We start from the raw sequence: 144,179 nt of genomic DNA, 5'->3' as shown, positions 1-144,179 counted from the left end.
AGGAACTTCTCAGAAATTGCCTATACCTTCTTTCATGTTTTATTTGTCCCCAGTTAGTTGTGTGGCTAAACTGGTCACAAGGGAGGCTGGGAAATGTCTTTAGTCCATATAAGGATGCCCCAAGATGCATATCGGGTGTTACATTACTGTAGAAGAAGGGCAGAATGGTTATTGGGAGACAAGTAGAGTTTCCGGCACCCTTTGTATTCAGTAACCGGTAACATCAGTACAACTACTTTAGTAGTTATAGTACTAAATGTTGAAGTACCAAGACCCTCCATCTGTAGAAATTATATGAAAATTCCTGAGGGAACTGGAGTTTTGAAGAGCTAGTACTGAAGGAGCCCAGGTCTTGCACATAGGACTTCTCTCAGCAGAAGTCATGAACTGGAGTTTGATTTTTGTAGCTAATAACACCTAGCTAATCACTAAACCTGTTTCCTTGTCTTACTGAACTCACAGACTATGTTTTCTCTGTTTCCCTTGAAGTTACGGATGATTATGATATGGAGTTAAAGTGGCAGAACCCTTCTTACTCCCCCAGCATGCTGACCTGCTTCTGGAACATGGTAAGTTCATCCTTATTTCAGAGCCCTGCTACTTGTTCTGCTTTCACGGCTGAAACTCCTTCTCTTTATTCAGGTCTCAGCTCTAGAATGCTTTCCTAAGACAAGTTTCTTCTTGTACCCAGTCACCATCTTTCTTGCTACTTTTTAAATTTTTCTTTGATTTTCGTTGCTGATTGCCTCCTTCTCTCAACATCTATTCATCCATCCAATCTCTTTAAATTAGAATATGATACGCATGATGGCAAAGACCTTGAATAGTTTATTCGTAACTGTATTCTAGCACTAGGGTAGTGCTTTGTACATTGTAAGCATTCAGTAAATATTTATGAAAAGATTCAGGAAGGAATTTTATTGTTTATTTTTCAAACAACAACTTTTCAGTATTAAATATAGGAATTGTTTCTCCTGCATCATGTGATTTAGGGATACATAGTCTTGTAATACATGGAAGAGCACAGATTCATTTATGTGCTGTGTGCTATAAATGCTTGATAAGCAACATAGATGTTATTTGGAATATATATACCATATATATGTATATATATATATACACATGGTACAGTAGATACACAGATACAATATATAGCAATTGTGAATTAATATAAAATGTAGAAATTATCTCCTCATTTACACTGCAAATCCCTTGATTTCAGGGCCATTTCTTCTATACCTTTTTGGTACCTTGCAATTAGTAATTGATAGATCTGTTTATTAACTGAAGAGGCAGACTTTACTAAGATTTTATTTTTTATGTGAGTACTCTAGCATTATCTCCATCAAAGAAACAACTGACTATCAGGTATACGGTAGCACCGCTTTTTATGGAATCCCCTAATACCTGCCAGTACAGGAAGAAAAGAACGTATAGTATGGAGAGTTCTGGAGGTCGGGGTCTTACGTTTATTTAGCTATGCAGTTAAGGATGATTTGCTTATACAGTTGATCTTTTATACACAAAAGAGATAAGGATATCATGTAATTTAGAAAAAGATACCAATTTTTTAAACAAATAAATTAAAAGATAAAAATGCCAAAGAAAGAACTAGCAAAATGTTGCCCCCCAGGGCTTCCCTGGTGGCGCAGTGGTTGGGGGTCCGCCTGCCGATGCAGGGGGCGCGGGTTCGTGCCCCGGTCCGGGAGGATCCCACATGCAGCCAAGTGGCTGGGCCCATGAGCCGTGGCCGCTGGGCCTGCGCGTCCGGAGCCTGTGTTCTGAGGCAGGAGAAGCCGTGGCAGTGAGAAAAAAAAAAAAAAAAAAGTTGCCCCCCAAATCAGCCAAAAGACCTGTATACCAGACACAATACCAGACTTCCAGATGATGTGCAAAAGTCTCACATCCAGACTGCTTTACTAGGCCACAGCCACCTGTACCACTCAGAATATTAAAGGATAGGTTGGTAGTTTGGTTATAACAATATTTTGTGGCATATTAGGGGTAACTGCTGCAGGAGCAGGATGTCTTAAACTTGAAACCCTAACCCAGGAGAAGGCATAAAGGTCTATAATGTCTTTGTGGCCATCTAGAGGTTGCTTTTCTGAGTAGAGCAGTCAACCCTACTCACTAATTTTATTGGACCAACGGGAACTAAAGTTAACTTGAGACAATTTAGAACGTATTTTACTCTGTAATGTTCCAGTGACTCTAAAAAATCTGTATCTACCTGAACAGTGTATCTTGTACTATTAATGATGTGCTTGGCCCAGAATAAAGTTAGCAACTTTTGAATGAATTTGTTGGAACTAGCCCGTCTGCAGAGGTTAGGACCAGTGAGAGAAACCAGGTGGTGTAGTTAAATACCTCTTAAATTTGAATGGGCATATTAATCACTTTTTAAATTGTGGATTCTGACTCAGTAGTTTTGGAATGGTGCCTGAGATTTGATATTTCTCACAAGTTCCCTGATATTGACAGTAATGCTGGCCCTCAGAGAACATTTTGAGGGGCAAGGACCACTGCCCTGGTCCTCAAAAATGGCCACACTTTGGAATCACTTTAACTTAGGGAGCTCTAAGAAATACACGCGCTTGAGTTCCACTTCCAGAGATTTGATTTAATTAGTATGGGGTGTAATCGGGTCATTGGGGGTTGTTAAAGTTACTCACGATATGAAAACCACTGATGCAAAGGATAAAGACGAGTATGAGGGGAGCACAGCAGAGTTGGAAGAGAATTTTATCGTACGAATTCTCTTCTTTAATGTATGTGGAAATTTACTGGTAAAAATAGTCTAGAACATATTGTCATATCACCTTTGGATATATCTGTTATGCACAGGAATAGTTATCCTCTGTCAAGGCAACAGGGTCACCTGATCCCTGGATTTGCACCTGTTCTTGGCTGGCAAAGCAGTTAATATTCTGAAGCTCCCTGAATTTAAAGAAACAGAAAACAAATTCTCTAGAGTACTTTTTCATGATCTTTTAAAAAACACAGTCGTATGCTGCTCATCTAACTCTTAACGACATGGCTTCCTGAGGGTTTTTTAGTTTTATGGGGAAACTGAACTGAGATTGCTCCTGAGATAAATGCAAACATATTCTTTTGTAAGGGGCACATATGCTGTCTGAGCAAGGAAGCTCTGGCTCATCTCTGATAGGCCCAAGGGAAGTCAATGAGTCATTAAGATGAGCAAAGCTCTAGACTGTCTGCTAATAGGGGAAAATCCTGAGGAATCTATGTGTGAAATTCAGCAAGTATCTGATTTGGACAGATTTTTAAAGTATAATGCAGTGTAAAAATATAATGCAGAAAATGGCTAGAGTCCTGAATATTTAATTGAAAAATACTCTTTGAGGATGAAGATCACAAACATCCATCATTCTATAAACATTTAATTAGTGACTTATTTTATTTGGTGTAGGCATTGTGCTAGACCTGGATATACAGTGGTGAGTAAAATAGACATGATTTGTGCCTTCTTGGAGCACAAATAACATTTAGAAGGGAGAGACAAACTTTGAAAAATATTTGGGAGAAGTACTCTGGGAACATGGTGACTCAAACACAACTCTCTTTCTATCCCTCGTTCCTATAACCTAAACCCAAGCTATTTATCTCTATCAATACAAACAGCTATAGGGTTCTGTAGACAGATGTGCATGAATGATGCTCTAGGCTTTGCTGACATCCTGGTGGAGAAAACTGGTACCGAGATTTCTTCCCTACTAGTCTGGAGAACAGTTGGAGGATAGAATGCATCTCAATGTAAAATCTTAGAGTAGTAAATCCTGGTAAGAGCTTGGTCCTTAGAGAAGTATAGATGCTTGGGCAGAAGGCTCTCATTCTCCCTAGAATCTTCCTGCAAGTGCCTCAAGCAACAAACTGGCAGGCTGCCTGCATGTATACCATCAGCTCATGGGGGTAGGACATTTTACCTTCTACTACCAGTAAGAATGCTGTCACTTCGGAAATTTTAATGTTGGCAGCAACCTCATAAGCAGACAAAGTGAAAAAAACCCACCCATCTAAGGGGGCCAAAAGCCAGAAATAGGAAGATCAATCAGAATAAACAGGATCCATCCCAAGTGAAACAGAGCTCCCGGAAGAGACAACAAATGAACTGAAGAGAAAATAAGAGCCCCACCCGTCTAAGGGGGCCAAAAGCCAGAAATAGGAAGATCAATCAGAATAAACAGGATCCATCCCAAGTGACATAGAGTTCCCGGAAGAGACAAAAAATGAATTGAAGAGAAAATAAGAGCACTTTTTTGGAGCTGAAACATGATTTTAACAACTGTACAGTTCAGTATATAAATGAAGGAGAGGATAATTTCTGCCGAAGCCTGAATTATTAGCCTAAAGATCAAGTTTAAGTACTATTCCAAAGCACAGAGGGAAGTATTAAATAGATTGAAGGTATAAAATGGAAAGTATAAGAGAATTAGTGGATGGGTCCAAGAAGATTAAAAAATGAAAAACAGGAATTGTAGGAGAATGGAACAGATGTAAGAGAGGGGATAATCAAGAGAATAGAAGATTTTTTTTCTGAGCTGAAGAAAGATCTGCATTGCCAATTGAAAGGACTTAATAAGTTCAAGACAGGCTGAATGAGAAAATGCACTCACCTAAGTAAACTCTGGCAAAACTCTCAAGCTTACAAGCATCCATGCAGAAAAAATAAGTAGTCTACAGAAGAATAGAAAATCAGATGGTTACTAGACCTCTCATTCACAACTAAGTTGAAAGGCAGTGAAATAGCTTCTACAAATTACTAAGGGAAAAAAACTACAACACAAAATCCGAGCCCAGCTAAGCTACTATTTATTCATTAGGACAAATCTTGAATGGTAAGACTTAATATCATAAAATATAAGTTCTCCAGAAATTAATTTACAAACATTATGCAGTTCGAATTAGAAACCCAACAAGTTCTTTTCTGTAAGTAGAGAAGATTGAATAATCTAACCTTAAATATATAGAGATTAAATGTCAAAATATAGCCAGAACACATTAATTAGAAGAATAATGTGAGTATGACTCTCGCCTTATCAGAGATCATAATACTAGAAAATAAAGCCTTTGTAATCATATCAATATAATATTAACATAGAAATAGAGTGGAATATAGAAATTCAGAAATAGATTTATTAAATATAAGAATTTATTACATGCCAAATAGTAGTTTAATTCAATGGGAAAAAGATAGGTTATTTATTAAGTTATGTTGAATCAACTGGCTCTTCATCTTGGAAGAAATAAAAATGAACCCACATCTTATGCCAATTACAAACATATTACAGGTGGATTAACATTAAATACAAAAGATAAATGTAAAAACATTAAACATCTTAGGAGAAACACTAAAGACTACATGTAAAACCAAATGTAGGGGATGCTTTCTTAACCAAGAACGAGAAAGAAGATGTATGTGAGGAGGTAAACATTTTGACAACTTAAAAGTTGTAACTTTTTTTTTTTACATCTTGATTGGAGTATAATTGTTTTACAACATTGTGTTAGTTTCTGCTGTATAACAAAGTGAATCAGCTATATGTACACATATATCCCCATATCCCCTCCCTCTTGCATCTCCCTCCCACCCTCCCTATCCCACCCCTCTAGGTGGTCACAGAGCACCGAGCTGATCTCCCTGTGCTATGCAGCTGCTTCCCACTATCTATTTTACGTTTGGTACTAGGGACAAAATACAACAATGTTGATATGTAAATGTTTGATTTGGAAAAAATCAATTATAATGCATTTAATGCACAAAGAACTAAAATGTATAATATACCAAAATCATTGACAGAAAAAGAAAAACAATGAAAGGAAAATAGGCAATATATGTGGTTAGGCAATTACACAGGAGAATAAATCCAAATAACCCACAAATTCATAGAAAGAGTCCCAGTTCCACTAACAATGAGGAAAACGCAAATTAAAATAACCATGATATATCATTTTATTCTCATTAGACTGGAAAAAGTCTGTAATATCTATTGCTAGTGGGTACATGGGGAAAATGGAATTCTATAGGTTGTTTATAGAAATATAAGATTTTGCAGCTTTTTGAGAACTTAAATCTGACTATACCTATTACAATGTAAAATACATGTATTCTTAAAGATAGCATGCAGACCCTTAGAAAATAATTCCTGGAAATAAAAGCATTAGCACATAAAATATATACCATCTATAAGGACTTTTATTGTAGCTTTGGGTATAGAAACTAAAAACTGGCAACAAATTTAATGTTCAACAATAGATGAATGATTGGGTAGATTAGGATTCATCCGCACCATGACATACTACCTGGCCATTATAAAAATGGCTACCAGTTGACTTAGAAGACTTTCCTAGGGCATTATTGAGTGAGAACAGCAAGGTGCAGAAAGGTGTATAAAACAAATTAAATATTGTAAAAAATGATTTTATATATATATGAAAAAGGTACTATTGTGATAAGTGCTATAAGGAATTTCAGGGGGCTGAGAAGACATATAAGATGTGTTTTCCCAGAAGAAGTAGCATTTAGAATAAGATATGAAGGATATGTCCAAGTTGGCTATGTGAAAAAGGAGGAGAAAACTGTTCTAGATGGACAGAATGGCACATGAGAAGGCTGCATGTGGGGAAAGAATTTAAACTGGCATCTAGGAGGAACTGTAAAGATTCCAGAACAATGGGAACTTGATAAGAGAAGAGCAACCTAGCTCAAGATGAGATTGCAGGGCAAAGCGGGCAGGCAGGACTTCAGCATAAGAGCCTCGGTTTTGTCCCAAGAGCAATGAGCAGCCACTGAAGTTTAGGTAAGGCAGAAAACACCGCATACTGGTATTTAAGAAGACCACTCTGGCCAGTATATGGAGTTTGGATTGTAGAGGGCAAAAATGAATGCAGAATCTTTGATTTAGAGGCCTGAAAGAAGAGGCCATTCAAAGGTGAATTGGCCTGGGATGGTGGCAGAGAAATTGGAAAGAGAAAAGATTTGTATATAGTCAATAATTAAGGGAAAATAATTTACAAGCATGATATGTTATAGTGTTATTAAAATGGGTAACATTGGAAACAATTTAAATTTGGAAAATGGTAAGGTAAATTTTGGTATATCGCTCTGACATACTATTTGTATTTTTCAAACATTAAAATCATGTGAGCAAAGAAAATATAGTGGTAAGAAAAACGATGATAACGGTACCCGGGCCTCTCACTGTTGTAGCCTCTCCCATTGCGGAGCACAGGCTCCGGACAGGCAGGCTCAGCAGCCATGGCTCACGGGCCCAGCCGCTCCACGGCATGTGGGATCTTCCCGGACCAGGGCACGAACCCATGTCCCCTGCATCGGCAGGCGGATTCTCAACCACTGCGCCACCAGGGAAGCCCGATGATAGCATTTTAAAGGCAAAGTTTGGACAGTATATATTGTGATCTTACCTACATAAAGGGAAAAAAAGCATTTTTATGTATGACCCAAAACATGTATGTGAATCTTTAGGTGAAAATAAACCAAAATGAGAATAGCTATTTTATGTTTGGTGTGACCATGTTAATTTCTCCCCTCATTATAATTTTTTATAGTTTCCAAGTTTGTCCATTGACTGCAAATTACTATGTTAATCAGAGATTTAAAAAAAATAGGATAATAAAAGTTTTGTCATAGAATATTTTCTGATGTTTATTTAAATGCTAAATTGACTTAATTTTTTCTTTATTTAAAAAATGTCTTCATCTGATTCAGATTAAGTTATTTTAATTGTTATTTTCTTTAAACATTTAAATACGTAAAAAAGTTAAATTACCAAAAGTATATACAGATTTGGGCTTCCCTGGTGGCGCAGTGGTTGAGAGTCCGCCTGCCGATGCAGGGGACATGGGTTCGTGCCCCGGTCCGGGAAGATCCCACATGCCGCGGAGCGGCTGGGCCCGTGAGCCATGGCCGCTGAGCCTGCGCGTCCAGAGCCTGTGCTCTGCAACGGGAGAGGCCACAACAGTGAGAGGCCCGCGTAAAGAAAAAAAAAAAAAAAAAAAAAAAAAAAAAGTATATACAGATTTTAATTAACCTCAGAGTTAAAGCTGTTCTTATTTCTAGTTTGCTTGGCTGCAATTCTGGAAAGTAGTAAATTCAACATATTATTAATGTTTAAGTTTAGATTTCCATGAAAAATTCAGTTGTAAAATGTTCAGAAACAGTGAGAGAAACATTGGTGAGAGTGGGAGTTTAATAAATCATAATTCTGAAATCTGTGTAAATAATAAACTTGTATTCTTAATGTAGATGTGAAAAGATTAAGCTGATGTGTGTGCAGATAAGATAGAATTTCTATCCTAAATACCAGGAAAGGTCAGTTTTATTAGATAGGCTTTCCCAAAGTCTAGATAGAGCTGGGGCTTGATCAAAGGAATAATAAACTGGGAAGTATATATACTTTCATCATGTGAAAAAAGAGAAAAATTTATATATTATGAGATAGGTGTTTATAACACATATAATACCTACATATAAAAGTATTACATATTTAAAAAAATTTTCCGAACTCTTTATCTTTCAAAACTTTTAAGATATCTTTGACTATGGGAATATATCCATTAAAGTTAATGAGAAGAAGAGTACTGTTTTACCTATAAAGGTAAAATAAAGGTTTATTTAAAGGTATAAATCAACATTTCAACATTTTACTTTCATTTTGACATAGGAGGTACTCCATATTGTTAGGGTTTTGCATCTAATTTTAAATTATGTTTCTGTAGACATCTCTTTCTAGTTTAGAACTATATATTTATAGTATCATACAGCAAAATAACATTCATACGTGTGTCCATATTTTATGTGATTTTATATTACTTGGAGGAAGAAAGTAATCCTCATGTGAAAGCTGAGCTATAAGAAACACACAAAATATATTTTTTTTAACTACCTAGGAAAAGAGTTTTAGTTGGTACACACATACACACACATCTGTATTTTACGTACTATATTTAAATTTTATAAGTATTTTAAATTTTTATAAGTATTTAAATATTTATAATTCTTATACATTTAAATATCTATGTGTAGAATTAAGTAAATTAGTAACTAGGCAAAGATGCTGAAAAAAGTTTAATTACCTAACTCCCTGTTTCTCTGCAAATACTGCACTTTAAGGATTTTTTCCCCAAATTCCTGAAGCAATTGACTGTCCTTAACCTTTAAGCAGATTAAATGGTTCTCTTATCTATACTATTTAATCTTAGCAGTTTAAAAAATGTTATCTATGAAGGTATATTGAAGCTCAAACTGTTCAAACTATGACATATCCTAAAATAATAGTCAGAAAATAATGAGATTTTGCTTAATTATATATTACTTGGTTTCACTATAATGGTTTGGTAAAGGTATATTTGATTAAATTAATTCATCATGTGGATATTCAGTAAATGCCAGTGGGATAAAGCACGACTGAGAGGAGAATTTGTGAAAGCAAAACTTTTCGGTTGCTTTACTTCAAATTTATAATTTCACATCTAAAACTAGTGGTTAAAATATTTGAAATTAAATTTATACTGTGTTGACTTGATGGAATATTTTGAGAAATACAGTCTGTGAAATGTTTAAAATTTCAGCTTATCCAGATTTAAGATGGTTCACATTCATTTTGCAATATTATACGTTACCCTTTACAGCCTATGATACCTTAGTGAATTGGATGACATGCTGTAGCCAAACACATAGAACACTGAAACAAAACAAAGTAAAACAACAGCAAAAACCTTCCTAGAAAGTTGTTGGAAAATACAACTAACCCAGAAGAGAGTAGAACACTTAGATTTTATTCATCCTCTTTTGGATTGGCCAACAGTCAATCTAATAACTAAAAAAAAAAAAAAAAAAAAAATCCAACATTTCTGATTTTTATCATTTTTGCTGGTAATAGAAAGCAAATTGGAGCAATTCAGAGCCAAGTTTGGGAGCTGGTCTAGTCATAGAATACCCCAGCTGAAAAACAGAGACCTGTTGGGTCCACTGCCTATTGCTATCATTTCCTACATGAATATATTTGACTCAGAGAGTTGGCTGACTTCAGTTTGAACACCAAATAGACTGAGGTGAGAGTTGAACCAAATTTTTCTTATTCTTGGTTTCACCGCTCTTTTGCAAACTCATGGTGTTCCATTTTTAGAGGCCTATTCATAGAGATTAGCTATTCTCCATGTCAACCACAGTGTGGCACATTAGTGGTGACATGGTAAAATGATTTGAGATGGTAAACAGGTAAGACTTATTTTAGTAGTTAAATATTTTAATATGTTTTAGAAAAATACAACTGGTACTCTGAATTGTGGTTTCATTGATGTTGCCTAGGATGAGGCTCATTTTGTGAAATTGTTGATTTAATGTTGCTTTAAATAAAAGTACTATAAATAGTGCAGATGATAAATCTATGGCAAAAAACTACAAGCCTGGTTTTGAGTAAAGTTTGTGAAATACTGTTTTATGCTAAAAATGTCCTTAGAACTCTGAAGGCTCTAAGTTCTCAAGAAGTCTAAACTACTGAGCCAAAAAAATAATAAGTGCAAGATTAACAAAATTAATTAGTTAAATTTACATGTGTTCTTTATTTTTTTGCCAAGAGTATGCCTTTTAAAAGAAAAAAGTGATTTCCTTTTTATTGTGTAAATTAGTTGCCTTCTTTCCACCTCTTCATCACTTTCCAGAGTCTCATCATTTCCTTATTGGACTAACGCAAACATCTTCTATTTTCCTTCTTCCAGTCTTGGTCCAGTTATTCTCCACAATACTTATAAGAATGATTTTTAAAAAACATATTTGATAACTTTAATCTCCAACTTAAAAAAAAATCTCAGAATGGTATTCTTTTGCTTGTAGAATAAAGTCATAAGTCCAAGCTACTTAGCACAACCCCTCTCCCAGTTTCTCACCCTTTGCTTTCTCATCTTCCTTCTATCCTTTCTTCTCTTAGACTCCAGACACATCGAAGAACTTCCTGTTTCCTGAAAGGGCCCATCTCTATATCTTGACCTGAAGGCTGTTGTATATCAAGACTCAGCTCATTCTAGAATTATTTCTCTCATGAACAAATACTCATGTGTGCTCCTTGTATATTGTGCAAGGCAATGCATATTTCCTGCCCTTATGGAATTTACAGCTTAGTGAAGAAAAGACATTAAATAAGTAAAAGAGTAATATATAGTTAAAGTGGTATTAAAGTCTATGAAGGAAAAAAAAAAAAAAAAAACAACCTCAGGTGATATAAGAGAGTGGGAGCAGAAACATTTGTATCAGTGACAACCTGAAGTCGACCTTGAATGTGAGACTTGAAACCTGAAGCGTATCTGTATTAGTCTCCTACTGCTGCTGTAACAAATGACCACAAACTTGGAGCTTAAAACAACAAAAATTTATTACACTACAGTTCTGGAAGTCAGAAGCCTGGGGATTTGCGGGGCTAAAGCCAAAATTGGGCAGGCCTGTGTTCCTTCTGAAAGATCTAGGGCAGAATCTGTTCTTTGTCTTTTCCAGTGTCTGCAGGCTGTCTTCTTTCTTTGACTTGTGGCCCTCGTTCATCTTCAAAGCCAACAAGCACATCACTCTGACCTCTGCTTCTATCTTCACATCTCCTTCTCTTTCTCCTGCTTCCTCTTTGCCATAAATGCCTTTGTGAGTACCTTGGGCCCACCTGGATAATTCAGGATAATCTCTCCACATCAAGACCTTTAATCAACTCCTGTGAAGTCCACGTGCCATGAAAGGTAACACATTCACAGGTTCCAGGGATTGGGAATGGGCTTCTTTGGGTGGGCATTATTCTGCCTGTCACAGTCTCTAAGCATGTATCACCTCCTCTCAGCTTCCTTCGCTTGTCTCCCCTGCCCGGGTGACCTGGTACTCTGTGTCCTCCCTTAGGGCTCTGTTCAGTCCTATCATAGCCATATACCACATGGCAGTGTTCTGTGTGTGAATCTACTTCCGGTGACTCTAATATTCTGGAGGGTCATGCCTAGTGTATTTTCTGATTCCCAGCAGCACACACAGTATCTGCACATAGTAGACATTTCATAATTATTAGTATAATTATTAGTAATTTTTAAATTAATGTTTTAATATAATTATTAGTAATTTTTAAATTTATTAGTAATTTTTAAAGTAATGTCTGGTTTATTTGAAAGCATCGTGAATGCTGTCAATTGCTGACAAAAAAATAATAAACTTCAGCTAGAAAGTTTCACCACACGTAGGTTTTTAATAAGTATCATATATCTTAAAAATTCATCAGAATTTTTTCCCTTAGGTATAAGTTAGTGGTTAAGTGTGTGGGTGCAGGCATCAGACTGCCTAGCTGGAATTCCAACTTTAATACTCACTAGCTGTGTTATTGAGCATATTTGGGGGAAAAAAACCCAAAAAACAAACTTTCGATGCTTTAGTTTCCTCAAATGTAAAATGGGGCTGGTGATGGCACTGATCTCAGAGGACTGTGGTGAGGATTAAAGGGATTAATAATATAAAACTTATAGGCTGCTGCAATGAGTATTAGCTGCTATTATTATCAGTAAAAATATTTAATGAGTTGTGATTATAGTTCAGGCAGGGATTCAGTTGAAATTTCACCAAAATCTGACTTCTGTATGACTAATCAAGATTTCACGGAGAGGAAAGATGATTTGAGCTAAGGTCAATACACTCCTATATTTTACTAGCAGACTTGAAGCCCTCTGAGAGCTATGTCATGCACCTACAAGTACATGGGGGACTGATGTTCAGTTTCAGCATATACATCTTTACCTGCAAAATGAGATTCTAAAAATATATATTAAATTAACAACTGATTTGTGGCAAAACCTTAACATTTTCAGAGGTGAATAGCTTGGCTCTGGAGCCATGGTGAAATGTCATCTAGCCTTTGATAATTTAATGGAAACTAATCTCAGTGATAAAAATACAGGTTTTTCAGGGACAAAGTTTGATCTAGGGGAATTGGAGGGGCCTGGCCTTGATCACAGATAACAAGACTCCCATTGTGGACTGTCTTTGAAAGGTTAACACATATTTCATTTCGTGTTCTATCCTCATATGAATCCTTCTTGGCATTCTCTTTTAATTGGTGGTGTTATTCTTTTCTTATTTGCAGATAAATTACATTTTATTGTGGACATTTTCCAAGATTTGTGACCAGGCTCTATGGTTTATTATGTACTTTCAGTTTTCTGTCAGGTTTTATATCTTTTAATCTTTGGAATTTCAACAGATGGTGACACTTTCTGGAGGTTAGATGAGCAATTAAAATGCTGTCTGGTTGCTGTGTGTCAGTGCATATGCTATTCACAATTCATGCTAAATGTGAACAAACCACACAGTCTTCTTTTGCCTTACTTTCCTCTTTGGGAATTTAGGAATAGAAATATTCATTCTTCCTGACTGCTGTGAGGAATGAGTCAGAGGAAAGATGTGACAACTAGCTCAGTTAATGTCCACCAAAGCTAGGGAGAAGCACAGACTCTCAAACCTGCTCCTAGAAGTAGTTTTACTAATAACTGTCTTCAAAAGGGGTCCACTGCACATAGTCAAATGATGTTATAAAGGCAGGCTGTAAATTAACCTTTAGAACAAGAAATTCATTACCTAGATATACTCCCGTGTGTGCCGTGAAGACAAATGTGTCATCCTGTAGATATTATCTTCCACTTTGTCAACAGTTGATACCCATTTTCAACTTTTGTTGAATGTTAGAGAGACACAGAAATAGCATTCATTCTAGCCTCATGACCTGGATTTCTATTAAAAGTTAAATGAGATGTTGAATTGTGCTGGAACCATACAGGTTTTGATTAAATTTAACAAACTTTTATTACACATCACTTCTTTAATGGATAAATTTCGATACTTGGCATGGAGGATCAATTTCGGAATCAAAAAGATAAATGAATAATACAATCTTTGCCTAGAAGGAACTTACAATAAATTTAGAGCAGACAGAAATATATTGCCATCGCTTAGAGGGCACTCAGTAAATGTTTATTAAACAAATAGTAAATGTCCTGGGAGGGGCAAAGGACAGGTATGGATCACAGAGTAAGGACTGATTTTGAGTGGGACTATTAGGGAAGGCTGGACAGAAAGGACAATATTTATGATTGACTTTGAACAAAGTAGATCTAGCTCTTGAGAAGAGGACTTCTTGGTATCGGGATTGGCACATACTGGGCTACAGGTATAGGAGACCGTTTATAATCAGGGAGCTATGAGCAGGTTGGTGTGGCTGGAGAGTGTAGTATATAGGCCATGCAGAGTAGTGGGGTATGGAGCCAGAAAGGAAGTCAAGGCCAGGTTATAGAGGCCTAACACGCTGTGGAAGAATTTCAATCTAAAAGGAGCTGGAGGATGTAAAATGAGAATCTTACATCTGCACTCAGGAAGACAAAACTTAAACATTAAGAGACTGATTTTCCATAAATGCCTGATTCACAGAAAACTCCTAGTGTCAGAATTTTCTTGGATAATGGAAGGCTGATCAGAGGTTGTCTTACATCAACCTTGGCAAGTTTTGCCAGAGGCATGAATGGAAGATGACTCAGGTCAGGTTAAGTCTCACAAAGTGGGCTGAATTGAGCTTTGTTTCTATTCCTGGACTGTCCGCTTGGGAAGTTTTCAAGGCTGATCTCCATTTGCTTTTTATTTTAATTGACTCTAACTGAACTATTGCCCATTACATTCCTTACCCATAAATACAACCTACCCCAGACCTTCAAAAGACACGCCGGTGGCTGGCTACTGTTTGCTAGTCTCATATTGAAATCCCTCTGCTATTCCCAAATAAAGTCATCTTTTTGAGCTTGTCTTGGTTTATCTATTTAGGTCAACAATGCTAAGATGCTTTAATCTTAGGCAAGGGAAAACAACAACATTTGAAAATACAGGCAGTATTGTGTCATTAAACCTATTCTCTAAACAAAAGAAAAGCCTGATTTGTAGAATCTGCCAATTTTCACAGTGTAAATTCTCCCACTATGACTGATTTCAACCTACCAACCTGATATCACTAAACTCAAAGCTGGGAAGAGACGCACACCAGCCCTTGCCAGCCAGTGTGAGCTGGCTCCCAGCACCATGCTCAAATAGCTATTTCTGAAAGGTTATCTTGGCATCTGCCTTGTGAACAGATTGGAGACAGGGGTCAGAGAATGGGTTGGAAGACTAAACTATAAGTCAAGTGAAAAATGCAGAAAATTGAAACGTGGAGTGGGAATGGAAAGCTGAGACAGATTAAGGAGAAAATACTTAGTAGGGTAGAGTGTTTGAGACTGGGAGGTCTACGGGTGAATTCTGTGAACACCCTGAAATTGTATGCACTTTTTTGTTTAAGTGCCGTTTGGGCATGAGTTTTATTAGATTTTCAATTAGTCGATGAGCCCCACCCTTAAAATTTAAGAACTGTCATTTTTAGACAGGATAGACAGAATTTGGCAAGCAGCTGTGTGTGCGAAAGAAGATCAGGTGATGAAAGAAAGAGAGTAGATTGCATATAATTTGGAGAATTATAACTTGGGCAGTAAGAAAATTTTTATAGCATTTTCTGAGACAGAGAAAGCAAAACAAACACGGGCAAACTCAGAAGATTAGACGCCCTTACTAAGAAAAAGTGACTTTTTGAAAAAGCTTTTTAGAGCAATTTTAGGTTTACAGCAAAAGAAGAATTAGGTGAAGAGATTTCCCATATACCCCTGCCCCAACACATGCATAACCTCCCCCATTACCAACATGCCCCCACCAGAGCGGTACATTTGTTAAAATTGGTGAAACTACGCCGATATATCATAATCACCCAAAATCCATGGTTTACAGCAGGGTTCACTCTAGGTGTTGTACATTCTATGGGTTTAGAAAAATGTATAATGGCAAGTATCCAACATTACAGTATCATATAGAGCATTTTCACTGCCCTAAAAATCCTCTATGTTCTGTCTGTTCATCCCTCCCTTTGACAACCACTGATATTTTTACTATCTCCATCGTTTTGCCTTTTCCAGAATGTCATATAGTTAGAATCACACAGTATGTAGCCTTTCAGATTGGCTTCTTTCACTTAGTGATATGCATTTGATGTTCCTCCATGTCTCAGGTCTTGATAGCTCATTTTTTTTAGTGCTGAATATTCTGCATTCTCTGTATACTATTGTTTATTTACCCATTCCCTGACTGAAGAACATCTTGATTGCTTCCAAGTTTTGGTAGATATGGATAAAGCTGCTACAAACATCTGTGAGCAGGTTTGTGTGTGGACATAAATTTTCAGTTCCTTTGGCTAAATACCAGGGAGTACAATTGCTGGATCTTATGGTAACAGTATGTTTAGTTTTGGAAGAAACCACCACACTGTTTCCGAAGTGGCTATACCGTTTTGCATTCCCACCAGCAATGGATGAGGGTTCTTGTTGTTCTACAACCTTGTCAGTATTTGGTATCATCAATGTTTGAGATTTTAGTCATTCTAATAGGTGTGTAGTGGTATCTCACTGTTGTTTTAATTTTCTCTGATAACATATGGTGTGGAATGTCTTTTCACATGCTTATTTACCATCTGTATATCTTCCTTGACGAATTGTCTGTTAAGGTTTTTGGACCATTTTAAAATCAGGTCATTTCTTCTTTCTCAGTTTTAAGAGTTCTTTGGATATTTTGGAGAATGGTCTTTTATCAGATGTATCTTTACAATATTTTCTCCCAGTCTGTGGCTTGTCTTCTCATCCTCTTGGCATTGTTTTTTGCAGAGAAGAAGTTTTTAATTTTAATGTTGTCTAGCTTATCAATTACTTCTTTCACGGATTTTGTCTTTGGTGTTGAATCTATAAAGCCATCACCATACCCAAGGTCTTCTAGCTTTTCCCCTATGGTATCTTCTAGGAGTTTTATAGTTTTGTATTTTACATTTATGTATGTGATCTGTTTCATGTAAGATCTATTTTTAGATTCATTTTTTTTCACATGTGGATGTTCAATTGTTCCAGCACCACTTGCTGAAAAGACTATCTTTGCTCCATTGTATTGTCTTTGTTTTTTGTCAAAGATCAGTTGACTATATTTATGTGCATCTATTTCTGGGAGTAAACACTATATTTAGGAGAGTTTTAGAACAAAATAACATGCAATGCGGCAGAGCACAATACATGAAGCATGAGAAAATTAAATGCTAATAACAATTTTCTTACTAATTATGTGAATCCAGATATAGGAACTCAGAATGTTTTGTGATAGAAACACAATGATAATTTTGATTATATTTCCAGGTCAACTCAAAGACCTTTTTGATGAGGAAGAGGGAGAGAAAGAAGGAATGTAGGAGGAGGAGAAGGAGAAGAAAAAGGAATAAAAGGACGAAGAAGAAGCTGAAGCCCTGTTAAGTTCTATTCTTCAAGCAGTATGTGGCAGCAGGTATCAGAATTAAGAGGAAGTGCAGTGTAGTGAAAGGAACACAGGCTAGGAAATCAGAGGACCTTTAGTTTATATCAACTTTAGAGCCTCGTTGACCAGAAGAAAAACTCACTACCTAAGAGTTGTGATTTTCAATTTTATTCATGGATCTTACTGAGAACTATATCCCAGGAAACAGTCTCTCAGATAGCTCTGAGGAACTGCTCCCAAGAGGTAGGGGAGGAGCCACTCTACATATGAATTTTGGGTGCCAGGAAATGCATGTAGACAAACATGCACCTTGGTAAAAGACTACTGCTAATCACAAAGAATAGATATCTCAGATTAATGATTTTAGTGCTTTTCTATGTATGGGAAAGTACAATAATCTGGGGTCACTGAAATTCTTCTTGAGATAGCGTCTTAACTGTCTAGAGGCCTCGTTTTATCCAAAGCACAGAACGCCTCATCCTGCTTTCTCCACCCTGAATTCCCCTCAGGATGCACTGTAGGTGGGAGACTGCAGTGGGCAGTTAACCTTCTGTATAACTGGATGATGAAAGACATTCTTTGTTCTTTTGTTGTTGTTGCTGTTCACAGTCTTCACCAAGGAAATTAAGCTCTCTAATTCTCATTCTCGTTTTTTGAACATCAAGGGTTTGAACGACACTGCTCCACCTACAGGCAGATTTTTTCAGGAGCTAATACTACAGTGCTCCACAATCCACAATTGGTCGAATCCTCAGACTGAGAAGTGCAGATACAGAGCAACCACAGATACGTTATGGAGGGCCAGCTCTAAGTTATACGCAGATTTTTGACTCCATGGAGAATCACCACTCCTAACTCCTGTGTTGTTCAAGGGTCAACCATACTAAAATCTACTTTTCAAAACCACTGTAAAGATTGGAGATACTGTCTATAAAGAATCTAATGAGAATTGTTCAAACTAGCTATTATTATTAAAGCAAGATAATTTTTTGGTATTTATTGTGATAGAATTTGATTTGTCTAATTACATTATATATATACTTTTTTTTTTTTTGCGGTGCGCGGGCCTCTCACCACTGTGGCCTCTCCCGTTGCGGAGCACAGGCTCCGGACTTGCAGGCTCAGCAGCCATGGCTCACGGGCCCTCCCGGACTGGGGCACGAACCCGCGTCCCCTTCATCGGCAGGCAGACTCTCAACCACTGCGCCACCAGGGAAGCCCTATATATACTTTTAACTTCCAGTGTGGATAAAAAATTTGAAGGTATAGGTTAATAAAATTTTACTTCAGTGGGATTTTGGTCTAATGTGGCGTCTCTCTAATCAACCATTACTTGAACGTGTGGATGTATAAAAGAAGTTAGAAAGAATTCCACGCAACTAAAATCAGTGAGACTCATAAACGTCTGCTCATCCATTAATGGATTTCAGAGAAAACTGACTTTGTTGTTGATAATCAATATGTAGTTGAGTATGAAGTGCCCTAGGGTTTAGGATTTGAGTCATATAATTTTTAATGATTTGCCCTCAGTCTTCCTTTGTCTTGCTGAAACTGACAGTTTAAAACAAATCTCTGTAAATTGAATAAGAATTTCAATTCTTACCCTAAGTAATAAAATATGACTATGATAGGTTCCAAAGGTTTCTCCTGAACATATTAAAAAGAGTTTGAATTTAAATAAAGCAATTTAAGTAGTTTTCTAGGGCTGCTGTAACAAATTATCACAAACTTGGTGGCGTAAAACAACAGAAATTTATTCTCTCACAGTTTCTGAACAGCAGAGTCTGAAATCGAAGCGTCCACACTCTATGGGGAGAATCGGTTCCTTGCCTCTTACAGCTTCTGGTGGCTGAAGGCCTTTTTTGATACTCCTGGGCTTGTGGCCATATCACTTTAGTCTCTGCCTATTTCTCCACTTTTTCCTGTGTGTGTGTGTGTGTGTGTGTGTAAAATCTCCCTTTGCCTCTCTCTCATAAAAACCATTGTTATGGCATTTAGGGCCCAGAATTATCTCCTTATCTCAAAATCCTTAATTTAGGGGCTTCCCTGGTGGCGCAGTGGTTGAGAGTCCGCCTGCCGGTGCAGGGGACACGGGTTCGTGCCCCGGTCCGCGAAGATCCCACATGCCGCGGAGCGGCTGGGCCCGTGAGCCATGGCCGCTCACCCTGCGCGTCCGGAGCCTGTGCTCTGCAGCGGGAGTGGCCACAACAGTAAGAAGCCCGCGTACCGCAAAAAAAAAAAAAAAAAATCCTTAATTTAATCATAACCACAAAGACCCTTTTTCCAAATAAGGTAGCATTTACTCTTTCAACATATCAGGTAATAGTCACAGTTTCCAGGGATTAGGAAGTAAATATATCTTCTGGGGAGGGGGGGCATATTTTTCAGACTATTACAGTGGTTGCCATAAATTTAATGTAAACAGATATGTTGTTTAGAATACATTTCTTCAATAAAATACTACTGAGTGTAAAATATAAAATGTGTGAAAAGAAACAGGCAACAAAGAGATAAGATTCTTACAGACAGGAGACTCTTACATCACTTTGGTCATGCCTAAAGTCTTCACGTATGTGTTTCTTTTTACCATTAATAGCTAGGAATTACTTGTGTCTTTTAACTTGAGTTGAGTGAAAGAATCTAGTGACACCATGAGAAGTTGCAAAAATGGTACTGGGAGTTCACATAGCCAGCAGGTCTACACATGCCTTTCACTTGTTTACCTCCCTCTCTGGGATATTTCAGCTTTCCTAGGGAGGCTGAGAATGATTAACACTTGTAGGTATCACATACACAGAAGATATTTAATAAATAGCTGATTCCTCTGTGAGATTTTAGCCTTTTCTTTTATAGTGACACATCAATATTTTAGATCTAAAAGTGAATCTTTGGTTAAGAGCCAAAGGCAATTATTTTAACACTTATTTTGAAAAAGTCAAAATAAGTAAAAAGTAGTAGAAAAGGTTAATAAATACAAAAGCTGGTACTTTGAAAGGTGCGATACAATAGATAAAACAATGCAATCAGATAAGAAAATAGAGAAAGCAGAAATATTCAACATTAAGATTGAGAGAATATGTAATCACAGATATGGAAGTAATTTTAGAATTGTGAGAAATTATTTTATGCAACTTTCTGTAATGTTAAAAGAATATATGGGGACGTCCCTGGTGGCACAGTGTTTAAGAATCCACCTGCCAATGCAGGGGGCACGGGTTCAATCCCTGGTCCTGGAAGATCCCACCCACATGGCGCGGAGCAACTAAGCCCATGCACCACAACTACTGAGCCTGCATGCCACAACTACTGAAGCCTGCACACCTAGAGGCCCCGCTCCGCAACGAGAGAAGCCACTGCAATGAGAAGCCCGTGCACTGCAAGGAAGAGTAGCCCCCGCTTGCCGCAACTAGAGAAAGCCCACGCACAGGAGCGAAGACCCAACACAGCCAGAAATTAATTAATTAATTAAAAAAAAAAAGAATATATGGCAAAGAATTTAAGGATCTAGAGAAAATGATTTCCAACTAAAACATTATGAAATATTGGCAGGGTATCTAAATGAATCAATCACCATTAAAGAGTATGCAAAGGTAACTGAAAAATCATCATTTTAAGCAGTATAAGCCTCGTTTTGTAGCTGACTTTAACCTAATTTTTAAAGAGAATACACTTCTAAATGGCACTGAAACTGTATTTAACAACAGAATGAATTTTTATGAAGCACAGCATAAACCCAACAGAAATATGTTGAAGTTAGTGTGGAAAAGAAAACCTTGACCAATTAACTTATAAATATGTAAAAACTCCAATATCTACAAATTAAATTCAGTAGTAAGTTGAGATTAATTCAACATGACTAAATAGTTTATTCCAAAAATACAAATTTAAATCAGTATTAAGAAATATACAATCATTATTAACAGAAAAAAGTACATCAGCAAATTATGGGGAAGAATTTCTTACTTATATAAATTGATAATAAAAAGGCTTCAATAAAATTAAGTAGCTATTCCAAATGAAAGCCTTGACTAAAATAAGAATACCATGCATGATTAATTTTGGTTGGTTAGTATATTTATAATAGTTATGCTTTTCTCAAAATCTTTTTGTGAATTTCAATATATATAATATATAAGTATATTTATCCAAATTAAAAATAATATAAGCAAATATTTAAATATAATAAAGACTATTTGCTAAAAACCAAAACCAAATATTATATCAAATAGTGAATGATAAAGCCATTTCCATTAAAATCAGGAATAAGACAGGGAATCCCAAAATTACCTCTATATTTTAATACTGAAGGTGATTCTGCAAAAGGCAATAAGAAAAAAAGTTTTAAATACTGCAAAAGAAGTAAAATTTTTATTTGCCGATGATGTAATTCTATGCCCAGGAAATCTAAAATAACCAATAAAATGAATTTAAAAATTAGTGAGGAACTTGTTAAGTATTAACACATTGAAAATTCACTGTAGACTTAGCAGCATGGTATCAGTACTGCAATAAACAAAAATACTGCTGAAAAAATGGAGTCTTAAAATATTTTCCTAAATACGATGAAAACTCAGTATATAGCAAAAGTTGGCATTTCAGTACTGCAGGAAGGAAATATGATGGTTTATTTAATAAAGATGGTGGTATAACTAGCATTTAATCTGGGAAAAATAAAGGTAGATCCTGTCTCATATCATATACAAAAAATATATTTCAGATGGATTAAGAATATAGGCCTACAGTACAAAACAATAAAATGTTAGAAGAAAATTTAGTAGATTGTATATTTCAAATTTGGTGTGCTTTTTCTTTCATTAGGTAGGAAACTCAGAAAAATGAAACACAAATCTTGAGTAACAAAAATATATAACAGCAAAAGGAACTATAAAAATAGTAAAGGATGTCATCTTGGTAAAAATATTTGCAATTCATACTCAAAGGATTAAAATTCAAATTATATAATATATTTCTATGAATTTTTGAAGCAAAAAACAATAAAAAGTAATTTCAAAATGGGCAAAAAATATAAAAATACAATCCCTCAAAGAAGAAATACAGGTGGCCAAAACATATTAAAAGATGCTCAATCTCATGAATTGGCAGAAAAAAACAAATTAGAGGTGACAGGCAAAAAAGAGATACAGCTGTTCCCTTCTGCTATGTATGAAGGGTCTTTTCTTCCAGAGGAGCCATCAGGCTGTGCCCATAAGAACTCACCCAGAGTGGGCTTGCTGACTCTGCTAGAATTCATTCTTATTCTGTTATGCCTCATACAATCTAGAGTATTTTACACCTTCATATTTTCAAGTATTTGTTCAGCATCTGTCTGCAGAAGCTCTTTGTCTAGGATGGGAGCCAGATACATATAGAGATGATTTAGAATACAATGGAGTAGGTAGAAAAATGCTACAGAGGTCCCAAAGAGAGAGCCTCAAACCTTGCCTATGGAGGTCAGGAATGGAAAGACCAGTTGCCAGATATTCTTTTTCTTAATCTGTTGGTTAGAAAAACTGGATTCCTAGCTATAGCTTAACAGTAGCTCTGTAGAGTCTGTAGTGATGTCATCACTCCCATCCCTGTCTTGGTCTTTTGTGTATTTCCTCTTCTCTCTTCTGCTCATCCATCAGTCTAATTAGAGTTTTATCAAGTTTATTGATCTCTCAAAGAACCAGCTTTAGATTTCATTGACTTTCTTTTTTTTTTTTTTTCTTAGTTTTTTCTATTACATTTGCTCAGTTCAAATAACTGGTGTGGTTTCTGTCTCCTGACTGGATCCTATTTATTTTTTATTCATTTTTTTATTTTTTATTTTTGGCTGTGTGGCATGTGGGATCTTACTTCCCTGACCAGGGATTGAACCTGTACCCCCTGCATTGGAAGCACAGAGTCTTAACCACTGGACTGCCAGGGAAGCCCGTCATTGATTTTCTTTATTGCTTTAATTTTTCTTAGATTTCAATCTGACCTTTATAGTATAATTTCATTTTTTTCTGACTTACTTTGGGTTTAATTTGCTTTTCTATTTTTCTAGTTTCATAAGATGAAAGCTGAATTCATCAATTTGAGAAACTTATTCTTCTTTTTAAAACAGGTTTTCAATTCTATACATTTCTCTCTAAGTACTTCTTTATCAGCACCCCATAAATTTTGATAGGTAGTGTTTTCCTTTTCATTCACTTCAAAATATCTTTCAATTTTCTTTTTGATTTCTTTTTTGATCCATGAGTTATTCTGGTGAGTATTTAGTTTCCAAATATTTAAGAACTTTTTCAGGAATCTTTCTGTTACTGATATAATTTCACTGTGGTAAGGGAATATACTTGGTATGTCTTGAATTATTTTGCATATTTTTGAGACATTTAATGGCCTAGAAAATGCCTAGAATATGTACTCTGCTGCTGTCGGGAGAATGTTCTATAAATACCAATTAGGTGACTGTTAAAATCTGAGTTAGTCTTACTGTACCTCTATTCCTGATTTTCTCACTTTATAAATTTAGTTTCTATCAATGTTTATAATTTAGAAAATATTATCATCTGCTCTTTAAGTTACAATGTACAGTGACATATAGCTCCCTCTAGTGACTAAATTCAAACTTTTGTATTTTAAAACTCATTTGTTTCTGAATGTTTAGAGAAATGCATTTAGTAAAAAATAAATACTTTGGACTGGACAGGTACATGTAAAAGTATGAGATTAGATCACTCCCTAACACCATACACAAAAATAAGCTCAAAATGGATTAAAGACCTAAATGTAAGGCCAGAAACTATCAAACTCTTAGAGGAAAACATAGGCAGAACACTCTATGACATAAATCACAGCAAGATCCTTTTTGACCCACCTCCTAGAGAAATGGAAATAAAAACAAAAATAAACAAATGGGACCTAATGAAACTTAAAAGCTTTTGCACAGCAAAGGAAACCATAAACAAGACCAAAAGACAACCCTCAGAATGGGAGAAAATATTTGCAAATGAAGCAACTGACAAAGGATTAATCTCCAAAATTTATAAGCAGCTCATGCAGCTCAATAACAAAAAAACAAAGAACCCAATCCAAAAATGGGCAGAAGACCTAAATAGACATTTCTCCAAAGAAGATATATAGACTGCCAACAAATACATGAAAGAATGCTCAACATCATTAATCATTAGAGAAATGCAAATCAAAACTACAATGAGATATCATCTCACACCAGTCAGAAGGGCCATCATCAAAAAATCTAGAAACAATAAATGCTGGAGAAGGTGTGGAGAAAAGGGAACACTCTTGCACTGCTGGTGGGAATGTGAATTGGTGCAGCCACTATGGAAAACAGTATGGAGGTTCCTTAAAAAACTACAAATAGAACTACCATATGACCCAGCAATCCCACTACTGGGCATATACCCTGAGAAAACCATAGTTCAAAAAGTGTCATGTACCAAAATGTTCATTGCAGCTCTATTTACAATAGCCAGGAGATGGAAACAACCTAAGTGTCCACTGACAGATGAATGGACAAAGAAGATGTGGTACATATATACAATGGAATATTACTCAGCCATAAAAAGAAACGAAATCGAGCTATTTGTAATGAGGTGGATAGACCTAGAGTCTGTCATACAGAGTGAAGTAAGTCAGAAAGAGAAAGACAAATACCATATGCTAACACATATATATGGAATTTAAGAAAAAAATGTCATGAAGAACCTAGGGGTAAGACAGGAATAAAGACACAGACCTACTGGAGAATGGACTTGAGGATATGGGGAGGGGGAAGGGTAAGCTGTGACAAAGAGAGAGAGAGGCATGGACATATATACACTACCAAACGTAAGGTAGATAGCTAGTGGGAAGCAGCCGCATAGCACAGGGAGATCAGCTCGGTGCTTTGTGACCGCCTGGAGGGGTGGGATAGGGAGGGTGAGAGGGAGGGAGACTCAAGAGGGAAGAGATATGGGAACATATGTATATGTATAACTGATTCACTTTGTTATAAAGCAGAAACTAACACACTACTGTAAAGCAATTATACTCCACTAAAGATGTTAAAAAAAATACTTTATCTGTAAAGTGGAACTTAAAGTAAAATCAAATAAAATCTTCTAACTGAAAAAAATAAATTAATTAAAAACAAATACTTTGGGAATTACAGATTATTTTTAAACATGTCTGAGAATGGTGAATTTAATTAAAGTGTTACAAATAAAATTTTTGTCATATATATATAAATTTAAGTTTAAAAATTATATTTATCATTATGGGGGTTTAAATATCTATATCATTTTTCTAATATTTTTGTCAATTCATATATTGTCTAGAACTTTTATGTATAAACTGAAAGATGAGTCAATTTGTCACAAATACAGCTTACTGGTCAATTATAAACTCTATTCTGTCCACATTGGTGATACAAATTCTTCATTCCCCCAATCAGTCAATTATTCCACATGCAATAATTGAATACCTATTACATGCTGTTATGGATTGAACTGTGTCCTTCCAGAATTCATGTGTTGAAGTCTTAACCCTCAGTTCTTCAGAATGTGACTTTACTTGGAGATAACGTCTTTATTAAGTGAAAAGGAGGTAATTAGGGTGGGCTCTATCTGATACTACAGGTTTCCTTATAAACAGGGGAAATTAGAAAACAGAATAATTCATACAGGAAGAATATTATGTGAACATGAAGATGGCCATCTACAAGCCAAGGAGAAAGACCTGGAACAGATCCTTCTCTCACAGCCTTCAGAATGAACCAACCCTGCTAACACTTTGATTTTGGACTTCTGGTCTCCAGAACTGTGAAACAATAAATTTCTGTTATTTAAGCCACCTAGTTTGTGGTACTCTGTTATTGTAGCCATAGAAAACTAAAACATGTGCCAAACACAGAACTTAGGGTAAAGTGTTCAAAGGTAAAAAGCATTGTCTTGGTACCACGAAATTCAAAATCTATTAGAGAGACAGTCTTATAAACTTTCAATCAGTATATATATGATTAAATTCATGTCACAGAGGAGAAACATGCACTCCAGATCTGATCAGGGTATGGGGCATCTTGTCTTTGAGGTAGAGACAATCTGAGCTAATCTGGAAGACACCGTATGACTTAAAAAAACCGAAGGACAGAGATGGTGTTGGGAAGGGAAAGGAATAACATCGGCAAAGACACCAAAATAAGAGCTAACCTGTCAAATCAAAAGATGAGCCAGGAGTTGGGAATAAGTGTTTGGAGGCTAGAACTTACGTTGTTCAGGGCAGTGGTGAGAGATGAGACTGAGGAGAAAGGGATATTATTGTAAAGAAGACAAGCCTTGCATAAGGGGCTTACAACCTAGTTACAGACATAAAATTTAAATATGTGAAGAGCATAGAAAGGATAAACATGTAAACATAAATGAATATTAACTCCATAAAACAGTAGTACTAATGACTTGTGGGTTTAAATCAATGTAGAATTAAGGTACTTAACAATATCACGAGAAGGTGGGAAGGGTAAATAGAATAAATATATTCTAAGCTCCTTGCTGGGAAATGGTAAAAGTATTCATTTGTAATAGATTCTAAAATGTCATAGATATGTGATAACATCTAGGACAACCACTGAAAGGTACTAAAAGAATGTAAAACCAACAAGTTCATCGAGCAAAATGAAATAATAAAAACCATCGATTAATCAGAACGAAGGCAAAAAAGAAGAAAAAGGAAAAAAAACCAATTGAACAGACAGAAAGCAAATAGTAAGATGGTAGAGTCAAATCCTAATGTTCCAGTCATTAATTTATAGCAACAGTTAAATATAAAATTAAAGGACAGAGAGTGGATTAAAAACAACAACAAAACAACAGCTGTAAAATTCAAGGTTATGCTGCCTATAAGAGACACGCCTCAAATATAAGGACATGGAGGTTAAAAGCAGCAAAGGAAAAGATAAACTATGCAATTACTAGCCTAAAGGCAGCTCATGTAGCTATGCTATAATAAATATTTTAAAGGGGATTTTCAGGCAAGAAGCATTACTAGAGACAGAGATATTTCTAATAAAATGGTCAATTCCCTAGATAGACACACAATTCCAAATTTGTTTGTAATTAATAACATAACCTTAATTTATAAAAAGAAATCAGGCAGAACTAAATGAAGAAATTGATAAACTACAATCAGAGTGAAAGATTTGAGCCACTTCTCTCCTTTAGATGGCCACAGTGTTTATGTAATCATTACTCCAAGGTTTTGACATTTCTGTTTCGAGTCAACAAAAGGGAAACCGCTTATAAAAAATGGGGAAATTTGAATGAAAAATAATATTTGAAAATATTTTAGGATATATATAATATATATTATATATATATTCCAAACTACATTTTAAAGTAAGCAAAACTTCTTAAGTGTATTTGAAAGAAATTTTTCAGATTAATTTTTCCGGGTGAGAATCTGATTTCTCCTCTGAGATTTTACTGTATGTGTGATCAAAAACTTGCATTTTAAATTTATTTTCTGTTACTTAATATATCCAGAATTGCTAAATGAATTTTAATTACTACTGATGAGAAATCCAAAAATGCTTACGGTCTTTAGGGAAGCTCAGCTGCAAGAAACCCAAGTATTTTTTATTATTAAAATTTATGCCCTCCAAGTAAGGTTTGTTGATAGGAAGAGAACCTTATATTGCTTCCTGGAGAACATGAGAGATTTAGGTATAGATGACAGAGTTTACCACAGAGCTTCTTTTTACCCTTTGTATCCTGATTCTCCAACAGGTACTGAAGAAGACAGAGTCAAAACTGGCCACGTACTTCTAGAAATAGAGGCTATCGTTTAAGGGAAGTGAGCCCTGTGAAAACCCATACTTAGAGTATCAAAGTTTGATTTTGCTCCTGAAGCAGATCTGGCCTTAAACTTTTTTGGATTTCCTTTCTTTGTTATTCCTGTACTTCCTGTATATATTTTTCTTAATGCTGCCTGCAAATATCTTAACTAAACATTGGTTTCTAAAATTCCATGTTTTTAATTTTGTGTGCTACATTTTAAACAGATGGGATTTCTTCCAGTTATTTTAAGGCAGACAATAGAAGAGACCAGGGGAATTAAAATAATTTCTATATTGGATGTGTATTTCAAGTTGCTTTGATTCTCTCAGGTGCTTTAGAGAGAGTTATGCATTCTTCTTCATGGCTAGCTCTCCTGCATCCAACTCACAGATCCATCAGTATTCATCACTAGTTCTCTTAAGGTCCTACTCACAGATCAATAAGCTTTCAGGCATACTAACCTCTTGGCATAATTAGCTTCTTGTTCAAACATGCCATCTGTGCTCCACCAGGGACTTCTTTCTCTCACAAAACTGGCAATAGTGACAAAGTTCATTTGAATTCCTGGTCCTCATAATAACAAGCAGTCTGAGATTCTCTTTTGTAAATAGTCACCTCTCCTTGGAAAAACTCCTACTGCCTGTTACAGTAAATCAAGGTTCACATTTATTTTCTGTGCTGGAAAAAGAATGCCTCATGGTATTTCTCTTAGACTTCTATAATCATTCTATAGTGTTTTTCCATGTTCCCCCAAACAACCTCCTCCTTTGTCATCACGTCTTTTCACCTAAATCCATGAACATAGAGGCTGAAGGAAATCCGATGGAAATCTCTATGGGAGCTGTCAGACATTCTTTAATCAGACCTATAAGTTGTTGTCCAACAGTACAAGACATCAGTTCTCTACCCAGAGGTTAAGTATGTTGACTCAGAGGCAAAGTTCAGGGAAGCATCGTAGCTGCCTATGAAAACATGCTAACTCATCACAGGTTTATTTCCTCCTTTAATGTCTGAAAACAACAAAAAAAACAGAAAGGTAAGCTCTAATAACAGGCCAGCACTCTCATTAGGTCGAAGCATATTTCAGGACAGGTTAAGATGATACTCATTAAAATAGATGACTCAACCTGTTTTGAAGATATAAAATATAGATGCCAGTGGATTTTCTTTTTTTGCTTGTTTTCTATATCTAACAAGAAATAAACTACTGAAATGTTACTGCGAAAAAGTTTCTTTTCCTGGCTACTTTTAACTCTCCCAATATTTCAAGAGCAAATTTGAAAACATGATACCAATGGAAAGAATGTGAGATTAACCTCCTTGGACAGTCCCAGAGAAGTATAAAATGATTAGTCAATTAGGAAGAGGGATTTGGTTGCGGGGGCGGGGGGGGGGGGGGGGGGGGGGGGGGGGGAGGGGGGGCGGGGATTTAGCAGTGACATAAGCAAGAGTCTCTCAGTTTTGTAAATTTTGCACCATTTGTAAAGCAATGAAGCCTTTATATCTCCATTACAGACAAGCTAACATTGCCTTTGGTGATGAATATCTGTCAACATTATGATGTCAGAGTTGTGCTCAGTTTCAAAAATTGCTCATTAGGACTCCACGAAAATGTTCATTTGTGTTTTACCCTAAACCTTTTCAACTTCCAATAATATGAAAAAATGGAAAGGGTGGCTTGGTTCATTGCTGGCACTTTTAGCTGATATCTGGTGAGAAAAATATTAATCCATTCTAAAATATTGAATAGATACCTATTAAATGGCAGGTGCTGCATTAGGCATTGATGTTGAAGAAGAAAAGCATGTATACAAATATAGAGAATTATTCTTAGTATATATTCGCTGTTTTACAGATCAGATATATTTGTAAAAATTGCATTTAAGTCAAATTCTATAAATAGATTTAAAGTATAAAAATAGATGTATCTTGTCTCTATCAAATATATATATATATATATATATATATATATATGCACACACGGAGTATCAGAGGATGGAGAACCAGAACCTTCATATCTAACTCCAAATATATACATAAATTATATATTTATAACCTCCCAAGTTAGATTGTAACCTGGACTTTGAATTTTTCTCAGAATACTTGGAAGAACGCAGTAAGCATTATAGGTGCTCATAAAATTATTAATTGGTTGATGTTAACACACTAATTCAATGGGAACGGTTCAATGCAGAGAGGCCAAGGAAGTCATATTAGGCAGAAAGTCCTCTGCTAGGTTACTTCACACATATATTTTTCTGGGAATGCAGAGAATTTGAGTACAAAAGCATAATGGTACTCCACTGAGATCCAAGCTATATTCACATCCCAAATCTGAAATGATTGTTGCCATTCGAGTCACAATGTGTACGTGTTAATTGTCATCCCCAGGATCTTAAATTCTAGGTCTTTGTTTCCCTATTTACAGCTACAGAGCTGTGTTCAAGTTAGTGAAGGATGGTGACCAAATTTTCTGTCATAAGTTTGGATAAGAGAAGACACAATAAAGATTTCTTTTCATGAAGAATTAGTATTTGGCAAAAGAGAAATTTCTTCCAGGTGAGTTATTCAACGTGGAGGAACAGTGGCCATCACCGAGGCCTCGGCTACGCCTGTGACCACATTGTACAGCAGACACCTGATACACATTTGTATTCCCCACAAGAATATGCACTGCTAGGTAGTGGGTATCTATGCAACCAAAAGCGGGGTCTGGCTGCTTGCCACTCAAAAGCCAATAAAGATAAAGAGGCAAGGTTGGTGGGAAGGAAATTTTGCTTTATCTTGGGTGCCGGCGACTGGCGGCGGGTGAGGGCAGACATCTGTCCAAAGGCCAACCCCTCCCCGCCTCCCCGAGAATCAGTGGGCAAGGGCTTTTATAGGTGAAGGGAGGGGGCTACATGCAGAAACAGCACAGTCAGCTCTGAGAGTCATCTTGAAATCGGTCATGTGGTGGCCTGACCAGCGTCATCTTGAGTGTTTTCAGGATAGTTAATCTTCAGTTCCAGGGTCGGTGTTTTCCCATTTCCTTGAGGCCAATTCTCAGAACTGTGACAGCGTATATCATGGCTACAGTCTGGTCATCATATAATTAACTTCTTCCACCTGGTGGGCGTTTCAGTACCTGTAAAAGAGCTCACAGGATATGGCTCAGGATATAATCTATAGCCCTTGAGAAGGAACTAAAAGTCCTTGACTTTGCTTAATCACAAAACTATTATTATTTGGTCTCCTTGGACTGTTTTCCTTTGTTTCTGCATTTTCTCACTTCTCTGATTAAACTTATTCTTTGGCTAAAGTTTTTCCACAGACAAAAGGCAGGCAGAGAACGTGAGGGGGAAGGACCATAGGGTTCTGCTCCACGTCATCTATACCTTGTTAGCTTTGTGTTCCCATTTCATAGCACGTTGTTCAATGTTTGGGGATAAGCGAGGGAGTCCCCAGTGTAGCTCAGAAGCTTTCTCTCCACATGTGATTCTGCCTTAAGCCACGGAAAAGGGTTGTAACCAAGGCTGGGCTCAGTTTCCTTCCTCAATGCTTCCATAACAACACAATCTCATCATATGTCTTGACTTGTAGGTTTACTTCTGTATTATCAGAACTAAGGCTATTTCTTCTTTATCTTTGCTTCCTTTTAAAGCCCACTGAAGCGCTTGCACATAGTAGGTATTTAACACATGTTTGTGAATAAATGAATGAGTAAATAAAGAAAATGGTTTTTGGTCAGCTCTAAGGTCCTGTGAGGTTCTCATTTCATGTGTTTCTACAGATAATATGTGTTTATTTTCAGAATCTTGATGTTTACCTAGGAAAAGTAACCAGTAGTTCCTAGGGATTAATTTGTCCAGAGCAAATAGTGATGAACACTATAACTTTCTCTCACGCATCAAATGCATGACGACGCTATGAAAGAAAATAAATTCTCCAAACTTTATTAAGTTGGCAATTTTTTTTTTTTTTTTTTGCGGTACGCGGGCCTCTCACTGTTGTGGCCTCTTCCGTTGTGGAGCACAGGCTCCGGACGCGCAGGCTCAGCGGCCATGGCTCACGGGCCCAGCCGCTCCGCGGCATGTGGGATCTTTCCAGACTGGGGTATGAACCCGTGTACCCTGCATCGGCAGGCGGACTCTCAACCACTGCGCCACCAGGGAAGCCCCAAGATGGCAAATTTTTGAAGGCACACAGAGCAGAAAGTAGCAACGGAAATTTATCTTTAGTTCTCTCATCAAATATAAATAAAAAACAAAATTCCAAAGAAGAAGGAAAATTTTGTTCTACAGGGTGAAAAAGAGATATGTTTCTATTTCGTCTTGTATAAATACCCTTAAGTATTTAAAGAGAGAAAATGGACTACAGTCTTCCACAGTAATAAGACAGTGTTTCATATTATTTTTTGTTATTTTGTAAGAAATGAACCTTTGGAGGTTATCTTAAAAAATGGTAGCTCCTCCTACAGAATTAATTATTCTGTACTCATTTGCTATTCACTCAGTATTGGGCAAGTCACTCATGCTCTCAGATTCACCCTCTAAACTTTGATAACATCATCAAAGTATAGTTAAATTTAGTTACTAAAGTGCAAACATTTGTCCATGGAAGCAGCCACAGCACTCCTTTTTACCAAAATAAGACACCACTCTTCACCAATAACAGCAGCTAACTTTTACTGAACATTCACTGTAGTCAGGCAGTTTTCTGAGCACATTGCATCTATTAATTCATTCCTCTTAATAACTTTAGTGAGAAGATATTACTCCCATTTTTCAGATGAGTAAACCGAGGCACAGAAGGTTGCATAACTTGCTCAAACTCACACAGAGAACTTGGGATTGTAAAGCAAGGAAAATGGCACGAGGTTCCCTATGTAATAGTCTCGATTCTTCTTTGCCTTCTCTTGCTACAGCCATCACCTTCTGTGCTTTGATCCAAACACATTCCTATTCTTTGAGCTCTAAGGTATATCCCATGCTTATGCACTGCTATTGTCCCTTGAGCTTGCTGTACTGTTCTGTTACTCTGTGAGGGATGCATGCCTTGGTTTAAGACCTTACACCATGGTTTTAAGTAGACCTTTGCAGAAATTTTGTTGTTGAGGTCAGGGCAGGGGGAGTGTTTTAGAGGACATTCAAAAGGGAGAGTTACTTTTCTTTGCTTTAGTGTTAGTCTGCTTAATTTGCAGGTGGGTTGAAAGGAAGGATAGTAGAGAGGAAAATTACGGTAAAGGTAGGTAGGATCAGAGCTCCCCTGCTGTGCTAAGCAGTAGCCCCTTGGTAGTTGGATACTGGGGAGGATAATGAGGTCCTATGGAAGGATCTGGGGTAGGTAGGAGAGCTCTAGAGAAATTTGTGGCAGGGTCTGTTTATTTATAGGTATAATGCTATTTAAATATTTGAAATTTTATTTAGGGCCCTACCAGTGTGTCTTGGCTAAAGGTTCTTACTTTGTAGCATCTTGTGTTAGTGGTCTAAATGGGATTCTAAAACCCCCAAATTCTCTTATTCTGTCCTTCTCTTTTATCACAATTGAAATATGATTTTGTTTAGTAATAATCCATTCATATTCTCATATCAAAGTAGTAAAGCAATTCTTCTCTGTCTAGCTTCGCAAAGAATATACTGAACTCTTTGATTATTTCATCTTGGAACCAATATTTACAGGAACCAAGCTGACAACACTTTTCAAATTCTGTGTTCCCTGGTCTTATTTTAATCTCTTTCAGAATTATAATTTTCCTTTACTTTCTATATTGGGAATATACCGCTTTATCCTTCTGTTGATAGATGGAATATCTAATGTCATCTGTCAGGGCTGGAAGGATTAAGAACTGAAATCCAGATTTTAGAGAATGAATAACTCAGGTGTCTCAGTTCCTGCTGTGTTTGGCTTACATTTCTTTTCCAGGTATGTGTTAGACTGCCCACATCCCTCTAGAGCACCAAATAAATACAATTATTACGGAAACATTCTATATTCATCTGTTCACTTAATAGTCTTTTATACTAGACAGATTGAAGGCAAATATTACTAAGCCTATGTACAGGTAGAGAATTTGAGACATGGAGTTAAATAATTTGTGATAGGTCATACAGGGAGTAATCACGCTATGTGGCTAAAACGTTCAAACTTTGGTCTTTCTGACCTGCATCTTTTCCCCTAGATTCCACTACCTCCCTGATGAGTGACTCAACAGTTTACTTGCTTTTTCCTATAATTGCTATAAATGATTTTCTTCCTCATGTTATACTCAGATGGGGCTTGGCAGAGGTTAACGTCACTATCAAAAACCTGAAGGGTACTGGGGTGGTGGTCCCTACCCTATCCGTGTTTAATTTGCCAGCCTGGCTCTTGCAGAAATGCATGAATCCTGGAGGATGACTATAGTATAGACCACCGCAAGCTCGAGTAGGTAGTAGCCCTGTTCGCAGCTGCTGTGCTAGATGTAGTGTCATTGCTAGAGCAGGTTTATAAAGCCTCGTGTTTCCATGGTATGCAGTCTTTGAGTGAGTGAGTGCATTCCTTTCTATTCTGGCCAGATAAGGGGATCAGAAACAGTTTGCATTTACATGACTGGAACAAATGCATTCATTTATGCTTTTCCTTCAGGGCTACGTTAATTTTCCCACCCTCTGTCATAGTATAATCTGGAGAGATTCAGACTGTCTAAGTTGCTCAGGACATTACATCAATCCATTGTATCGATGACATCATGCAGGTTGGACACGAGGAACAAGAGGTGGCTAGCATGTGGAAGGCTTAGGAACGGACATGCCCTTCTAGTGGTGGAAGATAAACTATATGAAGCATTTACTTTAGAAAACTTGTAATTCTTTCTCTGTCCCTTTGAATCTAGTCTCTTGGCAATTTCACAGCCCAGGGATGTCTTTCTCAAAGACCTGGGAGCCATCCCTTAGAAATGTAACCCTGAAGAAACACACTGCCCCTATCTCCCAGCCTCTGTGGGAGGGCAGGAGCCTAACTCCTCTAAGGATCAATTATCAAATACAGATGATCTCATCACATCGATCAACCTCCCCACCCCACCATCCCCTCCAGTACTTTTCCACTAGCTCACCCCAGTGTTTAAAAATGCTCATCTTCAATCTCCCTCTCCTACTGCAAGTTTTTTCCCCTCAGTTTTATTGTGATATAACTGACATTTAACACTGAACAAGTTTAAGGTACACAACAAATGATTTGATATATGTACATTTGGGGAAATGATTATCACAATTAGTTAACATCCATCACTTCACAGTTACAAATTTGTTTTACCTGTGTTGAGAACCTTCCAGATCTACTCTCAGCAACTTTTAAATATACAGTATACAATTGTTCACTTGACTTGTCTTCCTTGCCTGTTTAACTCAATCTGGAGCAATGTGTCTTTGATGCAGGCTTCAGGATGAGAACTAAAGAAGCTGCTTTGGATGTATTGGGGATTTCAGAGCTTCCCTTTCAAGCCTGAACCACCTACCTCTGGACCATGACATAAGAGGAGAACAAACATCTGTCTCATTTGATCAGCTGAATTTGTGTCTCTTTGTTGGAACAGCTTGGCCTGTGTCATAAGTAATATAAGGCTTATTTGACCAAGTTCCTTTAAAAAGGAGACAAGTTTGAAAAAATGAAAGAAAAAGGAAATTTAATTTTGTTTTTGTTTTCTTCCTCTGAGCATGAGTTACGGCATTGAACTTTGTTAAAAGTCAAAACTAAGGAAAATACAACAGTGCATGAGGCATCCCATCACACACAATTGAAATAAATGAATGTGGTATTTAAGTCTTGGACCAAAATTGTATTGTTCAAAAACAGGAAAGGACAAAGAGATGAATAAATTTATAATATTTTAAGATTCAAATTGGCTAAGTTACACAATGATTTATTAGGAAAACATTGCAGAGAACCTACCCTAAAGTCCACTTTATTTTCTCAAATATTTAGATTGCTTAGAAAAGTGAATATAATAACATGACAAATGTTAAAAGGAGTACTTCTGTTATTATGGTGTTAAAAAAAAAAAAAGAACAAAGAATGTAGGTCATTCATCCAGTTATAACAAAGGGTTAATCTCAACCCATTGCTGTCACCCACAGACAGTGTGCCTTGAAGGGAATTCAGGATGGGAAAAATAGGATAGGGCATTCTGTGTTTTGGATAACCTGGCCCCTAGTTAGTTGAGATGCATACCTCGAGAAGAATGTCAGTGACCCCAGATTCTTGCATTGTCCCATACATAGAAAAGCACTAAAATCATCAAGCTGAGATATCTATTCTTTGTGATTAGCAGTAATCTTTTACCAAGATGTAGTTTGACAACATGTATTTCCTAGCCAAAAAAAAATTCCTATCTACGGTGGCTCCTCCCCTACGTTTTGGGAGAAGTTCCTTAGAGCTATCTGAGAGGCTGTTTCCTGGGCGGCAGTCCTCAGTAAGGTCCCTGAATTAAACTGAAACTCACAACTCTTGGGTTATATTTTTTTCTTTAAGTCGACAATAGTCATGTGTATTTATTTTCTGATTTCCTAATGAACTTTTCACCATGTCCTTATTACGGTTTTCTCGGGATAATGCTTCTTTTCACCATGTCGTTCATTGACACCTTTCATCTTTCCTTTCTCTTTCTCCACTTGTAAATATTCTTTCGTTAATTAAACTAATTCAACAAAAACTTTTGAATACTTACATTGTGCCTGGAGTTGTTTTAGGTAACAACAAAATGCTAAAGTGATCCTAAATGGGGATGGACAATAGAATATGAACAATCACATAGACGAGAGAATACCAGTTTGTAACGTAGTACAAAGTGAGGTGGAGGAAGTGGATGAGGGAAATGTAACGATGACGAGGAGATTAACTGGGTTGGAGAGGGAGACTGACCAGGGCATACACACCTGCGCAGAGCCAGCAAAGAGGATTCTCGACCCAGAAAGTGCAAATAGAAAGACTCCTGGAAGGAAGAGCTTGACTCCACAGAGAGGAGGAGGCCGTTGAAGCTGGGAATATAGTGAACAAGGAAGAGAGTTAGAATGAGACTGAGGTGGGAACTGGGGAGGCCTCATTAGAGGAGGGACTTAGGAGACAGCCTAGGTGTTTACATTTTGTTCTAGGCAAAAGAGCAGGGTTTTAAGGAGATCAGTAATAGGATCAGATTTACATTTTTAAAAGATCATTGGTGGTGCCCGGATTATAGGAGAGAGAGAATCTTATCTTTCACCACTGAGGTCACATGCTGCTGGGGATGGGGATTCCGGAAGTGATGACTTCCCCAGTTTGGGAACTTGTAGTGAAATCTCCGGACACCAGAGTTCATTTGCATATCACAGCTTGATTGGTTTGAAAAGGTTTCTTGTTTGTATTCTGGTCAGACTTCCAGCCAGATGGCTTGGGGCTGAAACTGAAGCAAAAGTCTACCCAGCTATGCACAGGGGTTTCTGTTGTTGTGCTGTTTTGTTTTGTTCTCCTGCTTTTTAAGAGGGCCTGAAGATAGCATTGGTAAGGAAATGCCACAGGGCAGTTTGCCTCTGCATCTCAAGATGTGAGAGCTAAGGATGAGAGAATCTCAGGTGATGACATGGCTATTTTTCTGGGGTATCAAAAAGTCAGCAAGCACCACAGCATGGGGTCCCATTAGCACTCCATTTTAAGTCTACATTGTGCTTTTATTAGTTATACATCCATCTTCTCCATATCAGGATCTAAAAAATAATTTTGTTCTTGAAACTTCTCAACACTCTACGAGTATCACCTTGAAGTTAAATGAGTTGGAATTAAATCATTCACGGACTAATTTACATGAGGCAGAAAATCCAAAGTGAGTGCTCTAATACTTAGCAAATTATTATTTAGGAGATGAGCATATTTGAATAATTACCATAAATAATTAACATACTTTAAGACTGTTCTTGCTGTATTATGGGAAAAGGAATTTAAACCATCTGTGAAAAACTGTATTGGACAAGTATCCTTGATGATGATTAAGACAATAACAAGTCAATTTTTTTTTTTCTTTTCTTTATGAGAAGAAGATAAATGTAGTTGAAATACTTCCATTAACTGGGAAGTCTGTTTATGCCATCCAGAGCTGAATTTATACTTGTGAAATACGCAAATATTTTCAAGGTATAAAATTTTAACTGCTGTTGAAATCAACGAAGCATCCTGAAAAAAATGAAACTAGGGCTTCCCTGGTGGCGCAGTGGTTGAGAGTCCGCCTGCCGATGCAGGGGACACGAGTTCGTGCCCCGGTCCGGGAAGATCCCACATGCCGTGGAGCGGCTGGGCCTGTGAGCCATGGCCGCTGAGCCTGTGCATCCGGAGCCTGTGCTCCGCAGCGGGAGAGGCCACAACAGTGAGAGGCCCGTATACCACAAAAAAAAAAAAAAAAAAAAAAATAATGAAATCACACAACCCATAATTCCATTTTTCATTTTAACAACCTTGGCTAAACATTTTTTTAGAGTCACGATTTTTGAAGTAAATCAGTTTTAGTGACTATGAGCTCACTGCCCCAAGTTATGTCTGCCAGGTTTCATGGGGCACAACCACCATCCTCAGGTGCCAAACAGGACCAGAGTAGGAACCTGGCCTTAGTAAAAAGTCAAGAGCCAGGCCAGCAGCTGCAAATTCTACCTTTTTATACTCACTCATTGCTTTGTGTTAATAAACAGCCTCTCTTAAAATGCAAATGCCCTCTGGAAAGATGGGAGTTAAAACTTTACAGAATTTACTTGTCCCTTCACTTGTTGGCTTTGACAAACATAAACCATTAAGAAAATGTAACTAAAAAGAAAGATATTTTGATTCTACCTGTCAGATATTTTCAGAGTAGAAAAGTTATTTTTTACAGCCCACAACACTACCTAGGAGTGTTTGTATAGGGTGCCTGGACATTAGTGATACAGTGATAGGGCTGAGAAGGAAGGGATCATTGTGAGAGGAGGTCCAGCATATTTAGAAAGGAGAGAAGAGGCATCCACTGTTGTCCAGGGGAAGGAAATCTGGGCTTGGATAACAGGAGATCTTGATTTTCATCAAGATTTATAAACAAAGCCATCATAACTACTCAGGTAAAATAGATCCAGGGCAGATTCAGCCTTTGTGTGACACTTATATACCTCTGGGCAAATTTGGGGGGAAAAATGAAAGAAAATATGAATACAAAATTAGGTATAGAGCTGTTGACTTAAAAAAAATAAAAGCACAACATAAAAACCATGAGTGGATTTCATTCAGTATCTTATTAAGGAGTGTAGCCTGGAAGACAGAGAGCTCTGAGCAACTGCTCTGAAGAGGTAAGGGGGGAGGTCAGTGTACATATGATTTTGGCGAAAGGAGTACATGCAAAGCAGTACACATCTCAGTGGAAGTTTGCTGCAAGTCACGAGGATCAGGTATCTTCTGGTTTTAGTACTTTTCTAAGCATGGGAAGATGCAAGAATCCAGGTTCATAAAAAACTTCTCCTGAAAGTAACTATTTAAAGTCCTGTTCTGCCAGTTTTCACAGAGCACAGAGTGCCTCATTTCTGATCTCCACCTTGAACTCCTTTCAGAGTGTATTAAAGGTCAGTGGCTGCAGTGGCTAACGACTCAATCCTTGTAGAGCCAGATGGCTAGCAACTTTCTTTAGCTGGCAGAGCGCTTGGAAGACCTACGTGCCAAAGGACAAACTAAAACAACTTAGTGATGAGTTTGATGTCCTTTGCCTAAAAAGAAGACAATCCATGGATTGGTGGAGTACAGCGCCCTACCAAGCAGTGGTGTACTCTTCCCCGGGGATTTTGGTAAGAGCAAGTTTTAAAGGAAGTTAGAGGAAACTACAGGCAATGCAGCAACAGGGCATGATTGGCTGGGAGGTGGGGGATTTTCCTTGTAAGTCTAGCAGGTCCTATCTTCTCGGTGAGGTAAACTAGCTAGAACTGAGTTGGAATACTGTGCTTGGTGTTTGGTTTCCTTGGCAGTGAGGCATTTCCGGTAAACGAAGGCTGACTTGGGTTTAGATTTGTGAAGTGGGCCAGGCCACTGGGGCAGTCTCCGTTTTGTGGGTCCCCATATATGAATTAACTGTAATAGTGTGAGGGCCCCTCTAGCTTAACTTGAGGGCCCCTGAAGCTTAACTTCATGTGCAATATTACTTGTGGTAGAGATCAGAATCTCAATTCTCCTGTGACATAGCTGAGATCCAAGATAAGAAGGCTTCCAGTTAGTATTTTGATAGAGCTAAGACTTGAACCTGCTCCGTGAAGCTGGAATCTCTGCTATTACACAGCAGGACCTCCCTATGTGACCTCAGGCACGTTACTTCATCTCTTTGGACCTTCAGTCCTACCTTGAAAAATGAGAAGCAAAACAAAACAATGCATATTTCTCCCCAGTTTAACAAAAAGCACTGCCCATTTACCAAGGTGAAAAACAAGAAAGTTATCCTGTGTTTTCTCAGACATTCCACCATCCAACAGGGCATCCACACGGTGGACTGGCAGTGATGCCGTCGTATTGCATTCTTATGAACTTCCGGGTTTAAAAAATCTTAAATAATAAACATCTTCAAAAGAGATTTACTTATGCTGTGATAAAGACTGCTTTTTTACTTCTTCTGTCAGCCTGCCAGTGTTTGATTCTTGGTTTCTACTCTACAACAGCCATGGATGCTTGGGCAATGTACCTCTCTTTTCTATGCCTCAGTTTCCTCATTGATAAAATGGTGATAGCAATAAGTACTGACAGCATTAAGTTATGATGATCATTAAGTAACTTCATGAAGAGCTACAGGAGGAATCTAGCCATTACTAATTTTTTAATCAGTAATCAAATCAAGAACAGCTCCTATCCATGTCTCTGAACATCTTCCCCATTCTACCCTTTGCCTTCTTACCAGAGCACGGAGTGCCTCATTTCTGATCACCCTGAACGCCTTTCAGAGTGTGTTAAAGGTCAGTGGCTGCAGTGGCTAATGACTCAATCCTTGCAGAGCCAATCCTTGTAGAGCCAGATGTGTTATACGTATACAAATATCCACTCTTTTTTAGCTTATTTTCCACATATAGGCCATTACAAAGTATTGAGTTCCCTGTGCGCTACAGTAGGTCCTACTAGTCATCTATTCTGTATATAGTAGTGTGTATGTGTCAATCCCAATCTTCCAGTTGATTCCTTCTCCCACCCTTAGCCCCCAACCCCATAATCATGTTTATTTTCTACATCTCTAACTCTATTTGTTTTGTAGATAAGTTCCTTTGTAGCCTTTTTTTTAGACTTCCACATATAAGCGATATCGTATGATGTTTGCCTTTCTCTGCCTGACGTGAGGCACCTCTCCGCCTCTGATTAGCCACAGATTGATACAGGGAACTTGACTTGACTGCCAGGCTATCATGAGGCAAGTATTAGCCTCTCAAAGCCTCTGTTCTCTCATTCAGAAATGGGATAATCATGTTCCTATTTGACTGTCGGTGAGGAGGCAGAATTAACCAAAACCATGTGACTTTATTAGCACACTGTCTAACACACTGCAAGTCCTCAAGAAGTACTGACTATTATCATCGTAATTAGTATTATCCCCAGGGGAGTTTGGTAACACCCTGTTTCCTTTTCCCCAGCAAAATACTTTACAGAGTAAGTTCAGTGACATCCCAGTTCTAAGTTCTGAAAATAAGGAGCAAAAAGTTAAATATGTTGGTAAGGTTATCTCCTAATCAAGGACACTCCTTTTTACGATTGCAGAATCCACTCTTATGCTGATATATAGCAATCATATTGCATTCTTAGGAACCTCCGGTTTTAAAAAATCTTAAGTAATTAAACATCTTTAAGAGAGATTTACTTATGCTGTGATAGAGACTGCATTTTTCTTCCTCCGTAAACAATATTATAATAAGTAATTTCAAAAGATATGTTCAAAATACGAATGCCATCAGGGAAATGTTGGTACAGAGGGGATGTTTTTAGAGCTCAAAGTAATTGAGAGTTCTTGGCAAGAAGAAACTTTGAAGAAATAGAATCCAATTCTTTATCCATGACAGTTTAATGTTGTACCTTTAATAAACTCTTATTAATACTTATTTATGATATACCAAATGTGGGATAAAAGCAAATAATAGAAGCCCTTATATTCTGCGTACATTCATTTAAAATATTGATTGAGCCAGTGTGCTACTTTACAATGTTCTACTTTAATGCAATAAAGATGAACAATTCGGTATGTCATTAACAATGACACCAAGGTCTTATGCTAAGTGTGTGGCGTAAAAAGAGAGTACACCTAATAATGAAATAGTTTATCAGCTCAGAAAGTCCCTTAGAGTTTCTTACACATTAGTGCTATTGTTTAGGTTTCTGATGACTAACTGAATGGTGTGAACACCTTTGGTTAAGAGCAAGTACGTCCCCTACCAATAAAAAGCAATACTTTGTTTAATGAAAAAATGAGAATAAATGGTTTGTTAATGTAAATCATAATATATAGGGATTCAAAGCATCAAAATATAAATTATTATCAACTAAAATCTGTACTAAATGTTGTGTCCAAGAAACTATAAATTCAAATCTAGAAAATTAAACATTCAAACATCCTTTATTGACTTATTTATTGAAAGTTATGAGCATCAATTATATGCCAAAACTTGCACTAGTTGTGGCATACCCAAATGTTAAAAGAAATATACATGGGACCTGCTTTCAAGGAGCTGAATAATTAATGGACACAAAACAAAAAATTACAAACTGTGGTCTATTTGCAATCTGAAACTTTAAAACCTTGAAAGAAACAAAGAGAAAGAAGTGTTAGAGAATAATGGGGAAGTAGTACTTAGGGTGGTAGTATTTTCAGAGGATATGACATTTATGGTGAGACCTAAATGATTCCAGGAGCCTGCCATAAGGAGAGAGATTGGGAGGAGCTTCCCATCAGAGGCAACTATATACATGCCAAGTCCCCAAAGTACTCAGAAATAGGAGAAATAGGAAGAGAAATAGGAAAGTCAGAGTGGCCAAAGGTTAGTGAAAGAAGGGGAAGGTGGATTGAAATGGCTTTGGACAGACAGACAGAAATCAGATGATGCATGTAAGTAGGTCAGTTATATTGTAACCAATATGCAATGAGGACCCTTAAGGTCTGGAAAGGAACCGTTAATAGAGAAATTATACATTGACTTAGTTCTACTAGATAGCAGATATTGTTCTCCTTAAATCATAGACCAAATAAGGAGGCAATGTAATGGAAGGAAGATAGGGAAGAGGGGAGGAAGAATGGAATAGAAGTGGGAGGGGAGAGCACACTGTGACTATGCGATTGGAGAAAAGATGAGAAGTACAGCTTTCAATATTGATTTTTAATTTGAATACTCTCTTTTCCAGAGACTGTATATCTCAGTTTCTAATTGATGAACAATTTGTTCAACAAACTTTCATCGATCATTTGACACGTGCCCAGAATTTCCGAATTGATCAAGATTTAATGTAATCTGATTGACAACACAATGATGGAAATTACAAATGAAGGATATGGAAAAGCGGAACTCTCTTTGGTGCTGAATCAGGCAGTTGCTTCAGCTGGAAGACAATCTCATTCACTCATGTGAAAAATATTTTGTATGCTGATCATATGAAACTGTGGACAAGGCTCTGTACACTCTGGGGTGTACGGAGTTGAGTCAAATCTTCATCCTCCCCTCAAAAAGCTCACATCCAATGGAAGTAAGACAATTATAATAGAGTCAAACCTGATAGGATTCTGAAGAGCCTTTATATTTGCTACACAAGAGTTGCAGCTTCATTCACTGAGCCACAACAAAATACATGATCACCTAATTCATGCCAACTATCACCAACATGTCTGCTCTAGAGTATTATTCCTTTACAGAATTTTTTTAAATATGAAGGAAACTAACGAATGCTCTGTACCAGACAGTATGCTGGATGGGGTTCCTCTTTTATTCTCATTCATCACAACTTTATTACAGCCCTTCCCTTTTTATGAGGATACAAAGGCCCATATAGTATATGTAATTTGCCCAAATTTAACTAGATAATAAGCAGCAGAGATGAAATATGAATTTATCTTTGATTCTAAAGCCTAAGTTTTCTCCTAATCTTGGCTGTTCCTGGATATTTACTAAGAAAAAATATTTTATCTCAGGAAAATGGGACACATTTTGATGCAAATTTTAGAACAATAAGTTTGAAGGTAGATTTACAGAAGTAGAAAGATATTCAGAACACATACTTAAGGGAGACCTTCAAGAGAGTGGAGGAGTAAGATATGGAGATCACCCTGCTCCCCACAAATACATCAGAAATACATCTACATGTGGAACAACTCCTACAGAACACCTACTGAACACTGGCAGATGACCTCAGACTTCCAAAAAGCCGTGTGGCTGAAAGGCTCTTGGTGCTCCGGCCGGGTATAAGGCCTGTGCCCCTGAGGTGGGAGAGCCAAGTTCAGGACACTTTGGTCCACCAGAGACCTCCTGGATCCATGTAATATCAAACGGTGAAAGCTCTCCCAGAGATCTCCATGTCAACGCTAAGACCCAGCTCCACTCAACGACCAGCAAGCTACAGTGCTGGACACCCTATGCCAAACAACTAGCAAGGCAGGAATGCAACCCCACCCATTAGCAGAGAGGCTGTGTAAAATCATAATAAGGTCAAAGACATCCCAAAACACACCACTGGATGTGGTATTTTCCACCAGAAAAACAAGATCCAGCCTCATACACCAGAACACAGGCACCAGTCCCCTCTACCAGGAAGCCTACACAACCCACTGAACCAACCTTAGCCACTGTGGGCAGACACTGAAAACAACGGGGACTATGAACTTGCAGCCTGTGAAACACAGTAAGTTAAATAAAATGAGAAGACAGAGAAACACACATCAGATGAAGCAGCAAGGTAAAAACCCACCAGACCAAACAAATGAAGAGGAAATAGGCAGTCTACCTGAAAAAGAATTCAGAGTAATGACAGTAAAGATGAAACAATATCTTGGAAATAGAATGGAGAAAATACAAGAAATGATAAACAAGGACCTAGAAGAACTAAAGAGCAACAAACAATGATGAACAACACAATAAATGAAATTAGAAATTCTCTAGAAGGAATCAATAGCAGAATAACTGAGGCAAAAGAACAGATAAGTGAACTGGAAGATAAAATAGTGGAAATAACTACCGCAGAGCAGAATAAAGAAAAAAGAATGAAAAGAACTGAGGACAGTCTCAGAGACCTCTGGGACAACATTAAACGCACCAACATTCAAATTATAGGGCTCCCAGAAGAAGAAGAGAATAAGAAAGGGACTGAGAAAATACTTGAAGAGATTATACTTGAAAACTTCCCTAATATGGGAAAGGAAATAGTCAATCAAGTACAGGAAGCACAGAGTCCCATACAGGATAAATACAAGGAGAAACATGCCAAAACATATTACTCAAACTATAAAAATTAAATACAAAGAAAAAATATTAAAAGCAGCAAGGGAAAAACAACAAATAGCATATAAGGGAATCCCCATAAGGTTAACAGCTGATCTTTCAGCAGAAACTCTGCAAGCCAGAAGGGAGTGGCAGAACATATTTAAAGTAATGGAAGGGAAAAACCTACAACCAAGATTACTCTACCCAGCAAGGATCTCACTCAGATTTGACAGAGAAATTAAAACTTTTACAGACAAGCAAAAGCTAAGAGAATTCAGAACCACCAAACCAGCTTTACAACAGATGCTAAAGGAATTTCTCTAGGCAGGAAACGCAAGAGAAGGAAAAGACCTAGAATAACAAACCCAAAACAATTAAGAAAATGGTAATAGGAACATACATAACTAATTTAAATGTAAATGGAATAAATGCTCCAACCAAAAAGCATAGACTGGCTGAATGGATACAAAAACAAGACCCATATATATGCTGTCTACAAAAGACCCACTTTAGACCTAGGGGCACATACAGACTGAAAGTGAGGGGATGGAAGAAGTCATTCCATGCAAATGGAAATCAGAAGAAAGCTGGAGTAGAAATTCTCATATCAGACAAAATAGACTTTAAAATAAAGACTATTACAAGAGACAAAGAAGGACACTACATAATGATCAAAGGATCAATCCAAGAAGAAGATTCAACAATATTAAATATTTATGCACCAACACAGGAGCACCTCAATACATAAGGCAAATGCTAACAGCCATAAAAGCGGAAATCGTCAGCAACACAATCACAGTAGGGGACGTTACCACCCCACTTTCACCAATGGACAGATCATCCAAAATGAAGCTAAATAAGGAAACAAAAGCTTTAAATGATACATTAAACAAGGTAGAATTAACTGATATTTATAAGACATTCCATCCAAAAACAACAGAATACACTTTCTTCTCGAGGGCTCATGGAACATTCTCCAGGATAGACCAGGATAGATCATATCTTGGGTCACAAATCAAGCCCTGGTAAATTTAAGAAAATTGAAATTGTATCAAGTGTCTTTTCTGAGAACAACACTATGAGACTGGATATCAATTACAGGAAAAAAACTGTAAAACATACAAATACATGGAGGCTAAACAATACACTACTAAATAACCAAGTTATCATTGAAGAAATTAAAGAGGAAATCAAAAAATACCTAGAAACAAATGACAATGGAAACACGACGACCCAAAACCTATGGGCTGCAGCAAAAGCAGTTCTAAGAGGGAAGTTTATAGCAATAAAATCCTACCTCAAGAAACAAGAATCAGCTCAAATAAACAACCTAAACTTACACCTAAAGTAATTAAAGAAAGAAGAAGAAAAACCCCCAAAGTCAGCAGAAAAGAAATCATAAAGATCAGATCAGAAATAAATGAAAAAGAAATGAAGGAAACTATAGCAAAGATCAAAAAAACTAAAAGGTGGTTCTTTGAGAAGATAAACAAAATTGATAAACCACTAGCCAGACTCATCAAGAAAAAAGGGAGAAGACTCAAATCAACAGAATTAGAAATGAAAAAAGAAGTAACAACTGACACTGAAGAAATACAAAGGAACATGAGACATTACTACAAGCAACTATATGCTAATAAAATGGACAACCTGGAAGAAATGGACAAATTCTTAGAAAAGCACAACCTTCCGATACTGAACCAGGAAATAGAAAATATAAACAGACCAATCACAAGCACTGAAATTGAGAGTAAATTTGTGATTTATTTAAATTGTGATTAAAACTCTTCCAACAAACAAAAGTCTAGGACCAGATGGCTTCAGAGGCGAATTCTATCAAACACTTAGAGAAGAGCTAACACCTATCCTTCTCAAACTCTTCCACAATGTAGCACAGGGAGGAACTCTCCCAAACTCATTCTACGAGGCCACCATCACCCTGATACCAAAACCAGACAAAAAACGTCACAAAGAAAGAAAACTACAGATGCCAAAAAATAAACATAGATGCAAAAATCCTCAACAAAATACTAGCAAACAGAATCCAACAGCACATTAAAAGGATCATACACAATGATCAAGTGGGGTTTATCCCAGGAATGCAAGGATTCTTCAATACACACAAATCAATCAATGTGAGAAACGATATTAACAAATTGAAGGAGAAAAACCATATGATTATCCCAATAGATGCAGAAAAAGCTTTTGACAAAATTCAACACCCATTTATGATATAAAAAAAAAAAACCTCCAGAAAGTAGGTATAGAGGGAACTTGACCTCAACATAATAAAGGCCATATATGACAAACACACAGCCAACATCGTTCTCAATGGTGAAAAAACTGAAACCATTTCCTCTAAGATCAGTAACAAGACAAGGTTGTCCACTCTCACCACTATTTCAACATAGTTTTGGAAGTTTTAACCACAGCAATCAGAGAAGAAAAAGAAATAAAAGGAATCCAAATCGGAAAAGAAAAATTAAAGCTGTTACTGTTTGCAGACGACATGATACTATACATAGAGAATCCTAAAGATGCTACCAGAAGACTACTAGCAGGATACAAAATTAATGCACAGAAATCTTTTGCATTCCTATACACTAAAGATGAAAAATCTGAAAGAGAATTTAAGGAAACACTCCCATTTACCACTGCCACAAAAAGAATAAAATACCTAGGAATAAACCTACCTAAGGAGAAAAAAGACCTGTATGCAGAAAACTATAAGACACTGATGAAAGAAATTAAAGACGACACAAACAGATGGAGAGATACACCATGTTCCTGGATTGGAAGAATCAACATTGTGAAAATGACTCTACTACCCAAAGCAATCTACAGATTCAATGCAATCCCTATCAAACTACCATTGGCATTTTTCACAGAACTACAACAAAAAATTTCAAGTTTGTATGGAAACACAAAGGACCCCGAATAGCCAAAGCAATCTTGAGAAAGAAAAATGGAGCTGGAGGAATCAGGCTCCCAGACTTCAGAGTATACTACAAAGCTACAGTAATCAAGACAGTATGTTACTGACACAAAAACAGAAATATAGATCAATGGAACAGGGTAGAAAGCCCAGAGATAAATCCATGCACATATGGTCACCTTAGTTTTGATAAAGGAGGCAAGAATACACAATGGAGAAAAGAAAGCCTGTTCAATAAGTGGTGCTGGGAAAACTGGACAGCTACATGTAAAAGAATGAAATTAGAACACTCCCTAACACCATACACAAAAATAAACTCAAAATGGATTAAAGACCTAAGTGTAAGGCCAGGCACTCTAAAATTCTTAGAGGAAAACATAGGCAGAACACTCTATGACATAAATCACAGCAAGATCCTTTTTGACCCACCTCCTAGAGAAATGGAAATAAAACCAAAAATAAACAAATGGGACCTAATGAAACTTAAAAGCTTTTGCACAGCAAAAGAAACCATAAACAAGACAAAAAGACAACGCTCAGAATGGGAGAAAATATTTGCAAATGAAGCAACTGACAAAGGATTCATCTCCAAAATATACAAGCAGCTTACTCAGCTCAATATCAAAAAACACAAACAACCCAATTGAAAAATGGGCAGAAGCCCTAAACAGACATTTATCCAAAGAAGATATACAGATTGCCAACAAACACATGAAAGGATGCTCGACATCACTAATCACTAGAGAAATGCAAATCAAAACTACAATGAGGTATCACCTCACACCTGTCAGAATGGCCATCATCAAAAAATCTACAAACAATAAATGCTGGAGAGGGTGTGGGGAAAAGGGAACACTCGTGCACTGTTGGTGGAAATGTAAATTGATACAGCCACTATGGAGAACAGTATGGAGGTTACTTAAAAAACTACAAATAGAACTACCATATGACCCAGCAATCCCACTACTGGGCATATACCCTGAGAGAACCATCATTCAAGAAGAGTCAAGTACCACAATGTTCACTGCAGCTCTATTTACAACAGCCAGGACGTGGAAGCAACCTAAGTGTCCACTGACAGATGAATGGATAAAGAAGGTGTGGCACATATACACAATGGAATATTACTCAGCCATAAAAAGAAATGAAATTGAGTTATTTGTAGTGAGATGGATGGACCTAGAGACTATCATACAGAGTGAAGTAAGTCAGAAAGAGAAAAACATATGTTAACACATATATATGGAATCTACAAAAAAAATTAAAAAAAAAAACGGTTCTAAAGAACCTAGGGGCAGGACAGGAATAAAGATGCAGACATAGAGAATGGACTTGAGGACACGGGGAGGGGAAGGGTAAACTGGGACGAAGTGAGAGAGTGGCATGGACATATATACACTACCAAATGTAAAACAGATAGATAGTGGGAAGAAGCTGCATAGCACAGGGAGATCAGCTTGGTGCTTTGTGACCACCTAGAGGGGTGGGATAGGAAGAGTAGGAGGGAGATGCAAGAGGGAGGAGATATGGGGATGTATGCCTATGTATAGCTGATTCACTTTGTTATAAAGCAGAAACTAACACACCATTGTAATGCAATTATACTCCAGTAAATATGTTAAAAAAAACAAACAAACATAGTTAAGTGGAAAAAAGCACTTTGGAGGTCAAAACATACCAATAAATAATAAACCCCAAACCCAAAGCAATAAACTGTAGGACATATAGGAAAGGGTTTGAAAGGTTATATACATCACCGGTAAATAAGTTTGCCTCTCAGAAGGAAGGGGATTAACAAGTGGGAAGAAAAACTCTTGTCCAGTACGCTCTCTAGTTAAATTTTTTTGCAAGAATCAATCTGTGTGTTACAGATGGAAGTAAATGACATAAATACCCATGTAAGTAAACTCATTTTGTTTGCATTAAAATAACTGCATGATAAGGAGAGCAGTGTGGTTTAATGTGTGTATCAGGGAGTCTAGAGACAGCTTCCTTCATCCTGTGCAGAGGTGCACTTTCTCTGGAGTTCTACTAAATAAAGAGATCAACCATCAAATAATAGAATTGATAGCGGCAGAGCTTTTCAGGCTGTCTGAGGCGTGACTGTAGATAAATTCAGACTAAAGATTCTTGGTCTCTACAGGATCCCCGTGTTGCAGATTACATATGCCAGCTGTGATGTAGTTGCCAGATTCTGCTCAGACGTCAGGATTCTTGCTTTTAGACATTTTGCTTGGACTTTTCAGAGCAGCAGTACAATCAAAAGGCCCTTTCTTCACCCACAAGGTAAGCACAGACTCTCACCTTTCCCAGTGTTCGCCAAGTACTCCTTCTGACTGTTAGTTTTCAGATGTTTTTATACACCCCTTGAGATGTCTAGTGTGCTGTTTCCATGGTTACACTTTCTGAAGAGTTCTTTTGGCAGTGATACAACCTGCATGACTCAGAAGATTTTTTCAGATTTTTCAGTAGAACAGGCCATCTTTGTGAAGAGGCTGTGATTGCCAATGAACTGGGTGTATCATACGTTCTGGGTCTGATACTTATGTTAATATCAGTTTATTTTCTCAAAAGCTTTTCCCAACACATTTACCTTTGGATCAAAAAACTCGTGCATGATTACAGAGAGCAGATCTCATGATACAGAAGGAAAAACCATGACCCAGAGTCACTGAGTATGTTCAGCTGATAAAACGTAAAGCAGAACTGCCAGCCCCTAACTCCTACTTTGGTGTACTCTCCACCTGCATTGTGGTACCCCTATGTCAGTCTTTTTGGGTAGTGTCTGCTTACCCCGAGTCATCAATCATCACACCATCACAAAGCCAAAAGAGATGCACCTTCACAACCCACCTTGCTATGGACTGAATGTTTGTGTTTCCCCAACATTCATAAGTTGAAACCCTAATCCCCAAATGTGATGATATTTGGAGATGGGGACTCTGGAAGGTAATTAGGTAAAACTCTCATGATGGGAGATGAGAGAGCTTTCTTCTCTTTCTGCTGTGTGAGGATACAGCAAAAAGGTATCCATCTGCAATCTAGGGACCCAATTAACCAGCATCTGACGTTGGACTTCCCAGCCTTCAGAACTGTAAGGGGTAAATTTCACTTGTTTAAGCCATCCAGTCTATCATATTTTTTTCATAGCAGCCTGAACTAAAACACATCCAGAGCAATAGATTTCTTATTTCTGATTGAGTAAGGAAACAGTGGGAAAAATACTCTTTAACATCACACCACAGAAATTTAATTCCCCATTAGATATCTTTCTTTGATTCTCCAACAGTTTCTTCCCAGTGCCAGACTTCTCATTTTCGTCACTGAATTTTGCATGGAGACACCAGTCTCAGGCAAACAGGGGTATGATTGTATTTAAACTCAAATCACTCTTTGAAATTGGACAAGGTAAAACGGTAAGCCAGGAAAAGTTCAGAGTCTTTCTACCTTCCCTTTCACTGTTACTATCTAGAGACTACATAAACAGTGAGGTAGAAACCATTCAATAAAGAAGAAAAAAAGCAAGATGAATAATAAACCAGGAGAAATTTAGTCCCTTAAAATCAGCATTATGAGCAAGGTAATTTACAAGTATCTTTTAGGTCATGCTAATTTGTTATATGTGAATGTGTATATACATACATATATTCCATACACACACACACACACACACACACACTCACTCACAAGACCAAGCAGCACATGAGAGGATATGGCTCTGGGTATCAGGAGACCAAGAGGCTAAGCTTGATGTAATATGTGAATCCTGAGAATTCAGACGTCTGAACATTAAGGTGGTGAGAAAAATGCTTAAGCATAATTGTTAAAAAGTAGTTTAAATAAATATGAATGAGATAAAAGTTTACACTAAGTTAAACTAAATAATGGATATTCATTGAATATCAAGATCATTTCCAAGAAGATAACATACTGAGACATAGATTGCTAAATATAAGTTTAAATCTATCGACTTTTGGCTTAATTTTTATAGAAACAAAAGATATTTGTGTCTATTAATAAATATGCCTTCTGCCACATTTAGAAAATGGTAGTGTGAAGAATGTTTCTAAAAAATTATAAATTTTAATTAGCTATTTATAAGTTTGTGAGTCTACTACAGGATGCAAATATATGATACTTCACAATTGCCTGTTTCTTAGTTTTCACTGGAAAGTAAAGGTTACTAATAGTAAAAATTTATAATCGATGTATAAAAATAGAACTACTAGAAACAGTAAGAGTGAAGGGAAACAACTTTATATGCAAAGTATGGGAAGAAAATGGGATGTATTTTGACATGAAGAGTATGCAAGGAATATAGCGTGCATTTCTGTTAAAGAAAAAGAGTAATGTTGTCTAAAATAAAATGACTGGTTATTCCAGAACAAAAGGAAAAAGAGTAAGATAAATCCTAAATGGATCTAGAAATTTTTCAGAAGGTTTGTGGAAAAGAAATTATGTTGTGAGGTCAAAGCTGGCTAAATTGGATAGATTTATAAGGTTTTCCTTAAATGAGCTCACTAATGTAGTGATACAAAACTAGAGTTTAATTTTCTCTCTGTTAAAGCCACAAATTTTGTGGATTATTGATCCACTCTTACTAAAAGTTTATAAAGGGTCTTTCTTTATGTAAATGTAATCTGCCTAGGAAAACAAAGATTCTGCATCTTTGAAAATATTTCCTATGTTCTACATAGCCTTTATCAGGACTTTGATTACTTAGAAAAACTGAGTCTTTTCAATTTTAAATGAGCTAAGCGTTTTGTTTGTATGTTTGTTTTTATAACCAGGTAATTTTCTGTATTTGCAATGCAAATCTTTTCATTGTCACTTTGGTTAAAGGGATAACTAAATATTGTTTCACAGTGACTTATGCTCCTATTTGATCAAATGTTTCAAACCTTTTGACATTTTGGACAAACTTCCTCAAATCAAATTTTGAATGAAGCCTTTCTTTTTTTTTTTTTTTTTTTTGCGGTACGCGGGTCTCTCACTGTTGTGGTCTCTCCCGTTGCAGAGCACAGGCTCCGGACGCGCAGGCTCAGCGGCCATGGCTCACGGGCCCAGCCGCTCCGCGGCATGTGGGATCTTCCCAGACCGGGCACGAACCTGTGTCCCCTGCATCGGCAGGCGGACTCTCAACCACTGCGCCACCAGGGAAGCCCTGAATGAAGTCTTTTTGACCTTGAACTAACTTTGGGATTTTCCAGAGGGCTCCTGGAAGATCTCAAAAGATTTCTTCTCTCTCCTTATAAGAGAAATGTTAATTTATTTAAGCTTATTTGATGTTAAATTGCATAGGAAATATCGTCAAATAAAAATAATATTTAACCTCTTTAGATTATATTTACATAGGTATATCTTATTAATATAAGTAATTCAGAAATTATATGAAATTCCTAAAATTCTGATATGGCCTGGTACGATGTTACCAGTCATAATTCCAACTACTGTATATCACAAATATAACCAAATTTACTCATCAATTGCATTAGTTTTTGTGTGGGTATGAACTATCAACAGATCTTTAACCGTGAATATTTTTAAGTCTTTTGTCATTCATGGTTATTGTTTTATTCTCAATTCTTCTCTGAAAGCTTTTACAATCAACTATAGGCAAATATGCTTCATCTTCAAAGATATGCATGGAAAAAACCTTGACAAGTACTGTAGAATACAAGTTTCTGATCACTTTAAGATTGTAACACTGAACTAGGTAAGAATTTCTGAAACTATTGGAAAAATGATTCATAAAGCTGCTAACCCAAGATGAAGCAAAATAAGAATTACAGGAGATCGATGTACTGATGAAGATAATTAAAATTTTCATGACTTCATTCAAAACATTGCTCTTTAAGTCCACCTGTCGGTGCAGGGCACATGGGTTCGAGCCCCGGTCCAGGAAGATCCCACATGCCGCGGAGAGGCTGGGCCCGTGCGCCATGGCCGCTGAGCCTGCGCGTCCGGAGCCTGTGCTCCGCAACGGGAGAGGCCACAAACAGTGAGAGGTCCGTGTACCACAAAAAAAAAAAAAAAACCAGAAAAAACCCCACTGCTCTTAATGTTTTGTTTTCCAGATTTAAAAGACTCTTTTTTCTTCTCCTCCCTTTTAAGCTATATATAACTTACAGCAAATGGTAAAATATACTTTTGTCAACAAAAGTTGAAACATTTGTTATTCTCCCACCTTGATCCCTCCAGAATTCAGAAACTCTTATTAAATATTCTTATTTTTCATGACAATATATGTACTTACGTAAGTTCAATAAGAATCTGTTCTCCTTGTGTAATAGAAAAAAATGAGACAATAGAAACAACAGAAAACAATTAGGCTAAACTGCTTAGCTTAAAGAGACTTTAGAGGTCTAATCTGAGATTCCTCATCACTAAACAATTTAAAGAACTAAGGTTGACTTTATGAAGCCCGTGAAGTCTCTTAGATATGACCCAAGCTTTGATTGAAATGTCATTTTTAAGAAAATGCATACTCATATTCTTATATTTATGTAAATAATCAAGCCAAGTTTAATAAGATTAGACTTGCTTTACAAACAAATTTGTTTCACAGTATCTTTGATAAAAATGTGACGACTATAAAAAAATGTATTTCAATAGATAACTCTGGTGTACGGGTTATCAGATTCTAGTCCTGTTCATTGTCTTTGAGGTTTTGTTATCTACTTGTAAATGTCACAGAAAGTACCACAACAGATCACATGTGAACAGCCTTCATGCCTGTTGCTATATGGGCCACTTAAGAGAGTTCACCAGAACACCCAATAACATCAGATCCAGTTAAACTGCAAACCAGGAAAATCTGTCAGACTGAAACTGCCAACCCCATTCCATGTAAAGGTGCTTCAAACTCAAATCTAGGAATTTTCTCAACTGGCTGCTCCCCAGACGCAGAAACTAAATTGGTAATTTACTTGAACTTTAACCTTTGTTAACCTTTTAACCTTTGTTTAAAATTAAACTTCGTTTTTCTTTTGTTTCCATAGAAATGCATCTTGTTAAATTACTTGATTGCTCACATCACATAGAGGCCTGATTTAGTAGAAGCTCACCTACAACACCTTAGGACTTCCCTGGTGGCGCAGTGGTTAATAAGAGTCCGCCTGCCACTGCAGGGGACACGGGTTCAAGCCCTGGTCCGGGAAGATCCCACACGCAGGGAAGCAACCAAGCCTGTGCCCTGCAGTTGCTGAGCCTGCGCTCTGGAGCTTGCAAGCCACACTACTGAGCCCGTGAGCCACAACTACTGAAGCCCACGTGCCTAGAGCCCGTGCTCCCGACAAGAGAAGCCACCGCAAGGAGAAGCCCGCGCACCGCAACGAAGAGTAAGCCCTCGCTCCCCGCAACTAGAGAAAGCCTGTGCGCAGCAACGAAGACCCAACGCAGCCAAAAAATAAATTAATTATTTAAGAAATAAATAAAAGAAATTAAAAGCCTTTATTTTTTAAAAAAACTTTTTTTTTCCTTTTTCTTTTTTTTGCGTATACAGGAGAGGTGCCAGCCGTAGATAGAATGTGGGAACCATCAGGCTGTGTGATACTGAAAGCAGGGCCGGGTGAGATCAGCCTGCTGGGGAGGCAGACGGAGCTGGGCTCTGCCGCCCCTGACCATTTAGGGGCTGGAAAGAAGAGAGGGAGGCAGAGGAGACTGAACAGGAGGCCAGAGGTGGGGTCACACCAGGACGGCGTGGTGGGTGGTCTCTTGGAAGCCAAGAGAAAAAAGGGCTTCAGGGAGGGAGGGAGTCAGCTGTGTCAGATCCCGCGGAGCGGCAAGGTGAGGCCAGAGAAGTGTCTGAGTTCAGGAACACAGAGGGGGTTGGGAAGATTTGATGGGAGCAGTTCCCGACCAAGTGGGCTGAAGACTGGCTGGGAGGCATGAGAGACAGTGGAGGGAGACAAGATCATCGGAACGCAAGTTTTGCCGAGGAGTGGTAAAACTTCATTCACCTCCTGAAATGAAAACATTTCAGGTGAACTTTCATTTCACTTCCTGATAAAAACATCCATATGTTCATCTTGTCCTAAGTAGTCATGAGGATGTGTGATCGCTAATACACCATACTGTGCCTATGTAAATAACTCAGAAAAAATTGAAACCCAAATACATACACATTATCCATTTTTTAAAAAAAAGTGGTGAACGCTGTATTTTATTATACCCCATTTGGTTTATTTAATTGTTAAATATTGTCTCCTGCGAATCTCTGTTCTTGGGAATTTTTTAATCCTCGGCTAATATTCTCCTTAGAGCCATCATATTAACCTCTCTAGTGCCTTGTATCCTCTCAAGGGCAATTTAAAATGCCTTTCAGCAGCCACTCACACATCAAATATCCATGAGGATTAGGCAACTGGAAGAACTAAATGACCTGTCCGCCCACCTCCACGATGACAGGCAACTGTTGGGAAGAGCGACTACATGACCCTCCGTCCTGACTACTCAAGCAATGGAAACAGCAAATATGTGATTTTTCAGCCTGACTCCATTAACTGTGGCAATGGCGAGTAACACTCTACTAGTTACTCACACTCTAAGCTTGTGGAGAGAATGAACAAAAGGGAAAAACTGTTCAAATTATATATAATGGAGCCCAGATCTGAGAATTCCTGAGCAGACAAAAGCCATGTTAGTAAAACTAAATCTCATTTCATAAATATAAGCAATACTTAGTTATTTCTTGTAAATGCATGTGACAATCAGAAAAGAAACTTAAGCCATCTTCCTAAAAATGGTATGAGATAATCATTTTTTACCAAGCTCCTACCATCTGGAAACCCCCATTGTAATAATCAATCATTGTAAAGGTTACAGCTTCCTCATTTTCACTTTATAAGCCATCCTGTAACACCACACCCCTGAGCTTCATGGGAGTCTTTGCATTTGAAAGCTTCCAGTTTGCAAATTGTTCTTAAGATACACAATAACTCTTACTGAATTTATTAATCATTTATTAATTTGGTGGGTTTTTTTTTTTTTTTTTGCGGTACGCGGGCCTCTCACTGTTGTGGCCTCTCCGGTTGTGGAGCACAGGCTCCGGATGCGCAGGCTCAGGGGCCATGGCTCACGGACCCAGCCGCTCCGCGGCATGTGGGATCTTCCCGGACCGGGGCACGAACTCGTGTCTCCTGCATCGGCAGGAGGACTCTCAACCACTGCGCCACCAGGGAAGCCCAATTTGGTGGTTTTAATTGTGCTATTTCTCGATTTTTGACAGCACCCAGTTCCATAAAAATCTCTGCACTAAGGGGGAAGCATATACTTTTGTGGACAACTAGCTTTCTTCGCATGGATAATAACAGTAACAGTATGTATTAGTTTCCTATTGCTGCTGTAACCAATTACTATAAACTTAGTGCCTTAAAACAACACAAATTTATTATCCTACAGTTCTGGAAGACAGAAGTCCAAAATGAGTCTCACTAAGCTAAAATCAAGGCTTGGCAGGGCCGCATTTCTTTCAGGTGGTTGTAGGAGATAATCCATGTGCTCACCTTTTCCAGCATCTAGAGGCTGCTGGCATTCCTTGGTTTGTGGCTCCCTCCCATCTTTAAAGCCAGAGACGTTGGGCAAGTCCTCCTCTTCACTGCCATCTCTCTGGTTTTCTCTGTTCTGCCTCCTCTTCCACTTATAAGGACCCTTGTGATTACCTTGACCCACCTGGATGACCCAGGATCATCTCCCGCATCTGAAGGTCAGCTAATTAGCAACCTTAATTCCCCTTTGCATTAAAACCTATCTATTCACAGGTTCCTATGATCAGGACATGGAAATTTTTAGAGGGCCATTATTCTGCCTACCACATAGGAACAAAAAGATTAGTCACAATGGCATTTATTAAGTACCTTCTGTATACAAGGACCACTGTATAGAATAATTTATTTAATCCTTACAATAGCCCACTCAGGTAGGTATTTTTATCACCATTTTATAAATGAAAACACTGAGCGAGACAGATGTTCAGCAGCCTTGTGTTTAGAGTCAGAGAGCCAATGAAGGGAGAAAATAGGATTCAAACCCAGTTCTGACCCTAAAACTCCTGTTTTATCCCAAAACATCTACCTCTTTCCCATCAGATCTTGATCCCCTATTTTTCTGTGGATGTCCTTGCCTCTTACTTTTTTGACAAGAGTGAAGCCACACAACTCTCTCCTTTTAAATACTTTTACATTTTTAAATGTTGGAAAAAATCAAAAGAAGAGTAACATTTTGTGAAAAATTATTGGAAATTCAAATTTCAGTGTTCATAAATAAGTTTTATTGGAAAACAGTGTACTTATTTATTTACATGTTGTCTATGGCTGCTTTCTCGCTACAACAGCAGAGTTAAGTCGATGGGACACAAACTGTCAGAGTTAAGTCGATGCCCACAACCTGGTCTTTTACAGAAAAATGTTTGCCGACTCCTGCTTTTCACCAACACTGCCAGTATCCAGCTCTCCATCAGTGGCAGAGCCCAGACAGACTACACTGGGCTGAGGAAGCAGCATTATTGTGGGGAGAGACTGATGTTTCACTCATACCCCCGTCTTGTCTATATTCAAGGCAGGTAAAATTTTTTGAAAATGGAAATAGCATTGAATACCATCCTTATAAACTTTCTCTGGTCTGTGAGTAAGGAATGATCTAGACTTCATCCTTAGAGAAAACTGTCTACTCTGGCCAAGCACTGTGTGAGGAGTCTTTTATTTATAATATCATTTACTCGTCACAACAACTTTGAGAAATATTACTATACCCATTTTACAGATAAAGCCACTGAGACACAGAGAATTTAGCCCATTTGCTCCAGATCCCAAGTGGCTGAAATCTAGCCTTTTTTCCTCAAAAAAAAAAGGCCATGGGTCTTTTTTCTCTACAACGCTCCCGCATCAACTATCCCCTGAATTCCAGAATAAAAAACAGTGAACAAGAATTCTTAAATTATGTTTTTCATCGTTTCTACCTGTGACTCTAAAAGATGTTTAAATAAGTAGGAACTCTCTTGTATGAGTATCTTTCACAATCAATTGAGGAATCTTACACCACAGTGTGAAACAGTACCAAAGCAAGATAAAATCCTGCTTGTTTTCCCCACCAAGATGGGACAGCAGGGGCTGCAGCAGACTCCCTAACTGCTGAAGGAGGATCCTTCAGGACTGCAAATTAAATCTGAAGTACTTTGCCAATTGACTCCCAATCGATTATTCCAAGTGTGCGTGCTGCAGAGAATGCGTCTTCTCCCAGGGCCTCTGAAAAGCGGTGCTGAATTATTCATCATGCAATTTAATGTCAGAGCTTGTAATCGCGTAACTGTTTAAAATGGAATTTGTCACTGAAACACACTGCGAGAAAATAGCGTATTATTTAACATCTACTCATCTCACTTCAAGATCAGTTTAAAATTGTATGCGTGTCGTGATTTTAGGACAGCAATCACATAAGGGCCATGTAAGCTAAACTCCTACATGTTTTCTGCTAATTTGGTTGAGTTAGGCCACTTTCTATGTGAATTGGAAAGGATATCACAGATTAGGGAATGTAGATACCAGCTTTTTCTTTCCTCCCAAAGGTCCAGCTCCACAGAACCACAATTAGCTTACTCTGAGCTCCTTGAGATGCTTAGAAAAATTATCAGCTGACAAATTGAGGCTAAGGTAATAGATGAGGAAAGACACTAACTGAATTAAATGTAAGGATGAAGTGATTCAAATTAGTTTTGGGTTTTTTTTTTTTTTTTTGGGTTGTTAAAGGACATTTATGACTGCTCTACATTGCAGGAAGCGCTAGGGCGTGTTTGGGGTATAGGCTCCAGTGACACCCACTGGGTTCAAAATCTTGCCTCCACTACCTAAGATGTGTGTTCACAGGCAAGTTGCTTAAATCTCTGAACCCCACTTCCTTGTGAGAAAGTAGGGATACCCCAGAGATGATCCACAGGCAGGTTAGGGCCCACAGGCCAGTATCTGTTCCAAGGAGTCTGTGCCTCTTTGTCTGAAGTGTTGAAACTCTGACTCTTGGATACGGCTGCCGCCCCAGCTCACAGGGCAGCTGCGGGAAGCAGGGCAGTAGTGTTAAGCCGTTCTGCATATGCTGTGCTCTCACCCTGTCAGCAGGTATTCTCCCCCTTCATGAGGGAAGGTTTGGAATTAGGTAGTTACAAAGCCCCGTGTCACCACCTCCTAACTACATCCAGTCTTTCCCAGCTAGGCTAGAAGACGGTCATCACAGGAGAGGCAAGGCAATTAAAAAAAAAAAAATCAAAACTGAGGAGAGGCCTCTCTTCCTGCTCTTTTGAAGACTTCTCTCCTGCACAGGGAGGTCCTGCAGGTATAGACAACACCCTGCTTCAACATATCTACTCCCCTTTGAAGAAGCCATCACCCACAAAGGAGGCAGCGCAGGAAAGTGTTCGATGTTCAGTTTCCTTTAATGACCCCCATTCTCCCTGAAGGGCAGGTGCGGGCAGCTAGGCAATGGCAAGAGACGTTCCCTTGAAGATCTTGCCCGGATTGAAGGCTTTGCCCACGTGCTGGAAGGCCCCATCCCAGGAAGAGTATTCTCGAACCAGTCTGAGTCTCCTCGCTGCTGGGATCCAGTCTCCAGCATGTGTATGACTCATAGTACCCCTGCCAATCTGGACTCAGCGGAAAGGCAAGCTCCTGGCCTCGGAAGACCCAGACTCCAGAAATGGAGCCGCTATTGTTGCTTCCAAAGAGAATGACACCGGCAAAGGCATTCTTCCTCCGTTTGTCCAATCGCTGGAACATTCCAGGGATGAGGTTGCAGCTCACGAAGGTCTGGGTGAGCTCTTCAGGGAAGCGGTCCTCGGCGTACCACAGGGACCAGCCATCTTTATCAAAGTGCTCCCCAAAGTACGGCAGTGCCACGGAGAGTGTGTCCTCGTTGGAGTGCTCGCGCTTAAATTCATCCAACACAAAGGTGCTCTTGGGCAGGGGAGCAAAGGGATCCTTGGCCTTCGGCTCAGCAGCCGCTGTCTGCACACGTCCATCCAGCTCCTCCTCAGTAGCAGGGGCAGCCGTCTTCTTCTCTTTCCGCTCGGCCTGGGGCTTCTGCTTCTCTTCTCGCAGAAGCTTTCTCTTTCTGTGGGTGTCCTTTTTTAGGCTGGCTCTCCACAAACTTTTTAGCATCAAATTGGGCCATTTTCTCACAGAGTTTCACCTCCCCCAAGACAGCCCGGAACTGGGGCTGGTTAATGCAGGTGAGGAACCAGCGGTTTGGATTAGGGAAGGCCTGGCAGAAAGAAGCTTCCAGAACCTGTTTATAAAGCCACAACAGGGTGCAGTCAACTGTGATGTCAGCCAGTATCACACGTTCACCCACCAGAAAGGTCCTTGTCTTCAAGTGAGCGTCCAGCGGCCCCCGAATTCACCTCACCTCCTGCTTTGCATTCTCTGTGGTCTGCTTGGCCTATACCCAGATACAGAGCGAGGCATCCTACAAAGACATCTCAGAATGCCCTCCCTGGTCACAGACGACTGAGACAGAAAACCATTTCCTCAACGTGTTGATGAAAATGAAGTTTAGTGAAGCTGAAGTAGAGGCATTTTTTTTTTAATCACTACTAAAAATAAAATGTTAGGTATCTCCAGGAGTGATGAAACAACTACCATTAAAAAGAAAACCTGACAATTGTCTAATGACCAGTTGTAAAATTTAAAAATATCTAACTTTAGGTAATATCAGGATTTTCCATTATCGAGGTGATATAGTTCAATGAATGACATATAAATAAATAAAAAATAAACATTTTGTCCTATTGGGTATTCTTTAATCTGTTTCCACACAGCTGTAAAGCTGACCTTAAGGAACAAACCAACTCACATTTTAGTTTAAATTAGATGCACAGTCTTTTTCACACGGCCAAGGATGCCCTGCATGATCTGGAATCCTGACATCTCCATCCTGTCTCGCGCTAGTCTGCCCTCAACTTGCTGGCTTCTCTTTAATGCTTCAAAGTCTATTATTTCTTTCTTTTGTCCCTACTTTGAAGCCTTTTCACATACTGTTGCCAGAACCTGAAAAGTCCCAGCCCCCTCTCCATATGACTGGCTCCCCTCTTCTGGATCCCAGTGTAAACGGCAACCCTCTAGCAAGGTCATTCCTTTAGCCCGTCTAAATCATGCTCTTCCTTCCCTCCATCCACTTTTCTCCATCACTGCACCTTGCTAATGTCAGAGCATTCAAAACAGTTTATAAGTACCATGTCTATGTGTCTAATAACTTACATAGTATCTTTTATCTCCAATTTGATTGTAAGTTCCATAAACTTTTTGGCCCCGAATTTTATTTATCAATGTCTACCCACTGCCTAATAAACAAGAGGTGTGCAATGACAGTTTGCTGAAGAAACGGATGAGCTTAAACGTCCCTTCCCATCTCCAAACCACTCCATTCACACACATTTATGGGTAACTGGCTACATTCATGCCTTTAGAAGCAGTTCTAAAACTAGTAATCACATTCTGAATAATATAATGAAAGGTAATATAATTCAGTTCTCCAAAGTTTGTTAAGTCCAATTCATAGATGTTCTACTTTATTCTAATATTTAAGTGAGACAAACAAGTTTTAAGATACAATCTCAATCAACAAAAAGCTTGTAATTTTATTGGAGCAACACCTATACTTTATAGGTACTAGATAATCAGATAATTATTCAAGATAATTAAATCAGGTGCTGAAATAGTGAGAAAACTAGAAGTGATTGTCAAAGGATTTAAAAGAATTGAGATAAGATATTAACTTGACCAAGCACAGGAAGAAAGAAGAGCCCCCGAAAGAATATTAACATGCCATGCAGCGAATCGGCCAGGCTTAGAGAATATCTATTGGGAAGCAGTTTATGTGGATTTGGGTTGATAACGTAGCCTCACGGAGGGACATTAATGCTATACTGAGTGTGTCAATGTGAGTTCTTAGTCAACAAGTTGCCATTGTTGATGTAAGAGCGAGAGATAATAAGATAAAACTGAGGTTCTAGAAGAATCATCTAGCAGGACATATTGGAGGACAAAATGTTCTTTGTAACAAGACAAATGAGATGATGGAAGCAATGCATAAAAGATGGCAATGAAGATGGAAAAAAATAGGAAACAAAATATATTGAAGGTTATCAGTAATCCCTTTCACCTGAAAAAAAGGAAGTTTTGTCATGTTGGAATAAAAGACTGAGAAATTTTAAGAGACTTACAAATTGAAGGTGCAATTTTTCTTAATCATAAGAACACACTTAAATAATAAGAAATAATTTTAAGTGAAAGTTGATTCGATTTGAATAACCAAATGGTACAGTGACAACTTTGTGGCCTCTCCCGTTGTGGAGCACAGGCTCCGGACGCGCAGGCTCAGCGGCCATGGCTCACGGGCCTTTCCACTCCGCGGCATGTGGGATCTTCTCAGACCGGGGCACGAACCCGTGTCCCCCGCATCGGCAGGTGGACTCTCAACCACTGCGCCACCGGGGAAGCCCCACTGACAACTTTTGACAAGCTTTCCTCACACATTCACGAATGATGTTTTATCAGCTAGAATGAACTTCTAATCGATTGACATTCAAAATAAAATAAATGAGCAAGGAGTTTGGATTCAATTTTCCTTGACCCATAATGCTTCAGCTTTATTTTACAAAATGGGCTCAAAAATTTTGGCCCTGTGAATAAAAGAAGCTTTCTTAGCTCGACATTATTCTCAGATGTCATCTCACACCTCTTTAATTTATACCAAATTCAAAAAGTCTTTGAGAAGCTAAGCACATAGGTCTTTTAAATGGAGATAGGCTAGGAGGGAACGCAGTGCTCTTTTGAGAAATTAGAGCAGGACTCTTTGATCCTTTTTTCCCCTTCATCTTGCCTGGTTTTATAAGTTTTGATTCTATTTCAATCTTTCAGTAAGTAAAAGTTATTTGCATAAATCCATCTCCAAGAAAATTGCTCTTGGGTCTTAGGAAAAAGTCTGTTGCATCATCTTAAAAGTCACAGAAAAAAACAGAAGCCCAGAAAATGGTATTGACTCTGTTCAGCAAAATCTTTTACCATCTATGCGTTACAGACATTTACAGGTCTGCTTTTCACAAGAGATCACAAGATCAGCAAAGCATGTCGGTACACTCCTTTCAAAAATAATGTACTACTATTTTGTTAATAAAATGTATTGGCTTTCCCACCTGTCATAAAGGTAATTCCAGTATTCTGAAGCACATTTAGAAAATACAGAAGAACACAGACAAGAAGAAAATTATTTGTGATCTCATCACCTAACTTAACCACTTAGTCTGACTCTATCTAAATTGGAATCACACTGCACATTTCTACTGTATAACTTGACTTTTTCACTTGATAATATATGCTTTTAAATACACTTCTCAAACATTTTTAATGGCTGTCTACTGCTAGTTGAATCATATTTTATTTTACTAATCATCTATTGCTAGAAGCTTTGTGACTTTATTATAAATAATATTGCAATTAACATCCTTGTGTAAAAAATTGTGTATTTCTCTTTCTCTAAGGTGAATTTCTAGGATTGAAATTGCAGAGTCAGAGGTATTTATATTTTATGGACTTCTAGTATATTTCCCAAATTGCCTTTCTACTATTTATAAAAATATAGTTTCAGGTTAACTTATTATCTATAGCCACTCATTTGTGACTATATCACATGGCACTTAAGTTTTCATTTGCTTTGCAATTTTATCCTTTGAGCTGGTCATCATTGCAAATTATTTTCTGTTGGGGTCCTGTACACATTCTGGGATATGAATGCATGCTATGTTCAGTCTCCTGTTTGCCTCTGTTGGGGACACTCAGTGGGATCATGATGCAATATGATATTGAAGAGGCAATCAAGGGTCAGATATCTAGGAACTATGGGTCATGTTTAAGAACTGGGCAGTCACTGTAGAATTTGGAGTGTGGGCGTATGTGTGTGTGCACGTGCATGTGTGTGTTTATTAAAGGTCCCTTTTGTTTAGATGTGAAGGATTGGGCAAATAGCTTACTAACCAGTATGCATCAGTTTGCAAAAGTGCAACCATACATATTGTTAAAACACTGACATAATTTCATTCTTGTTAGAAGTAGTTGCTACCCTGTGTCCAAGTGTCTTCCTGCCATTTGGGTAGTCCTGACTCTATGCCAGAATCAAGCAACCAAAGAATTAGTACCTGGTATAGCAGTGGGCTTCCAGAATGCTATTCCAGCACTACAGCCAGCATCTGCTCTTATCAGTTGATGTCTGTCTAGTAGAAACTGTAAATATTTTTTAGATAACCTTCCCAAGGGGATAATTTTTAAGAGAATTTTCATAGTAGTTAAGGAAAGAAGTCATAGTAACTCATCCCACTTTGGCTAGGGTAAGGGTAGTCAAGAAAAAGGGAAATAGAAAAAGTTGATTTAGGAATTAAAATCAAAGAGATGAACTGAATGTGGCGGTTTAAGGTGGATAGTTTGAAATGGTGGCCACAGAAGGCTTCTCTCAATTGTTGACACGTAAGCTAAGCTCTGAATGAGAAAGGAGCAAGGGGAAGAATATTTCTGGCAAAGGAAGAATAGTTATAAAGGCTGAGAGGAGGAAAGAGCTTGACACATTTGCAGACATGAAAGGAGAATAAGGCCACTGCAATCCAGGAAGTGGAGTGGAAAAGATGGGAGAGTAGAAGAAAAGATTAGCATGGTAGGAGATAAGTACACTCTTATGGTGGCAAGAATGATTTTCCACAGATAGGGAGGAAGACACCTCTACATGGCAAAAGGGCTGGTCCAGGTGCATATGGGTCAGTAGATTTGGTATCAGACATTGAACGAACCCTAACCTGATGTTATTTTTAATAATGTTATTAGAATTATAAATCATCAATTTTCCAGATACATAGCTTATCTTAATTTTTTAAACAATGTTTCTCAAAATATGCATGTAGGCAAGGCAAAGAAATGCAGCCTGAATCACTATCAAGATATTTTAGTTATATATACAGTCAACTATAATGTATTGATATATGCATAATGTGTAATGATAAATGGATCAGCATTGTACATTTGTTCATTCAATAAATATATACTTACTGAATGCCTACTATGTGCAAGGTATTATGTTGGGTCCTTGTATTACAGTAATAAAAAATATCAGGCACAAATTTTTTGGGAAAACTTCACAGCTCTCTTTCCTTGGGTTCTTTCTGACAACAAAGACTGCTTGCTTATTGGTAATTTACTTTGAGAAAAGATCCTAGGAAACTAGAATAGGATAACAGAAAGGAGAGAAACAGGAAGGAGAGAAAGGCACTTCAAGGATGCATTATTAATCTAGTTATCACTGTGGGCCCTCGGAGGAATGTGTTGAAGCACATCAGAATCGTCTACCCTGGATATGGAAGTGGGGAATGTTAGCCACTGGCTCCCATCTCCCAATGGTCAAAGGTTGCCCAGAGGAGCGTTGACCCCCTTGCACCTCCAGGTACACCGTATAGAACATTGGGCACCTTCAGTTCCCCATGGTGAGCAACCAAATAGCCCGGGATGGAAAGTAAGGGATGTGCAGCACAAGGTGTTGTCGGGTGCACCAGCATGCAGCTGATTTCAACGGCAATAGCTGTGGCGGGGGGGGGGGGGGGTGCCATGGAAGGTGGGCCAAGGGGATGTGCGAGAGACTTCATGGTCCATTGCCTATACTGCTTAGGTACACTCATTACAGACCCTTCAAATACGTATTTGGCTGCACTCTACAAAAACTGTTAGAGGGTGTGATGTTGGGCTGGCCAAAAAGTTCACTTGGGTTCTTCGTGCGATATTACAGAAACACCCAAATGCACTTTTTGGCCAACCCAATAGTTTTCTAGGGCTACTGTAACAAAATACCACAAACTGGGTGGCTTAAAAAAAGATAGAAATGTATTCTGGAGCTAGGATTCAGAAATTACAGTGTTGACAGGGCCATGCTCCCTTTGAAGCCTCTAGTGGGGAACCTTCCTCGTCTCTTCTAGCTTCTGGTCAGCCCAGGTTCCTTGGTCTGTGGCAGCATAACTCCAATCTCTGCCTCATCTTTATATCCCATCTTGTCTTTGTTTCTGTGTCTTCGTACGGCATTCCCCATTCTGTGTGTCTCTGTCTCTGTGTCCAAATTTCCCTCTTCTTATAAAGACACCGTTCCTGTTGGATCAAGGAACCACACTACCCCAGCGTGACCTCTTCTTAACTGATTACAACTGCAACCATTCTATTTCCCAATACGGTTACATGAAAGAAAAAATATCAGTTAAGGATACATTACAACAACTACAGTGTGAAGAGCCAAAGTCCTAACTAATAAGCTGGTGGTGAGAAGTGAAAGAGACTCACACCTCTGAGAAATATTGGGCAGGTGGAATAGAAATAGGAGATTCAAAAGAGGCGGTTGCTTTAGAGTAAGGAAAAAAACTGAATTCTGCTTTAAACACACCAAGATAGAGGTGTTGAGGGTATTCAATCACAGACCTACTATGTGCCCATTGTTTAAGGTGTCTAACACGCATCACACCATTTTTCATAATTTTCTCAGTTGAAACTCTTATAGACACTTTGTAAATGAAGTCTCACAGAGTTAGAACTTTGTCCAGAGTGTGAAGGTATTAATGTCTATGATATTCTTTGAAGTGAGGCAAGTAAATAATTTTCAACATGCTTTCTTTTCCTGTTCCTCTTTCTCTTCCTTCTTACTGTGAGGGAGAAATGTTGCCTGCCATATCAGTAAACAAAGGACGTTGCAGCCATCAAGCCACCACATTACAGCCTCCCCAACTCGGGATGAAACAGGTTGCCTGCCATCTAGCAGTCAACCCCTACAGCCACCTCTGAAGAGACGCAGGACGAGAAAGCACAGGATACTGGCCCCAGAAAGCTGAGGTGCACATCAAAGGAATGATTTCAGCGAGCCCAGACTCTTGCATCTTCCCATACATGGAAAAGAGCTGAATTCCTTAACTTGAGATGTCTGGTTTTCTTTAATTAACAGTAATCTTTTGATGTTCCGACTACCTGGTCTTTGTTGCACAAACTCCTGTATATCTTGGCTCCCCACATTGCCTCTTTGGAGCAGTCCCTCAAAGCTATCTGAGAGCCTGTCTCCCAGGCTTGAAGTCCTCAGAAGGTCCACCAAATAAAACATAATTCTCAACTTTTAGCTTGCGCATTTTTCTCAGTCAACATTTCCATCCCCCTCTTCCTCCTTCTATTAATACATCTTTGCCTTGAATTAAGCTTTCACTCTCGGTAGAAAATGTGTGCTGCCCATAGATGATGCTTCATAAATGTTTTGGGAAAAAAGGTCCTTACAAGTTATTCCTCCTAAACTCTGAAATTTGATTTTGAAATCACTTCCCAAGTATAACCTGTGAACATTGTTATTTCATATTTAAAATGGTTTCCACCTGCAAGTTTTAAAATATGAAATTTACTTCAATAAAACCCCTCTATAATGATTTAATTTCAGACTCTGAAAGTTCCATTTCATCCTACCTGTTTTAAGCAAAAATAACTGAAGCCAAACATGCTTTGCTTTGTCATAGTCCCACATGTACAAATTTTAATTAAGCATAATTATAATCAGCTTCTTCTTATTTTATATTCCCATCCCACATGCTATGTGTTCCTTGTTCCTATTAAAAAGATGGAGTTTTAATAAAAATCAACTTTTATTCTTTGCTCATATGCTATGATTTTATAGCTTTTAAATCCATTATTATTAGGTTCAGGAGCTGGTGATTATTAATTCTCCATACTTTTCTCCCAGTAATGACTGAGGTAAGATAAAGGAAATGACAATTCCTAACCTTGTCTAGCCTTGAAAAATAAGGCTTAGAATAATATTGGTGAGACTTTCACTGGAATGACTGGATTTGAGCAAAAAGTGGGTTACTTCTTCCATAAATTCAAAAGGGATGATGAATTTGTGTCAGGTGTCCCACCAGAAATCCCCAGAGATTGCCTAAGTACTCAGAGGCCCATTCCAGTCTAGAAAACCTTCTCCTAAATGAGCCCCAAACTGAGCTAGCCTCTAAGAAAATTGGAAAAATCAAAGTAAATAGCTTTAATTTATTGGTTTTTTTTCTTGTTGTTCATCGACTCTACATTTTAGTGTAATTAAGACCGAGGGTCTCAATCTTTGAATAGCACAGAACGGGTTACTGGAATGTCTCAATGCTGACCTCCGACCCTCTGCGACCCTGGAGGAGTCCAGCTCCAACTGGGGCAGCTGAGGTTTCCAGGCTGGTTACTTCTGCTACAAATAACTTTCTCTGTTTACCCCCAGTGAGCCACACAAATATCTATGTATGCCTTGATAACAGAAGGATGGGAAACACTGGTTTAAATTCCCATATAGCAATGAGGAAAAATGCCAGCTCTAGATAGATCAGCTATAAGATAAACTCAGTATATTCTCATTTAAAGTAACATTATTTTTATCAGTAGTTCTCAAACTTTGCTTCATATTAGATTCAACTGGAGAGCTTTAAAAAATCTTGATGCCCAGACTACAGCTCAAACTAACAACAGAATTTCTGGGAGTGCAGCCTGGATGAGAGACAGTGGATTCCTAGTAATAGGGAACAAATATGGGATTCTCTGAAACAGTCCTGATTTCAACTATTCTTTTACAGGAAAGCAAGTTATTAAATGTGTATCTAAATGTGCGAGTTATGTGCATCTAAATAAGATTCAATTTTTATAGGCTAATACTATTTTTCACATCAAGAGATTCACAAAACAGGAGTAAAACTAGCTCTGGCTTATCCGCCAAAGTAACAGCCAATCCACCAGAGTGGTAGATACAAAAACCTTAGGTCATCACTTCAGTCTGATGAGTTTTCATTTTCGGTATATGGCAACTGAAAACATTTTAAAGTTATTTTTTCTTTGTTAATTAATTAGTTTATTCGTACAACCTATGAATTTTGCTGTTAATCAGGAAGGAAAAAGAAGACATGGATTTGGGTGAAGGGAATCACACGAACTCGCACTGTGAGCACTTTGTGTTTTGCTTTGGGAGAATGTGTGTGTATGGCAAGGACCCTGGAGGACGACAGATTTAATTAAAAGAATTGGTATTTTTTTTCTTAGATTGTGAACAGCCAAACAGTATACATTGTAAAGAAAAAGAAAAAACAAACAAACAAAAAAAACTACTGAATAATTATCTGGGAAGACTAAATTGTGGAAAACAAATTTGAGGAACTGAATCCTGAAACTAAATTTTCTTTAGTATAAACTGTTTTGCTAAGATATTCAGCTCTTTTCACTTAACTAGTATAATCACACTGAAGAATCTGTGCCTGTTATTTCAGTCACAGAAGACATTTTGTTTTAACCAAGTACTTTTAACTGTTCAATCAATTGGTTTTAGTGGGTATGTAAACCTACCGAATTTATGTATACAATAGAATTTTATGTGAGTTTTCCTAGTGACTTTGGGTTAAGGGTTCATTGCTTTTCATTAGTTTCTCAGAGGATTATCTGACCCCAAAGTATTAGGCATCAAATTTTAATGGTCCAAAATTTATCATATAAATTACTATTTAAATCTTAAGTCCTCAAGGGATGATTTTGTCTGCATCTGTCTTTTATTTCCAAATTTAGTAATATTTAAAATTAATGTAATGCACTCAGGAAACAAAAATAATAAAAGTTGGCTTTGGTCCTTCTTTGGCTTGATTTTAGTAGAGAAATGCTGAGGGTCAGTAAATATTCACTCTAGTGATAGAGTGATTAGCAAGTTCCCAGAACCTCCTTTTGTGACTTTCTTCAAAAGGAAGATACAGCTGCAGTTGCCACATACTAAGAAAAGGAAAAAAAATAGCCATGAACCCACTGAAGAAAAGCAATAAGGTTACAGGGAAAAATCAAATCTGACTATGTGTTGGATCTGTTTCTTTGACTTTAACCTTTGCTTCCTGTTGCTTTTGTTCACTAAAAGCATATTGTCTATACATAATGACCTGCCTTGGGGAGCCCTGCCCCTCTGCCTGAATGTTAAACCAAAGTGCCTTTGTTCAGGGAAACATCCAGACCCTGTCCCCCTGTGGATGGCTGCAAGGAAGAAGAAATTAGCACATCCCCTCCCTGAGGCTGGCCATTCCAAGGGATATTTGTAAAACTTAGGGTCTCTTTACTTTACTTCCTCATCTCCTCCCCCTCTCTGTGCTATAAAAGAAACTGGCATCCAAACCCCGATAAGATGGTTATTTTGAGACTTTAGTCTGCCGTCTTCTCGGGCCTGCTGGCTTTCCGAATAAAGTTGTATTCCTTGCCTCAGCACTCCGTCTCCGATTTATTGGCTTGTGGTGCTGTGAGCAGAGCGAGCTTGGACTCGGTAACAATAAGAAGGGTGTTGGAGGGCATTATGCTAAGTGAAATAACTCACAGAAAAATACTGTATGATATCACTTATATGTGGAAACTAAAAAAACACTACAAACTAGTGAATATAACAAAAAAGCAGCAGATATAGAGATACAGACTCACAGATATAGAGAACAAAGTAGCGGTTACCAGTGGAAAGAGCAGGGAGATACAAACTATTGGGTGTAAGATAGGCTACAAGGATGTATTGTACAACACAGGGAATACAGCAAATATTTTGGAGTAACTGCAAATGGAAAGTAACCTTTAAACACTGTATAAAAAATTTAAAAACAAAGACAAAAAGATAAAATATTTTAAAAAAAGAAGGGTGTCAGAGACAGGATGATGGAAACCCAGAAACATGAGCAACGAATTCCCAAGCCATCCATTTCCGTTCTTTTGACTGTTTTTATTCTTTTTTGTTGGTTACAGCTGTGCTCTTTCGACAGATGAGCAATTACATCGTGTTAATTTTAATTTAACCTGTGAATAATGGTGATTAAGAGATCTATAACCCAGACATGCTAATTAAGCACCCTTTGTATGAGTTCTAAGAGTGAAGAAGAGCCTTGGGTATCCATCCATTAGACATGTTTGTGAGCCCTCAGCTTCATCTAGCAATGATGACATTTCACTGGGTTTTATTGCCTAGTATCAATCTTATACCATGTCCCCGTCCATGAAAGGCTTTTCAGAAACATCAATGGTGTTGAAGAAAAATATCTTAACGCACTGACTTCTTGTTCTTTTTGAGGGAAAGAGAGAGGCTATGTGCACGACAAGTAAGACAGACTCCCTGCAATACATGTCACAGCTCACTTATTTAAAGATTTATCTTTCATCATTGCCAGAGACCCTGAGGACCAGAGAGCATCACTGTCTGTGTCTCATGATCATTGTGTGTTCTTCCAAGTGTTTAGAAGAAGACTAGTCACAGTGAAACTTAAGGCAAGAGTAGGAAATAATTTTATCTTAACTTGTCTGGAATGGATTCTTTTTGGTTTAAAAAAGATTTCTGTACAGAGCTGAGCTACATAGATCACAAATTATGGTTATGTTTAGAGGTTTCTAATGCTTTATAATTTTTATTATTTTTTATGTTAACACCCCCCCCCCAACCCCGCCTCCCCAACACACAAACACACAGCAACTTGTGCAGAACTTACATAAGGAGTAAGTAATCAACACTTGTTATTGACTTGCTAGGTAATGTATGTGTGTATGTCTTTTAATTACAATTTTTTTCCTTGTGATGAGAAGTTTTAAGATCTACTCTCTTAGCAATTTCCAAATATACAATTCTAGGAATTTTAGGTACTTAAGTTGACAAAATACCCATTTGCAAACACTTCAAAGATATGACCCCCAAATCACCAACTGATGTTGGATTATTATTTTTTTTTCATAAAAAGGCATCTGCCAATGGGGGTAGGCAAAATAAATTCATTCTTTGAATTTTTGTTTACGTTCTTGGATATTTTTTATCTTTTTCTTCAAATTTTCTTTTGAATCCTGTCTTGGCAATGTATTTTAAATGTCCAAGAGCTCTTTTTGTTTTTATTTCCCTTTTTCTTAGTATCCTGTTCTTACTTTAGGGTGCAGGATCTTTTTGAATATCTCTGAGAGTACAAATTTTGTTGCTTAAGGTTTTAGATATTTCCTCCTGGTTAAGAAAAATATTTATTTATTTATTTATTTTACCTATATTTCTTTTTTATTCTGAAGGCTTTCTTGAACTATTTGGTGAGGCCTGGTAATTTATTTATCTTTAGGAAAGAAGATGAGCATACTGATATGGGCAGTTTATCACTTGTCAATCAACTTTCTTTAGGGTTAGCAGGCAAGATCCAACCGTTATGGGGTAAGCCTCACAAACACCAGGAAGTCTGAGTGGGGCTGACTCTGGGATGTCCGTAGCAAACTAGGTTCCTTCATTCTCCCCAATTTTTGTAGTTTATTAACAAAGATTAAAAACTACTTATATTTTGCCTGGGAGAAGGAGATAATCTATGCTTACTGTGATCTGCACGATAAGAGAAATTATCTGAAATTTATAAAAAGCAGAAGAGATTGTTAAGTATTCTTTTAGTGCATTCCTGGGATTTATATTTTATTGTCTGTGCTATTTTACAGTTCTCGGGCGCAGAGGTTAACCTTTAGATTTTTCTTCAGTAGAGATACAAACAATTTCTGTCTAGTAGAACAGATAATCCTAGAGATTATAGTTTGTGTTCCGGATAGACATTAAGCAGCTGTGTATCTAACCTAGCACGCCTACCCTACCATGATTTCTATTAAATTGCCTCCCTAATAACTTTGTTAGTTCCCTCCTTAATTGAGCTTAACGTATTTGACACGTGTTCATTTTGTAATTATATGAGAGTCATGCTCTTACCTTTCGGAATATTACATTGAATAAGTGTTAAAACCTAATCAGGGGCTTCCCTGGTGGCGCAGTGGTTGGGGGTCCGCCTGCCGATGCTGGGTGGCGCGGGTTCGTGCCCCAGTCCGGGAGGATCCCACATGCCGCGGAGCGGCTGGGCCCGTGAGCCACGGCCGCTGGGCCTGTGCATCCGGAGCCTGTGCTCCGCAACGGGAGAGGCCACAGCAGTGAGAGGCCCGCGTACCGCAAACAAAACAAAACAAAACAAAACACCTAATCAGATGCCCAGGAACAAGTCCATGATCTGATAAAATAAGATTTGTTGATTCACAGCCAGGGAGTGCACTCCAGAGGGATTCTGCTGGCCCAGAGGGAGGAGGGAAGTATCTTTTGTAAGGTCTGTTTTTCCACTGAAGGGCTCTGAAGAGGAACTAAGGGGTGTAGTAGTCAATTCAGAATTGGTTGCTCTTTCTGAAGCGGGTTTAGAAGAAATGGGATTAACTAGGCACCGGGTCTGTCCTAAGGTGAAGAAGACTTTGCAATATCCCCTGTGATAAATGAAGATTGCCAAGTGGGCCCAGAGCATCACTGATAGAAAGCGGTAGTCAGTCAAAGAGGGAGTTGTGATAGCATTTTACAACGGCTCTGCGATCTCGAGTGAAACAGTGTTTTCTGTTAACTTTGAAGCTGGCTTTCTGTTTGCTTTCAGAGGCTGAAGAACGGCAAAGTGCTCTTTTCCTTTTCAGTTTGAGCTTTCCCTCTGTCAGTCCCGGGTAGGATTTTACTCTTTCCTGACATGAGAAGGTGGGAGATAGAAGGTGAGGTGGACCTTTAACACCATACCACCTTCGCTTCACCTTTCTTTTAAATCCTATTATTTTTCTCTCTGTTCATCTATGCAACATTCCATTTCTGAGTCTAGAGCAGGGGTCAGCAAACTTTTTCTGTAAAAGGCCAAACAGGAAATATTTCAGATTTTGAAGGCCAGATGGTCTTAGTCACAGCTACTTACCTCTGGCATTATAACGTGAAAGCATCCAAAGAAAATCCATAAATGAATATGGATTCATTTTTTTTTTTTTTTTTTCTGTACGCGGGCCTCTCACTGCCGTGGCCTCTCCTGTTGCGGAGCACAGGCTCCGGACGTGCAGGCTCAGCAGCCATGGCTCACGGGCGCAGCCGCTCCGCGGCATGTGGGATCTTCCCGGACCGGGGCACGAACCCGTGTCCCCTGCATCGGCAGGCGGACTCTCAACCACTGCGCCACCAGGGAAGCCCAGTAGCTGTGTTCTGATACAAAATATGTTTATAAAACCAGACAGTGGACTAGATTTGGTCCATGGGCCATAGTTGCCAATCCTGTTCTAAAGTCTCTCTCTGTTTCTACTCAAGTGATCAGCTCCTTTTTCTACCATTGTCCCCATAACATCTTTTCTAAGCTGTGGCTTCCTTTGCTGATTCATCCTTCAAACTGTCATTTGATTTTTTTTTTTTTTTTTTTTTTTTTTTTTGCGGTACGTGGGTCTCTCACTGCTGTGGCCTCTCCCACTGCAGAGCACAGGCTCGGGACGCGCAGGCTCAGCGGCCATGGCTCACGGGCGCAGCCGCTCCGCGGCACGTGGGATCCTCCCTGACCGGGGCACGAACCCACGTTCCCCGCATCGGCAGGCGGACTCTCAACCACTGCGCCACCAGGGAAGCCCCATTTGATTTTGATGTTCCATAGATTTGTTGGATGATTCACTAATAGCCCATCTTACTTTCACCTCACCATTACTTTTCAATTACTTTCATCGTCTTTTTTAGCGAGGTCTCTTATGAGATGCGAGGTAAGTTCTTGTGCTCAATTTATTACCTTGAACTGGAGACAGTATAAAAACTTTTTAATAAAGGTGACTCAAAATAAAATACTCACATTGTCCATTAGGGTATGCCTAGAATGATTAGTTTATCATTATCAGCATTTCTTAAGGTTCCAAATTTTCATATTGCTGGACTATAGAATAATGCGGGCATAATTTTCTACCTAAAAGAGCTTAATAACAGAAAAGCTAGGAGCAGCTTTTTTTTTTTTTTCTGTACGCGAGCCTCTCACCGCTGCGGCGTCTCCCGTTGCGGAGCACAGGCTCAGCAGCCATGGCTCACGGGCGCAGCCGCTCCGCGGCCTGTGGGACCTTCCCGGACCGGGGCACGAACCCGTGTCCCTGCATCGGCAGGCGGACTCTCAACCACTGCGCCACCAGGGAAGCCCAGCGAGCAGCTTTAAGAAACAGGTTTAAGAGAGTAAATATATCAAGTCATAACATTAATGAGTACTAATGTACATTTAATCAATACTGGTAAATGTTAAAGTGAGGCAATACTGCAAAAAAGATCTGATTCTAATAAACGAGTTTATTATGTACACAGAAATACTTTAAAATCGAATATTTCTGTTTGGATCTCAATTATCACCCCTCTTTTTCTCTAGGTTCTTTTATGAAGATACAAGATACAAAATGCCAAAGAGAGATTAATGTACAGATTTTGTAAATAATGGTTCATTCATTTTCTAAAGTACAGAGCTTTCTGAAAAATCTAGACTGGAGAGCATGTCTGGAATCTGAGGCCAAAGTAGGGACATGCTACTGCTTATTGCAAATCTACCCTTTGACCTCCATCTGTGGGAAGAGCTGAGTTTTCAAAGCAGATGCCAAATATATTTACCCAGCCAGATGCAAGGTCTGTTCCAAGCTTCCTCAGAAACCCAGTCAGTATCAGACTAAGGTATATAAGAGAACATATTGGGCGCCCAGGCTTGCCTCCAGGAGAAATGGAGAGGAAGCCCTGGCTCATCGTAACAATGCAAGACCGAGTGAAAGAGTTCTTACTTTTGAGACACAGTAATGTTACCTACTTCTAAGAGGACCAAGTGGATATTAATCCATTACCAGCCAGATTAGTTGTTCTTTCAACCTTGCAGGAAACATGGGGTGGAAAGAGAAACAAGGATTCTCTTCTATATTCTCCCCATTGTGGAAAGAAATGAAGATCTCTTTGCTTATGGTAAAAGAAAGCAGAGCTAAGAAGAAAAGGGCTCCCTCATCCTCCCAAAACTCATGAAAGGAAATGAATTATACTATTATACAAATGCAACGGACATTCTACTAAATATTACTTAATCTATAATACAGATACAATCAGGTCAAATTCTTCTTTTTTTACCTTAAAACATGTGGAAGATGTCATGAAAGAAAGGAGACTTGGGGATTATAAGTAAATAACTAAATACTTAATGGAGTGAAATCAGTCATAAACTAGTTTATAATACAATGTGCATATATTAATGGTATGACTTTTAAAAGCTCATTTTTTTAGAACTAGCAAATGGCAGTCTAAAGTCATATGCAGAACCATTAAAGTATGTTCAATAGCATTTCGACAGATAGTAATTAGGTCTGGACTTCAGCAGCCCGCAGCCGAGGCTATGTCACATGGTGAAGGTTGCTTACGCACCACAGCATGACTCACAGAAGGTAAAAAGTAAAATGAATCATCTTGGTTCCTTGTTCTTATTTTGAAAAAAAAAAAAAAAAAAAAACTGGAACAAGCTCCCACTTCCACTTGAGATAAAACCGAAAGTGAAGCACCCAAAGTCCTGTGATAAAAGCAGTATTTCAAAGAGGTTTAGCTTTGTGGCTGTAGCTAAGATCGAATCTAAAATTACAGTCTTTATCAAGAGCCAATCATCCACTTAATTGAACTTTTTTCCATTGAACCAGTTCTGTGTCATACAGCAACCTTATTATACACACAATATATACATTCAGCAAGTTACTATTTTAGGTATAGAAGCAAGCAAAGGGCGAAATAATTGAACTCTGTTTCTCTAACTTGTAATTGCTGACGTGGAGTAAGAACCAAGTATTCCATTCCTTTGCGCTGTCAACTAAAGAATGTCACCTGCCACCTGGCTCTACAAGGATTAGGTCACTAGCCACTGCAGTTGCTGACCTCCAACTTCCCCTGAAAGAGTTCAGGGTGAAAATCAAGAATGAGGCACTGTGCTCTCAGAAAAACTGGGAGAACAGGCCTTCAGATAGGTATTTTCAGGAGAAAATTTTATGAACCCAATTTCCTGCATCTTCTCATACCTAGAAAAGCACTAAAATCATTAATGCAGACATCTACTTCTCAAGTCGCATATATGCTGACAACCCCCCTTACCTCTGGAGCGGTAGCAATGTCTCAGAGCTATCTGAGAGCCTGACTCCTGGGCTCTGGTCCTCGGTAAATCCCCAAGTAAAACTGAAACTCACAGTTCTCACACTGTGCGTTTTTATTTCACTCAACAGTACAAGCCATTCGCTTCATTCATCCTTTCTTAAATGTAATTTACCCTATTTGTGCACAGCAAGTTGACACTGAGTTACTATCCAACATGCATAACTCTCCTTCCCCACCATCACCATTGTACTCAACTTAGATGTTATCAAGAGGAAATAATAATTCATTGGATTAGAAAAAAGTTTTGTTACAAGATAACTGATATTGATGCAAATTCTTCCTGTCTTTGCTCCATGTTCATTTTGTACTTGTATGAGTGTTATGGTTTTGCTGTTAAGTTAAACAATTATCATTAATTAATGCGGGGATGAGCAAAGGCCTTAAAAACTGTTTCAAAGGAGAAGCCAAAGAGAAGACACATATACAGGCAATAAAGCAATGCTGAATTGGTGTGTTAATAGATGCAAAACTGGCTTCTTTCTCAAGGGTTGGAGGAATCAATACACCTTCATTGGAAAAAATGCATTTGCATATCTATAGACAGGAAGAATTTGCATCAATATCAGTTTTCTACACCTCACAGAGCTATAAAATAGCTAAAAAAATGAAATGCACAAAATACTCTAGATTCAGATATTGTAGAAAGCTGTGTTACACAGTGGTTAGCATTCCATAAAACATGCAACATTTTTCCGTTTCTTTTTGTTTCCTGACAGGAACAAGACTAAATTTAGATTCCACTTCAACAAAACCACTACACAGAATATTATGTACATAGGATTATACACATTTCACCTTATTCTGTTTTGTGCACTTCGAAGATATACCCGAAGTTAGTCAGGATAAGAGAACTTGCTTTGTAAAGACTGATGAAGCAGAAGTCTTCTACTATTCATTGACTTCTTTGTTATTATTTCTTATACATTCAGTCATCAAGAGCTGCCCTGTTGATTCTCCTTTTGTAAGTTCTCTTATACCTCACCATTGTTTTTCATTTTCATGGCTACCATCTCAGCCCAACTATTCAGTCAATAAATCACTGAACAGTTGGGTTATGATACCAATGAGTCTTGCTTCCTTGAATCTTTTTACTGTGGCGGACACTATACTGCTAGATTGGAAATACCATCTTCACAGGACTGTCCAATCCAAAATCTTTTAAGACTTTTTAGCATTACATTCAAAGGCAACTGGTTAATAGAAAAGCGACTATAAGATGAATGAGCCACCTTAAATCCCTTTTATAAAATAAACCAGTATATAACTAAACGAAGAAAACAATCAAACCTGATTTATGGTGAGGAAAATGCAGATAGGTCAACAGGTATGTGAAATGGAAACTCTTTTCAAAAGAGCTTTAGAGGCTATTATATCCAACTTTTTAAATTCTTTCTTCTTTAAGGGATAGAATGACTTTTAAAAGAGATTTCAAGGTTCACTAAAATGCAAAATTCTTTGTCTTTACTGTGACAGTATGCTATAGCTTCAGAGTGATTCAGAAGACCTTAGTTGAAGCTTTGGTCCATTAACTCTTAGCTGTGTGACACTGGTCAAGGTGTTTAGCTACTCTGAGCTACATTTCTTCCTTTGTAAAATGGAGATAGAAATGATAACAACGCTACTTACCTCCAGGGTTATTGCAAGAATGACTGGAAATTGTGAATACTGAAACAGTTACTAACTGATAAAATATTGTTCAAATACTAATAGTACTAAAATCTATAGTGCTAACTTGCCGCTTCCACATAATTTATTCTTCACTGTACAGATTTTGCAATTACCAGTGATAATAATAATAAGCTAGAAAGTACACTGCCTAAGTTGAAGGCCCTTCTGCCATTTTCTTTGAGGAAAAATACACATTTGTCTTTTTTCCAAGAGTGAAAGTTACATCAGTGCCTAGGGTTCCCATGCATAGTGTATCAGTAGATAAATAGTTTGATGTGAATGTTTTCATCAGTTTCTTACCCACAATTTTACTAAGTTACACTAGATTTTGATACTTGAATTTCATTTCCAAGAATATTCAAACTGAAAGAACTTGGAAATAGTTGGAAAATTTTATATAGAATATAACAAGAGAGATGTTTTAAAAATAACTTAGGTACTAACTTAGAAAGACAAGTATGCATTGTGTCAGAACAAACCACAACAAATGACTACGCAAAATGCAATGACTTATCTTCAACTACCTATCTTATTTAATCTAAGTGAATAAAGTATCACCAAAAAGTTGAAGAAGGCAATTAATATCTTATTAAATTTCTACTATGTGTCAGGCACAGTCTTGAAAAGCCCTGTGTTGGGCTAAACTCTGTGGAGATGCTTTACTGAGTTAATAAAAATTATGAATGAGCACATTATTAACTGGGTTTATGTGGAAGTCTCACAAGGCATACTTTTACACAAGAATTTGAGTGCAAGTAGTTTATTTTGGAAATGATTCCAGGAAGCACTCTGTACAAGTATGGAAGTGAGACAAGGCAGGGAGGACAGGCAATAGAGAGTGCTTTATTAGGTAGGTTTCCTCTGTGAGCAGCGTAGAAAAAGGCCACTTTATAACCCTGCTGTAATGAGATTGTAGGAAACATGCCGTAGAGTTTTTCCTTTAAGAGGTAAGAGGAAGCTGGAATATTCATTCGCCAACTTCTGTTCCTCATTGGTTAAAGATTTCTACTGTGGCGTTAATCCTTCAGAACCTGCAGAAATGCTAAGCATGCTTGACACCAGAGAATACCCTTAGGCAGAAAGACACAGGAAGTCACTGGCCCAAAGCGAACCATCTGCAGAAGTAGACCACGGGTACATGGATGGGACATCTATAGCATCTATACATTAAAACAATGAAACCTGTCAATACGCGAATCATTGAGGGGACACCATTGAAACAAAAAGACTAATGCATTTCATGAGTTGAATCTCTTTTGCAAGTACAGACCATGTTTCAGGTATTGAGCTAGGTACCAGGAGGACAATAAATAATAAAACACAACCTGTGCACTTAGGGGTCTTATACCAGCATGAGGAAGTATACACATGTCAAGATAAAAGATGTAAACAGTTTCAGAAATTAAGAGTAGATGCAGTCCTGATTGAGAGCCTCCTAAACAAGCAAATGTAAGTGAAATTAATATTGAAGTATTTCGATAGGAAGAAAAATGAAAAAAAAAGATATTTCAGACAAAAAGAATGATCTGAGCAGAGAGAGATCCTGCAGTGAGGTTTTAAAGGTGAATTAGTTGCAGGATTGAAGAGAAAAGACAGGAGACAAGGGCTTCCCTGGTGGCGCAGTGGTTGAGAGTCCACCTGCCGATGCAGGGGACATGGGTTCATGCCCCGGTCCGGGAAGATCCCACATGCCGCGGAGCGGCTGGGCCCGTGAGCCATGGCCGCTGAGCCTGCGCGTCCGGAGCCTGTGCTCCGCAACGGGAGAGGCCACAACAGTGAGAGGCCCGCATAACGCAAAAAAAAAAAAAAAAAAAAAAAAAAAAGAGACCTATTGTGTGTAATCTGTTGTTGATATGCTGAAAGCCTGGACTAAGTTTGTGGCAACAGGATACAGCAAAAGTGTGGCAGTTACTGTCCAATGGCTCACTTTCCACCCAGTTCAATCCTCTACAAGAATGCCTTTCAAAACTGAAGAGGCTGGACACCTTGAAATCACATTTCAGGCTTCCTTCCAGTTACAGTGCCACATGTGATCTGGATAAATATAAAGGAGGACACAAATATGGCTGAAATTAAAGCTTACATCCCTGACAAATTATTCTTAAGTTCATGTCCACACCCACCTGCCTTGTCTCAACAGTTTTCCTGGCCTTTTAGCTAGACTGACTTATCCCGATTTGTTTTTCATCAAGATGAACTTGGGAATTCTAGATGAATATTTTAGCTCCAAATATCTCTAGATATTGTTCATACTCTATGCTTGTGGCATATTTCTTTAAATTTTTATTTATTTTTTAAGAATTTTTATTTATTTTTTATTTTTGGCTGCATTGGGTCTTCATTGCTGCACACGGGCTTTCTCCAGTTGCGGCGAGCAGGGGCTCCTCTTCGTTGTGGTGCTCAGGCTTCTCATTGCAGTGGCTTCTCTTGTTGCAGAGCATGGGCTCTAGGTGCGTGGGGCTTCAGGAGTTGTGGCACACAGGCTCAGTAGTTGTGGCTCGCGGGCTTAGCTGCTCCGCAGCAGGTGGGATCTTCCCGGACCAGGGCTCGAACCCGTGTCCCCTGCATTGGCAGGTGGATTCTTAACCACCACGCCACCAGGGAAGTCCAATGCTTGTAGCCTATTTCTTGAAAACAGGAAATTTTATGACCAAGTTTCCATCTTATCCTGCAGTCTAGGTCCCTCTTCAGAGTGAAGTTCTTCTAGAAATAATGATCTGTTACCGAAGTTTTCCATGGGGTTGAATTTCAGGTCGTAAACTGCATAACTGGATCCTTGTTCCCCTCTACCCTTCTGCTAAGAATTTTGCTGGGTGTCTGCCAGTGATCCTCTTTGATAATACTTCACTGCCTAACAATATCGCTGTTTTTTGCGTAATGCCAATATACTATGATGCTACAGCTATTTTCGAATATTCTTCTATCATAGTAGATACTGTCGATGTCTCACTTTGATTGCCAGATAAGAAATAGGCTACCAAGTAAATCTGAATTTTAGATTCAATTTCCATGAGCTATTTTTTTTTCATATCCAACAGGTCAGAGCTTTAAAACATCTCTTTTAGTTCACATGTAGGAACAGAGATTCATGCAGGGATGCACTTATTAATTTCATTTATTCATTCAAACATTTACTGAGTGTCTGCTATATACCAGACACTGTGCACTGGGATTCCAATGGCTAGCAAAACCATAAAGTATCCCTCCTTGAATGAGGTTACATTATAGTCAGGGAACAAAGATAAACTGAGGTGTCAGGTCAAAAACACCAGCATATACTTGGCCCTCAAGAAATGTCAATATCTTTCCTGTCCTGATCTCTTCCTACTCCTGTGCCATTTTAGGACTTCCATTTCTGATCTCCCTTCCTCTGATACCTTAAGCCCTCTTCTTAGCATCCATCTGTAACTTGGTTCTCACTTAGGACCCTAGATCTTGCATCGAAGTCTTTGTAGCTATTTTTGATAAAAGAATCTAGTCTTATCAAACTTACTTTTCTTCACCAGTTCTCACATTCTGCCTTGTAATACATATTTTTTAACACATCAGCAAGTGTGGTGAGAAAATTTTTCAGTAACTCACTGAATTGATAGTTTTGGGACAGTAAAAATGTGTTCCATTGTTGAAAGATTGAGATAGATACTGCTCTCCTAAAATGCACTTCAAGCCTAACTGTACAGAAGTTATTCTTGCATGTCAAATTTTGAGTGATTGTTTTCTCCCTCCTTTGCTTTTCTCTATTATCATTTTTCCACAGGGGGGAAAAAAACAGTAGCAAAATTCATTTCATTTAAATGAGGTGGGGTGGTAGGGAGTGAGGACTGAGTATGATCTTCATCAAAAAAAAGAAGAACTAAATTTTCACTTTAGTTTGGCATGGTTTAAGTCCTAATACTAGGCCTTTATACCAATAAATGTGGCAGCTGGACAGAAACAGAACCTGAAGCAGCATGTGATGTATTTATAAAAAAATATAGGACCGATCCATTTCTGTTTAAGAGGACTGAAGCCTTTGAGTGCTCATTTTAGATCTCTGTGATATATATGTTCAATAACATATACAATTTTATTGTAGGGAATGGCTAGAATTATCCTCTGGATTCACTACCACAAGTTCATAGACTCAGGAGATTTTTTTTCTGTAGAAATAAAATGATATGATTTGAAGCTTGAATATGATCCCACCGGGAGGCAAGATGAGCAGAAATGAGAAAAGTACTGGGGGCAGTAGATCAGAAGATACACTTTTAAATGTCCCAAGGGACAAAAAACAGCTAGAGGAGATATCTTAGCCAAGGAAGCACAGGTGAAGGGTGGCATGCGCTTTAGTAACTATCACAAAGACACCAAAACTCATGACAATACTTGCCAATATTAAGTGATAATAAGGTCCTACAGGTTTGATTGAAACTTGGCCACAGAATCGCATAGTATGGTGGTTTTCTGCCCCAGGCTACCTCCCAGCTGTTCTGATTCCAACAGTCTGGAATGAGACCGGGGTATCAATACCTACAAAAATCTCTACACAGAACTCTAAAATGTTGCCATGTTTGGGAAATATTAACATAATAAAACCCTAACGTCTGAGTGGGGATGAATAAATTTAAAACATATGGAAAGGAGAACCTGCCATTTGCTGCAACTATCACCATTCCACATTTTACCATTTAGTGCACATTTTGTATTCGTTAATGAGTTGTAGACACAACAGTGGGGATTTCATTTTAGGCTTATTAATAAGTACAGTGTCACAAAATGTGCCATTCTATGTTGTCCTTGAAAAAGAATATGCATGTAACAGCTCTCTCTATCCAGCCTATTTCAAACGAGTAAACCTTGTGTACTTGTGTGTGTAAGTGCACATATGCATATGTATGTAAACGTTTCTGCTTTGGCAAGTATGAGGTTTGTTTTGATAGACAAATCTGAGCTTGAGGAAATACACCTAAAACAATTCTGATCTGAAAATATGCTGACTTTTTTTCTTCTACTTCATCAAAACTAATTCAAACAGTAAGAAGGTACAGACAAGACTGCTGAGTTTTAGATGATACTTTCTTATCCACTAGTTCCCACATGTGCTGAACACAAGTATTTCAGATGGTCACGGATTTGAAAAAGGGGTAAATGGAAAATCAGAGGTCTAATATGGACGTTTTATTTGTTCTTCTCTTTTTTCCTCGTCCCTAGATCCTGTATAGGCAACACATCTTTATGCACTGATGTCAATCCAGTTAATTATTTCTCTGAGCTGAGGGTGTCTTCATGTGCTCCAGTGGGATTAAGAAGGACATTTTTCGCAAAAATTAGGTCAAATTCTGTGTGTAACAGGGCAAGATGGGAAGGGGAGACTAGGGAGACTGATACGAGTCACAGCAAAGGTTACTGATTTTTGTTTTTATACACTGTTGGTATTCCTTTGAAGTAATGCATTGTATTTTCCTCAGACCCTTATATCAGTTTTTAGACTAGAATATATATCATTACTGATGACTGTGTTCTATCTGGTGACCATCTTTTTAATCACTCTGAACTGCACTTGATTACAATTTGCTTCAGGTATTATGGGGTCATCTTATCATATTAGATCTCTTCGCTTTCTGTTTGTATCAAAGTCAGAACTATTCTGCTCTGGAAGCACCTCATCAGATTGTTTGCTACGTTTACACTGTAAGTTTAGTTATTGATGTTCTGGAACATTTTTCTTGTTAGGTTGTTCCAAATTTATAGGTCACCACTATAGAAAATCTCAAATGTCACGTGAGGAAGCTTCCCATGAGATGCTACTCTTCCTCTCTAATTCCCATCATTGCTGATATCTATCACATGTTAAGGTTTCTTTAGACAATTGCCATTCTGTGCCATCTACTCACTTAAAATTTTGCTGATGGACCTAAGACATACCACTGTGATAATGTGTGAAAATTATAGTAACTATGAAACTATTAGATTTAACTTTGTGCTCTTACATGATAGTTTCTGTATTACTCTTCAGTAATCTTTTTCAATTCTCGGAATTTTGCCTTAGATATTTATTCTCTTCAATACATTTTATTCCATCTGGATTTCATGTTAGACTTTGCTATGATAGCACAAATATATTTAATATTTAGAATATTTCTAACAGAAATAAACATACTAGGGCCTACTGGGATCAAGGGGTAGTTTAGCTCGCAAATAATAGTGAGAAATTATTATGTATTTCTACTTTAGAGTCCATGTTCTCTCATTAATGCCCAGAATGTGATATTCATGGGATAACAAGATCTTTCCTACACTGAGCTTTGCTTCAGGTAACCTTTAAAGACGGCAACTTAGCATTTTAGAAATAGTATGTGGTTGGGTAAAAAACACAGCTTGGTTCCAAGCCCTACTATTTTCTCTCTGTGATCTTGATCTGCACTTCCATTTGGTCTCTATTCTCGTATCCATAAAATCGGGGAAACAATGCCTACCTTGTAGGTATGTTCTGTGGATTAAAACAGTGTCAGGCTCATCAGACGGACTCAAGTGATGACGGCCAATGCAGCATGAGATCTTTAATTCTGGACATTTTACTTTCTTTTCTTGGCTTCTTCTATGCTTGATTCCTTTGGCTTGTTATTTTAAAAAATTGCTAACATTTTCATTGGAGAAATCTCTTGCTGTGCCCTTTCCTTTCTCCTCGACAACAAATGATCCAGCTCTTCAAAACATTTTAAGATATTTTCATAAATAATTCTTCTAAGCAAATTATTTTATCTGAGTTACTTTATGACTCAGAGGTATTTTCCTTGAATGTCGAAGCCATCGTTTGGTTTGTGAGCCTTTGAAGCGCAATATTAATACGGAACCATGGTAAAGTGGTCTATTTCAAAAGCCCAGTAGAGTTTTGAAGGTAACAAAATATCTTTAATTTTTCTTGCCATCTCGATTGTGAATAATGTCCTGAAATTATAAGGATAATGTCTTTCAAATATATAGGTTCAAATGACCCAGACCACCTACATATGTTAAATTAGATGTAAATTTTATTCACTGTTTATTATAATAACTGGCCTAGCACATTACAGGTGATAAGTACATCATAAATAATTTCTGACTGACCTATTTGCATATAAATTATTGAATGAGTGGACAGTTTAGCTATAGATTCGTGTTAGTAGTGTAACTAAATCATTTTCATAGTGCTTAGCTTATAGGTTTACTTGAGCCACTTCCAGCTCTGGAAAAACATTTTGAAATATAACTAAACAACACGGGAGAAATTTAGCCAAAGGTAATTACTCATAGGGGTGTGACTCAATGGGTTGAAGAGGAACTTAGGGTTGAGGAGGTAGCAATCTCAATCACTCCGACTGATCATGTTGGTCTCTGAGTGGTAACTTTTCTTATGGTTCCAGCTACAAATGGCTCCCAGAGCACCAGGAAAATGGAATACCCCCGGCAGTGAAATGGGCAAAAGCCAGTCTGTGTGTTCACCCGGTACAAACTACAAGAGGGCAGTGCGTTCCTGTTTGAGGGTTAACTAAGACTGTCCTTTCCATGTATAGAACTCTCTTTACCACATACACCATGAAATAAGGCTTAAAGCATTTGTATGTCTAATAGACCCCTGTTTGGGTTAACAATTCGGTAATGTCTTAGTTGAAAAACACACTTGTACATCAGAAAAGTCTAGAGAAGCATCTTTACCCTTGGGTAAATTATATACTTTGTGAGTTGAGCCAAAAGCTGATTTTCCCCCCGGCACCCCACAAGTAACATTATTTACAAAGATTTTTTGAGCACAGTGTTTTTCAGTCATAAAGACAGAAGTCTATTCAAACAAATTGCTTCCTTAATATTGATTTCATGTATATGAATTGGATAATTACATAAAAATCCAAGTTGAATCCGGAAAACAGTTTTCCAATTAACCTTGTGCTGAATGTAATTACAGGTGGATCTTCAAAACCAAATGAGATGGCCAGTTACAAATTATAATTGCTTGTATCTTGAGAGTGGGAGAAGCAAAGTTATACTATTTAATGTCATGGTAGTGTGTCAAGGCTTTGAAAGGTTAATCATAACGCTAAGAGTAAGCTTTGATTAAGTAGTAGTTTCTGTCACTAATAACCATTTTCTTTCTTGTTAAATATCCTTTATCAAGGTTTATGGGGGGGTGCCTTTCTCATATAAGTTCTACAATTGTCTCTACTGTGAATAAATTGGACTGATCAGAACTTGGACCTGTTGTTATAAAGAAACAAATGACAGATATAGGATATACGATGACCTTACGTTTATAGTATTCTTTTCTGATCTCTTAAAGATACATACTGTCAATGCAGAACTATAATGCCTGCTGCATTTAATTCATAAAAGAGAAATAAATATTACTCTGTAAACTATACTCAGTATTTCTAGAGAAACTGAATAAAACGGAGGATATTTTTTAGATCTATTTTACAAGATAGAAAATCAAGTCTCAGGTAGGTTAAATATAATAATTTGCCAAAATGACCCAGCGAGAAAGTGGCAGAGCTAGAATTAAAGACTCCTGGTGTAAAAAACACCTAGAGAAGAGGGTGCTTTAAAGAGAGTGACCTCATTTATTAAAAGCTGTAGAGATTTAGATAAGCCCAAGAAATTCCTATTAAAATTGGTAAAATGGAGGTATTCGAAACTGTGATGAGAACAGTTTCAGAAAATTGGTGTGGGTTGGCAACCGGATTGGAATGGGTTGAAGAGGAACTTAGGGTTGAGGAGGTAGCAATCTCAAGTGCATAAACATTTCAACAAGTATGACCACAGAGGTAAATGGTCTTGAAATAAAGATCATCAAAGCGGAGCAATAAAGGGAACCCTTTATTTGCACCTTTCTGAGAGTCAGGAACAGTGTTCTATGTTCCAGGCACTTAAGATTGGTCTGAAGTAAAAAGTATAAGTACACAAGAATGTGGTGTGAGGCAAAGCAAATGTTCTGCTTTCACTTCTCAGAAGGAGATGCCTATGGATTTGCAGGTCCATAAAAGTACAGCTGGTGGGTTTGAGTTTAGCACGAACAATGAACAGCTTAGCAATCAGAGAGAGTACACTCTTACTTTTCAGTTGAGCAGTAAAAACTAAGGCTAGGGGTTTACAATTCTGGGTGTAGGGGGCCACGAGAAATAGAAATGAAGTCATGGCTAGAGGAATTTTTAAAGATGAGAGCTATTAGAACATATTTCATGCTGTAGAAAGATATTCAGAACAGAAAAGTAGACCACAGAGGCAGGGGAAAAAGGACTAAGTGGTGAAGTGAAGACCTCAAAGAGTCAAGTAGAGATGATATCCAAAACTCAGTGGAGGGATTAGCTTTTGGTGGGAGCCGGCTCAAGTTTTGTTCATACGAGATGTTGGCTTAGGCAAAGTACCTATCAAGATCTAAAGTGTTGTTTTAATCTGTAAAATCCAGGAATTGGATTATACTTTTTCTAAAGCCCCTTCAAGCCCCTATAGTTTGTGATTCTGTGCTAACAAATTGTCTTCTCAGAAATTATTACAAAATTTGTTAATAGTCTTCTTTCTTATGGTCTTCGTCATTGGAGGTGACACTTCACCACTAGCTTTGTTACCTTGGGCAAATAACTCTGCTCTGGTTTTCCCATTAGTAGAATAAATACCTATCTGACAGGATTATTGTGAGACCTAAATAGATAAAAAGATAATCTGCCTGCTTGGGATACTGTCTATCAAACAGTAAGTGCAATAAATCTTAGAGACTATTACTATCTTTATTCCCAGGTAAAGCCATATCAAGCTATGCACGTCTCACCTTGCTGACTTAGCATCTGGAAAATTCCCTTACCATCTAACAAATTATTACTTTCGCAAAGTTATCCATTTAATGAGCTAGTAAGAGATTCCCTCACCACAATTTGCTGATGTGTTCAAAAATATGTATTATAAGACAGGATGTGAGAAATGGTAGAGAAAATTAGATTGATAACACTAGGTCCCTGCATCAGAGAGTTATAAAGACTTCAGGGCAAGACAAAGGGTCAGAAGTGAGAACCAAGTTACTGATGGCTGCTAAGAGGAGAGCCTAAGAGATTGGAAGAAGGGAGATCAGTAATATATCTCCCACAATGGACTAGGAGTGGAGAAAGATCAAGACAGGAAGGAAATCAACATTTCTTGAGGGCCAAGTGTATCCTGGTGTTTTTGATCTGTCATATCCTTTTACCTTTGTCCTGGACTATGAGATAAGCCGTGCAAGGAGGGATAATTTCTGGTATTGCTTACCATTGGAACCCCAGCGCACAGTGCCTGGTGTATGACAGACACTTAATAAATGTTTGGATGAATAAATTAAATTAGTAAGTCCACACCTGTATGAATGTTTCTTCCTACTACAAACTAAAAAAAGATGTTTTAAAGCTCTTTTGACCTGTTGGATACGATAAAAAGATATTTGATGGAAACTGAATCCATTCAAATATAGAACTAATAGTGTGGGATTTATAATAAAAATAAATATAATTTTTATAAACTTTAACATTATAAAATCCATCCTAAAACAATGTGGGTCAAAGGAAGTGAAAAGTGTCGATTTCCTCATCTACCAATTATAACTTTGACCACCCCAACACCTAAAATCATATTCTTTTGTGGTGAAGAATTGTGTACTAGAAGTTAAGCAGGTCCTTCAGTTTTACTTCAGTTCTTTTTCTATTAAAAGTTATTTTTTTAATGTATTTAAAATTGTATTTAACATTTATCTATGAATAGATATAGATGAATACTTATGTATACATATAAGATTACATGTATAAACACATTCATTTATATATAAAAAAGAGTCTTGAATGGTATTTGTGAAATGTTTAAAGAAGTTACTTTTGGTTGGTGGTATTTTAGTAAGCTTTTAATTTTTTCTTTGAAATGCTGTGTCTTTTGGGGACTTTAAACAATACAATTTTCATGGACTCCTAAACTAAAGGCTTAGCTTACTTTAATTGTTTTATACAATAAAGTGTTCAGAAGACAACAGTTCTTCCTGGGAAACCCTCCTCAGGTTGAACTAATTCATCTTAACCCAGAGGGAGAAATTAACGGTTCTAGTACCCTCCTTGCTTAGAAATCTCAATAATTTGAATATGGGCTAGCCTTAGCTTAATATGTCCTTAATCTTTACTTTCATTTGAGAATTACATAGAAGAATAGAACAGAATCCTACTGAATCTTCAAAATTATATTGAATAATTTTCCATACACCCAACCTCAGAAGGAAAAACAGAAATTACAAATTTATTTCTTTGAGAGTCAAGAGAAGTACAATAGAAGAATGTTTATTCAATAAGACTTTAGATGAACCTTTCAAAAGTGAATAAATCCAATAAAAGCTTTGTTTGTTTTGTATGAGTGGGTTTTTTAATTTTTCCACGTAGCTCTGATTCTCTCTTGGAAGGCTTTTTGATTATGTATTCGATATAATTCTCTGGAGACGTCCAGTAGATTACATTCATTCTGAGATCAAGATATGTGCCGTTTATCTCTGCATCCTCACAATCACAGGGATACCAAAAGTAAAATGTGACTGTGTGTATGAAAGACAGAGAGAGATTGAGAGATTACTGTTAGCTCATTTGGTTTAATAAGTAGATGGATGGCTGAATGAGTAATTTTATGTTGTCTCACATTTTGGTCAAGAGAATGAACTAGGTGTGCTCATGATCTGATATTCTCTGTGTGTGTGTGTGTGTGTGTGTGTGTGTGTGTGAAGAATGCTTATGACCTACTTTCAGCAACATGCAGTTATACAATACTGTATTATTAACTATAGTCACCATGCTGTACATTAGTATGAATATATAATCACATATGTATTCATGTATATACTCAGAACTTACTCTTACAACTGAAAATTTGTACCCTTTGACCCATACTGCCCTGTTTTTCTCTTCCCTCAACCCACTGGCAACCACTATTCTCTGTTTCTATGAAGTCAGCTTTTTATTTTTTATTTTCTAAGATTCACATATAAGTGATACCATTCATTATTTTGCTTTCTCTGTCTGGCTTATTTCACTTAGTATAACGCCCTCCAGATTCATCCATGTTGTTCATTCCATGCTATCCATGTGATTTAGTTTTACTGTGTAGTTTTGTTTTTATTTTGAATTTGTGAAAATCTAAAACCTATACTACCATTGCCACTGCCATTTTCCTAGGATCCCTGCTTTGTAAGGAAGCTTTTGTTCAAAGAACAGTAAACATTTTCCCTAATGTTGCTAAATGTAACCAATTCCTTTAAGAAGAGCTCTTCCCCTTATTCATATCTAGATTAAAAAAAATACTTTTACTCATTAAGCCCACTGAAATTTATTTTGGTTACTGCTATCATTTAAAGTACAATACCAAATATTTAAAATTTTATAATAATTGTTTTAAACTACAGTTAAATGTGAAGCTACTGCTAGTCCCATATCTCCTCTAGATTTGACCAGCAAGCTGTCACTTCTTTTTACAGTCACCTAATTCCACCATATGTTATGCTGTATGAAACTGATAAGTGCTAATATGATATTACAATGAGACTTGTTGCTATGAAAATAAATGATACATGAACTAGAGCTCTTAATTTTTTGGCATTCTAAGAGAGGGAAATGAAGCAAATGACAAGGAAACAAGTAAATGTTATGATTTAATTTCATTTTAATGTCTTTTGGTAAATGTTTCTGGGTTTAAATTCCTTTGGGAAAATGTTCTGGGTTTACTTTTTCAATCATTCCAGGTTTGTATTCATAAATGTATAAAAATTGATGATCTGAATTTGATTGAGATGCATTCTAAGAGCCTTGGTTATCTGAGGATATGTTTTCAATCAGCAAAATGGATTGATACTGTACTTTAGAAAGAATTTTAATAGCAAAAATTCAAATAAATTCAATCATTCAAGCACTGATTAAACATCTCTTATTTCCTGCAACTAAGAATAATGATGAAGAGTTGGACAGTCCTCACTTTCACATTGCTCACAATCTAGGTGCCTAAAAATGGGCTTTTCTGTAAACTTAGTCTGTTGATTGACTGTGTGACTATCAGTGAGTCTTAATCTTTGGCTGTTAGTTTCTTAATCTTTAAAATGAGAATAATGGTTATAATGCCTACATAACAGCATTTTAGAGAGAGGGGACTGAAAAGACAATGAATGTGAAAATGCTTAGCATATAAACTGTATAGTGCAGGGCTTCTCTTATGTGCTTAACCTCCTCATGTGGACTCTGGAAGTGGTTGAAACCACTTGGAGTTCCCACATGCAGAGTTACCTAGAGGAGGAAGAAAATGACTGGACTCCATTAAAAAAAAAAAATCTGAGGGTCATCAATACACAGAAGATGTTGGAAGCAACAGGATGAAATGAGATCAATTTGTCTAAGAGAAGAGATAGAGAAAATAAGAGGACTGGGTCATGGGATACTCCAACACTTAGATGTCAAATGGAGAGGAGAAGTCAGGAAAGAAGACAGAAGGAGAGAGGGGGAGAAAACAAGGAGAATATGATGTCACCTAGGGGAAACAATATTTCAAGGAGGAGCAAGTGATAAACCATGTCAAAAGCAGCTAAGAGGTCTACTAAAATGAGGACAGATAATTGACCATTAGCTGTGGCAGAATGTAGCTCCCTATTAACCTTGATAAAGCCATTTCATTTGAGGAAAGAGTCAGAAAGTCTGGAACAGGTTGAAGAAATGATGCGAAGCATTAAGGTGAATTGAAAAAGTAGAGACAAAGAGATTATTAACGTAGTCAAGGTCATATTGAATTGACAGAGTTAGTCAAAGATATTCAGAGTCTGTGAGGACACGTTCCCATAACCATTAAATATAACCATTGCCTTCTTTTTTTTTTTTTTTTTCATTAAGCAGCTTAGGTATGGAAAAAGTTCCTGTGAAATTATTAATTCATTTAGAAACTGAAGGTAAACTTACCTGATAGAATTTACTATTTGGAAGGAAACTATAATGTTGAGTCCCCAGTGAGGATTATAAGATGACATTAATTCATGTCACAAAACAAAAAACTGCATTTTCATATAACGGGCACAATCATTCTGAAACACCAGCCTAATTAATATATGGAGGGTCTGCTTAAACATCTCATGCTTGCCAGGAAGCCACTTTATTAGGACTTTTGCTAAATTTAAACAACTGAAAGTAATTTCCATTTAAAATATGCACCAATGCATTTTTAATTTATTTGTTTAATTTTTAACTGCTTTACTGAGGAATAATCTATATACAATAAATTTCAGGTTACATAAACAATTTGATGTATTTTAACATGTTCAACCCATGAAACCATCACATACTAAGAACATATCCATTCATTCTACTAGTTTAGGGTGCTGTAACAAAGTACCATAGGCTGGGTGGTTTATAAATAACAGAATTTTATTTCTCACAGGAAGGAGAAAGATGGAGGCTGGAAGTTCAAGATGAGGGTGCCAGCATGGTTGAGTTATAGTGAGACCCCTATTCTGGGCTGCAGACTGACACCATCTTGTGAAAAGAGAGCAAAAGAGTTCTCTGGGGTCTCTTTTATAAGGACACTAATTCTATTCATGAGGGCTCTACCCTCATGACCTAATTACTTCCCAAGGGCCCACCTTCTAAACCATCAGACTGGGAAGTTAGGATTTCAACATGTGAATTTTGGGGGGACACATTCAGTCCATAATGTCCATCATCCCCAAAAGATTCCTCATGCCCTTTTGTCATCCTTACCACCTGCCACTCTCTGTGCACTCTCCCTGCTCTCAAGTGACAATTTATGTATTCTGTCACTACAGACTAGTTTGAATTTCCAATAATTTTATATACATAGAATCATACACTATATACTCTTTCATTTTTTTCTGGCTGCTTTCACTCAGAATCATTTTTCACATTCACGCATGTTATAGTTATCAATGGTTCATTCCTTTTTATGTCTAGAATAGTTTTCCATTGTATGGTTTTACCATAATCTGTTTATTCATTGACCTGCTATTGAGCATTAGGGTTGTTTCCAGTTTGGGGCTATTACAAAGATGATACGAAAAATTGTGTTAAGTCTTTCCATGAACATAAGTATTTAATCAGGAGAAATAACAGCCTAAGACAGGAATCATTTGATAGGGGTATGCTGAATTTTTCCAGAGACCGCCAGACTGTTTTCCAAAGTGATTGAACCATTTTACATTCCTATCACTGTATGAAAGTCCCATTTTCTCCACATCCTCTCCAAAACTTGGTATAGTGAGTCTTTTAAATCTTTAGCCATTCTAATAGATGTGTTGTGGTATCTTCCTATGGTTCTAATTTGCATTTTCATAATGAGTAATGATATGTGGGTCTTTTCATATACTTATTTGCCATCTTACATCTTCTTTGGTGAATTTTCTATTCAAATCTTTGGCCCATTTTTAAATGGATTGTTTTCCTTATTACTGAGTTTTAGGAGTTCTATATATCGATATATTCCAGACAGTAGATGGGTTAATCTGATAGGCTGCCATAACAAAATACCACAGACTGATGGCCTAAACAACAGAAATTTATTTTCTTACAGTTCTGGAGGCTGAAAGTCCAAGATCAAGGAAACAACAGGATTATTTTCTCCTGAGGTCTCTTGGCTTGGCCTGCAGATGGCTGCCTTCTTTCTGTGTCCTCAAGGACTTTTCTCTGTGCACGCACATCCCTGGTGCCTTTTTCTCTTCTTATAAGGACACCAGTCATATTGCATTAGGGCTCCACACTCATGACCTCATTTAAACTTAATCACTTTTTAAAGGCCCTATATCTAAATACAGTCACACTGAGGAGCTTAGGGCTTCAACATATAAATGTTGGGGGAACACTATTCAGTCTATAACATTAGGCTTTTATCAAATATTTGCTTTGTAATTATTTTTTGAGTGTCTGGTTTTTCTTTTCATTATCCTAATGGTGTCTTTCAAGGAAAAGAAGTTTGAAAATTTGATAAGGTCCAATATATCAATCTTTTATTTTGTAGAATTTGCTTTCAGTGGCATATCTAAGAAATACTTGCCTAACTCAGAGTCACAAAGATTTTATTCTATGCTTTATTCTAGAAGTCTTAGCCTGTTAGGTTTTTCTTTTAGGTGCATGATGCATTTTGAGTTAACTTTGGTGTACGATATAAAATGTAGATAGAATTTTTTTTTTGCACATGGATAGCCAGTTATCCCAGGAACACTTGTGGAAAAGACTATCTTTTCTTCAACGAATTGCTTGCAACCTTTGTTGAAAATCCATGTAATTGTGGTTCTAATTCTGGACTCTCTATTCTATCCCATTTATAAAACTGCTGATCATTATACTAATACTTTCCTGACGACTGTAGTTTCAAACTAAGACTGAAATCAGGTAGTGCTGATTCTTCAACTTCGTTTTTCATTCTCATGGTTGTTTATTACTTTCTAGATTCTTTGCATTTTCACATACATTTCAGAATTAGCTTATAAATCTATAAAAATGCTGTCTGAGATTTTGATTGGCATTGCATTTAATCTATATGTAAATTTTGAGAGAATTGGCATTTTAAGAATATTAGGTCTTTTCCTCTGTGAACACTGTGAACCTCTTGAATTATCTAGGTCTTTAACTTCTTTCAACAATGTTTTCTAGTTTTCAGTGTACAGGCATTGCACATCTTTGTCAGAATTATCCCCACATATTTCATATTTTGATGCTGCTGAAAATAGTGTTATTTAATTTCAACTCCTGATTGCTTACTGCTAGCACATAAAAGTGAAATTGTTTTGTATATTGACTTTGTAACCTGTGGTGTGCAAAACACTTATCAGTTCTAGCAGGTTTTTACAGATTCCATCCGATTTTTCTATTACAGCTTACTGTTATCTATGAAAAACAAGAGTTTTACTTCTTCCTTCTCAGCTAGATACCTTTCATTACTTTTTGACTACTGCGTGTGCTGGAACCGCCAAACAATGTTGAACACAAGTAGCGAGGATGAGCATCCTTGTTTCATTCCTGATCTTAGCGGGATAGTATTCAGCCTTTCAACATCAAACACAGGCACACCTTGTTTTATTACACTTCACTTTACTGCATTTTTTTACAAACTGAAGGTTTGTGTCGAGCAAGCCTATAGATGTCATTTTTCCAACAGCGTTTCTCACTTTGTGTCTTTGTGTCACATTTCAGTAATTCTTGCAATTATTAATCTTATGGTGATCTGTGATCAGTAATCTTTGATGTTATTACTGTAATTGTTTGGGGGCACCACAAACTGCACCCAGCTAAGGATGGTGAATTTAACTGATAAATGTTGTGTGTGTTTTAACTACTTCACTGACCAGCCATTCCTCCATCTCTCTCCCTCTCCTTGGGCCTCCCTATTCTGAGACACAACAATATTGAAATTAGGCCAACTAATTACCCTACAATGACCTTTAAGTGTTCAAGTAAAAGGAAGAATTGCATGTCCCTCACTTTAAATAAAAAGTTAGAATTGATTAATCTTATTGAGGAAGGCATGTCAAAAACCAAGATAAGCCAAAAGCTAGGCCTTTTGCACTGAACAATTAGCCAAGTTGTGAATCCAAACCGAAGGAAATTAAAAATGCTACTCCAGTGAACACATGAAAGATAAGAAATTGAAACAGCCTTATTGCTGACATGGAGAAAGTTTAAGTGGTCTGGATAGAAGATCAAACCAGCCACAACATTCCCTTCTGTCAAAGCCTAATCCAGTGCAAGGCCTTAACTCTCTTCAATTCTGTGAAGGCTGAGAGAGATAAGGAAGCTACAGAAGACAAGTTTGAAGCTAGCAGAGGATCATTTATGAGGTTTAAGGAAAAAAAGCCGTCTCCACAACATAAAAATACAAGGTGAAGCAGCAAGTGCTGATGTAGAAGCTACAGCAAGTTATTCAAAAGATCTAGCTAAAATAATTAACGAAGGTGGCTACACTAAACAACAGATTTTCATTGTAGACCAAACAGCCTTATACTGGAAGAAGATGCCATCTAGGACTTTTACAGCCAGAGAGGAAAAGTCAATGCCTGGCTTTAAAGCTTCAAAGGACAAGCTAACTCTCTAGTTAGGGCTAATGCAGCTGGTGACTTCCTTATATCTTTGATAGTGCTAATTTACACCCTCCCTCCCTCCCTCTCTCTCTCTCTCTCTCTCTCTCTCTCTCTCTCTCTCTCTGGTTAAAAGTTAATCAATTTCATTGATCTTCTCAAAGAATCATCTTTAAGCTTCATTTGTTTTCTCTATTAATTTTCTGTTTCAATTTTATTGATATCCACTGCGACCGTTATTATTCCCTTTCTCGTGCTACTTTGGATTTTTCTTTGGTTCTTTCCCTAGTTTATTAAAGTAGAAGCTGACACCGATTTAAGAAAGTTTTAAAAAAATATGGGCATCCAGCACCCAGAATTTCCTTCTACCTACTGCTTTAGCAGCATCTCACATTTTGATATGTTGCGTTTTAATTTTCATTCAGTTCAAACTATTTTCTTTCTTCCTTTGGATTTCCTCTTTGACCCATTGTATTTCGTTAGCAATATTATTTAGTTATACATATTTGAGTATTTTCCAGTGATTCTTCTTTTTAAATTACTAATTAATTTTATTATGCTCAGAAAATTTATTTTGCGTGAATTGAATCCTTTTACATTTATTGACACATTTTTTGGCCTAGTATATAGTTTTTCTTGGGAAACATTCTATGTATGCTTAAAATAATGTATGCTTTTTGCTGTTTGACGAAGTTTTCTATAAATATCAGTTAGGTCAATGTTCACAGCTATATCACTTACTGAGAGATAGATACTCAAATCTGCAGCTCTATTATTTGACTTTTAAATTTTTGCCCGATAGTCTATATATTTTTGCCTTAACATTTCTTGCAGTGTGGGTATGCTGGTGATGAATTCTTGAGCTACTGTATGTCCGTAGAAGTCTTTATTTTAATTTTGTTTTTGAAAGAGACTTCTACTAGGTATATAATTCTGGTTTGATAATTTTTTTCATATTTTCTGATTACTAAACAAGGATCTTCTCCTGATCTCCAGAGTTCTCTCCCTGTGCAACTCTATCCTCTCTGTGACTCTGTCTTATCAACTCTAAGAACTTGGTCTTCTGGGATCCTTAGACAATCTCCTCAAGTAAGGGAGTCTGCCTGACTCTCCCGGGTTCCCTTTTCTGTGTCATGGACTGGAAACTCAAGACAATAGCTGGGGCTTATTGTAGAGCTCACCTCATTTGTTTCCCATTTCTCAAGACCACTGTCCTTCATTGTCTGATGTCCAGTATCTTTAAAAAACAACTTTGCTTCTTGTGTCTTCTTTTTGTTGTTGTTCCTGTTGTTGACGACTTAGTGGGAGACTATATCTGATACTTGTCACTCCATCTTGTTATTCCATTTAGTCCCAATACATATTTTTGATCTTGGATCTTTCCTATTCCATTCATTTGAAGAAGTAAAGTAAGATTTCACTACATTCATTTGAAGCATCAGTGTCTGACCTTATGTCGAAGTATTTCAGACTGAAACCTGACTCACCAGGTATTTGTCAATGAAATTCTATCACCTATGCAAGTAGGAAGTATCTTCCATTTTTCTCAAATTCATTTACTTTAACTGAGAATTTACGAGATATCTGTGCTATTATCTTTATCCTTCAAGGATGAGATACAATTAAAAAAGAATATCAATACAAATGAACATATAAAAAGGAAGAAAAGGATGAGAATGTCTTTGAATAAGTGTTTGTAGTCATGTATACTACAATAATTATCTACTTCAGAATTCAAACAGTTTTTCTTTATGCTCATTCTTCATGAAAAATTCAAACTGTAGAATGTTGAAAATTATGTACCGTAGGGAAAAAAGTGCATTTATCCCAAGAAGACTGATTCATTTGTGTATGTTTGTGTGCTCCCTTAAACATGAGTGAGGTGGCGGGAGGTTTCACGGTGTATTAACCTACTCTCTAGTCAATTTCAAAGTCAAAGTATCTATCATATAGGTTAACTGTAGGAGTATAAATCCCAAATGTTAAGAACTTTAATTAATATATTAAACTTTGTTTATAACACCTTTATATTGAAGATTGAGGGTCTATTCTTGGTAGCTGTCTTAACGTTGGATTTTTCTTCAGAAACTTTAATCAGAAACAGAGAAGACTATACATAAATCAACACACTAAAACAAAGTCTGTCTAGGACATTATATATTCCATATTGCTTCTAGGACTAATACCTGGGAGAAATCCAAGATAAACCTATAATATTTTTCCTTCAGTGGAACTGTTTAACATAGCATCTTGAGGACACCTGCCTCTCATATTTTGTCACATCAGAAAGAGATGTACGAAAAATGTCCCATGTTGGGAAATGAAAAACTGCTATAAAGAAAACCCAGGGATGACCTCCCTTTTTCTCCTATTTCTTTTCTGAAGTCTCCTCCTGCCAGTAATTATTCTAACACCTCTGACCTTGTGCAGTAATTCAATCCTTCTCTTTTCTCCATGACACGGTACTCATTTCCTACTCACAGCTTTTCAAGGCGTAACCCATTCATGAGTTGTGCTATACACAAGGTTAAAAGGTAGTACAATGGCAGCTACAGTAGATAGCTCCATTTTCAACATCCAATTGAAAATGAAAACATAATTCTAAATGAATTAAGGGACAATAACGCTCTGCTTGGAGAGTTCTTTTCCCAGATGACATGCTACACATAAGTTTTAAATTGCTATTTTTCCAGTGCTTAGTTGAAATGAAAAAAGTAGGAAAAATGCAAGCCTCAATTTAAAAGTAGATGTGAATTCCAAGAACAAAATTATAATGCTAAAAATTTTTATGCTTAAAATACAGATTGATCACACTAATCAGTCACCCTTCACCACACAGACAAGGAAAGCCCAACTGAAATATCCAATAAGGGTTTGCCATATTTTCTGATGGAATCTGTATCACCTACTAATATCAGGGGACTCCCTATGAAAGACTGGAGCAATGGACACATTCTCAAAACACCTGGAAAGTTGGGAAACCTAAGTTTCCACTACCAGTTGGGATGAAGATGGATGTGAAATACCTTTACTCCCACTGAAACAATAAGAAATTACTGCATAGACAAATCTATATATTCAGAAAGATAGATATCATATACATATAAAGCCTGAAATATTATCTGTATTGTCATATATGTGAATTGCCAATTTTATTTTTATTGCACTAAAGAAGAAACTACAAGTATATGAAAATAGGGAGCATGTCCACACTCCTAAATCTGTGTGGGTGCACATAGGAAAAATGAGGTGGGGTCTCTTGAAAGGAGGCTTTGTGGAGTGGGGTCTCCCAGGCTTCTCCTTGGTGTTCCTTCATGGGGGTCACTGCTGTAGCTGACTGGAACACCCCCATAGAAGTTGGTGATTCTGCTTTGGCAAAGTTACACTGACTAGTACAAATCATTTAGTTTTATTGCATACTTCAAAGTAAATGTAAACATTTTATTCAAAAAATACATACTTTCTTTAAAGAGATGTGAGTGCAAAGAAATGTAAAACCTGAAAACACTGAACTCAGAGGGATGAGACTTTCTGCATGGACAAGGAGACAGATGGAGGAAACTTTCAAACCTGAGACACATGGCTGAAGCTGTGGTAAGAGGAGAGGACAGGAGAGACAGGTTTTTGGTAAAATGAAAATCTTGGTTTGGATGAGGAGAAACCAGGCAAACTTCTGACAAACCTGTGGGCTAGTGTGTCAGGCTTTCAACAGGAAAAAGCTCAGACTCAAAGATAAGTTTCTCTGCCATGTAATGCATTTATAAAGAAATTCTGCTGAGTAATCAGAGGCTGGGAATGGCTGGAAAGCCAAAAGTTACTGTTTCAAAGTCACAATCTTGAGGTCTAGAAATCTCAGAGACTCTTGTCACACCTTCTCATTGTCACTGAGTATCATAGTTCTCAGTCCCTCCATTCCAGACCCTGTTGTATGCAGTCTCATAACATCAAGACCTCATAGTCTCACAGCCTCATGGTCTTGAAATCTCACAGCCTGTGATATGGAAAGATGTCTGTAAAACACCACTACACTATGGAAACCACTAAAATCCCCCAAGACTGCACAGCAGTTTCGATAGACTTTAAGACAGTTCATATTTTCTATTTCTTAAAAGCTTTATGCACAGCAAAGAAAACCAATGATAAAACAAAAAGACAACTTACCTAATGGGAGAAAATATTTGCAAATGATATGACTGATAAGGGGTTAATATCCAAAATATATAAACAACTCATACGACTCAATATCAAAAAACAAACAACCTGATTAAAAAATGGGCAGAAGACCTGATAGACATTTTTCCAAAGAAAACATACAGATAGCTAACAGGCACATGAAGAGATGCTCAACAATGCTAATCATCAGAGAAATGCAAATCAAAATCCCAATGAGGTATCACCTCACACCTGTCAGAATGACTATCGTCGAAAAGATCACAAGTAACAAATGTGGGCGAAGAAGTAGAGAAAAGGGAACACTAGTACACTGTTGGTGGGAATGTAAATTGGTGCACTGCTATTTAAAACACTATGGGGGTTTTAGAAACCTCAGAGAACTAAAATTAGAACTACTATATGATCCAGCATTTCCACTCCTGGTATATATCTGACAAAAACAAAAACAGTTATTTAAAAAGATACATGCACCCCAATGTTCACAGAAGTATTCTTTACAATAGTCAATACGTGGAAGCAACCTAAATATCCATCACTAGATGAACAGGTGAAGAAGATGTGGTATGATGCAATGGAATATTACTCAGCCATAAAAAGAATGAAATTTTGCAATTTGCAACACATGGATGGTCCTGGAGGGTACTATGCTCAATGAAATAAGTCAGACAGAGAAAGGCAAATACTCTATGTTATCACTTATACATGGAATCTAAAAAAGAAAACAAACAAGTGAATGAAACAAAACAGAAACAGACTCAGATATAGAGAACAAACTAATAGTTACCAGTGGGGAGAGGAAAATGGGGAGAAGCAAGATATGGGTAGGGATTTAAGAGATACAAGCTACTATGCATAAAACAAATAAGCTACAGGATGTATTGCACAGCACAAGGAATACAGCCAATATTTTATAATAACCTTAAGTGGACTACAATCTTTAAAAATTTTGAATCACTATGTTATATATCTGAAACTAATATTGTAAATCAACTACACTTTCTCAGAATCTTAACGTCTCATAGTCTTCCAAGGTCCACAGTCTTGCAGGTCCACAGTCTATCTATCAGGCTCAGGGTCATGAAGTTCTGAGGTCTAGAAATATTATAATGTTTAGTTTCAGAGTCCTCTGAATTCATTCTCAAAATGTTATGGAAACTATTGTAACCAAATCCTGATACAATTCAATTTTAGCTATCAATCCCCTTGGCAGCATAGAAAATTGAGGGTTGGGCTGAAAAACAAAAGGTCTTGGATACCTGTTACTAAATTGCAAGCATATTTAACACAATAGCAGGAAGATCAATGAAACTGAATTCAAGTCAATGGAATTCAAAATTCTAGTACAGAAAGAAAAACAGATTGTGAAATAATGAGCTTAGGATTCACAAAGATTCCTTACACAGGACACAAAAAACATTAATTATTAAAGAAAAATTTTAAACTTATGCTCCTCAAAATATGCTGTTAAGGCACTAAGAAGTCAAGTCACAAAATGAGAGAAAACATTTGCAAACATTTTTCTGACAAAGCACTCCTATTCAAATATACGCAACTATCTATATTAAGAAAAACAACCCAATAAAAGTGGGCAAAAGACTCAAAAAAAAAAAAAATTCACCGAAAGTAGATATATGAGTAGCCAGTAAGTACCTCATAAGATACTCAACATTAGTCATCAGTAAAATAAAATCAAAACAATAATGTGATAGCACTTTACACCCATTAAAAAACTGACAAAATGAAATGCTGATAATGACTTAGAGTAACTGAAACTCTCATACACTGATGATAGGAGTTAAATGGTGCAACCACTTTGGAAAACTGGCAAGTTTTCGTAAAGTTAAGTATATATATAACTACCCAATGACACAGCATTTGTATTCCTAGGTATTTACCCAAGAAAAGATGTGTCTCTAAGAAGATTTATCCATGTTCGTATAGCTATATTCATTTTCCAAACAGGAAATCACCCAAATGTTCATTAACATTTGAATGTCTAAACTGTGGAATATTCATACAATAGAATGTTCCTCAGCAATAAAAATAGACTACTGGTAAGCAGAGCAACATAAATAAGTCTCTAAATATTATAACAAGGGAAATAAGTCTGACACAGAAACGCAAGTACAATACTATTCCAATAACTTTAAAATTCTATGACTTCAAAATGGTGATAGTAATAATCAGTGGTTTTAGTAGTGTAGGGTTGACTGAAAAGGGGCATGAAAGAATTTTCTCTGGTGGTAAGAACAGTTTGTATCTTGACTGGGGTAGTGGTTACATGGTGTATATGTTTGTCAAAGCTCACTGAACTGGTCACTTGAAATATGAGCATTGTATTGTATGGAAAGTACATTCAATGAAGTTGATAGAAAAATAAACAAAAAGAAAAGAGGAACCATTTTAAACAATTAGTTTAAGTATGAAAAATCTTTTCATTTCTTAATGAAATATTAATTATAACTACCATTTACTGAATGTTCACTATTAGTCAAGGACTGGGATAAGCATTTTATATATACAATCTCATTCAAAACATCACAATAAAACTATAAGGTTATATTAGTTTGAAATGCCTAGATACAAAAATTTTTGGTCAGATGAAAAATATCATGATTGTACCAATTTACATTCCCACCAACAGTGTAGGAGTGTTCTCTTTTCTCCACACCCTCTCCAGCATTTACGGTTTGTAGATTTTTTGATATGGCCATTCTGACCAGAGTGAGGTGATACCTTATTGTAGTTTTGATTTGCATTTCTCTAATAATTAGTGATGTTAGTCATCTTTTTATTATGGAGAACAATATGGAGGCTCCTTAAAACACTAAACTTAGAACTACCATAGGATCCAGCAATACCACTCTTGGGCATATATCCAGAGAAAAGCATAATTCAAAAAGGTTCATGAGGGGCTTCCCTGGTGGTGCAGTGGTTGAGAGTTCGCCTGCCGACGCAGGGGACGCGGGTTCGTGTCCCGGTCCGGGAAGATTCCACATGCTGCAGAGCGGCTGGACCCGTGAGCCATGGCCGCTGAGCCTGCGCGTCCGGAGCCTGTGCTCCGTGATGGGAGAGGCCACAACAGTGAGAGGCTATGCACCCCAATGTTCATTGCAACACTATTTACAAGAGCCAATACATGGAAGCAACCTAAATGCCCATTGACTGAGGAGTGGATAAAGAAGATGTGGTACATAAATACAATGAAATATTACTCAGCCATAAAAAAGAACAAAATAATGCCATCTGCAGCAATATGGATGGACCCAGAGATTGTCATACTGACTGAAGTAAGTCAGACAGAGAAAGAGAAATATATATCGCTTATATGTGGAATCTAAAAAAATGGTACAAATGAACATATTTACAAAACAGAAATAAAGTCACAGATGTAGGAAAAAGAACTTACAGTTACTGGGGGAAGGGGTGGGGGAGGGACAAATTGGGAGATGGGGATTGATATATACACACTACTATATATAAAATAGGTAACTAATAAGGACCTACTGTATAGCACAGGGCTCTATTCAATACTCTGTAATGACCTATGTGGGAAAAGAATCTAAAAATGAGTGGATATATGTATATGTATAACTGAATCACTTTGCTGTACACCTGAAACTAACACAACATTGTAAATCAACTATACTCTAATAAAAATTATATAAAATATCATGAGACACACACAGAGAATTTTCCTTTGCCAAACACACCATTCACACCAGATAAGAGTGTTTTTTGTTTGCTTCATGGACTATATCCTTTGTATATACTGCCGCGTAATCCTTATGTTAACTAGTTTATGTTCTGAAACATTTATTTCACCAACTCTGTTACTGTCAGCAGAAACAATCCTGCCATATTTCCTATTTGTTTGGTATCATAACACCTTGGCATCCACAGCTGGGTGGGTCAGCTATCCTGTGTGTTGTACTGCCAGGGTCTCTTCTAACCAGACAATAAAGATAAATCAACAGATACCATCTCTGAGGAAAGAAACTATCGGCACAAGATTAAATCTTGTTCTGTTTTCTCTTATTCTATAGCAAAGTGACTAAAAATAGTGTTGCCTAAGTTTTGTTCCCTCTGTCTCCAGTCTCCTATCCAGTCTTCTGGAAAGCAGAGAGGAATTATATGTCCTTCAAGTCCTGCAAAGTTCTAAAAAGACTTAGTTTGTTATTTACACCAAGGTACCTTTAAACATTTGAATTTTAGATTGCACATGTAGCCTTGAGAAGTTATCAAATGCCACTATGCATTTTCTTGGTCCCACTACAGTAAAAGCCATATCTAAAACATGACTTTTCATCATGAATAGTCTATACGCAATACTATTACTTGTCGAAATTTCTTCTCTTCCTGTTTAATTTTTTCCTCAATCACATTGTAAACCAAGTTGGAGCCATCAAACTTCTACGGCAATGAAGCAATCAATAGCTTGACTACTTAGAAAACCACAACAAAACCCACCTTTCAGCACAGTTACAAAATCTCAGACTCTTTTATCCTCATCTTTTACTGCATTGCCTTACAATTCACATCCACGTGGCTTCATAATGAGAAGAGGGTTAGAAATGATGTAATTCTTCTTGATAAGAAAAAATCTGAAGTCAAGCTAAAAGAAAATGTTATTTAAGATATTTTATGATGCTTTCTGTAATGTAGAAAATAAAGTATAAAATTACTACATTCTGATTGTTTCTTAAGAAAATGTGTTCACAATAACATAGCCATATCTGAAAGACAAGAATGGAGCTAAAGTTGGAAATCTCTCCTTTGGTTAAAGAGAGCTGAAGTGTTCAGTTCAAATGAAATTTATTAAAGGAATTTGAACAAAACTTGGCAAGCTTGAATTTTGCATCGGGATGCTGCAAATAATATATTCTGTGATGGTATTTTAATATGTAGAGCTATAAGCCTGAATATAATTATTTTGAAAGGGCTAATGCAAAGCTATATCTAAATGTCAATTTCATCTCTCTGAGCAATGTAATTGATTGATAAGAATTTTTATTCCCACAGTCTCTTCCACATACCATAAAAATTCAATGTTACCTCTCAGAAGAGATCTCAAATGATATGACATGTCTATCTCCAAAATAAGAAAGTACAATTAAAATTTATAAGTTTACTTTTTTATCAAAACAATGTATGATGCATAATGATTCAGAGATATGTGATATCCTTCTTATATATTTTGGGAATTACGAATGAGGTCTATAACTTCATTTACATCCATATACTTTGTGTTTTCTTTAATAGTTTTTAAAACCCCAAACTATTTATTATTTTGTTTCCATAATAAAGGTAAGCGATTCTCAGATTTAGTGTTCCATTTTTACTTCATATCCTAAAGGTAGGATTTCTACAATAATTTCTCTATTCATGTCATCCTGGACTTCCTGTGATCCAAATATCAACATACATGGTAAATATATATGAGATAGTCATAGCAGAAAATGAAGGTATCTACCCAATACCCATTTAACTCTTCTTTCTTGCTAACATAACTGCAGTTTTGTTTGGGACATCAATATACCTAGAGAAAATAATTTAATCTCTCAGCCTCAACTGCAGTTAAGGATGGTCATGTGTTATATTTCTAGATGAGTTGTTGGAGATGGTTTTTTTAATAAATAAAAAAAGGGAGTCTTCTTACCAGCAATATGGATAAAATGCGTAGATAGCTTGCAAGCATGAGGAGAAAAAAATCTGTGTTAAGAAGAGCAGATCTGGAAATCAGAAGGCAATTAAGTTTTTGATGATACTTGAGCTGATGCACCAAACCTGAATTACATATTTCCTAATTTAATGCTATTAAACAGGAAGTCTAAACCAAATCTGGTTAACCTCTTTGGTGCTTTTGTTATGTGCCCTGGGCACAACTGTGATACTGTGTTCTTATTACCTAGTTAGAAAAACTAACTTTTCTTTAAAATATATCAGTCCCTACCTTTTCCATCACTTCACTGATGAAACTCAGTCTTGCCTGATTTCTGAGCCAAAAGCAGAGAGAGCAATAAGTATATTAGGTATTTTAGCACCATTGTCTAGACAGTCTTGCAATAAATCTTGTCAAGAGATCAGGATTTAGCACCTGAGCACTCCTATACCCTGAAATAATGGCTTCGTCTTTTGAACTCATTTTTTCTCTCTAGCATTGTCGTTTTCTCTTGGACTGGAGGGAGGCTTAAGTCTCAGTCAATTTAATTCATATAAGAACCTGATATTCTTCTTAATCCTTGCCAGTGTCCTCCTAGAATAAGGTTGTTGGCTGCTGGTTAAATACTATGTTTCAGGCTGTGCAAATGTCTTATTTTGGGTTAAACTGTGCAGTCATTCATTTGCTCTAAGATCCCGTTGGGCTTCATGCCTGAAACCTCTTCCATTATTACTGATCTTGGAAGCAGATATTACCCCATGAATTTATCGTGCAATTTGAAATTCATAATTTCTTTCAAAGCTAAAAGTTTGTACTGGACATGGTTTGAAATTGGAAAGTCCACCAGAATTAGTAGTGATTTAAGGCTTGACCTGAAAATAACAGAAAGTGACAGCTTCTCCATTGCTTTTGGGCTTTAAAAATCTTGAAACTTTCAAGAACTGATGAGCCATAGAACTTTAGGGGCAGAGATTTACTCCTCTGTGAATCATCCCTGTGTAAAAGCATTTTATTTCAGACCAAAAATTCCTCAAAGACTCAGAAGATCTGTATTGTTCTGTAGAGTTCAATAGGCTCTCTACTCACTATTGTCAAGTGAGAAAGGGCTGAGAGATTTAACTTTTAACTAGCCACATTTCAGTTGCTAAGATTTCAACAAAAGGGAATCACTCCTTTGCACATATTGATGAAAGCAACGTGAATGTGAATAGGGTGTGTGTGTGTGTGTACGCACATACATATATACACATATATTCAACTTCTATGACAACCATTGAAGAATTAATGATGATACTTCCATACTGTGATTTTAGTGAGAATAAGAACACTATACTTAAAGACCATTTTGAAGAATTATGTGGAATATCTGTGTTATGATATTCAACAGATACATGTTTCTTCCACAAAACAAGAGAAAGACCTTCAAACTATTATAGTTGTAAACACTATGAATTTTACACACTTCACCTAATTTAGTCCAGATAAGAAAGTGTAACTTATACATACCAGTTCTGCTTTATTTACACGTGCAACTTTGTGATGTTACTCATTGACCTTTATATAAGAAACTAATCGATGAATCTATTTTGAACTTCAGACTCAAAGCATTCTATCTTTTGAAGGACTGATAGACATACATTTATCAGATAATATGAATGTTATTTTTCTTTGTATTTTTTTTTGAGCCTGAGTGCCAAAACCACAGAACTAGGTTCAAATGCTTAGTTACAGCAACCATCTCATCCCTTTTCCAGATGCATTTATCTCCCTTCATCATGACCAAAGTCCATGTGTATAAAGAAGTTTATCTTCTTTATTTTAAAAGCTGTTACCAATTTTATGTTTTTAAAATATTAAGCCCCTTTAATTTTGTGAGGTAAATAAGGGGAGAGTCAAATAAACATGTAAGAAGATACAGTCAAAATAGTTGAAATGTAAAAATTGAAATAATTTGAACATAGTATGAATATTGAAATAATAATGGCTAGAATGTGAATATTGAAATAATAGCTAGAAAATGTCACATAACTAGTTTGACTACTATTTTAAATGGGTTGATATTTATTTTTACATTGTTTACAAACATGCTGAAGAGTTGGCTCTTTCAAGTCAATTAGCCTGTTAAATAATACTATTTCAACTGTTATCAGAAGCAGTGAGAAATTACAAGGGGAAAATATAGCATAATTCTCTATGACTGACACTGTTCCAGCAGCATTCGCAATTTAATTTTGAAATATAAGTGATGCCAAAAAATGAAATCACCAAATTTTAACAATAAATATATAGGAGAAATAATTTATTTCTCCTATATATTTATGAGAAATAATTGCTTACCACAATGGTACAGAAAAATTTATTACTATACGATCATTTTACATTATAAAAATAAGACATGCAAAAGGGGTTTAGTTTAGAGAAATTAGCATTATTACTAACATCATTTTGATATAATTGAGAAAAAAATATGAGACGAATGAAAAGTTTTTAGAACATGATATTCAAGAAAGTTTTTAACCTTTGTTTTGTTTTCGGTCATTGTCAAGGTGGTTGTCTCAAGGTCATTGTGCAGTAAGCTATTAGTAAAAACCAAAACATGACTATGTAAATACTGTATGAGTTTCCCACCCTTATACTGAGGACTTTCTCTCAACTGTCTCCTCCTCTTGGTGAAATAACTTCATATTCCCTAATTTCAGCGTATTCCATAATAATATGTCTAACTATAAAATTATGTATTTATACAGTATGTATATATAAAACATACATACATACACACAACACTCAATACTCATGTCAATATTAGGGAAAGTAGGAGATTCTTTAAAATACATTTATAAGAACAAGGAAAAAGAGGCCCAGACAATACAGGTCAGGCAGAGATATCCATTCAGTGTAAACAGAGAGAAGCAGAAGACAGATCACATATTTCATTGAATCTAAAAGTCATTAATTTTAAGATTAAGTATTTTTTCATCACCAAGAAAGGAGAAAAGTTGCAGCCAATTACACTATGACGCATCATTGATTGGAAGATGCATCCTGATGTCAGTATTATTAAATGTGAAAAAGTCCATCTTAGAATCAATGAAATGTATATGTAGTATTTTGTCTCTTTTCTATTTTCAGTGATATCTTTTAAAAATATCCATTTTCAAAGATTACTATTTTAGATTAACATTAAAGATAAGCTTTGGCTTCAAACAACTGAAATATTAAATGAGAATGTTGATAAGCTGCAAAAGTTTCCTTTTCTAATGAGTTATTGCTGAAGTCTAAAATGTGTTCAGTGCCTTCTTAAAGAAAAAGCTTCCTTTGCCAATAAACAAGTCACAGATTTGACAGAAATGAGTGCTCATTATTCATGTCTGGAACTTCATGGGATCAACCCCGAGTTAATAATTAATGAAGAATTGGGAACCTATTTGTCTATTTTGTTTGTTTCTTCTAGATTAGTGTTTGAAGTGCAAATCTCTATTATTAGACTAATTTCTCCCTCCAATTTAGAACCCTTCAACAAATGTGTTATTCAGTCTTCAAAACAAATGCATTTACCTTGCTCAAATTAATGGGACTCTTAGGCATCTGAATCTTCCTTCCAAATTCGTAGTTCTTTTCATTAGCTGTTACATAATTAAATAGTGCAGTCTGCTATCTCACCATAGTACAGATTTTAAGCCCAACTCTTCCTTTTCTAATCAATGCTAAATGTTAACTCTTGGAGATAAAAAGGTCAAAGTCAAATAGGGTTATTGTAGGTTTCATTAATAGCATGACAGCTTTGAGTTATGAGCATAGTTTGTAAATTATAGTATGGATATCAGTTTATTAATTCATCTTCAAACTATATCTAATTCTATTAGAATTAGAGTAGGCTGAAAAGAGAGAAAATCCAACTTTAGTTAGTGTAAAATTAGAATAAGTCCTTATGCATGTTGCTTCTTTAAAAATTATATTTTAAAATATGAAATAACTATCCAGTAAATTGGATCTATGTCTGTCTGCTACTATATAGCTAACAGTAAAACAAGATCCCTCCTCTGAGCTGATGACATAGTGTTACCATGATGCCTGTGACCTGATTGAGACACTGACTATTTGAGTTACATAGTATAAAGAGCACACCACTAGCAACTGTTCTAAGATCTCGGCACCTCACCTGTTGGATGTTACATCAGCAGTCCCCAATCTTTTTGGCACCAGGGACCAGTTTTGTGGAAGACAATTTTCCACGGACAGGGGGGTCAGGGGATGGCTCAGGCGGTAATGCAAGCGATGGGGAGCAATGGGGAGCGGCAGATGAAGCTTTGCTCAATAGTCCGCCACTCACCTCCTGCTGTGCGGGCGGGTTCCTAACAGGCCAAGGACCAGTACTGTTCCATGGCCCCAGAGGTTGTGTTACATGACAAGAGAACAACATATGTGAGCTGTAATGTGGCTGCCATGAAAATCATTTACCCGAGTTAAGACGTACTGCTTTACTCAGGGCTTTTAGAGTAGAATAATTAAGACTTCCATTTAAAAATTAATTTTTGAATTAAAAAAACCTGCAATCAGTATTATTGTTTACTCTTTTATTCCGTGTCACATTTAATCTTTGTGCCTCAATTTCCTCATCCAAAGGGACAATAATATACCAGCTTGGCCTACTTCTTAGGGTTGTTATATCAAATGAGATAGTGTATTGGAAAGTATTGATACCTTACACTCCTGCCATAAGGCAATATGTGGGATACAACATGATTAAATGGCATAAAATAAGGAGCTGCATTTTTTTTCAAGGTTAATGAGCTGACTGGGGTGAACTCAGCTAGCCTCTAAGAAATTCCATCCCAATGGGTCCATGTCCTGTGTATGGTCTAGTGCCACCTGGTGGCAGATTTGACTTTTGGTTTAAATATTGGTGGGAGTAATTCTGGGTTCTGTGGCTGGTTGGAAACTGCAAGACTGCAGCAGGGGCTCCAAAAATCTGTTTGTTGTCTGTTCCACCCATATTGAGGATATCGGGGACAGGTAATAGTGGGAATGAGAGACTCAACTTACACCTCCTCAGCTGCTGCTGCTGTTTTCCTATACCAACCTATTCTTCTCCTTCTGCCCATCCCCACGCCAAAAGATCAGTCTATTCCAGCTGGAGGACATAAGGTGAGTGAGTGGAAGACAAGAGCCATTCCACCATCAACAACTGGATTATATCTAAATGTGAATAGACAGTATTTTTCCTTTGGGTGATCTTCAAACTACAAAGTAACATGAATAAAGTATTATAATACAAATACTATGATGACAATATCTAGAAGTTTCTGTAATACATTTTATCTGAAAAACACTGCCATTAAAAAAAAAACTTTGTCTTTTCATGTTAACATTTGTACTTTTTATTAGCGGAAATATGGAAATACTGGTTTTCAACTCACCTTTTAAAATCCCCCAAACCTACTTAAAGAAGAGGCTAGCTGTGTGACAACTGAACCCACAAATGTAAAATTATCTAAAACATCACCTTGTGGCTTCATCTGACTGCAAAAGATACTGGGAAACTTAATCCCTGATGGGCAGTCACTTCCCAGCAAGAATTCTGCACAACAGAATGGAAAACCGTTATTCAGTGGACAGCTCAACACCTCTGCCACACCTATTTGCCAAGCTTTTATATATTTTGAGCACCACGTGGGGTGTTTTATAAATTTGTAAATTGATTAATAACATTTAAACATTTGAAGATTTCACCAAAACAGATTTTCATAATTCCTTCTTCTCTTGGAAAAAAAATCAGATGATCTGGCAAAACTGGGCCCCCACTTCCTCTGGGCAACAATTGGTTGAAGGTGAGACGCAGCTGGCTGCATGCTCTCCAGTTTGCTGGAAGAAGTACCTGACCAGCTTCACTCATTAATTTGCCCTCCTAAACCTGCAGTCACTGAATTTGGGACCACTGACAAATCATCAGATGAAAAACTTTTCAAAACACTGGGAAATTCTAAGTTTTAGGGGATATTCAGAGAAAGAAGAGTCACTTAGTATAGGTGGCTTTTCTGTGCAAACTGCTCCAAATATAAAATTCAGAGCATGTGTAGAGAAAAATAGTAGGCATATAATGTCTACGTTAAAATCAAGTTAAGGATAAATGCATTTACATTTAGAAAGAGGGGGAAAAGGGAGTAAAAGAGATGAAGGAGGAAAAAGACAGGGTTAGGGATAAGCAGAAATGTAAAGAAACAGAGGGACTTCCCTGGTGGTCCACTGGTTAAGACTCTGTGCTCCAAATGCAGGGGGCCTGGGTTCGACCCCTGGTCAGGGAACTAGATCCTGAATGCCACAATTAAAGATCTTGCATGCCACAATGAAGATCCCATGTGCCACAACTAAGACCCGGCGCCAGCCAAATAAATATTTTAAAAAATATAATGAGAAGACAACTTTTTTCAAGTAGAGAGAGATGTCGGCAGCATTCAAAGAATTTGAAGGAATCTAATAAGTAGAAGTTTTCCTAGTATTTCATGTATTTAGCAATGTTTATCCAGCAAGAGATAACAATATAATGATGATGATGAATGATATTAATTCATAATGACAACTAAGATTTATGGAGTTCTTACTCTTTGCTAGCATTACACTAAGTGCTTTTTATGGATTGTTTCATTTGATCATTTCAGAATTATGGCTTAAAATCCACATAAAAGTATTGATTGCTTGCCTATGTGACAACAGGCAGACTGAAATGCAGAGATGTCCAGTGAGTTACAAAGTTCCTCTCTCCATGAGGGGAGCTTAAACAATTTCAATAAATTCTTGATTGGCTGCCCTAATGGACAAGAGAAGTAGTGAGAAACACTAAAGTAGTAGAAACTCTAAAGTTTGCTTCATAATTTATTATATGATATTACTTTGTAATAGATCGTCCTTGAAAAATATTTTGTTGAGTTGAATATTACATTTTTTGTAACGTCTTTTATCTATGGTAGCAATGGTAGAGAGCTAAGAAGATTCTAATGTAGAAAATCGACCCAGCTGTCATCATCGTTGGGTATTATTTTCAAAGACAATACTCTTCAGAAGTTCAAAGATGTGTTGCTTCTACCTACTCATCATTTCCTTTAACAAGTGGTTTTCTTTCACATTACACAAAGTTCACTTATTTAAATTATTAACAACTATCTAGGGATGTGAAGGCATACTAATGATTAATGTTAAGCGTGTGAATTTAGGTTTAATACTAGGAAATAAAAGAGGAACTTGAAATTTAGATAGAAATCTAAAAATCAGTGTTGTTTTTTTCCAAGAATGTTGGCTACATTTTCCTTCTAAATGATATTTGGAATGTAAATTCTATACAGAAACTTAAAAAAAAAAAGAAACACCTGTGATTAGCCTGACATTGTCTTTTTGCTAAATAATAAGCAAGGTACTAAGCTTGTGGATATTATATGTAAATAAAAGAATAAGAGGAATATTGAGATAATGCTTCCAGCAGCAATAATTTCAGGTCACTGAAGTCTTAGAAGTGATTTTTCTACCAGAAAGTCTTGAGAAATTATAAATTAGATAGGTTCACAAGACTGTTCTTGAGTGTTATATTTTTGTTGTTAAAGATTCTTGCCTTGTTGCATCTAAGGACTATCAAATTATTTCGTTATTCACCTCAAAATCTTCCAAGCATCCTTTCTTCTTTTCTGAGAATTTTAATTGAATTTAGTGCATAAGAAATTGGATTGTCATCTCTAGAAAGTAATGATATGTTAGAATTTTAAAGTTTCCTTTAACAACTGAAAACTGTTGTACGTTTATTTATCCTGCTACTTTTTAAAAACCGAAGTTGAAATGAGGCATCATCCAAAGATAAAAACCCTAAATTGGAAAGTTTTTTTTTTTTTACAAGAAAAGCTTATTTTGGTTTGTGTTGAAATATTTGTCACTCTCATAAGAGTTTCATAACATGTAATCATAGAGTATATCTCATTCTCATTATTTTTACCACACATAAACAATAGTAAAAAGATGCAAGGCTCCATTTCATGCAAATACACTTTGAATTTCATTAGTTCCTTGTTTTGAAACAAGATCTTGGTCCATTCTCCCATTTTTCTCCTTACCCAATCTATAAAGCCATATGTTTTGATCATTTACCCAATCCGGGACATGCATTTTCAAGCATTCCTCCCACACACTTAGAAAGTGTTGAAGACTTATCACATCACTCCCCTGAAAAGTCAGGCTCATTGGCAAGCCAGGGGAATGTGGAGAATATTTCACTTGAAGAGCTGCCCTTGAAAGTCCAGCAGTGGACTGGCCATTGTTTCAGCTGAGAGTCGCTGATATAGTTGAGAAAAAAACACGGCCAAGAAAGGAGAATGTGCTGCTGCATCAAGCAAAGGGCCCTCAACCCCCTCCTTAAGAATACATGAGGATGGAGGACAGAGTTAAAGCATCCTGACTGACTGCTCACATCACATCTATTTCCTCTCACCTTTGTGCCTGAATGATGGAAATGACACAAACACCAATATCTAAGCTCCAGTCAAATTCTAATAGGAGACTTCAAATGGACCCCAGGGAATAAGGTAGCTCAGGTGTATCCATTCCCAGAATTTAAGAACAAATGTTAGAGCCAGATAGCAGTGTAGTTGACCCTTGAATAACATGGGTTTGACTTGTGCAGGTCCACTTATACACAGTTTGTTTGTTTTTTTATAGTAAATACTGCAGTACTACACGATCTGTGGTTGGTTGAATCTGTGGATGTGGAACTGTGGGGATAGAGAAACTGCATAAATGGAGGGCCAACTCTAAGATATATGAAGATTTTCAACTTCTCAGAGGGTCAGCTCCCCAATCCCCACATTGTTCAAGGGTCAACTGTAATCACAATTTAAGATGAATAAAGGAAAAAATAAGAAAGTCTATATTGCAGAAAAATGGAGCGAAAAGGAAAGCAAGCATAGCACGGTATGCTATGTTTGATTGATAAAAAATGTCTGTTTAAAGAAGATTTTTTCCCCCAGATAACAGAGGAAATATTGGATAACATTACCTCCTTAAAGGAAATTAAAGAAAATACTGATTTTGTGCAATGGAGTTGGCAATGAGATGATTAAAAAAAACATGCTGGAATGAAAGGGAAGTTAGCATAAGATACATTAAGGAGGAAAATGACACTGACGATCTTAAAACTGCTTTGGAGGCAGAAAAGAGAAGTAACAATGTAAAAGCCTCTGAATGGATAACGGATTTCAGAATATCACACAGTTCAAAAGCATGTGATTGAATACATGATAATCAAAATTGTAGAATGTAATGGAAATCCATCACTGAGATAATAGTCATGCTTGAATATGAAACAATAAGAAATTCAACAGACAAAAATTCAAAGATAAACTATTCCTGAGTTGAATGAAACCTAAAACTATGGATTCATGGGGCTTATCATATAGAGAAAAATATATTAAAGATCAGCTAACACTCAGAAACATTTTAATGAACTTACTGATCTCTTAAGAATAAGGAAAGAATCCTTCATATATCTAGACCAGAAGGTTACCTATGAGTGAAAAAATTAGTCTTGCTTTAAACTGTCAGCAAAAATAGCTGCTATATGAAAGTGTACTTTATACGGAATGTTCATATACTATGTTTCCATACAGTCCTGTCAAGGCAAAGACAACAGAGACTCGATTATGTGAAGATTCAGGAATATACCATGTATATGTACATCCTGATGAATCTACTTAAATATATAATTCAGTGCAATGAAAAATAATCAAAATGTAAACTTTATGAAAGTTTAGCTCTGTATATGTTTGAACACAAAATTAACATTAAATGGTTATGTTATAAATTATATACGTAATAATATATATATTAGTTGTTAAGAAGAAAAGCTGTATATGATAATAATATTATGGGGACCAAAATCCTATAATATAGTGTGACAAACCCCCCAGAAGGAAGGAGATGAAAAATGGCAAGATTAAATATCTTAATTTTCTCATATATCATTAAGGAAGAGATTCGTTACATCCTGTTGCAATGTAGAAAGAATATACATTGAAAATTATAAACAGTATTTTAAGTTATAATATACTTCCTAAATTACAAAGCAGAAAATAAAATAAGCTCTTTCTAAAAACTGGAAAAGAAAATAATAATAAATGAATAATGAAAATATAATTAAATAAACCATAATACAAATTGTCTTATAACTACTGCTCCAGCGGGAAGAAAAAAACAAAACACTGATTAAAATCAAAGGATGCAAACTGATTGATATGAGGAGGGGGAACCCAGCTATATAGGTACCTACAAGTGATCTGCTTTAAAAATAAATGAAAACCAAAAAATCCACAAAATTTTTTATATATATATATATATATATATATATAATCTTAACTTGGTGTGTGTAATATAGATACACACACCAACTAAATGCAAACAAAAAGAAAGGCTCAAAATATCAATATCAAAGGAAGTTATATATAATAACTTTATACTGATGAAGGGTTAAATTCATAATGGAGATCTAGATGTCATGAATATTTATGCTTCTAAAAATATTATATAAAATATATAAAGCAAAACCCTCAGAAATATAAGGGAAAATAATAAGAAACACAGTAATAATGGATTATTTTTATTTAATTTTCTCAATCTTTGACAAAGAAGACAAAATATGACTAAGGATATTAAAACTATTTCTCTCTATATATTATACAGAACACACTTGTTTTTCTAGTCACCATTTTATGAAATTGATGTCTTGTAAGACAATAAGCATATCTCAATCAATTCAGACAACTAGAAACTAGGTAGACCAAATACTTTAAATAAAATACAATAATACTATAAATAAAAACATAGGAAAAATTAAAATTCAAACATAATTAGTTTTTCAAAAATCTCTCAGAATTCCACTTCCATCATGATAAAGTAAGCCATCACAGACCAACCCTGACACTGATGACAACTACAAATTCTGAACAAGACACCAAAAAAACCCAAAACAACCCCCCCCCCCACCACTATCTAGTGATTCTAAAAAGGAAACCAAAGCAGGCAAGTAGGTGAGGGGAATCTAAACTTGAAGAAGTAACAGGCACAGAGGTGATTTTTTGAATTCTATGTAACTTTGCCCTAAAGATGGGCCACAGCCTGGGAGGATAAAACTCTGACAGATCACCATCTCTTTGACCAGAGGAACTAAGGAAAGGACCTGGGAAATCACAGCCAACTTCCAGATTGTCAGGGGGGAATTCCAGAGAGGAGAGAGCAGAAGGAAGAGCTCCGCTAATTCTGGGTATGAAGACTGAACTTGCATACGATCTTCCCTAAAGCCCATATGCATGAGACAGAGTAAGAATTTAAAGTGAGACCAGCTAGTAAGACCATTTTTTTTCTCCTTTAAGCTGCTCAGGATCAGCCATGGAGTAGGCAGATAACTAGGCTGCAAGAGATTGCAGTCAATATGACGCAGTGAACATATGTACATGAAAGGTACGTGAGAGAGTGGAGACTAAGATGATTCCCAGGGTTTGCTTTGTGTGACCAGGTGGACAGTGCTGTGCAGGTGGCAGGAAGATTTCCTTTGGGGAAATGTTAGGTTTGTGATACCTATGAGATTGTCGAGTGGAGACTTCTAATACTGGTAGTTGAAAAAAAAAAAGAAAAGTATATATATATGTGTGTGAGTGAGTGTGTGTGTGTGTGTGTGTGTGTGTGTGTGTGTGTGTGTGTAGCAAAAGAAAGATTATTAGAGGTATATATTTGAGAGCCACTAGAGTATAAGGTATAATTGAAACTATGGAAAAACACAGAAATTTCCCAGGAAGAGTGACTTTTATTGGTGAGCATCCTTACTGAGGACCTAAAGAATGCATCATATTTACTCACTTTTTCACCCAGGTACTGGTGTTATACGTACTGCATTAGGCACTAAATATACAACTGTAAACTCTTAGCCAAATGTAACTTACTCCTCCCAAATAAGTTTTAGAAATGTTTAATTAGCACAGATTTCTCTACTGCAGAATTGCTCAGTTCCTGTATTCATTTTTCATTGCTATGTAACAAATTAATACAAACTTAACATTTTAAAACAATACTATACCTTTACTATCTCACGATTTCTGTATGTTAGAAATGCCAGGCTGCATTCTTATCCTGAGGATTGATTGGGGGAAGAATCCACTTCCAAGCTCACTCAGGTTGATGACAGAATTAATTTCCTTGCAGTTGTAGGACAGAGGGCCTGGCTTCTTCCTGGCTCTCAGGTGGAGGCCACCCTCAGCTTCTAGAGGCTACCAGAACTTCCTAGAGGTTGCCTTCCTAGTTCCTTGCCAAGTGGCTTTTCCAACATGGTCATTTACTTCTTCAAACCAGCAGGGAGTGTCTCTAGAGATTTACTCCAGGTGCTAGCAAGGTAGTGTCTTACATAGCATAACGTGATCATAGAAGTAACATGCTATTACCTTTGCCACATTCTATTGGTTCCAAGTGTTGAAGAGGAAGAAATTTTCCTCTATCCTTCTAGGTTCTTCTGGCTGGTCTAAGAATTAAGTTGACATGAGACAGATGACAGTAGAAAAACAAAAGCGTGATAACATGTATACACAGGAAAGACCCAGGAGAACTGAGTAACCTGTCAAAATGGTCAAAACTCTCATCTTAAATACCATCCTTAGCTAAAGACCAAAGAGAATACTGGCAGTAGTGATTTGGGACTTCAAAGGGGAGGACCGCAATTCACATGCAGATGGAGAGCAAATGTTTAGGAAACAAATGTTTGCTGGACCATGCAGAGACAATGGACACAAAGAGGAATTTTAACAGACTTTGCTAGTTTCCTCCCTGTCCAACACCTGGTTCACACTATAGTTACTTGTGGAGATAACTTCCTTCCTGGAGCAGGTCCTCTATCTACATTCTTTTAGGCAGTTAGGGGGAAGGTCAAAGTTTCTTCCTGAGTCTTTTGAGTCTTGATTGTTTTCAGCTCGAAATAATCCATGCGCCAAAGGGACATTTTGGGGTGGCAAATTTTGCTCCCCTACAGAAGCAAGCCAAAGGTCCCACACTCAATGGAAGAAGAAATAAGGGCATGAACATCTGGAGACAGAGATCTTGAGAGAAGCTTAGAGTGTGTCCACCATATTTCCTTAAGTTGGCATTGTGCGTATCTGTAACCCAGAAGGACCTACAGGGGCTTTCCTGGGGCAGACCCCTCCCCCATATTCTCTGCTTTAGCTCCTCTCTGAAGTACTCAGATAATAGTATCTCCTGCATATTTCCTGAGTTTTTCAGATGCCAAAAACTACCACCAAATAGAAGAAATTAACTACTTGGTGATCTTGAGCATGTAGTTCCCAGACCTACTGGCACCTAAGGATTGATAATGTTAACACCTGTGACACTGTCCTGCTACCTCACCATCAACCAATCAGAGAATTTTGCACAAGCTGGTCACATACACTGTGACCCGCCCCCACTCACCTGGCCTCTAAAAATGCTCTGCTGAAACCCTTCTGAGAGTTCGGGGGTTTTTGGGCATGAGCCACCCACCTCCTTGCATGGTCCTGCAATAAACCTTTCTCTGCTCCAAACTGATGGTTTGGTTGGCTTGGCCTCACCGTGCATTGGGCCCATGAGCTTGCGTTCCGTGACATATCCACACATCTGGGAAATAAATGCTTCCAGCATGTTTTGTCACCCGACATTTTTGACTAGAGATACTAGTGTTACAAAAAACACATTCAGGGAATACTAGCTGAGAAGGAAGTAAGCCCCATGTACAACAAATACATTTGTATCCCTGTTCATCTTCACTGAAGGTCAAGCCATAACAAGTATCATTATAAAAATTTATTTGTCCAGCTGCTCAGTGGAATCATTGCTTCTTACCACTATAATTGAGTTTATTCCAGCCTTTTATGTTATTATTACATTAAGAATAAGAACTCCAGTTTCGTGAACTTGTGTCCCCACATTGTAATACTTTTTCATGAAGAATATCTCATTATGAATTTTTGAGGCTTGTATCCCAAGAGGCCCCATTTTTCCTTGAGATTCTGCCCACAGTTCCCTCTAGAACTCAGGAAGACATCCTGGACCACTCTGGGGAACACATACCCTGTTGTTCTCTACTTTACCAGAAACCTTTCTCCTTCCTCCCCAATAAGTCAATTTATGTTAAGAGACAGCACTAGGCCTCTGACTCAGCTTGCTTGCCAGACCTACCCAGAGAGTTTAAATACTACTTTAGGCTCACCTAACACCCCCAGTATTATATTCTACCACCTTTGACATCTTGACTGTGACCATCTCTTCTGTGGAGATTTCCATAGTGTGTCAGAACAGAGACCAAGTAAGGAAGAGGCTGGAGGAATGTAAGAATGTCACCTGCCATATCAGTAAACAAAGGATGTTGTGGTCATCAAGCCATCAGCCACTGCAGCTGTCCAGGCTGTTTACCCTGAGGAGATTCAGGATGGAGAAAAACAGGATACTGGCGCTAGATACCTGAGGTGCCCATCAGAGGAATGACTGCAATGAGCCCAGACTCTTCCAATTTTCCAAACATAGAAAAGTGTGAAATTCATTAACTTGAGATATCTGGTTTTCTTTAATTAAAAGTAACCCTTTTAATGTTCCGACTACCTTTTGTTTGTGTTTTTTGCAAAAACAAACAAACAAACAAAAAACCTCCTATATACCCTGGCTACTCCCTTACCTCTTTGAAACAGTCCCTCAGAGTCATCTGAGAGGCTGTCTTCTGGCCTTAAGCCCTCAGCAAGTCCACTGAATAAAACATAATTCTCAACTTTTAGGTTGTGCATTTTTTTCCCGTCAACAATACCTATTAAAAAATGTCCCAAGATCTAGAGAGTAGAAGATTGATGGAGATAATAGCCTATGTGGGGTGGGGATGGCTAATTAGGAGAACTTTGATAAGCCGCTCTCATTTGAGGAAGCTGGAATTTTCAAACTATGTTCTGTGTAATCCTGGAGTTGAGGAAATTTCCTCTAGGTTGCTTCCAGGGACAATATGGAGATGGAACTAGAGCATCCCATCCTCACAGGACCCAGAACAGCATAAGATAATGTAAGATCTGAATGTTGTTAGTTGGTGTTAAAACAAAAATTGTACTGGACAAAGTTAAACAGCTAAGGATGACTTAATTCAAGATATTGCAGTAAGAGAGAGATTGAACTCAACTCCACTAAACCAAAAGGCAGGAGGGATTTTAAGCACTGGGGTGAGCTGGTGGAAAGCACTGGAGGACAACCTCTCTGGGAGGCTGATGTTAGGATGTGTTGGGCACATTGAGTTATTCCTGAGTTTGCAAATTTTTTCTTCTGTGTTTAGGCCATCTGTGTTTTGTTATAGAGACTGGGAGATAGGATGTTATCTCTGTTTATGTTTACATTTCAAAGAGATGGTTTCCAGGTCCTTAAGAAAGACATTCCTTGGTTGTAAGACTGGTAAGAGACTTTTAAAAAGATTTATGTCTTAAAGGGACAGAGAAAGAATTTACAATGATAAGTTTTCTTAAAGTAAATGCTCTAAGAAAAGAGAGGTCAGGGCCTAGAGTCAGAAAAGCCTGTCTAAAGTTTACTCAAGCTAAAGCAAATGTCAAAACTGTTTTGTTCAATGGTAAATCAAGCCAGGGCCTTCAGGAAATAAAGGATCCAAATTAGAGGACCCTCTCCCCACATGTGCCCATAGGAAACAATCCATAAAATGAAGCAAAACAGCATAATTTTTACTGGGATCTTCCCCTAAATCATGATGCAGAACACTGAGAAAGTGGGCTACAGCAATAGGCATCCCAATTTCCTTTAAACCCAAACCCCAAACTCCAGCTAGAAAAGGAGGAATTGATGAGAAGCAAATGCCCATGAGCTGGCAAAATGACCGAGTATCCTAGCTCAGATACATAGGATAGAGAAGACAAAGAAGAGAGAAAACCACACGTCTGCATCCATTAATGATCCAGCTCATGAGCAAACATGCTCTGAGCCAATTGCATTAAGAACTATTCTTCCTTAGGGGAGGCATGGAAGAGAGTGGAAGGAGAATAAAGGGAACTTTGAAATATTTCATTAAATATTTCTGCAACCAAAAATTAGAAAACCTGAGACTGAAAGACATTTCAGTTCAAACATATTATACAATCTATATCTATATCTATCCTTCCACGTGCTTGAATTTTACACTGTTAAATTTTACTTAAAATAAATGGTGTATGGGGCTTCCCTGGTGGCGCAGTGGTTGAGAATCTGCCTGCTAATGCAGGGGACACGGGTTCGAGTCCTGGTCTGGGAAGATCCCACATGCCGTGGAGCAACTAGGCCCGTGAGCCACAACTACTGAGCCTGTGAGTCTGGAGCCTGTGCTCCGCAACAAGAGAAGCCACGACAGTGAGAGGCCCGCGCACCGTGATGAAGAGTGGCCCCCGCCTGCCACAACTAGAGAAAGCTCTCGCACAGAAACGAAGACCCAACACAGCCAAGAATAAAAATAAATAAATTAAAAGAAGGCTCAACATTAAAATAAATAAATAAATAAATGGTGTATGGTTTGGACTCCGTGATTCACTGGAGTTTTGAGATTTTCCAGGAATGGAAATGTAACCGAGGAGGACCCTATGGGGCCTTCCTGGGACAGACGCCTCCCCCATATCCTCTCTGAAGTACCTAGATAGTATTGGATGCTCATTTCCTGAGTTGTTTTACAGATACATACTAAAATCACCACCAAATGGAAGAAATTAACTACTTGATGATCATGGGCCCCCAGACCACTGGCGCCTAAGGACTGATAATGTTAACCGCCCTGTTATATCACCATCAACCAATCAGAGAATTGTGCACGAGCTGATCAAGTACCCTGCTAACCCCCTCCCTCACCTGGAATTTAAAAATGCTTTGCTGAAACACTTTCGGGAGTTCAGGATTTAGAGCACGAGCTACCCATCCTCCTTGTACTTGCGCCTTTACAATAAATGCTGCACTTCCCTTCACCACAACCCAGTGTCAGTGGACTGGCTTTACTGCACATCAGTGAGCAGGTGCAAGTTTGGTTTAGTAACAGAAATAGATCAAAATCTTTACATAGTTTGACCAATCTGAAGAATAGAGAAATGTAAAAAGCCGTTTTGAGCCTTGAGAATTATATAGCTGTGTAGCAACTGTTATAGTCTATCAAAAAATTGCATTGAAATTCTGAATTAATGGGAATGTTTAACTTTTTTTCTATCCTGATTTCCTCATTGAAACACTTGGCCATTCACGTCAAGACTGAATAGCAGCTGAGCATCTGAGCATAGTTTCCAGGATCTGTAGCAGCTGAATGAGATTGAGTTGTAATCATATTGGATGTGTGAGTCATCAATTTGAGGTCTGTCATATTTACAGCAAAAGACCTTGGTTGAGACAAAACCAGAGACAGACATTGCAATAACAATCAATTCTTGGATAATTTTACGGGTAAATTCAGCATGCTTTAACACAGAGGTTTCAAAACAGTCTTTAAACTGAATTTGGTGTAAAAGAAAAGACTGAAGCATTCAAATGTAGTTTTGGAACAAATGTTAATCTCCCAATGCCAAAAGATATTTTTGCCAAGATTTTCAGGCAAGATTATTTGGACATGCATTATTTTAATTTGGTTGAGTATACTCTGAATAATCCCATCATACAAGGCTAAGAGCACAGGTTATGAAGAAACCTGAGTTCTAATAGCAGTTTTTCCTGTACTAAAGTGGCCTAGGGCAAACTATTTAACCTCTCTGTGCCTCATTTTCCTCTAACATAAAATGGGAACACAGGGTTGTGTAAGAGAAATAAGCATGATTAACACAGTGTTAAGCAGAGAGAAAGTGCTAACTCAGTATTTATTATTATTTACAGTTTGTAATAAATAAAATAAATAAATAAAATAAAATCATACATTCACAAACTTTAAAAATAATACAAAAAACGTATTTTGCTTAATTTGTAAGGATTGAAATCAAACAAGGTTTAAAAATGAGATTAATCATTTTGGTAATGAATTTGTAGAGTTCATGAAAGTATGATTTTATTTGTTTGTTTGTTTCTTTATTGGCTGTACCAAGCTGCTTGTGGGATCTTTGTTCCCCAACCAGGGAACCAGGGATTGAACCAAACCCCTTGGCAGTAAAAGCGCCCAGTCCTAACCACTGGACTGCCAGGGAATTCCCTACACTTATTTTATATTTTTAAAATGTGTCCACATTTTTTATATTCTGCTTGTCATTAATTAGCCATTTTAACTATATTATCATTGTCAATTAACTATCATGGCCAATTGCCTAACTATAATAAAGTGATACACTATTTTGATTTGAATTCAAGTTTATACTTGAAAAATACAATTTTCAATCTTCATTGAACTTTTCACAACTTTCAAGAATTTATTTTTTGACATAAAAGTAATTCCACATTAGTGGAATAAAATCATGGTTTGGGGTTCATAATGTAACTCTTTTTATCTACTTTTCTGCAAGCGTGTTTTCAACTTCAAATACATGTCCTGACACATTTCTTGATCTGTGACATGTTTGAAAGACAGAAAACTGAACAAAGTCGATTTCTTTATTACTCAAGGAACTAGGTTGAATCATCGGGTTGCTTCCCAGTTCTCACTGATCTGTTTTCACAATTTAGCTTCATTACTTTATTTGAAGTAATTTCCTAGAATACCATGAACAACCATATTTCCTATAAGCATAAAAATAACCGAAACCTAATGGAAAATAAACCTTTTTTCCCCCATTCTATAATAGAGTCTAATCCACCTTATATTTTTCTCCCTAATGATACTACTACCCCTTTGTGATAACCCATTGTTTTGCCTGATTCCTGAACTCATTAAAGTAAAATTTATTCTAATCTTGTTTTTCCAGTTCTTTTGTTCTGCAACCCTCCCTGTACCAACCCACAACCTGGCATGAGTTGCAAAAGTCAATAGGTGACCTCCTTCAGGTCATTAACAGAAATAGGACATCAAATAGGAATGAGTCCAATACCAAATAAAATATTAGACTGCAACCTGAAATCGACAGCAGTATAACACAACAGTAGAACTAGACAATTCTTGGAGGTGGCTTCCATGTTCTCAATCATTCCTGGTTTTGATGGGAATGGCGCTGCAACACAGGAGAAGACTCCTGCCCTTACGATAGTATTACATGGCTCTGTCCTTTCGACCATGCTGACTGACTCTAGGGTAGATACTTGATCCTAGTTGGGCTGGTAATATTCCCTTTCTAAACAGCTGGAAACTTAGGGTGAAGGGGCTCATGTACTGAAATCATTTAGAATTGAGTCATGTCAACATCAGAGGTCTGGAGAGAAAGCATGAACTCCTACCCTACTACCTACCCTTCGAGTGAACTATTATGAGTATTATAATTATTGTTATCTGTTTTCTAACATTTGTTGAGCACTAGTGTGTCAGAGGCTGTGCTAGGTGATCATTGAGCATTAGGTCATGTAATCCTTTCAACATGAGGAAACAGGTTTTGTGAGGTTAAATAAATGGTCATATGTCCCACAGCTAGTCAGTTATAGAAACGCTGTACAAATCCAGAACTTATTTCTTAACCATTGATCTGTTTTCCTTCAGCAAATGCTTATTAAACAACTTCCAAGTAGCAGGTAAACTTAAGAGAATGGAAACATGCGCACCAATATGCTTGACAATATTTTTTTAAATCTGAATTTTCACTCAAAGCCACCCATTTCTAAAAGGTTATCACGTAGATATTTAGGAAAAGCATCAATGTTACTCATCTCAACTTTTGGTTTCTCTATGATTTGTCTGGAATCTAGAAATTTTTTAAAAAGTAAAAATTTTAAATACATCCCTACTTTATACTCAGCAAGAGCTAATTTCCAAAATTCTAAACCACAGGACATATTCAAAAAGAACACAAACCAATCTGGGAATAAAGTTTAGATGAAAGGTGGGAAATTAGATATAGATGTATAGAGCAATACCCTTCACAGAGAAGCAAGGCCCTTTGAAAATTGCTGCAGCCCATCTCAAGCTGAAAAATAACAAAGAAACTGCTATCTGGTAATATGTGATAGTCCCTACGCTAACTATCATTTCAATAGCTTGCATGAGTAATTTAAAAATACATGCAATTAGCTGCAAAGTTAATGCATCTCTTAAGGCCGACAGAAAGCTAAAATGAAAGCTTAGAGCTGTTTCCTTAGCATACTGGGACTTGAATGCAAAGAATACATGGATACAATGTGCTTTAGTTTTTGGTCACTGACATTCCCTAGCTGTTGGAACAAAATTGCTTGTGATGCTAGTAAGTGCAAATGATATCTGGTTACTGAGATAATTTTCATAGCTATTTATGTTACCATTCCAACTTCAGCAATGGTTCCTAATACTTGAAACATTTAGACAAGAAGATTATAAGCTTGCCTGAAAAGCATTAGAAAGTAATAGCAGAAAAAAATTAATGGTCTTTAAGCATTTGCTCATTCAGCAGTAGCCAAGCAATTAGAAAACCGACAAAGCCAGGCATGAGGCAGTTAGAGTTTATGTATGCATATCTTTCAACATAGTTTGTACATTAAATTGTGTCTGCCATAACAATCATGCATCTGAGTCATACAATCTATGGTGAGAAGTTCAATGTAATTTAGTTAAACTCATTTTTATAAAAGTAAGCTTACCATATACAGAATTTGTATATTCAAAGGTCAAAGCACAATACTGGGATTAGTCCTTTATGCCATTGAAAAAAATCATGGTACAGATATTATTATCACCATTTGACAGACTGGACGCTGAAACAAAATAAGACTACATGCTTTATCTCAAACTTCATGACTCAATAAGAAAGGACCTAAATATTCAATATTTCATATTGATTACTCCTCTTTGCTCACTTCTAAGTTTGGCACATATATTTAAATAAAAGTTATACTTTTTTTTTTTTGCGGTACATGGGCCTCTCACTGTTGTGGCCTCTCCCGTTGTGGAGCACAGGCTCCGGACGCGCAGGCTCAGTGGCCATGGCTCATGGGCCCAGCCGCTCCGCGGCACGTGGGATCTTCACAGACTGGGGCATGAACCCGTGTCCCCCGCATCAGCAGGCGGACTCTCAACCACTGCGCCAGCAGAGAAGCCCCTACACTTTTTTTTTCATTTTATTTTTATTTATTTAGTTATTTGGCTGTTCCGGGTCTTTAGTTGCAGCATGCAGGATCTAGTTCCCTGACCAGGGATGGAACCCAGGCCCCCTGCATTGGGAGCATGGTCTTAACCACGGGACCACCAAGGAAATCCCTAAAAGTTATACTATTTTAAAGTTTATTTTAAAAAATTGAGAAAAGCAAAAAAGAAAGGAAGAAATTGTGGTAAAGGAAGGAAAAGGTTATAGGAAAAGAAAATGAAACGTCAAAAGGCAACAAAGACATTGGTATAAGGTCCTATATTAAAGTTAAAAAAAATTTTTTTGCTTAGAGAGCAAGTAAATGATCAATAAATAATAGTGTGCCCTCAGTAAGCATTGTCTGTTGGTAACAGAATTAAATGGGCTTAAAAACCAACCAACACTATCCCTTATATTTTCTATCACATAATATTTGACATTACATTTACTGCTTTTATATCATAAAGAAATATAATAAAGATGGAAAATTCTGAATGCAGGCAAAACATCTTAGCATTACATTAACCAAGGAAGTTCAAAACAGTGACAAAACTCTATTAGAAAAAAAACTATCCCAATATGATCCAGCCATATTATCAAAGCATTCAGGGGAAGATACAAAGAAAGAAACATGATTTCCCCCTTTTCTCTGCACATTCTAGAATTAAGCTACTGCAGAATCTGGATGAACTTCTAGCCCAGTAGTTCTCAGTGAGGTGGAGGGCAGGAGCTCAGGAAAACAAAAACAACAACAATAAAATAAACAGTACCATCCCTTCTCCAACTGAAATGTTTAGAGAATTATTAGAGTCATGTTGGTTGTCACAATGATTGAAACTTGCTACCTGAACTTATGTCCTGAAGGCAAGGGATCCTATTCCTTTATGGGGGACATTCCTGTATGATGGAGAATCACTCACCCCAAATTCCATCGCACCCCCATTAAGAGATACAGGAAGGGTAAGTTACCTGTCCCAATTGGATACAAGTCTGCCAGATGTTTTTAACCTAGGATGATAGCACTATTTAGATAGTAACTTTCACATTTAATTTCTTCACGTCTATCAACCCAGGACCTGACCTACCCCAGGGCACGTACAGAAGTAGTGCTCAGTAGAAGTTTGCTATAACTCTATGCAAAAAAGTGATGAAGAGAGAGAAGCTGGCTTGATGTTCAGGTGGACCTCGGTTATTATTGTTAAGTGGTATCACTATGGATCAATAATTCTTTACTCAGATGTTCAAATTTAGTGACTTGATCACATCAATTCATTTAGAGACAGTAAGAATTTGAAGTAATGAATCACATGAAAGGAAATCATGAATCTGAAAGTTCCAGAAATTCTCATTCTGCCCTTGGGTGGGTTCTAAATAAGTACATGAGAAGCAGGGCTGCCACATAGGGGTGTGCAGGCTGTACACAGAACAACTGATAGGGATCCCATTCACATGGACTACTGTGCAAATGATGTCCTTAGAGCTGTGCAGCCCAGTTGTATGTGGCAACTCAGAAATACTGCTTGGTGGACATAGAATTGAAGGAGGTTAATGTTCTTAAGAAAAATTACCATCAATTTATGAGATCTTGATTGCCATCTTCAGAGCAATCCTATAAGGTAGTTACTATTTTCACATTATAGATGATGAAATGGAGGCACAAAAATATTAATTGATATAGCCAGCAAAAGTGGAAGTGAGAAAAGTACATGAATTATGCTTGACACATGGCTAGTACTAAATATGGAAGTAACTGTGATTGCAGAGAGCTAATCTCAATGTTTTATATTGCTCCAGAATTGACTCTGTCTTGAAGGGTGACCTACTTTGTTTCATTTAAGGTTATTCATAAGTTTAAATTCATGGACAATTCCTTGTTTGGAGTTTATAGGTCTCTACATACTGAAAAGAGTGAAAGCAGGTGATTTACGTCAACTAAAGGAAAGCTTGATTTTTATCTGTGATCCTGGCAAATAACACCAAACAAAAAGGGTAGGGTTTTAACTCAAAATCACATGTACACTGGTTATGGAAAACAACTCTACTTGTTGAGTCATCCTAAATAGGAAGTGCATAAAAGAGAGCACTTTGGCTTCTTATATAATTATACAGGATTTAATTATACAAAAGAGCTCTTTGGCTTCTCCTCACACTTGACCTTGAGATGTCTCCAGGCTTTGGGGAAGAACTGAATTTCATTGGCAATTGTGATTTTTCACTGAATTGCCTTCTCACAGAGTGACTATTTTCTTGCCAGTAAATACTCTGGCTTGAAAGAGAAGGGCAATAGCACGTGGAAAAAAACAACATGAAAAGTATTGAAATGACAAATTGCATATTCAGAAACATTGAAAACAAGCAATGGGTAGTTCCCAGGATTAATACATAAAATATACAAACTATTTCAGAAAGAAGATATAAGCAGAGTAAGACATTTTCTGGAAACATCTAAGAGTTCTCTTTGTTAAAAGAAAAATATAGTTCCATCGACTGACCAGGAAAGATAGATTTTAAAATTCATCAGAGTTACTTGTCTTCAAATTGGATGTCCAGCTGAGATCCTGGGGGAATGCAATTAAAATGACAGGATCAGGGAGCACAACTACATAAGTAAAGCCTCGGTATACAGTCCTTGGAGAGAGTGTTGGGGGCTCAGCCTTAACTTGTATACAAATTTAAATCATTATAAGGTCTGTGGTCTTTGAAATACACGTGAAACTGTTTAATAGGCTCTTACGTTTGCTGGAACATTAACCCAAATGCAAAGTGTACAACTCAACAGTCAAGTCATAACATTTCATTCGGCATCTACTATGTGCCTAGCATTACGCTAGGGGATTGGAATAAAACACAGTCTGTACATTCAAAGAGCTCAAAGCCTGAGGAAAGAGGCAAGCACACAGCATGTCGTTATTAACCCTTCCCCTTGCTCCTACCACTGCCACGAAATATGAGCACCTGATCCAAATCAAGCCAATGACTACACCTCACCACTGACACGGCTGATTGGTTTAATAGTGAGTTCCTGACCCAAGCTGGACCTGTCAAGTCCTTCTGCAGAAGTTAGCATTAGAAGATCAAAGATAGTCAAAGAATGTCTTTGGTGAGGCTGAATCTGACATACGACATTCCAAAATTTGAGAGAAAACAGGAGTTGGGATAAGCCAAAATATTTACCTACTTGAGACGGAAAGCTGCCCAGATGGTGCAAGACATTCTTTCCAAGGTGTTCTGTTCCCCACACATGGTGAGGGTCAGAGATCATGAGTTTCAAAGTGTTTGAGGTCTGGGATGGGTCTTGTCCTACCACCTCATTGTTCTTCAGGTCCTCACCTCACTTAGATACATGGCTGCTTTCCATCATCTCTTCACTAGCCATGAAGTCTAAAGGATGTTATTTGTAGTTATCAAGTGAATTTGTGCTTTTCCTAGTCCATAGTCAAGTGTCCTTCCCTCTAGACTTTCAGAGAACACTGTTTAAGGAAAGCCTCATTGTACAAATCAAATTAGATGCCAAGGTGGGCACCTGGAGGAATGCAATTAAACTCACACATCAAGAAGAGTATCTATAGGATTCACTAAGCTGAGTGCTTCATAATTTTTATGTAGAAGGTTGTGAGAGACGGGAAACATGAACCTACACCATCCAGTGTATACTCCCTCCAACGCCCAGTAACTACTAGGACAATTTCAGTCATCTGATGTTCAAGACCTGAGAGTAGGAAGAACTGCTTTACACTTCTAGATAGACCGCAGCTCCCTGGAGTATCAGGGGTTAGGAGATTGTGGGGAGGAAGATCTTCAATCTAAATTATACCGAGTACAGGGAAGTGCTGTGGGAAGGAAGCCTGACTATGAGTCAGAAGATCTAGGTTCTATTTTAGATATGTTGCTTAACAGGCTTGCAATCAGAATTCTAATATATAAAATGAGGCAATCACTTCAGCCTTATCTTCTTTTTGCAGTGTGAGGAGGATAAGTTATGACAATGGACCAAGAGTGAAAACCAACTGATTAATAGAATTCAAAAGGTATCAGTAATCACATTCTCAATAGAGAGAAAGCTGGACATTGGCAAAAGAGACAAAGGAGGCTGATGAGCAGAAAGGAGAGATGAAGTGCTCATTTGGTGATAATACATATGGAGTAGCCACAACGACTCTGCTGGCAACCAGTACCAGGATCCAGTGCTCCTCAGGGCCATCTTCACCTCCCTTCCTGGAGCTTGGTCACTTGTTAAATACTCTAGCATCAGTCCCCAAATTTCCCCTTTTTTCCCTTAAATTAATAAGATTTTGTCACTTTTAACTGTAGATACCTAAATAATGCATCAAAGAGATGAAGAAGAGGAGGAGAGAAAGCTCTGCTCAAAAGATGTAAATTTTTGTGCCGCAAAGCTCCCTGAAAGCACAAATTCAGGCCTGAAGTTCCTAAAGCTTCCTGAATCCTGGGAAAGACGAAATCCTGGAAAGGAGCACAGTATGGGCCAGGACACCAGCTCAGAAGAGGCAACCATATCAAAGAGCTCTGACAACTCCAAGGTATCTTACAGGCCAGGAGTACTGTAAGATTTTAGCAGTGGAACATGTCCAGATGAAATGTTACAAGAACCCCTATCTAAAATACATACAGGTGATATTTCTTTAATATACATTCAGTTACAAGTTTAAATGAACATTTATGTTTATTAAGATACATAATCAGCGAGGATAAAGAGCCTATTTGAAAACATATTTGATATTGAGGATTATGGATAAATGTTTTAGGCATGTCAGCCTTTGTATTTGTGAAAATTAAATATTTTCAACCATTCCTCAGAACATAGTTTGAAATTTATACATACATTATTTGTTGATGTCATACGATAGGAAAGATCTAATTCAGATTTTTCTCTTCTCAATAATTCTTTTATGGTAATATGTTGATTGTGAAATTAATCCCTAGTATTTTCTGTTAAATCATGTGTGAAAACAGGCTGAGATCCAAATATTCATCTTGCAATTGGCAATGATTTCTAAAAGTAGAACAATCATTTACCAGCCTGGCCATGAAGGAGACTTAGAGACTTTGGGGTCGTGAAGTAGGGATGCAGTGCTGATGGCCTCCTGCCTCTGGCCAGGAGGCATCACAGGACTCCACTCTTACTTTGGTGTACCTGGTCCTACTCAAGTGCTAGTCATACACTCTCATAGCAATAGTTGAACAATTGAGCCACCTGGCCTTTAAGGTAAAATTCACACATTAATTTTTTGGAAAGATATTAGTTCCCCAAATATTACTAAAAAAAATAAGCCTGACACATCCAAAACCAAACTCATCAAATTCTCCTCCAAATCCTCTTTTCCTCTGGACTTCCCTGCTTGGAGCACATATTTTCAGATCACTCCTACTCATAACATTGACTAACAAAGTCTCCTCCTCAATCTAGGAAAGTCCTCACATTTCAGAGATGCTTGAACCTTTGGGAGAGATGCACAAAGTGGTGACAGACAAAAGAGAAGATCCTGGCCTAGTTGGCCAGATGAACAGAGTGAACACGACTGGTCAGTGCAATGAGGGGTGGCAGCTCCTCCTCCATTTGCTATGTTTTTCTCATGAGAAGATGTTGTCATCACCAAGGCTTGAAGCCTGTGTTCATCTTCCATTCTTTTCCATCTTCACCACTTCATTCAGATATTTATGAAGCCTTATGACTACTACTTCTCCAAAGTTCCAGGCTTTGATCCTAGCCTTCCCATTGCCATTTGCATGGCCCTGGTTTATGTTCTCATTACCAAAACATCCTCATAGCAGCTCTTCCTTTTCTCCTTTGCATCTAGACTCAAAGATCGGTTCAGTGATCGTCAAATAGATCAGATTGTTATTTACCCACACCATCATACCTCTTCTCAGAAACATGTACTGACATCCCATTACAAAAAAAAGAAAAAAAGAATGAAGTTTCTTCACTTTTAGACCCTCCATAATATTCTCTCAATAGTCATGTCCTACTTCCTTTTCCATGGTTCTCCTACTTTATGCTCTACCCAATCAAGGTACTGTCTCCTCCAATGCATCTCTTTTTTCCTTCTATGTCCTGGGGTGCTATTCCTTTCTGTCAGTTCCACATGTAGAAATACTCTCTTCTTTTAAGGACCATCTTAAATATCAACTCTATCCTGAAACTTCTCTTAATTTCCCAAACCTGACTCAGATCTCTTCATTTGAATTTCCAGATCCCTCCCTTCATGCTATGGCACTTGCTTTATAGCATTTTTATAAAACTATAAGCTACATAACTATAAACATTTTATATAACATGTTATAGTTATTTGTATTGTAACTAAATCCCTAAGAGCTCTCTATTGCTTAAGACTGACAGTCACATTCGTCTGTCCTACTGCTACTTAGCCTAGTGCCTCACACAAACAGAAGTTGCATAAAATTTTTTTGAAGTGGAAATATGAGATATTCCACTGGTTTAAAGCAAATACAAAGTGTATTTTCTAGTTTCCTCATCTTTATTTTAGGGTTTTGCTTGTGTTTGTCACTTAGCATTGGTGTGCACATCTGTAGAAGACATATCTTTGATACCATTACATCTGAGATCACTTTGAGATGACTACCTACCAGTGACCTGTTTCACATTAATAGGATGGTTTGGCATAACTCTGTATTACCTTAGGTTGGCAGCAGACATACTAACAAGCAAGAAGTATAAATCCAAATAATATTGTTTCTCATAATTATAATAATTAGGTTTTCTCATAAGGGGATATGACTAATGTACACTGAGTGAGAGTAAGAGCTAAAATATGTTGACTTTGATTAATTTACTGATCTTTCTTAATTTACTGATCTATCAAGGGGACTAATTTTGGTAGTGTTTTTTTTTCATATATTTTTCACAGGTTTTATGTGAAAGTGCTTTGAAACAGTAAAAGTCAAAGGGAAGGTAACAGTATTGCTGTTTTCTAGTAAGAGTTGTAGATTTGCACAGCTCCTTTCAAGATTATAACCACATCTGTCATTGTTTGCAGATGACGTGATACGATACATAGAGAATCCTAAAGATGCCACCAGAAAACTACTAGAGCTAATCAATGAATTTGGTAAAATTGCAGGATACAAAATTAATGCACAGAAATCTCTTGCATTCCTATACACTAATGCTGAAAAATCTGAAAGAGAAATTAAGGAAACACTCCCATTTACCATGGCAACAAAAAGAATAAAATACCTAGGAATTAACCTACCTAGGGAGACAAAAGACCTGTATGCAGAAAACTATAAGACACTGATGAAAGAAATTAAAGATGATACCAACAAACGGAGAGATATACCATGTTCTTGGATTGGAAGAATCAATATTGTGAAAATGACTCTACTACCCAAAGCAATCTACAGATTCAATGCAATCCCTATCAAATTACCAATGGCACTTTTTACGGAACTAGAACAAAATATCTTAAAATTTGTATGGAGGCACAAAAGACCCTGAATAACCAAAGCAGTCTTGAGGGAAAAAATGGAGCTGGAGGAATCAGACTCCCTGACTTCAGACGATACTACAAAGCTACAGTAATCAAGACAATATGGTACTGGCACAAAAAACAGAAATATAGATCAATGGAACAGGATAGAAAGCCCAGAGATAAACCCACACACCTATGGTCAACTAATCTATGACAAAGGAGGCAAGGATATACAATGGAGAAAATACAGTCTCTGCAATTAGTGGTGCTGGGAAAACTGAACAGCTACATGTAAAAGATTGAAATTAGAACACTCCCTAACACCATACACAAAAATAAGCTCAAAATGGATTTGAGACCTAAATGTAAGACCGGACACTATAAAACTCTTAGAGGAAAACATAGGAAGAACACTCTTTGACATAAATCACAGCAAGATCTTTTTTGATCCACCTCCTAGAGAAATTGAAATAAAAACAAAAACAAGTGGGACTGAATGAAACTTCAAAGCTTTTGAACAGCAAAGGAAACCATAAACAAGACAAAAAGACAACCCTCAAAATGGGAGAAAATATTTGCAAATGAATCAATGGACAAAGGATTCATCTCCAAAATATATAAACAGCTCATGCAGCTCTATATCAAAAAAACAAACAACCCAATCCAAAAATGGGCAGAAGACCTAAATAGACATTTCTCCAAAGAAGACATACAGATGGCCAAGAAGCACATGAAAAGCTGCTCAACATCACTAATTATTAGAGAAATGCAAATCAAAACTACAATGAGGTATCACCTCACACCAGTCAGAATGGGCATCATCAGAAAATCTACAAACAACAAATGCTGGAGAGGGTGTGGAGAGAAGGGAACCCTCTTGCAGTGTTGGTGGGAATATAAATTGATACAGACACTATGGAGAACAGTATGGAGGTTCCTTAAGAAACTAAAAATAGAACTACCATATGACCCAGCAATCCCACTAGTGGGCATATACCCTGAGAAAACCATAATTCAAAAAGAGTCAAGTACCACAATGTTCATTGCAGCTCTATTTACAGTAGCCAGGACATTGAAGCAACCTAAGTGTCCACTGACAGATGAATGGATAAAGAAGATGTGGTACCTATATACAATGGAATATTACTCAGCCACAAAAAGGAATGAAATTGGGTCATTTCACAAGAGGGAAGAGATATGGGAATATATGTATAACTGATTCACTTTGTTATAAAGCAGAAAGTAACACACCATTGTAAAGCAATTATACTCCAATAAAGATGTAAAAAAAAAAGAAATTGGGTCATTTGTAGAGACGTGGATGGATCTAGAAGCTGTCATACAGAGTGAAGTAAGTCAGAAAGAGAAAACCAAATATCGTATATTAACGCATACACGTGGAACCTAGAAAAATGGTACAGATGAAGCAGTTTGCCGGGCAGAAATTGAGACACAGATGTAGAGAACAAACATATGGACACCAAGGGGGGAAAGTGGTGGGGGTGGGGGTAGGGGTGGTGGGATGAATTGGGAGATTGGGATTGACATGTATACACTGTTGTGTATAAAACTGATGACTAATAAGAACCTGCTGTATAAAGAAATAAATAAAATAAAATTCAAAAAGAAAATAAGTATAACCACATGTTTACCTGGTAGGATATCAGCTGTAGCCATGAAAGACAGAAAAGCTTCATGGTTTACATGGTATGAGAATCCATGACCGCGATCTATTACCGGGATCCTCTAACAAACCCATGAAATACCCAGACATAGGCATCAACCATATAGAATACTAACATGAATAAGGTCAACAAACCTATTATTTGAAAATGTATTGTGTTCTAAACACATTACTAAAAGACAATATTCATACACATTATTCCTTTTATTCCTCACAGTCACCTCAGGAATCAGGCATTATTAACCTTACTTATGGATGAGGCCAGGAAGGCTTAGCAAAGATGTATAATTTGCCCTGAGTTAGATCACTATTGTCAGATGACCAGTGTAATTTGAATCCAGATTTGTCGGATTCTGAAGTATAATCACTGTAAGACCTTCCAGACTTAGGAACAAAAATTCAGGAACCACGGAAATGATGCTGGTGCTCTAGGAACATGGAACGACTACAGTTCTCTCGGCACAGGCCACGTTGTTCTTATCTCAAGATTTGGCACAATATCTCCCTCATTCTCGACTACTGGGTCCCTTCCTTTGCCCCACACCACATAAACCAGAACCAGTTGTCCCAATGTTTGCATCCTTCAAAGGTTATTTCAAATACATGTGAAGGGAAATAGAAAAAGTGATGGAGTAGGCAATTATTCCCATTACTAAGTATTTCTTCACGTACTGAGTGATTCATTGCAGTTCCATTAAATAATACTTATTAAATAAGGTTAAATACTACTGAATTTGGCTGCTGATATATATTAATGCTACAATGTAATTATCGCCAAGGACAGCAGAAAAAACCTTTTTTTTAAACAATGGGAATTAGTAAGAATTTGTTATATTTACAAATTACCAAAGATATTATCAACAGAGTTCCATTTTCAGAGAAAAGTATCCCTCAAAGAACTGATCATTTGGGAATTTCGTTTGTGGTATTAAATAAATTTTAAATCACATAGTGCAATAATAAAGGAATGTACATATTATTACAAGTTTAGATCTGAATTTCATTTTCATACAATTAAGAAAAAGCTTTTTCTATAACGGCACATTGTTTAAAACATTGTTTATTTTTAAGATACACTCCAGTGTTTTTAAAACAGTTTAGCTTTAATCTAAAAACTATATAGTGCACAGTAATATATCCTTTGGAAGTGAGATAAAGGAAATGGGTATATAATCTCTATTTTATCAGATACTGGAACAAAAAAGTCCACTTCAATATAGGCAGAAAATTTAAAGTACAGAACAAGAAACTATTATAAAGTAAAAAGGTAAATGTATGTCCTGGTTGAATTATTAGTAGGAAAAATTACCAAAAGTGTTAGAATTAAAATATTAACAATATCAAAAGATTTGGTCTTCATCTGTTTTGTGACCCTTAATCTGCACTTATTTGTTTGGTATTTTAGAAATCTCTTTAACCTTGATGTTACAAAGTTACTCATAAATTGTAATCCTTGAACTGCACTGTTTAAATGTTTACAAGATGATAATATCTATGCATTTTAGTTAGAACATTAGTTAATTAACACTTTTCTTTTGCTATATGATGAAGTCCCATTTGTCCAGCTATCTCACTTCTGCCAACCACAAGGATATGAGCATAGGTCCAAATACAGACAATAAAAAAATAGCATCTGGAAACAGGAGATTAGCTGCTACCGGCGCTTTGCCCATAGGAAAGCAGAACTCAGATTAGAGCCTAGTGACTCGCACAAGAGATTAGATGACAATTTGAACAAGTTGAATTTTGTGCTGCCTCCCAGACTGAGCAATTAGTCGCTTCTTACAACTAGAAAAAAGTCATGAGTTGAGTTCATGTGTACTTGTGTACACATAATGGATAGTCAATATGTAATATCTAAATAATATATAACATAAACATCTTTAAATCTATTTTGGAATGTATTAATATTTAACTTTGTTAATATATGCACACATAAAATGTGCAAACCCTAAAAAATCTAGGAAGCAAACTTCCTCCTTCTTCATCTTATCCATGTCTCATCTTCCTTCAGTAGCCCTTGCTAAGTCCCAACAACCCTATGAAATATTCTCTGAGGAGTCTAGTCCGTGTTACTATCTCTTGGGCTCCAAGAATTAATTCCTTACACAGAAACTTCTCACATGACAGCCTCTTCTCTAACATCATTTAGTATTTAGTGTATTCGTGATTTGTTTCAGTACAAGGCTATCTTAGTCACCAGTTCTCTCCTGTATATACTTCACATATCTATTAGAAGACTATATTAATATTATGAATGATGACTCTAGCATACTTTTTTGGCACCTCATAATAATTTTTGTGGTGGTAGAATTATTAATTGACAAAAAGAAATGGTGCTTATAATGTAATTTATATTTTAGTAAAATAGCTAATACTATATATTGATACGATGCAATCTTTTACTAGGTTGCATCATATTTGCATGAATAAGATCCCTTTTAAGTCCCCATCGAAATCTCCTTGAATGAGCTAAGTGCATTTTCAATGCAAGTCTTTAAAACACATGAATAATGTAATGTGGCATCAATATTTGTAATAAAATATTTGTAATAAATATAATATTTGTAACAAAAATGATAAAATATCAAGTTTTTTCTAAACATATTATCTGTCTTATATAAGCCTTTTAAATTCATGCTTTAAAATAGCAAGTTTTTATGATATTGATTTTTTTGTAAAAGAACCCAGTACTTCTTATAGAGCCTAAAACAGTTTCTTCTCAATTGGAAATCTTTCTCGTTCCAAACACATTACAAAATCAGGGATTTTCATACCCTCTATTTCATATTCAAAACTCCATTTACCTTGAACTTAACTACTCCCTAGAAGTACAATGCCCACTGTAGATCCCTGTTACTTAACCCATATTCAGGACAATAATAGCTGTGGTCGAGAAAGTGATATTCGAACTGAGATCTGAATAATGACAGAGTCAGCCTTACTGAGCTCTTTGAAAAGATTATGCCAGAGAAAAAAAGACAGTAAAGACCAGGTCCTGTAGCAAGTAAAATATAACGTGGTCCCAGAATTGAAAAGCTAGGCAGAATGACTGAAGCTTAGTGAACAAGCAGGAGCATAGCCTACAGTGATGCTGGAGAGGTAAGCAATGGACAGATAATGTAGACTCCCTGTGGGATTACTGTCCTCGGCCTCATGAATTAGGTCCATGGCAAACGATGCTCAGGCCTTTGGCAAGTTCAAGCTCACAAGACCGATAGAGCACTGTACGTACTCTACCTTGTGCTCAGAGCTCCTGGATGCAGGATTGGAAATTGTCTGGCTCTGGTAGCAAAGCAGATTTGGTTATTTCATTTCACTTATAAGAGATATTCAATTATATTTTCCCCCAGAATCAATTTTTATGTCAGTTTAAAAACTTAAATGAATTGACATGTCAAAATCCATGCTAGGGCTTCCCTGGTGGCGCAGTGGTTGGGAGTCCGCCTGCCGATGCAGAGGACACGGGTTCGTGCCCTGGCCTGGGAAGATCCCACATGCCACGGAGTGGCTGGGCCCGTGAGCCATGGCCGCTGAGCCTGCGCATCCGGAGCCTGTGCTCCGCAACGGGAGAGGCCACAACAGTGAGAGGCCCGGGTACCGCAAAAAAAAAAAAAAAAAAAAAAAGACATAAAGGAAACTTAAATGCCTATTGCTAAGTGAAAAAAGCCAATCTGAAAAAGCTAAATACTGTAAGATTCCAAATCTATGACATTCTGGAAAAGAGAAACCATGGAGACAATAAAAGATCAGTGGTAGCCAGGGATTAGAGGGAGATGAATAGGCAAAGCACGGAGAATTTTTAGGACAGTGAAACTATCCTATGTGATATTATAATGATGGATATATGTCACTATATATCTGTCCAAACCTGTAGAAGGTACAGCACCAAGAGGCGCCCTAAGGTAAACTGTGGACTTTGGATGACTATGATGTGCCAGTGTAGGTTCATCCTTGTATGAAACGTAGCGTTCTGGTGAGTGATGCTGAAAATGCAGGAGGCTTTACATGTGTAGGGGTGGGGGCTTATGAGAAACCTCTATCTCCCTCTCAATTTTATTGTAAACCCAAAACTGCTCTCAAAAAAATAAGCAGATTTGTCTGAAATGTAACTGGAGTCTGGAGGGAGAGAAGGGAAGCAGAATTGTATTACCTCGAAGTTCATAAGCTAAATAGCTCTCTGAAATTGGATTCTAGATAAGTGTGAATACTTTACTCTTCTTCATGTTAAAGAAAAATTGCCTTAATTTTTTAAAAAGAATTTTCATAGGTCTTCAAGGCAAGCTTAGCCTTAGGAGGTATTGTAAGACCAGGTAGATAAAGGAAATATCCAGGTGTAGGGATTATTAAAAATGTAAAGTCATCAGGTCTTTTTATTTCTCTCAAGTTCCAAACTTCTTTTAAAGGGAACATTAGAAGGGGCAGGGTAAAATAAATTATTTCATTTTTAAGCTTATAAGTGTCATTGCCTTGTGCTGAAGCCAAGTTATATTGGAAGTATTTATAAAAAAATAAATATTAATTTTTAACTTTTTATTGGCATAAATCAAGAACTAAAGTAATATATCTATTCTTCAGAAATTTTCCTCATTTTAAAACAAAGATTTTTGAAAGTAAAAGAGTTGGCCTAAAAATATGGATTTTCAAGTTTTCAGCAAATAGCTAGTAACTAAAGACGGCTAAGTAGATCTGGATCCAAAACAATTCTCACTTGATTGGATGCAAGCAGTTTAGGTACCAAAATGCAAATACCATAAGCAAAAGTAAAAGTCCAATGATTGTTTGACTGACAAGTTATAAACACAAAGTAATTTCTGTAATACCAGTACACAGAAGTTACAGGCTCTTTTAGTTCAGTCCAATTCATGAATTTTTATCTTTTGCACGAAAGCTTGTTACACTGAGGTTTTTCCTCATTTAACTATTAGAAGAACAAATTGTGCTCTACAGAGGCTTTGCAACAGACAGCATTTGAGGCTTCAAGGTGAGATGAAATGGAGCAACCGTTTCACCTAAATGATCGTACATCCTATTAGTATACGAATTAAACTCATGATTCAAATGCTCCTAAGAGGCATAGTCAGTTATTAAACACATGCTGGAAATGATAAATTATGCAAGCTATCTTCTAACATCAAGGAGTAAATAAAGGAAGCTGAAGGGCAAACAGAAAGCGGATCAGATGATTTGTAGCTTTGGTTATCACTCCTTTCTCTATCAGTGGGTAAAAGACCCTAAATGCTCTCCAAGTTAAATAGTTCATGTAAATAGTCATAATGCCCCAAACTTTTAAGCCAAAGATAATCTTTGAAGCTACTGCAACAGAGATTTCAAAATCTATTTGGGTAATTCTATCCACTGCGTGCTCCCAATCCAGCTTGTGGTCAAATTCCAGCTAATAGCTGAAAGTATTTTAAACATAAACGGAACACAAATGGTTAACATGGAGGCTTCCTGGGTAAATTAATATCACATTTGTGCTAGTTCTACGTGTTTAAGCATTACAGTAGTGCCCCTGATCCACAGGGGATACGTTCCAAGACCCCCAGTGGATCTCTGAAACCACGGCTAGTACCAAACCCTATTCGTACTATGTGTTTTCCTATACGTACATACCTATGATAAAGCTTAATTTATAAATCAGGCACAGTAAGAGATTAACTCCTACTGATAAAATACAACACATAACAATATACTGTAATAAAAG

The 144,179-nt window shown here is 37.3% G+C and overlaps 1 pseudogene; it reads right to left on the bottom strand.

Annotated features, from left to right (window-relative positions):
- Positions 1-61,015: 61,015 nt before the first annotated feature.
- LOC116742240 lies at positions 61,016-121,835 on the bottom strand (annotated as a pseudogene).
- Between the last annotated feature and the right edge of the window lie 22,344 nt (positions 121,836-144,179).

This window comes from Phocoena sinus, chromosome 17 (genome assembly GCF_008692025.1).
Source record: "Phocoena sinus isolate mPhoSin1 chromosome 17, mPhoSin1.pri, whole genome shotgun sequence".
In the NCBI taxonomy this organism is placed as follows: Eukaryota; Metazoa; Chordata; class Mammalia; order Artiodactyla; family Phocoenidae; genus Phocoena; species Phocoena sinus.
The sequence above is the reverse complement of the archived record's forward strand: the minus strand, read 5'-3'. Positions and strand labels throughout refer to the sequence as shown.